Source organism: Myxine glutinosa, chromosome 9 (assembly GCF_964187855.1).
Source record: "Myxine glutinosa chromosome 9, kmMyxGlut1.1, whole genome shotgun sequence".
Taxonomy (NCBI): domain Eukaryota; kingdom Metazoa; phylum Chordata; class Myxini; order Myxiniformes; family Myxinidae; genus Myxine; species Myxine glutinosa.
The window spans coordinates 69,082,328-69,226,506 of NC_136269.1; the positions used below are offsets into that span (position 1 = coordinate 69,082,328).

Consider the following 144,179-nt stretch of genomic DNA (forward strand, 5'->3'; position numbering starts at 1 on the left):
TCCCATCCAACCTGCCCGCCTGAGCCCTCATAGTAGGGGCCTACGGCAGATAGGGGAAATATTTGGGAGAATTGTGACTTTGATGATACAAGCACGAGAGTTGGCACACAGTTAGAGTATGCCCCAAGGAAGATATTTGGCTTTCGGGCCATCGCAGATTTGTCCTGTGACAACAATGGCGGGCCATTTTTCAAAATGGCATCCATTGCTTGTTATTTTACATATATTTGGTACATTACTGTGTATAAACTGTTGTTGTGGTCATACAAGCTTGACATTTGGCACATAATTAAAGACCCCCTAACGATAGGGTTATCATATATTTTTCCTGTGACAACAATGTTTATGAAATGACCGCCATTTATATGGCATATTATACGACTACAGTATATTATGGTATTGAAGGAGCTGGGGCTCCCACGTCGATCGGAAGAATGGACGCGACAAAAAGCTGGAATTCATCCGAGTTGCTTTAATCAAACCAAACACTCAGGCACTCTGAAAAGCCCGTTTATCGGGCAGCAATATATACACAAAGAATTAAGTTAAGCACCCCCCCCGTTTTTTTACAACCTCGCACATTACAAGTTTGTTGTCGTCAAAACAGTGTAATATACCCATGATATTGCTATATTTTCTGGAGAAGTGATATTATGGTCACATAAAAACATAACAATCATGCCGTTTTCAATATTTTATTCTGAATAATTTAAGGTGAAATTTTTTGGGAATTTTAGGCATATTTTCACCTCCATTTAAGTATGGAGCTATAGGTCCATCACGGACAGTGTGGATGACGTTTATGTTTTCTAACGTACAGTCATTGTTCTGAGAAGACCTCTAGCGATCTTTGCGTCAATAACGTGTGTAGGACCCACGTGATCGGATCACTGACTCAACCCTACGTCTCATAGACCCTGTAAGCCGTCGTATGCGTTGCTGTGGCAGGTTGAACCCCCTCGAGCACGTTTGGGACATGTTGGGACGACAAATTGCGAAGATGGTCCCTCCAATAGCCAATCTGGATGAATTGGAACGTGCATTACATCGGGAATGGAACAACCTGCCACAGCAACGCATACGACGGCTTACAGGGTCTATGAGACGTAGGGTTGAGTCAGTGATCCGATCACGTGGGTCCTACACACGTTATTGACGCAAAGATCGCTAGAGGTCTTCTCAGAACAATGACTGTACGTTAGAAAACATAAACGTCATCCACACTGTCCGTGATGGACCTATAGCTCCATACTTAAATTGAGGTGAAAATATGCCTAAAATTCCCAAAAAATTTCACCTTAAATTATTCAGAATAAAATATTGAAAACGGCATGATCGTTATGTTTTTATGTGCCCATAATATCACTTCTCCAGAAAATATAGCAATATCATGGGTATATTACACTGTTTTGACGACAACAAACTTGTAATGTGCGAGGTTGTAAAAAAACGGCGGGGGTGCTTAACTTAATTCTTTGTGTATATATACATATTATCCCGGAGCGTTTGCCCAGGAAAGGCGAGAGGGGGCGTGGCCCAGCGTCCCGACCGAGGCCTGGCAAGTTGAGCGCGGGCCTGCCCGGGCGTCCTGGACGAGCCCGGCATGGTGATCGCTCCGCGTCCTTGATAGGTGCAAGGCGATTGTGAAAACCCAGCGGTAGCCGCTACACACGTCCCCCCAGAATCGACTTGCACCGGCAGGGTCAATTTGAGGGGGGTCCTGATGACCCGGCCGAAGCGACCCCTGGCGGGTCGTGGGAGGGGGTCCGGTGTGGTGGTGGGCGGTCGAGTGGGGGGCACCGTGGACGGGGGGCGGCCTCGCCGCGGCGGCAGGGCCACCCGTGGTGGGTGGTCGACGTCCACGTGCGCCGGCTTGAGGCGGTCCACCGCAATCCGGTCTGACCTGCCGCCGATGTCGATGACGAACGACTTGTCGTCCCGTCGCAGCACCCGGAAGGGCCCGTCGTACGGCGGCCGGAGTGGCCCCCGATGTGCGTCGTGACGCACAAAAACATACTCCGCTGTGCGAAGTGCTGGGGGGACGTAGGACTGGGAGTCACCGTGGTGGGATGTTGGCACGGGGGCAAACCGTCGGGCGGCCTCCTGGAGGTCCGAGCGCTGGTGAGCTGCGGACCAGGGACTGGTAGCGTCGGGCACGAATTCGCCCGGGACGCGTAGCGCCTGGCCATAGACAAGCTCGGCGGTGGATGCCTGAAGGTCCTCCTTGGGGGCCGTGCGGAGGCCCAAAAGGACCCACGGCAGCCGGTCGGCCCAACCGCCGTCTTGAAGGCCGGCCATGAGCGCGGCCTTCATGGAGCGGTGGAATCGCTCGCACAACCCGTTTGCTTGGGGGTGGTAGGCCGTAGTACGGTGGAGCTTGACCCCCAGGTTGCGGGCAACCGTGCCCCACAGCTCGGAGGTGAACTGTGGTCCGCGGTCTGACGAAATGTCCGCCGGTGCGCCGAAGCGGGCGACCCAGGTGGCGATGAAAGCCTGCGCCACGTCGGCGGTGGTGGTGGAGACGAGGGGAACGGCCTCCGGCCACCTGGTGGTCCTGTCCACCATGGTGAGCAGGTGTGTGAACCCCCGTGACGGGGGGAGGGGGCCCACCAGATCCACGTTGACGTGGTCGAAACGTCGTTCGGGCACGGTGAAAGGTGCCAGCGGGGCCTGGGTGTGTCGGTGGACCTTGGCCCATTGGCAGGCCGTGCAGGTGCTGGTCCAATCGCGGACGTCCCGATGAAGGCCGTGCCAGACGAATCGCGCCGACACCAGCTTCTGGGAAGCTTTCCGGCCCGGGTGGGAAAGGCCGTGGAGGGAGGCGAAGATGCGGCGTTGCCAGGTGACGGGCACGATGGGGCGAGGCTGGCCTTGGGAGACGTCGCAGAGCAGGACAGTGTCCGCGAAGGGGATGTCGGCCAGGCGGAGGCCTGTGTCCGCCGCCCGGAGGGCTTGCACCGTGGTGTCGGTGGTTTGGTCCGCCGCCATAAGCGCAAAGTCCACGCCCAGGTGGACCGCGTTCGCGCTGGCCCGGGAAAGACAGTCGGCCACGGCGTTGTTTTTGCCGGCGACGTGCCGGATGTCCGTGGTAAACTCCGACACGGCGGAGAGGTGGCGCTGTTGGCGGGCTGACCACGGCTCCGTGACCTTGGCCATGGCGTAAACCAACGGCTTGTGGTCGACGAACGCCGTGAAAGGTCGGCCCTCCAGGAGGTGGCGAAAATGGCGGACGGCCAGGTGTAGACCGAGGAGCTCCCGGTCAAACGTGCTGTATTTGAGCTCGTTCGGCCGGAGCTGCCGGCTGAAAAAAGCGAGTGGCTGCCAAACCCCGTTCACCCATTGCTCATGTACGGCGCCCACCGCGTAGTCGGAGGCATCCGTGGTGAGGGCGATGGGAGCGTTGAGCACCGGGTGAGCGAGCAGTGTTGCGTCGGCGAGGGCCCGCTTTGAGCTTTGGAAGGCCGCATCCATTGCTGCGGACCAGGCGATGTCGTGCTTGGCCAGCTTGCCCCGGAGGGCTTCGTAGAGGGGCCGCATGAGTTGAGCAGCGCGGGGCACGAAGCGGTGATAAAAATTCACCATTCCCAGGAATTCCTGCAGGGCCTTTATGGTGTGGGGACGCGGGAACGTGGTGATGGCCTCGACCTTGGTTGGCAGCGGCACGGCCCCGTTCTTGGTGATGTGGTGGCCCAAAAAATCAACGGCCGTCGTGCCGAAGTGGCATTTGGCCGGGTTGACGATGAGGCCGTGCTCGCTGAGGCGCCCGAACAGTGTTCGGAGGTGGAGGAGGTGCTCGGCCCGGGACGTGCTGGCGACGAGGATGTCGTCCAGGTAAACGAAAAGGAACGGCAGGTCACGCAGCACGCCGTCCATCAAGCGCTGGAACGCCTGAGCCGCGTTCTTGAGACCAAACGGCATCCGCAAGAATTCGAATAAGCCGAACGGCGTGATGACTGCCGTTTTAGGGACGTCGGCCGCCCTGACAGGTACCTGGTGATATCCCCGTATGAGATCAATTTTCGAAAAAATGACCCGTCCCGCCAGACGGGCGGAGAAGTCTTGGATATGTGGGATCGGGTACCTGTCGGGGGTGGTAGCGTCATTGAGACGGCGGTAGTCGCCACACGGGCGCCATCCACCCCCCGGCTTTGGCACGATGTGCAGTGGCGAGGCCCACGCGCTATCGGAGCGCCGCACGATGCCGAGGTGCTCCAACGCGTCGAATTCGGCCTTCGCCATGGCGAGCTTGGCTGGGTCGAGGCGGCGGGCCCTGGCGTAGACCGGCGGGCCCATGGTTGGTATGTGGTGCTCGATCCCATGCCGTACTGCGACGGCCGAAAACGTCGGCCGCGTGAGGGCCGGGAACTCCGTGAGCAGGCGAGCAAACTCGTTCGCCGCCGGGACGGCGCATGCCAGCTCGGTCGGCGCGGAGCTGCTCAATGTGCATACCAGGGAGCTGAAGGTTTCGGCGTTGATTAAACGACGCCGTTGGACGTCCACCAGCAGTCCGTGTGCGCAGAGGAAGTCGGCGCCTAGCAGAGCCATGGGCACGTTTGCGGTTACAAACGTCCAAGCAAAGCGTTGGCCGCCGAAGCAGAGGGTGACGTTGCGCGGGCCGAAGGTGCGGATGGTCGATCCGTTGGCCGCAACCAAGGAGGGGCCGCAAACCGCGGATTGCCTGTCCTGGTCAGAGGCGGGTATGACGCTCAGTTGGGCGCCGGTGTCGCACAGGAAGCGCCATCCGGACGCTTTATCCGTGATGAACAGTAAGTTGCCCGTGTGGCCGGCGCTCATGGCTGGTAATGAACGCCGGCCCAGCCGTTTCCCGGCCTGCCGAAGGTGCACGGGGGTCGGCATGTCCGGGCCTTCTGTCCGAACCTGGCATGATAGTAACACCACGCTTGGTCAGGTGGAGGCCCCGGTCGTCGTGCTGGAGGTGGCTGGCTCGGTGTAGCGGCCGCCAATTGCGTCGGCAGTTCGGTCGGCGACCGTGCCGGGTGCTCGGGCGCCATGGGTGTTGCGTCGGACGGCGGTGGGTCCCATGTCGCCGCTGCGATGCGCTGTCCTGCGGCGGAGATCTTGTCGGCTTCTCTGGCAAGGGCCCGGGGATCTGTGATCGTCGTGCTTGCCAGGGCGAGGCGTACCGGGTTAGGCAGCTGACAGAGGAACAGCTCCCGGAACAGGAATGCCGGAGAGTGCTCGCCGAGCAGTGAAAGCATGTAGTCCATTCGCTCGGAAGGGCGCGTGTCGCCGAGCTCGGGCAGGTCGAGCAGGCGCCGTGCGCGTTCCGCCGATGGGAGGGCGAAAGCGTCGAGGAGAAGCTTCTTAATCGCGCCGTATTTGTCAGCGGCTGGCGGGCTCTCGAGGAGGCTCAGGGCGCGGGCCGCGGTGGCCGAACCGAGCGCTGCTACCACATGGTGGAAGCGGGTGTCGTCGGCCGTGATGCCTCGCAGGGCGAACAGGGAATCCGCCTGTGCGAACCAAACCGCCGCGTGAGCCTCCCAGAAGGTAGGCAGTTTAAGGGCGACTGCCGTGTCCATGTCGGTAGGTCACCAATGAAGGAGCTGGGGCTCCCACGTCGATCGGAAGAATGGACGCGACAAAAAGCTGGAATTCATCCGAGTTGCTTTAATCAAACCAAACACTCAGGCACTCTGAAAAGCCCGTTTATCGGGCAGCAATATATATACATATTATCCCGGAGCGTTTGCCCAGGAAAGGCGAGAGGGGGCGTGGCCCAGCGTCCTGGCTGCGGCCTGGCAAGTTGAGGGCGAGCCTGCCCGGGCATGCCCGGGCATGCCCGGGCGTCCCGACCGAGGCCTGGCAAGTTGAGCGCGGGCCTGCCCGGGCGTCCTGGACGAGCCCGGCATGGTGATCGCTCCGCGTCCTTGATAGGTGCAAGGCGATTGTGAAAACCCAGCGGTAGCCGCTACAGTATATTAATTTGTATAAACTGTTGTTTGAATCATACAAGCATGGTATTTGGTACACATTTAAATATTCTGACTATTAGAGTCATCACAGATGTGTCCAATAAAAATGGCGCCCAATTTTTAGTGCGGCAGATAGGTGAAATATTTGGGAGAATTGTACCTTTGACGATACAAGCACGAGATTTGGCACACAGTTAGAGTACGCCCTATGGAAGATATTTGGCTTTCCAGCCATCGCAGATTTGTCCTGTGACAACAATGGCGGCCATTTTTTCAAAAAGGGACAAATCTGCGATGGCCCTATAGCCAAATATCTTTCTTCGGACATACTCTGACGGTGTGCCAAAATGCCATGCTTGTATCATCAAAGGCACAATTCCTGCACCTATCTGCCATACTGTCACTTGTGGGTGTTATAAAGATCTCCCACTTTCAGACCATGAGGCCACTGCAGGTCGGTGCATTGGAACAATCCCAAGACTTGTGGGTTTACAAAAATCCGTTGTTCATAAACATGCCAAACCAATTGGAAACGGATTTGGTGGTAGAGTGTAAATCTGCTAGATTGAACTAGGCTGACTGCAACACTGTGGTGACCATCTAGAAATGGGATGGGGTCAAGATGAGTTTGCAGGAATCTTGGGTTGTTCACTGCTTAGATTGAAATCTTACGTAAACATCGTCAGAATACAGCCCTTCACAAATCTAGGCTTTATGGGAAAGTGGCCAGACGGACGCCACTTCTGAGAAAAAGGCACATGAGAGCATACCTGGAGTTTGCAAAAAGGCACGTGAAAGACTCAGAGCATGAGGCAAAATATTCTATGGTCTGATGAGATGAAAATTGAACTCTTTGGCCTAAATGCAAAGTGCCACGTCTGGTGGAAACTGAGCACAGTTCGTCACCCATCTAACACCATCCCTACCGTGAAGCATGGTGATGGCAGCATCATGTTATGGGGATGTTTTCAGCAGCATGGACTGGGAGATTTGTAAGGATAGAGAGTGAATGGAGCCAAATACAGGCAAATCCTTGAGGAGAACCTGCTTCAGAGTGCAAAAGACCGTAGACTGTGGCGAGGATTTATGCTCCAACAGGACAATGACCTCAATAAAGCATACAGCCAAAGCAACACTGGAACGGCTTAAGAACAAGAACGTGAAAGTACTTGATGGCTCAGCCAAAGCCCAGATTTGAATCCCATTGAGAATCTGTGCAAAGACTTGCAATTGAGCAAATATGCAGGGAAAAAATTGGGAGAAACACCCCAAATCCAGATGTGTAATGGTGATACAGACATACCCAAGACTCAAAGCTGTAATCGCTGCCAAAGGCACTTCTATGAAGTATTAACTCAGGGGTTTTTATACTTATGTAAATTAGATATTTCTGTATTTCAGTTTTTATTATTTTACAAAAAGATTTCAAATAAGACACCATTTCTTCCATAAAATTGTTGAAATTTTGAAAATATTTTGGTATCCACATATGTATTTCTTTAGTTTGCAGTGCAACAAAACAAAAAAATCTGAAAAAATTACTAAATCTTAGCTTATTCCACACAGAAATCCTAAAATGGCCTGGATAGTATTATTGGCACCTTTTAGAAGTTGTTAGAAATAATTAGATTTCAAGCAGGTGATTCTCCTTTACTTTCGAATTGAACTCACCTATGGTGAGTTGCAGGTGCCTGCAATATAAAAATCACTCATTCAACCAGTTTGAATAGAGAAAAGGAGTCATTCTGCTGTTTTGTGCCAGTCTGTCCCTCAACGAGCATGGAAAAAAGAAAGAAATCCAGAGAATTGTCTGAGGAGGTCAGACACAAGATTGTAGCCAAGCATGGACAATCTTAAGGCTACAAGTCCATCTCCAGAGACGTTGATGTTCCTGTGGCCACCGTACGTAATGTTATCAGGAAGTTTAAGGCTCATGGCACTGTAGCTAACCTCCCTGTACAAGGCCACAAGAGAAAACTTGATCGAATATTGAAGCGAAGGATTGTTTGAATGGTGGAGAGCGCACCTCGATCAACTGCCAAACAGATTCAAGCTGACCTTCAGACACAAGGTACGACAGTTTCAACTTGCACCATCCATCACCACCTCAATGAAAGGGGGTTCTATGGAGGACCCCACTGCTGAGAGAGAGACATAAGAAACCCTGACTAGAGTTTTCCAAAACACACCTGAACAAGCCAAAATCCTTCTGGGAGAATGTCCTGTGGACAGATGAGACCAAATTAGAGCTTTTTGGTAATGCGCATCATCTCTATGTTTACAGAAAATAAAATGAAGCCTTCAAAGAAAATAACACCTTCCTTACAGTCAAAGACGGAGGAGGTTGAGTGATGTTTTGGGGTTGCTGTGCTACCTCTGGCACTGGGTGCCTTGAATGTGTGCATGGCATCAAGAAATCCGGAGATTACCGAGGCATTTTGGAGCGCAATGTTCAACCCATTGTCAGAAAGCTGGGTCTCCGTCGATGGTCCTGGGTCTTGCAGCAGGACAATGACCCCAAACACACTTCAAAAAGCACCCAGGAATGGTTCAAGACAAAACACTGGACTGTTCTGAAGTGGCCAGCAATGAGTCCAGATCTAAATCCCATTGAACACCTGTGGGGAGATCTGAAAACAGCAGTTGAGAGAAGGCACCCTTCAAATCTGGGAGAACTGGAGCAGTTTGCACAAGAAGAGTGGGCCAAATTGCCAGTAGAGAGGTGGAGGAAGCTCATTCATGGCTATAGGAAGCGCTTGATTGCAGTTACACTACTCACAATAAGTTAGGGATATTGTGGGAGTGAGTTTTTTTTTTTAATAGGGGCTAGGGTTAGGGTATTGAAATCAAGAATGCTGTGTTTTTTCACACTCATTAATAACCATAGAATTAGGACCAACAACTTTTTTCAACATAATTAATACACAAAATCAACCACACCGAAGAACCTGCCAATATCCCTAACTATTGTGAGTAGTGTATTTTGTCCAAAGTCTGTGCTACCAAATATTAAGTCTAGGGTGTCAATAATTTTGTCAACGCCATTTATTTTTATTTACTGACATAAAATGATATCTTGAGTTCTGAATCAAAAATAAAGGTTTTGTAATATTAACAGTGAAATAAACAATTGTGGAGACTAAATACTTTTGTGAATTTCAACTTGTTTTTAGGGAAAATTGTGAGTTATTTGAAAAAAGTGCAAAGGTGCCAATATTTTTGGCCACGACTGTGTGTACTTAGGTCGGTATAGGGCCGTGAACGTTTCCATTGCTCCGAAGCAATCCTGGGCAAATCGCCACTCCATCGCAGGGAACCTGTAATATTAACAGTGAAACAAACAGCAACTGAAACCTTTTATTTTGAGAGTTTGAGCAGCCATGGGAAGGGAACCCACACGGATGAGGGCAATGCAACGATGATTTATCGACTCGAGCACAGAGCCGCTATATCACAAAAACAAAAGTCGGTAAGCTGCATTTAAATAGGGGCTCCATCAACTTTTTGGCTTGCAGGGTAATATGGATTAGAGTTGGGAAAACCCTTTCAAGGGTAGCATTTTAGTGCCCGTCTCATGTTACACTGAAGGTATTACGAGTTCACCACAATGAGTCGACTGGCACCAGGTGTAGACCCAACACTTAATATATTCACTTCTGGTGTTAAAAGTTATCTGAGATAAATGTTATCCCCTGTTAAAAAATAAATGTTCTAGAGATTGTTGGTATAGCCATGAGACATTGGTACATTCCGCACTTTTCTCACAGTTGGGTCACCCGATGAAGATTGGGTTATTTAGAATTTAGTAAACCATCACAAGGATCGATGTTCAAAGCTGTAGCAAAAACTGACCCGAGAGTGCACCACGGCAATGATGAGCCAAATGACCTCATTTTCTTGGTTGAGGTAAGTTTCTTGTTTTTCAGCAGTACAAACACACATATACACACATAAAGAGAACTGCCTTGTAGGTAGGGGGGGGCGGTAATGGGGGGTGGCCGGAGGTGGGGGTTGTCTGTGGCACGTATTCAACATTTGGTGGAGATTGGTCAAGGGATGTGGAATTGTATAGAAATCAAAGAAAAGGCTTCACACACAGTATTGTTACGGATTCGTCACTTCCGTTGTGGTGGTTTTCATCCACTGTAAATATTTCTGATTCCATGTACTATTATTGTTTTCAAAAGGTTTATTGTTCATGAACTGTTTTCAAAAGGTAAAAAAGTTAATGTTAAAAGAAACAGGAAATCGGATCGGGAACCGGACGACGAAGAGGAAGAAGAGGGGAGAAAGAAGGCGGGGCGAGTGAGTTCGACAAGAAAGCCGAGCTGCTCCGAGTTCTGAAGCGAACATTGTCGAACTGGAGTCACTAGCAAACTTTCAGGTTTCCCGGGAAAGGGATTCCTGCGACAGAGTTGTCATCGCTGTGACCGATCAACCTGCGTGTCAGGTTTTTGGCGGTGGATTCTGAAGAGAATCATCGAAGCGCCATTATGCCACGAGACCAGGCCATCGGCCATTTTGACTAGCGCAGGACTTGCGCTTCGCTCAAGGTTTCATCTTGCTTCAAACATTTTCATCGCATTCAGACGTCCATTTGGGGTGTGTGTGTGTGACGTGGCTTTTGAGTGGAAAGTCTGCGTGTCGTCGACTGTGAGCTGTGGAACGTAGATACCCGAGGGTGTGATCTCTCAGTCGCCTGGAGGGCGCCTTTGGATTTCCCAGTCGCCTTGAGGGCGCCTTTGCCCCGCTTTGGCAGCGGGACTGTTCTTGCCATCCGAACGGGATTCTGGTCTCGATTGGACATCGTTCTGGCGATCACAACAACAACATGCATTTTAAAGGCCATTTTCCCTGCTAGAGCAGGGGTTAGCTTTGCGGTCCCCATGACAATCTTCTCCATTTTGCCCTATTTTCTGCATCTCTCCTTGTTAACCCCCTTGCCCGCATTTCTTCTTCCACCATCTTTAGCCAAGTCTTTCTCGGTCTTCCCCGTCTTCTACTTCCTTCTACATTCATTTCCATCACTCTTCTCAACCAGTCACTTTCATCCTTCCTCAACACATGACCAAACCATCTCAACCTGTTCCTCTTCACAGCATCAATCACAGGCTCTATTCCCATCATCTTTCGGAATTCATCATTTGTCTTCCTCTCTCTCAACGATACTCTGCACATCTGTCGAACCATTCGCATTTCCACCCTTTCCAACCTTCGTTGCTGCTCTACGTTCATTACCCATGTCTCGCTCCCATAAATCATAACACTTCTCACACATGCAGCATACACCTTTCCCTTCAGCTTCAACGACACTCCCCTCATCATCAGCACGCCACTCAATTCCCGAAACTTCTTCCATGCACATCTCACTCGAGCAACCGTTGCCGAGTCTGATCCACCTTCTCCATTCAGCATGTCTCCGAGGTAGCTAAATGTTTTCACACCTTCCAGCTTCACCCCGTCTCCAAGATCCAACTCAACGTTTCCTCCATCTGCAGCTCCCTCTGTGCACACCGTACATTTGAATGTAGCTGCCACACTGGTTAATGACCCTCTCAGACCACTACATTTTTGATGAACCCACTCAGCGCACATTGTACACTGAATGGAGTTCACTCCGACACCCTTCCTACACACAGCACAGGGCCACTTCCCAGTTCTTTCCACCTCACCACATGCTTTACCACTTGCCATCACCTTCGTCTTTCCGATATTCACCTTCAGACCTTTTGTCTCCATACATTCCTTCCACGTGTTCATCGTTTCCTTCAGTCCATCCATACTTTCCGCAATCAACACCAGATCATCTGCATACAACAACTCCCATGGTAAACCCTCCTTTACGTTCTGAGCCAGCACCTCCATCACAGCTACAAATAGTAGTGGACTTAGTACCGACCCCTGATGCACTCCCACCTTCACCTCAAACTCACCACTGTTCCCGTCCTTCGTTCTTACAGCTGTGCGTGCTCTTTTGTGCATTGCCATCACTACTCTGATCAACCATTCCTCCACTCCTAACTTCCTCAATGCCCATGTCAATACTTTGCGTGGAACCCGTTCTGGCGATCGCTGGAGCGAAACAACTTTGTCTTGAAGCCGGGAATAAGAGACATTGGGGATGTTCTTGTTTCACTCACTTGGAGCACAGTGAGTTATATATTACAAAACTGATGGTACCATCATAGGACATATTGATTGTACTTTTGATTACTATTATTGTTGTACTGTTATTCTTGTGTGATCTTAATACAATATTTGTTTGTGAGTAACAATTGGGGTGGCTTCTCCATTGATCTTTGACATACAGAATAACACATTTTTCTGCCGTGACTCCTCTTGGGGCTCGGATGTACACCGTGACCAGGGGGTCGGGGAGGAGCACGTAAAAGAAATTGGGGGCTCGTCCGGGATATTGGGGAACTCGTCCAAAATTGGCCCAAATTGAAATTGGGGTCCTCATCCGGGATTAAATTCCCTAATAACATCTGTCCGGGATAGAATTCCCTGACATTCCCAAATTTGGAATTTTTCGAACATTCCCAAATGTTTCAAAAAAATTGGAAATTTTTTTGTGTGAAGGTTAACAGGTGTTAACTAATAGTCACCATGGTGTTTGACACATAACAGTTTGAGGCGTCCCCTAATGAGGCACAGTTCCAAGCATTAAAAAGATCGGAACTCTTGATATTGGCCAGACATTTTAACTTGGAGGTCCGAGTTAATATGAAGAAAGCAGAGATGCAGACATTGGTGGTAGAATCTCTGGTGGGACAAGGAACATGGACAGAGGTAGCCTTGGATTGGTTACCCGATGAAAAAGAAAATGTGGAGCTCCGGAAAATGGAGATGCAACTGCAGAGCCAGGAAAGGTTAAAAGCAGAGGAAAGGAGAGCTGCAAGGGAACTCGAGGAAAGAAGAGTAGAACAGGAATGAGAAATCGAGGAAAGAAGAGTAGAACAGGAAAGAGAACGGCAGGAGAGAAGAACCGAGGAAAGGAGAGCTGAAGAAGAAAGAAGAGCAAAGGAAAGAGCAGATGAAAGGAGTTAAAGGAGTTAAAGGAACGCGACATGGAGTATAAGAAGGAAGTTAAACTCAAGGAGCTGGAATTAATGGGAGAACGGAGAGAAGTTGTATCCATGCCGGCTAGTTCGACAACTAGTCAGAACACCTGGGATGTGGGTAGGCATGTGAGGCTAGTTCCACCCTTCAATGAAAAGAAGGTAGCCAAGTTTTTTTTACACTTTGAGAAAATGGCTCAAATGCTAAAATGGCCTGTGGGGTCCTGGACTATGTTAGTGCAAAGTGTTCTGGTGGGTAAAGCTCAAGATATATCTTTGGCTTTACCGATTGACAAATGTACAGATTATGAGGAAGTGAAGAAAGCCATTCTCAAAGCCTATGAATTGGTCCCTGAAGCTTACCGGCAAAAATTCCGGAATGCCAGGAAGAGGGGGAGTGAGACCCATGTGGAGTTTGCCAGAATGAAGGAAACCATGTTTGATCGGTGGTGTGATTCTAAGGGGATTGGGAAAGACTTCAAACTGTTGCGACAATTGATCTTGGTGGAGGAATTCAAACAGTGTGTCCACGCAGACATTAACGTACATCTGGAGGAAAAGAAGGTACCAGAGTTGTATGAGGCAGCGACCGTGGCAGATGACTATGCCTTGACACACAGGATGGGATTCCACAAACCTAACTTCCCGCCTAGAGTTAACCACGGGAGTTATGGTAAATCAGGTGCGGAGAACAAATATTCATGGAGGCGGCCTAGAGATGACTATGGGGACAAATCTGATACCGCTACTTTTAGGGATCAGAAGACTACAGTTCCAAGACAGACTTATCTTCCGGGGGGCCCGAGGCAGACCACGAGTTTTTTCCCCCCCGGGCCTACTTGCGCTTTTTGCAAGAAACCTGGGCATTTGATGACCCAATGTTACGCCCTGAAAAGGAAAAATCAGGAGCGGAGTCAGACTAGTACAACTCCGAATGCATTGGCAAATGCGAGAAATCGTCCTTGGAGGACAGTGCCTTGTGAAGGTTCCCATGCCAAAGTTACGGCATCACAGAACGACCTTGTTCAAGAGGGTTACAAACCTTTTATTTCAGAGGGGTTTGTGTCACTGGATGGAGACTTGACTAAGCAGAGACCTGTTAGGGTATTGAGGGACACAGGAGCACATCAATCCTTAATGCTTGAAGGCATTTTGCCATTGTCAGAGAAGACGGCAACTGGTGTTAGTGTTCTTTTACAGGGGGTTGGTGGCTATGCTAAAGCTCCACTTCATGTCATCCATTTGAAGTCTGATTTGGTGTCAGGACCGGTCACCGTAGGTTTACAAGCCACTCTACCTGTAGAGGGAATCTCTTTTGTTATCGGGAATGATTTGGCCGGTGGTCAAGTTTCTGGTAACCCGATGTTTGTTGAAAAGCCTAGTATGGAAAATAACACTGCACAGTTAGAGCAGGAGATTCCGGGTATCTTTCCATCCAGTGCCGCAACTCGTGCTTTGGGTAGGAAGCGCTCTGAAGGGAAGAGGAAGGTACTGACGTCACGCTTTGCACAGACACTTCTTGTCAAGTACCCTGAAACTAAGTGTCAGCACACACAAGTCAGGGATGGAGGCAATGTTGGCAAGCTCTTTGTAGGTGGACTGAACTTCAACACAAGGGAAGATGTTCTGGACTCTGTCTTCGGCAAATATGGACCACTCTTGGAAGTGTTGCTGATAAAAGACAGGGAGACGCAAAAGTCGAGAGGGTTTGGCTTTGTCACGTTTGAAAACACAAAGGACGCCAAAGATGCAGAAAAGGATTTGAATGGCAAGGTTTTGGATGGTCGGACCATAACCGTAGAGAATGCAGGCCATGGGCGTCGAGGGGGCTACAGAGGAGGAAAACGTGGAGGTAGTTTCAGGGGTGGCTATGGCTCCCGGGGTAGGAGTAGTAGTGTTGGTGGCAGCCGCAGTCGAGATTACTATGGAGGCTCCCAGAGTTACGGCAGCTCCCGAAGAGATGATTATCAGGGTAGTGGCCGAGAAGGAGACCGCTATTCACGTGAATAAAGCGACAAGCGCTCCCACCGTGATTATTAGGAAAGTTAGGAAGAGTTCGAAGCACTGAATGCTGCGGAGCAGCCGAGCCAAGATTCCTACATGGATTAACCGTGAACTCCACGTTCCTAAAGGCGTCCATGTCATGAATACTTCCAGGCCTCACCACCCAACCACCATGAAACCTGGCTCTCAGCTCGGCATCCTTCAAAAAGTGCTATAGATTTGGTTTGCTTTGGATTTTTGATCACAACCCTTAACCTTCATTCAAAAAATGAGAAATAAAAACCAGAGGTTGATGAGATAGAGTTTGGCTTTGCAGGAGTTCAACTTGGAAATTGAGCATGTAACGGGCAGGGACAATGTCGTTGCTGATACTTTGTCCAGAGTGAACTAACTTTGGAAATTTCTGTAGGTTGTTTGGAAGTTTTGTTGCTTTATTTTTGGGAAATATTAATTATTGTTGCTCATGTGAATTGATGATTTGGATGTGAGTTTTACTTTTGTTTGTTAAAAGAGTTTTTGCCTGCAAAGAAAGTTTTCACTATGTTCAAACTTTATTTCTTGAGGGGGGGAAGTGTTACGGATTCGTCACTTCCGTTGTGGTGGTTTTCATCCACTGTAAATATTTCTGATTCCATGTACTATTATTGTTTTCAAAAGGTTTATTGTTCATGAACCGTTTTCAAAAGGAAGAGTTAATGTTCAAAGAAACAGGAAACCGGATCGGGAACCGGACGACGAAGAGGAAGAAGAGGGGAGAAAGAAGGCAGGGTGAGTGAGTTCGACAAGAAAGCCGAGCTGCCCCGAGTTCTGAAGCGAACGTTGTCGAACGGGAGTCACTAGCGAACTTTCGGGTTTCCCGGGAAAGGGATTCCTGCGACAGAGTTGTCATCGCTGCGACCGATCAACCTGCATGTCAGATTTTTGGCGGTGGATTCCGAAGAGAATCATCGAAGCGCCATTACGCCACGAGACTGGGCCATCGGCCATTTTGACTAGCGCAGGACTTGCGCTTCGCTCAAGGTTTCATCTCACTTCGAACATTTTCACCGCATTCAGACATCGATCTGGGGTGTGTGTGTGTGACGTGGCTTTTGAGTGGAAAGTCTGCGTGTCGTCGACTGTGAGCTGTGGAACGTCCATACCCGAGGGTGTGATCTCTCAGTCGCCTGGAGGGCGCCTTTGGATTTCCCAGTTGCCTTGAGGGTGCCTTTGCCCCGCTTTGGCAGCGGGACTGTTCTTGCCATCCGAACAGGATTCTGGTCTCTTCGACATTGATCTGACGATCGCTGGAGCGCATCCACTTTGGCTTGAAGCCGGGAAATAGAGACATTGGGAATCTTCTTCTTTCCGCTCACTTGGAGCACAGTGAGTTACATATTACGAAACTGATGGTACCATCATAGGACATATTGATTGTACTTTTGATTACTATTATTGTTGTACTGTTATTCTTGTGTGATCTTAATACAATATTTGTTTGTGAGTAACAATTGGGGTGGCTTCTCCATTGATCTTTGACATACAGAATAACACATTTTTCTGCCGTGACTCCTCTTGGGGCTCGGAGGTACACCGTGACCAGGGGGTCGGGGAGGAGCACGGAACAGTATATACAGATGGGATGTGACACTGATGACGTCATCATTTCCCTTTGCTTAGGAAATACAGTGGAGTCAATGTTAGTACTACAAAAGAAATCCCACTTTTATTTGCCCACACAATATTTCCATTTATTTCCCTTTCCACTGCAACAAATCACAAGCACGTAAACCCACTTTCCTTTTAACCACAATCATTACACTGAAAACAACCATTCATCCTCACCAATCAGATCATGGACCCTCTTTATGATGCTTATGGTTCATTTATGAACATAATCGAGGATTCACATTTGAACCTGTTATTAAATTAATGAACCACCTTTGGAGGCCATTTTCCCCCACAGAGCAGGGATTGGCCTTTTTCGGGCACCGTGGTCCCCTTTTTGAAGCAATGTTTTATGGACGGATGCTCTTCCTGCCGCCAACCCTGTTAGTCACCTCTTGCGACACACAGGGAATTACCAGTGAACTGGTACTCAATTTGCCGACCTCGGAAGGATGACAGGCTGAGTCAACCCCCCTGGTGTTCAGCGATCGACCGGGATTTGAACCCAGGATCATAGAATCCCAAGCCGGCACCCTAACCGCTAAGCCAACACCAGGCCGATATTAAATTAATGGATTGACTTTGCAACATTTTGCAATTCAAGCATGAGCTCTAATCTATAAATATGTGATGCTCGTTATAAAACTCATAATAGTTGTTTAAATGGTTATGTTAGTTGCAGGACAGTAATGTGATAGCCTAATATGCAGTTATGTTATGTAGCGCATCATATACATGGTTTAAATGAAGGATGGTAATGGTAAAAAGAGCAGAAGGAAAGGAAGGAGGTTTATGGAAAAAGGGAGGAACAAATCTTGGAATGTTGGCACATTCTTGCTGAAGAAACAGCCAAAGGCTGGCTCAAGGAGGTTAACGATTCCCGGGAGGGCGAGAGAAAGGAGGAGGGGGAGCGATATACAGTCAGAAAATAAAAAGAGAGAGTAAGGTTCCAGTCATTTTTTAAATAGTGATCTCAGGCTCATGGAAAAAGATGGACGTAAATCACTCGTAGGTCAAGGACACTGATTGCCCTGACTGGCTTCTGGGAAGGCAATGGCAAACCACCCAACATAACCCTTTCCCAGGAACTGCTTCGGCAGGACTGACTGTAGAGAACGGTACATTGATGATGATAGGAGATTTGGGCCTAGGATTTTAGATTCATGAGCTCTGTGCTCTGATGCAGAGAATGTGGAACAAATTGAAACAAAGAGTAAAAATTGATTCCTTGATGGGGGGAAAAAAACATTCCTATTCGTTTCCTTCACTGGTCCACACCCATAGAGAAACTGCCAAAGGATTAGGAATGGCTCGAGTCCGACATCCTAAGTATGGAAAAAGCAGAATCGCTATTATTACAGCATGTCGCTGCTGCATTGTGAAACGGCTCACAGGGCCATGAGGTCCAATGGGAAGCCGGCCAGCCTCGTGTCACACTGTACCTGGACATCCTGGCAGTGGGTATCGTCATGCCTCTCAGGTCTTTACCGCCTTCCCTCCAGGATACTGAAAACAGGGACATCAGTCTTCCTCGGATAGTCAAACCGTGGAAAACACGAGTTGGAATACGTGAATAATTCCTCAAGAACCTCTGGGGTTTCGTTCCAAAAGACGGTCTTGATCAAGTTGTCCCAAATCCCATGTCATGTTGAAGTCTCAAAACCTGAAATCGCTCTTGGCCTTTTCCATCGGCAATTTTGAGGGGAATTCCATTGTGATCGACTTCGCATGTGAAAAGTAAGAGGTTGGAAGTTGGAAGTGCAACTTTTGTCGACTGGAATCGTTGTGCAAATATTAATTATAAATTGTGAGATATATTTAAGGCAGGATAGCAGCTCGGGATGGTTGGGATTTTACCTACCGGTCAGTTTCTACTTAAATTCTGTTTTGATGGAAAATTTCAGCGAGAAAAAAAGAATGGATACTCAGAAGTGTGGGATGAAACAATGTCCGAGTCAAGCGTTTGTGGGAAAATAACCAAGTCATACGATCTGGTCGTTTCAGCGTGGATTTTAGGCAATTTGAAAAAGCACGTCCCCAGAAATCATATTGAGCGTTTGATGTATTTTGCTTTTTCCATGTTTTTTTTCCAAATATGTACATTCATTCTGGTGTTCTGCCCAAAGGCAGGTACGGTACTGCCAAGGCAGATTCTTGACAAGGGTTATCCTGGGTGGTTTGTCATTGCCTTCCCAGCATTGTTTGTCCGTTCTCTAGGCTGGCCTTTTAAATCCTCAGCGTCAAGCAAGGAAGCAACACGTACCATTTTAAAAGTGTTTGGTTTGACATGGCTGGGGTTCGAACCACCTATATCCCACATTCCGAGTGGACGCTCTAACCGTTAGAGAGACTGTGTATATTTACATGCATAAATGATATGGAGAAGGCGATATACAAAGGACAATAAAAACATCTTATCACATTAAAATATGCCCATGATGCATGGAGCGTGGAAGATGGTGACCTTCTTGCTCACGAGCGCACATGCCGCCACCAGGTGAACCAGAAATGCAGGATCTCTCAGATGTCGACGAGTTCATTCCTTGTGTGAACCCACAGTTGTACTTTTCCGGCATTCCTGCCCTCCCTCAGCAACTCAAGGATGATGCACGATTGCTCTTCTGTGACATCTCCAGGAACTTCTACAGAACCCAAAGTATCTGACTGGATGATGCCGTGATCCAATACCTGTCCACAACACGCACATGTTCAAGCACGTCTGAAAACAAATGTAGCAACAAAACAGACTTGAACAGGTAAAATACAAGTAACATTTTGAAAAGCCTTTACCTATGTGTGAACAAATGAGTATAACTGATGGGAGTGACAGTGGAAGAGTGTCCAATCCTCCAAACATAAACCCACTTGAGTCATCAAATTGCATCCTTAATCCAGTAGCTGCCTGAACTGTTTCGGTTGGCTTCCTTCAGGTCTGGATTGCACCGATCTGTCGGACAAGTCAAAATATCCAATTGGCCGGATAGCTCGGAGGTTTGCATATTCGCCTCTGAGCTGTTGAGCTTGGGTTCGAATCTTGACAGAGCAACAAACTGTCACCCTAATGCTATGCAGGAAGGGCAATCCACCTGTGTGTGCTGTCCATCGGATGGATGGCAAACCAAGGGAATCCCATATGCCAGCATTAGTTGATAGACGTCAAAGATCCCACGATGTTCTTCCTGAAAAGAATTTGGGTTATCGCCGGCACCCTGTACAAATTATATACTGTCGGACCCCGCTATTCGCGGTTCAGCTATTCACGGGTTTCCGTGTATTCATGGGTGATAAAATGCGACCAGTTTCTCTATTCACGGAAAAGTGTACCGCAAATTCGCAGGTTTTCTCCTATTCGCGGCCGTGTTCCGCGAAATCGCGGTTTTTCAGGGGCAATGAAACAATGCCGCGGCATACATTCGCAGTATTTTCATCAACCTTCACGGATTATCGTCGACATTCATGGAATTTGCCTCGCCATTTGCGGGATTTTCATCAATCTTCGCGGATTATCATCAACATTCTCTGGATTTGTCTCACCATTCGTGGATTTTGCCTCGCCGTTCATGGTTTGGTCTTCTTTATTTGCGGATTTTCGCAACTAAGGAACCTATCCCCCCTTTTCCATTGAAATAATGCCCCGCTATTCGTGGTTTCACTATTCGCGGATTATCGTCATTCTCTGGATTTGTCTCACCATTCGTGGATTTTGCCTCGCCGTTCATGGTTTGGTCTTCTTTATTTGTGGATTTTCGCAACTAAGGAACCTATCCCCCCTTTTCCATTGAAATAATGCCCCGCTATTTGCGGTTTCGCTAATCGTGGATTATCGTCAATATTCTCTGGATTTGTCTCACCATTCGTGGATTTTTCCTCGCCGCTTGCGGTTTGGTCCTCTCTATTCACGGGTTTTCGCAACTCAGGAACCTATCCCCCCCCTTTTTTCATTGAAACAATGCCTCACTAATCGTGGTTTCGCTATTCGCGGATTTACCAGGAATGTATCCCCCATGAATAGCAGGGTCCGAGGGTATTGGAGTGGCGACCGTCCAAGATTGGTTGAAGCACAGAAACGCTTCTCAACTCATCGTGATACACCTTGGAACTCTGTACAGATATGTGCCTCTAAATATGATTAATATTAAATATTGGCAGAGGATTTTAAGACCAGGGCCTTCTGAGTCTAATACAATAAGTGATTCAAAGGCCATAGGCGAAAAAATAATCAATTCCATTAAAGTTATTTACTGGCTTTTCACATCCACACTGTTCCGTTACACTTTTGCTTATCGTTTCTTGGGTACGAATGTATATTACATTTGGTGGAATTAATGGTGCTGCCATGATAGCCTCGAGTTACTCGCACTCACCTCTGAGCAGTCTGGCCTAGGTTCGAATTTCAGTCCAGCAAGAAACTGTTATCCCAGCTTTATCCATCAATGTGTGTGCCATCGCTCGGACGGACGTAAAATGGGCGTCCCATCTGCCGGCATTGGTTGGTGGACGTTAAAGATCCCACTGTATTCTTTGCAAAGAATAGGAGAGCTATCGCCAACTCCATGGCTAAATTACAAATTCCTGCTCTAACCTAAAGAGGACTGGACAGTCACGGCACAGTCACGCTCCTGTGAGAACTGATACTAACCCACAGCCACGTACTGCATACGAACGATGATGGAGAGTGGAAGTAACGTTTTGACTTCCATCATCATTTGAGGCCTATAACAGTATCACTGATATTGTATGGACGTTCCAATCACCAACACGACTGGTTCCCTCTTTTCCTTTCTCCGTGGTGCAATTTGATGGAAAAATAGTACATTTTGTCACATTTATTTGAAGAGTGATGGGTTCAACACTATCCTAACTGAACAGACCGTAATTAAAACTCAATTAACCAACGAACCCCTCGAAAAAGCATCACGTTAATGAATTTTAAAATTATGGTATCCAGATCCAGATCCAGATCTTCACCAAAATCGAACCAATTCGTCCTCGTCACACACCCAACCTGTCCACCAAGTTTTGTCCAAATCCGTCCACAACTTTTTGGAGATATTCTGCTGACAGACAAACAAACAGACAGAGAAGCAAACAAAGACAGACAGGGGTGAAAGCAAAACGTCCACCCACCTTTCCAAGGAACTTCAACACAGTTAAGCCCATCAAGCCTACATGCAAACAGGTTGACTGTCCTTGCTCCATCCTTTTTTAATTCTGAGTGTCAAACAAGGAAGTAGCAGGTACCATTTTAAAAGTTTTTGGTTTGAATCAGCCAGGTTTCGAACCAACAACCTCTCAAATTCAGAGTGGGCACTCCATCCATTATGCCACCGAGTTTGGAGTATTAGTCCGAGCAAGAGTATTATTCACGATAATAAGCTCCTGAGACCACTCGACTGAACATTAATGTTTTTCGACAACTTTGCCAAATGCATTCCCAACACATTTTCATGCCAGCTCTGATGGGTTCCTTTTACTGCTGGCAAACTCACAGATTACCGAGTAATGATTGGGATGATAAACATTGACATGCTGGGACGCAGTTTCAACAGGTACAAAAGTTTCAACAGGTTCCAATGGATTTTGTCTCATGTTCAAGGAATAATATTTCACAAGATGTAATGATACGGCCACGGTGATAGATGTCTCCAAAGCAGGTGAAATTTGAGTGAAAAAGCACCAAAACACATTCACATTTTCTTCATTGTTTTGACTTGTGCTTGACTATTGTTTGACGTTTTATACTTGGGCTAAGGGGGTGACAGGATGGCCTAGATGTACGCACACTCCCCTCCAAGCTGTCTAGCCTGGGTTTGATTCCCGACCCAGCTGTAAACTGTCAGTTTGGTGTTTCACAGGCAGGGTGATTCATCAATGTGTGTGTTGTCCCTCAGATGGACATCAAACTGGGCATCCCCTCTGCCAGCAGGGGTTGGTGGATGTTAAAGACCCCACGATGTCCTTTTCTTTAATTTTTTTTGTATACAGAATCGAGGCTCATGTAAGAGCAAGGTCCTTTGCAAAGAGTAGGCGAGTATCACCGGCACCATGACCACATTCCAAATTCCTGCCTTAACTAGGCGAATGTCAGGCTTGGCCAGGCCAGTTCGTGGACCAAGGTTCCCCCAGCCGACCCCACAAAGTGGGATAATAGTGGCCGTTAAAGAGCAACAACAACAAGAACAACAACAGCATGGGCTAAGGCTTGTAAGCGAGCTCACACATATCTCACACATCACTTGTAATAGAGTCTCTTGTAATGGAGTCCTATCTCTAATCTGATTGGTTGCTTGGTATAGCAATGGCTATTAAATATTTCCTCAACTTCAAGGCAATCCTTATCCTTTAGGGTTGTTTATAACAGCAGTACTTAAGGAAATCCTTAGCTAAGGAATTACAGTGTACCTTATATTAAGGAAAATCTTTCCTTAAGGTTAAGGGAGTTTTATGCAACCGGGCCATGGCTTTCAGCACCTATGAAATAAATAACCATCACAAACAATTTGGCTTTTTATTTATTTATTTGTTTATTTTTTGTGTATATAGTTGAGGCTCGAATAAGAGCGAGTGAAGGCCAAGACAGAGGGATATGGACAAACAATGGGTGTGGGGAGAGAAATGGGGGGGGCAGGGCAGGAGAGGATGCATGGGTAGACAAGACGGCCTACCTAAAAATGACCTCCGATGACGAGATCCATATTTTTTATTCATATTTAACTTAGCGCATTTCAGCGAGGAACATTATACACTGAATCTCAGCCTGTGCCAGAGCAGCTCGCTGATTCGCTCAGAGCGATCACGTGATGTTCCATCCCTCCCTCCCCGTCCCCCCCTCCTCCTCTCATCCCCCTCTCATCCACTTCCCCCCCTCCCCTCCCGTCCCCTTCCCCCCCTCCCCTCCCGTCCCCTTCCCCCCCTCCCCTCCCCTTCACCCCTCCCTCCCCTCCCGTCCCCTTCACCCCTTCCTCCCTGTCACCACCTCCCCTCCCTTCCCTTCCCCTCCCTCCCCCCTCCCCTCCCATCCCCTTCCTCCCCTCCCCTCCCGTCCCCTTCCCTCCCTCCCTCCCTCCCCCTCCCCACCCCCCCTCCCCCTTCCACCCCTCCCCCTCCCGCCCTGACCCACCCGGCAACGCCGGGTACTTCTGCTAGTATATATATATATAGATATATATACATATATGTATGTGTGTAGGAATGAGAAAGAAGGGGGATCTAAGGGACTGAAATATTCATTATGTGTGTGTACACTGTATACCACATGTCTATGACACGTAACAGTACAATTGAAGATAGAGCATGGTGTCCATTGTAAAGGTATACACGATACACTCAAAAAATAGCAAAACTTTCCCCTTCCCCACTCCCACAAGTCTTACGTAAACTAATAAAAGCTTTTATTTTTTTTATTAAAGAGAAGGATTGTTTCACTTTTTCAGTCATACCACAAGATCCTTTATCAAAACAGATCCTGGATAGGCCAGGAAGCAGGTTGGATTATGTACCTGGATTATGATGGGCTTGTTTGGCTTTTTGTGGTAAAACAGGCCCTTGGTTTCAAATTCTGGACTGCTCCCCGCAAGCACAGAAGACTTCACTTTCTGACCACCGCAAGAGATCTTTGCATAAGGACTGATGTCTGAGGGACGACAAGTGACGTGATTGTAACAATGACAGTGAGAAAACGTTTAGGGTCAGATAAATAGATGCAATGTGTGAGCAAAAAAATAGCAATTTAGACCACACCGGAGCCTGGAAGGCCGACAGCCTTTATCAAGTGGATGGAGGTAACGTATGAGGGGTAACCACACAGGCCTGTCCAGCACGTTTGATCTGGCTGGTCCTTTATTAGCTCGCTGGAGGAGACGGAAAATAAAAACGAAAGTCAAAGTGAGAGAAATAAGACAACGCTGGTAACAGCATTCATAAGACAGCTGCCATGTTGGCAAAGCTTGTTTAAACCCCAAGATTGCTCCTTTGTGGTCTCAAACAAAGCAATAATATTTTCTTGCTAGTTACACACACACATTGTTGTCGATATGGCTAGTAAAATAAAAGAATAAAATATTTATCATAGTATAGTTATTCCCATATTGTGTTTAGAGTAAGGGTGAATGTAATTAAATGTTATGGTAGATATGCGTCACTATTTGGTATCGCAAGAAAGTGAAACCCACCACAGTGGGTGTCTAAAAATGGATTACATCCTGTTTGACCTTTATTTCATGTTCTTCCATTTGTTTGGCTGTTAAATGGAAATAAAAAGGGGTTCACTAGGCCACAAGCCAGAAGTTTAGAAGGGAAGAACACGCCCCATCTAGCAGAGCCTCTGACGTCACTAGCTCAGCTGGGCCAGGGGTCAAGTGACCACACCGATCCAACCAGAGTGTGCTCCTCCTCCTCTCCCCTGTATTGAGTCAATCATCAGGCCAGATATTTGCCACCATTGCTCCTCCAACTACACACGGGTTTGAACGGAGCGAGCCCTGCTGTCCTGTCGGGGTATCCTGTCTGCAGTCGTGTGTCTGAGGCCTAAGGCATAGCTAAATAACGGCCTGTGTTCCATCGATGATCCATTCCATGGGTGGTGTATTTGATTAGGGGTTAATTATTGGGGTTATAGCTTTTATTATTGCATGCGATCGCTGTTGTAAATATGTGCTTTTCCACACCACACAAACATACCTGTTGAACTGGACTTGACCTCCACTCTTCCAGTTTGCTCACGCTGTTTCCAAATGGTGGCGCTAGGGAAATTTGCTTGAGATAGAGAACAGTGCGGTCATGAACCGCTAAGGGACCGGAGACGCGGAACTTTGTTAGCGTGGCCAGACAATAAGATATGCCCGTGTTAACCCCGGCACATCACTGACCGAGCACAGATATTCCAATTGATACGGTAACATGATGTTGGACATGATGATCCGGTCAGGTAATCTCTGCTGTCGGGGACGGATGTGGTCGCCACGAGACTCACTGAGTTCGGACCAGAGTTATCCTGACCAACCAAGGACCGTTTCAATATTTAAAATAAAAAATAAAATTGGCGTGTCTTAGACTCCTGTGAGTATCTCCTTTGTAGAAACTTTTGAATGCCCCTTTATTTTGAATTACCTTTACATGCAGCCATCACATTTTCATAGCAATCTATAGCTACCTTGAGGTTGTTGCTCATTCTTAATCTCACCACAACAAAAATGCACAACTTTTAATAGCAACAACACAAATGCCTGTGTGTGGTGATATTCTCATGTTTTCATGAACATATCTTATTGTTCACAATTGTTATTCACAATTCTGGTTGGAACAATTGTTGTGTGCACTCTCACCGGCAATGAGATTTCACGTCCGTAAAGACTCGGATAAGGAAGTCGCCTTCCAGGTTTGGTTCAAATGTTGTGGGCAGTATCACGTAGCGGCCTTTTGTCAACTCAATACGTTGGAGCACACTGCACGAGTTGGTGTATTCGGAACCGTCAACTTTATCCTGTTTGGCGTGCATCCGGTACTCTCGGTTTTGTTCCACCTAGTGTTGCATGCACAGAGATATGACATAATATAAATAGAAATAATAATAATCAATATGATGTAGGGTTACATCAATCTGCTGGCAAAGAGAGGCATGGAAAATATTTATTTGTTATATCCACGCAATAGATTTGGCTAAACGTTTGTGAGCGGTGCCTTTCTATGTAACAGTTAAAAGGCGGACCTACAGGTTGAAAGCAGGAAAATTATGGGTGAAAAGTGATCCCAGGAGAAGTTGTCAAAAATCTTATAACAATGGAAATGTACAACTTCGATATGTGTGAGATATTTATGGGAAAATGGATATATGTGGGAAAATCACATGGCCAGACCAGGAATCACACCCAGGTCCTCTGGAAAATCGTACCAGTGCTCTGCCATCTGAGCTATCTGGGTGTCCCTGACTGAGCATGCAATTTTCCCACACATATGATTGCCACTCTCTTTCCGTCAATGCTTCCGGAGCACTCGCAACCAACCATAGGAGCTCCAACGGCCTGAACATGAAAGGGTCTTCCTCTAATGGGGGGACAAATCCATGTCCTCTATTATAAACACCACTGGGGGCGTAGTGAAGCAATTAGATTAATGAACAGGATTAAATAATTAAATTGATATATGTGGGAAAATTACATGCCCAGACCATGAATCAAACATAATAATTTGTAATTTGTAATGTAATGTCATTTTCCCACATATATCAATTTAATTATTTAATCCTGTTCATTAATCTAATTATTTAATCCTGTTCATCTTAATAATCTAATAATAAATCTGAATTCAGTGTTGCATTAAAAAAATTTTTTATATGAGGCCGTCCTCGGAATCTTTTGGGTCCTCAGGGTCCTATGGCTCTTTTGGGTCCTCTGGGTATTTTGGGTCTTTTGGGTCAATTGGGTATTTTGGGTTTTCTAAGTTCTCAGGGTTTTTTGGGTCCTTGGGGTCCTCTGGTTCTTCATGGCATTGAAGGATATTCAGGGTATGTTGGGGTCTTGGTGGTCTTAGGGATCTTGAGGGGTCTTAAAGGTTCTTCAATGGTCCAATGGGTCTCAGCACAAACGAGTCGTAGGTGCCCAAGACGATTCAGAAGGATATGTCAGTTATTATGATCATTATATTATTACCAACATGTACAATAACAAAGGAGTGTTCTTTTCAAATATTGGAAAAAACTGAAGGACAATCTTGGTGAAAACCAAAAATCAGAAATATATTGGCTACAAAAATGACGACTGACATTCTCTGAAAACACAGTCGAGACTTGGAGGTCTCCACAGAAATCACCAGGAAATTGACCAAGTTGCTAGTATTACTTAGTGGAGCAATTTCTCACCCAAGGATGTAAAATGAGCAAGAAAATAATCACCAGATCTAGCAATTGTCAGTTTTTGAAATTTTGATTATCGGTCCACAATAAAGGGAATATAATGCTCTACAAACTGCAGCTCTCACATTTTTTCGTGCAAAAAGCAACAAATGTGTTCAAGGTAATTACTCATCCACCCTGATGGGCACATTTGACGTTCCCTGACTGTTTCTTGTTTCCAAACATGGAGAATACATAACACTCATGCAAAGGAAGTCATGAAGGTTGTGGAAGAGTACTTCACAAGTCGTAATTAAAGCTTCTACTCTGTACACTTAAAGGTATTGGAGTCTGGTTTTAGGAAGTGCATCGACATCAAGGAAGATTTATTGAAACCTAATATTAAACCCCATGTTCTCTCTACTCATTTTCTTGTTGAAGTTCAAAAGTTATTGCCAACATCTAAAAGTCTGCTCAACAAAAAATTTACAAATCAATTCTTAGATATATTTCGACCACATGCAACAAGCATCTCTGTGTTGGGAAAACACAACATTGCACCAGAATGAAAGACATTATGAGATTGAAAGAGGTGTCGAAGATAAATGGCTCACACTGTAAATCTCAAAACCAATTGAAAGGGTTTCTCCACCACCATGCTTCTTCTCGTGTCGTTGGTCCTTCTGCAGTAGGTTTATCATGATTGTGTCATGGTCTTTGCTCACATCAAACATAAACTGCAGAAGCAGACAAAACAAAATGACTTATTGTTTTAATACCTGCCATAAATATGTAAGACGGTATTCTTTTGAAATGTGAACCAAAAGTTGGAAAGCTGCGCACCTGGGGGTTCTGCAGATATGTGGTGCGGTTGTTGCGGCATCCCCCAGCACGGTTCTGCAAAGGATCGGCGTGTTTTTTCCACTGCCCCATGAGCATTACCTCCTCCCATGTCTTGTGGATGCTCATCAACGAGGTGTTGATAATTCGACAGATGATGGCATCTGTGAAATACTTGTGCCAGTCCTCAAAACTCATCCTGAAGAACAGCAACATGAATATAGCCCAGCCTTGGGCAACCGTTTCGGACTTTTTCAACAACAAATAACGGTTGTTGCCATTAAACGGATAAGAAATTTCACTCTTACCAAAATTCCCCATCATTCTCTATGGTCATTCCAATACGCTGCCGCTCACTATGGCCCACACGATTCCACTCCTCGGATCTTTAAAACACAAGAACAAACAGAGAAATCGTCCCAACACGAGTCGTACATTCGTTACAGCATCAACGGTTGGGAAAAGTATGTTTACTTTTGGAGCCTTTGCAACTCAACTGGGACTATCCGACTGACAGGCTGGTAGGAGAGCCGAGAGGTATGCGTCGTTGCCTCCGAGTTATCGAGCTGTCTGATCCCCTCACCCTTCCATCTCCCCTAACCCACTCATCACCCAGCCCACCCATCCTCTCCTTTTCCAGGACTCAACTACCACTTTTATGTTCTGCTAGTTTTTATCACTCAAAATAAAGTAAGACAAGTCAGGAGATGACGATGGTTCACGAGCGAGCGGTATTCAATGACAAAGGTCAAAACCGACATTGAAAATATATAAATAGGAATGTATTATCTGTTATGAGACTAGTTAGCTACACAATACCGAAAATTCGGTTCGATTCCGACAACTTTGAAAATTTGACCTTTGTGACCTTCAAAGGTCAAAGATTCTGAAATTTGTTGGGAAACTTGTATTTCATGATGTATGTGATAATATAAGATCATGTACGACATTTCACCCTATCAGGAAGCGAACAATGTAATAAAACCATCAAAAATCGACTTTTCTAAATTTCGTGACCTTGACCTCGGGGCGAAAATGAAAAATCGAGCTCCGTGGGTCCACCAAAACCCCTCGGAGAAGATGTAGCTTGAAATCGATTACCCCCAAAAAAGACATCTTTTTTGGGCGTGGCTCCGCCCACAATGGGTGCAATACGCCCACTCGAGGCAGGACACAACTAGATCATGATATCAACCTCCCACCCAAGTTTCATCAAGATCAGATTATATCATCGGGTAGTTATGCTGTGGACAGACAGACACACAGACACACACCCATGACGAATATAGTGGTCACTCTGTTTGATAACTCGTGAACAAATATATGACTAACACGAATGGTTCTATGATATTACTGCGTATGACAAATTACAGCTCACGGATTTACATTTAAGTTGACAGCCAAGCCACAGCACTGTCTGCTGTGAGGTGGATTACACCAAATCCTTCGTCAAATTTCCCTATGTGACAATCATTCCCAATGTGATGAATAGCCTGATCTGGGTGACTGTCTTTTCTGGGCTGTCTTTGAAATTCCATTTGTGGAGGTGATGTGAAGTCCTTGCATGGAGAGTACGGATCCTGTTGACGAGCGCACACCACCGTTTCCAGTAGAGGTCAAAAGCTGGAGGCTCTTCTGTCGGAACCACTAATGTACAGAACCAATAAACCAATAAAAAAAGGTGCTGTAGGATTTACTTGGAACAAAAATTTCAAAAGTTGTAAAACATTGTGTCCATTTAATAACACATATGTCTTTTATCAAGAGTTAGAGCTTAATGTAGCAGTTCCAACGGTACCATATAATTATTCTTTGACAGCAGGAATGCATTAAAATAGAGGCAGACACTGAGGGAGCACACAAAATTATATATAGTAATATATAATACAACAACAACAGTTTTTTTCACAGAGCAAAAATTTATACTGCATTCCAGTCATCAGAGCAACGGGTCTTATATATTATAATAGACATGACAGTACGATCAGTGAGATCAATAACTCCATATGATTTGTGGGTCCCACCCAATCATCCACTCACTCACTCATCACTCCAAGGCCCATTCCACTCCTTTTCTCCCCAAGGGTTCCTCATGCAAATCATGTTCAGTTTCTCAGACTTGAAGTAAGCGACAAAACCCTCGCCAAGGCGTATCCGTCGGATGTTTGTCACCGAGTACGCGTGGCCTTTGACCAAGCCCGTGTCCATACGCGCCTCCATTTCTGCCGCCGTTGTCGCCTAGATACAGAGTAATAGTCAATCAAGTCAAGAGCAAGAAGCAATGAAGGAAACGTTTAATGGGTGGAAATCAAGCACAAAATGAGTGTGACAGCACTTAGCTGTTGATTCCTTCATCACTGTGGGTACTGCTTTTATACAGTATACAAAACAGATGATTGCAAAACTTAAAACTACAGCTGTTAGAACAGGTTTAGGGGCATATCTGTTAAAAATGTGAGCAAAACATGATTGGGATATTGGTGAGGACTTAAAACACCAATCAGAGCTAAAGTCCAATGTCTTCCCAACGTGTGGCAAGTCTCGAGTCTCCAACTTGAAAGGTGGAGTATGGAACCTTCGAATATTAAAATCAACTGGATGTACGAGATAACAAAGGTAATTACTCCATGGGCAGGTATGATGGTATAGACACAGTGCATCCATCTCTGAACTGTCCAGTCTGGGTTTGATCCCTTACCCGACTGTCGGAAAACTGTCGGATTAGTGCGTTAAAGGCAGAAGGTTCAAGCATGCCGTCTCCTAGATGGGCATTAATATGGGCACTCGTCTGTTAGCAGTAGTTATGAACGAATAGGATCGCACGATATTTTTCACAAGAGTGGGCCTTTGTGCGCTGACATCCTGACCAAATATCAAATTACTACCTTCACTACGACACCATGAAAGAAAAGCAAACCACCCAGTGTATTCCCTTGTGAAGAGACTGCTTCAGTAGCATTAACGCCTTGAAAAGGGTCAAAGAACCTGCACAAGAACTAATGTTAAACCCTCACTTCATAGTACATTGATAAGCATAGTCACAGGCCGCAATCTTCCCACACCAACATTAATTAATCATACAGAACGCAACTTCCTCCCCTCATAAAATCCGTTTTGTTTTCATACATTTGTATGTTTGCATATCTAATGACACTCACATTTCTGCAAGGTAAAGGTTTCTGTTTCTTTCACTGAGCTTACCTTTTCCGAAGGTTGCTACATTGTTCAAGACGTATTTGAGATCACGACTCATACTCAAACTTTAGCACCAGAAATTGAGAAGAGGCAGATTTTGAACATTTTCCATATTTTACTTATTCTCTTTTTCATTTTATTTGGTGTGAAGTGTTGACGCTCATAGAGGAGCTATGACAAAGAATGGATCAAGATGTAACAGAACAAAAATAAGAGTGGAAGGAGAGAGAGGACACCCCAAACGCAGGGTGGAGTGATAAAATAGAGGTAGATTTGGAGAAACAAGCATTACGCCTAGGTCCCCCGTCGGTGAAGTGATGTGAGTTGACAAAGTGGAAGACGCAAGGCGGCCATCTTGGATTTTGACGTGGCGACCCAATTTTCAATAGCGTTCTCCCTTATGCGTAGATACACCCACACACCAGATTAGAAGTTAGTAGTTCGTTTATTTTTCAAGATATTTCGCTCACAAGGTTCAGACATATATATGGTGGCGGCCATGTTGGATTTCGACATGGCGACCCAATTTTCAATAGCGTTCTTCCTTATGCCTAGATACACCCACACACCAGATTATAAGTTGGTACTTCGCTTATTTTTCAAGATATTCCGCTCATAAGTTTCAGACATACATGGCGGCGGCCATCTTGGATTTTGACGTGGGTTGCACCCACACACCAAATTAGAATTCGGTCCTTCGCTTAGGCACGCACGTACGCACGCACGCATGCACGGACGGATGGACGCACGCACGGACGCACGCACGGACGGACGCACGCACGGACGGACGGACGCACACACGCACGGACGGACACACACACGGACGGAGGGGAAAACCATAGTCCCCCTTTCGCTCCGCGGTGCGACGGGGGACAATAAAGGAAGTGGGGAAGAATGAGATTGAGTCAGCTGAGGACACAGGGTGAAAATGGATATGGCCGCAAACTCTCAATCATGGAAGTGGAAGGTAAAACTGGAAACTTGCAAAGAGGTGGGCTTAGGGAGGGCTTATGGGGGTAGGAACGATCATTGTTGGGGATGGAGGATGACCTGAGATGGTGGTAAAAAGCTGTCTCGAAGCCCTAGGGAAATAATGAGATTGAAGAGACTCAGGAAGTTAGTTCCACAGCTGGGGAAAAAGAGGAACGAATGAGTGGAGGTGAGTAGTCACTCTGGATCTTTCGAGTTTCACCATAAGGGAGTTAATGGCAGACTGCGTGCACCCTGCAGAATATACTGGGGGGGATGGAGGATGGAAAGGGCGAAGGGTGCAAGACCTGAAGGAGGTGGTAGAAGACAGATACGACTGACCTGTCTGAAATGTGAAAATGATAGGCCAATAGACACAGCTTCATCGTGGGAGATTCCAATTCTTTTGAAGGCTTTGGTTTTCTGATCACCTGATCAATCACCTTGATCAGATGAGCCAATTGGAACAGAGGAAGAGCAGGAGGCATTAGCAGGAAAGTTGGCCATTACCAAGTCCAGGAGGGAAGACTTGCCTTTGGCACATATCCATGTCATAAAGTTCACACATTGATTCAGGCCCATACAGTCATAAAAGTCCTTTACTGCAGTGCCATGGCTGGTGAGAGAGGTACCAACACCCAGGCAATTGGCATGGTGACAGTTGAAATCACCACATAGGAGAAAGAGAGAGTTGGGATGGGTGGTTAAATGTTGGTCCATGTTGTCTGACATTATTAGGAGCCAAACAAAAACACAGACAACAAAACACAGATAAACAAGAGGTGGGAGCAGAGAGAAAGTCACAACCAAAGGTATTCCTGGGGTTGGAGGTGTAAGAGCTGTACCAGGACAATGAGAAATGTAGTTCTTGATGTAAAGTGCAACTCCACTGACAGAATAGGCTTGAGGCCTGTCGAACCAGAGGGGATAATAGCCAGAGAGGGGGCAGTAATGGAGTCAGGGATGTTCTGTCGGAGGAAGGATTCTGTTTAACAGATTATGCCTGGTTTATCAACATTCTCTATACTGTTCAGTTACTTTACCCCCATTTACCCGTATGGAACAGCTGAGCAAGGCTCCACGACTGTGGGCTTTCTCCATGTCAGCAAAGAGCTTTGCAGCAGCATTCTCATCCTCGGAAAATCCTCCCTCCAGCAGGTCAATGGACTGGGACACACCACCTGTGAAGTCCACCAGTGCGTCGGCCGTGTTGCCTCCATCTAGCGCGTCATAGCAACCTGCCAGCCTATGGGTGTCGGTGAGTGCGCAGGGGGAACCGTCAGTGGGAAGTAGGGAAGGATGCAATCGTGACAAGAGAAGACATTTCAGAGGAATGTTGATCAAGGATTAAAAAAATAAAACATTACACAAAAATCCTTTTGTGTTAAGTGTTAAATGCAGTATGTCATGACAATCAACACACAGTGAGTGGACTAGCACAACATGCACACCAGTCTAGGTAGGGCAGGAAGATTATGTGCTCCATGAACGTCATTAATGAGCCATGTAAATTTTTACTGAAAATGCAATTATTATGTGGAAGTTCTCCTGAGACTAACTTGAGTTCAAATGCCTTGACACAAAATTGAACCCACAACCTCCAGGATCTTTCGAGCCTGGTGTTCTCACCAATCGGCCACCACCGCATGCACCTAAACTTGATAGCATCTTGCTATAATTCACCAAATGTCCGTCTGTCCGTTCGAAGGTACCGCAAAAACGGCTCAACCGATCGCAACAATATATTGGGTGGGTATTCCTGGGACCCCTGGGAGTAAAATAGGCTATATTGTTTTTCCAATTTTTCCAATTTTTCCAATTTTCCAGTTTTTCCAAATATGATGGAATAATATTTACCGATATGAACAGTGATGTGGCTTTTATTGAAATTCTACAAATACTGTTTAGATTTTGATGACAATTATGAACCTGCCACGAATGTGGAAGTGGACAGATGATGGCAATGCGTGGGTTTGATATTATCCAAATACAACCGTCATTCAATCGTAATGTTAATTCGTTAAACGTTAATCGTGTTAATCGTTTTGTTAAAGTATCAATTGATGATTGGAATTGAGTGAATACAATTACGATTTTGAATTTGTAATTGTGTTCACCCAAACGTACGGAACTTCACGTCAGGATTTAAATATTTGTTTATGTCATGAATGTTGTTAAAAGTTTATTTTTTATATTAATATTATTTCATTTGTGATTGGAGTTATGCTGTTAGGAATGAAAAAAGAGATATTGAGTTCAAGTGAATGACGAAATGCCGTGACGGTTTCTACTTTCTAAACGTGAAATTCGCGGATCGCCATATGCAGATTCGCCATTGACTGGGTATAGAACAAACGTACCCATTTGTTTGCGAATGGGTACGTTTTTCATGGAAGTCCTTCACGAACTTGCTGTTCATGTCTGATGACTGATGTGCGACTGAAGGTGCAACAGTAATGTGGAATTTATTGGTTTCATGCTTTGGCATTCGCCGTTTCTGCATTGTCTGTTTGCTTCTGGCCTCCCACCCGTGCGTAGCATGGGTACCTCACTAGTCAACTGAATTCATAAAAGAGGATGTCTAAATATTAAGTACACAAATTATTCCCCCATTCCTTTCCACCCTTGTGTTTATCTCCCCCACTCCTACTCGTTACATTCAAAATGCCCTCCACCCTACTCCTCTTCCCTTGCCCGAAGTATTGGAACTGTGTCTCCATGATTTATTACAACACTGTCAGAGCATCCTGCATGATTATTTTTTGTATGCACAGGTTAGGAATCTCCATTTTAGGTTGGAATCTCTATTTTAAATGTGTTTTTTTAAATTTATCAAAAGAGCTTTCGTCATAGCAAGAGAAACATTTGGGATGGTCCAATGTTCAGTGATCTTGATCCATTGTTCAGTGGTGTCTCCCCAATGAAGGATTAATCACACACCCATGTCTCCTCCAGCCTTACATCACGGTTAGCACACCTTTGTCAACTAGAAGTTGATGAAACTTATCCTTTAAATATTGTTCACCAGTGTAGACCAACATTAACCTTGACAAAGCCAAGTATTCCTCTATAGTCTATATTAACGGAAGCCTCTCCTCAGTGAAAGACACAGGAAGGCCCACTTGGAGTTTGCAAAAAAGCACCTAAAGGACTCCCAGACTGTGAGAAACAAGATTCTGTGGTCTGATGAAACCAAGATTGAACTGTTTGGATTCCGTCTGGCCACTCTGCTATAAAGCCCAGATCGGTGGAGTGTTGCAGTGATGGTTGTCCTTCTGGAAGTTTCTCACATCTCCACACAGGATCTCTGGAGCTCAGCCAGTGACCATCGGGTTCTTGGTCACCTCTCTTACCAAGGCCCTTCTCCCCCGATTGCTCAGTTTGGCCGGGCAGCCAGCGCGAGGAAGAGTCCTGGTTGTTCCAAACTTCTTCCATTTAAGAATTATAGAGGCCACTGTGCTCTTGGGAACCTTCAACGCAGCAGAAATTTTTTTGTAGCCTTCCCCAGATCTGTGCCTCGACACAATCCTGCCTCTGTGCTCTGCAGGCAGTTCCTTCGACCTCATGGCTTGGTTTTTGCTCTGATATGCATTGTCAGCTGTGAGACCTTATACAGGTGTGTGCCTTTCCAAATCATGTCCAATCAATTGAATTTACCACAGGTGGACTCCAATCAAGGTGGAGAAACATCTCAAAGATGATCAAGAGAAATGGGAGGCACCTGAGCTAAATTTCAAATGTCATAGCAAAGGGTCTGAATACTTATGTCAATGTGATATTTCAGTTTTTTCTTTTTAATAAATCTGCAAAACTTTCTAAAATCCTGTTTTCTCTTTGTCATTATGGGGTATTGAATGTAGATTGATGAGGGAAAAAATGAATTTAAACGATTTCAGCATCAGGCTGCAACATAACAAAATGTGAAAAAAGTGAAGGGGTCTGAATACTTTCTGAATGGACTGTATTATGTAATTGTAAGTACTTGTAAAAGCTATTTAATATTTGAAGTTATAACCTTAACCTATGAGCAATTGACTGGTTTTCCAACTGCCCGGACCATCAGCTGAGCATCGTTTTTCATCGAGGTTTCGATCCGTTCAGCCCAGAACCTCCAAACGGCGGATCCACAACCCTGACTGCAGGTCCACATCAGTATTTCCCCACATCCCCTAACAACAACTCAACATCAATGGACCCACAAGCTCAAAATTGTGTCCAGACAGTTAGTGAACACAGCAATGCAATATCCTTATTCAAACTAATCTAATTATTACTTGTATTTAAAATATTACCACAAACTAATAACTTAAATTATTAATCACTTTATATGACAATATACGAAGTGATAAACACTTTACCTGATACATGTCCATTACATGATACATATATGACAATATAACTACAAGATATGTCCATTACACGGCACCTACATCTAACCATCGACTCAAATTGTTATTAAACTATTCAAACTATCATTTATTACCGATTTTACCATGCTGCACAGTGTATCCGAGCAACCAACAACAAATTATTTTACTGCTTATTACCCCCGCCACCGAAGGTGGATGGAGGTTATGTTTTCACCCCTGTCTGTCTGTCTGTTTGTTTGTGAACAAGATATCTCAAAAGGTTGTGGACGGATTCGGACAAAACTTGGTGGACATGTTGGGTGTGTGACAAGGAAGATTCAATTAAATTTCGGTGAAGATCTGTATCTACAACAACAACAACAACAACAACAACCAAGAACAACAACCTGTTTATCTAGATAGAATAATTTAAGTGATTCTTCACCATTGAGTGATTGGGCCAAATACTATATATATATATCAGCATGTCTCAAAAGGTTATGGAAGAGTTATGACAAAACTAGTTGTATAAATTGGTTAGATGACAAGAACATGCTGATTAGATTTTGTTTCAGGTCTGGTTTACAATGTATTTTATAAATAATATTTTTATTTAAATACCTCCATTATCTATAAATAAATATATATGTTTAACAAGTAGTATTAATTAAAGAATTAACTTAACTAAAATAATTAATTCAATGTTATTATATCAAATGCAATGCAATAGGAACTCGTTTACATGAAAACAAACCAAACTTAAACAAAGGGTGACGATAGAGTCTAAAGATTCTCACAAGACCTGATCAAACAATTAGCAAATATCCTCCATTTAACGTGACTGAAAAAAATGCCTTCTCAGCACGTTCCACAAAATCATCCTTCACTGAACAAATTCTTGCAAAATAAGACAGGTTTGCCAAACATCCTTACTTGGCATAGGCCTTCTCAAGCAGAGCTGACCAGAATTCATTCTCAGAAAGAGAGTGGCAGAAAAGAAGTTTGCCACCGCGCGAGGGCAGTCGGTCGTCGATCACCACGTCCATCCACTCTCCAAATCGCCAGAACCGAAAGTGGAAAATTCCACAATATTTTTCTTGATGTTCCGGGTCCCATTCCTGTTTTTCGTAATCTGGGATCACCTGCAATTCAAGGCAGTTTTAGTAGATGGTTTTGTTTGTTAGGTTTCCTTTACATACAATGTAGAGGAATACCTATTAAAACTGCTATAGTTTTTATTCTTCTTCTCCCTTCCCCTCCTCCCCCCCCCCAAACCTTCCCCTTCCACTCCCCCCCCCCCCCCCCACATCCCCCTATCCTTCCCCTTCCCCCTCCTCCACCCCAACCGCCCACCCGCACCCCCGTTTCCAGGTCCGAAAACTTTAAAATGTAATCAGTTGCCATGTGAAGGAGGACGGCTTCTTTACCTTCTTCCAGTGCCTCTCTTCGAGAGACAGCGAAGCGCAGGCAGCTACAAACCAGCAGTTCCCCAACGCCCCCTGCTGAAGATCCTGGGAACTAATGCCATCCACGAAGAGCCGCGGGTCATTGCACAATTCCTGTTCATCGACAAACAATCACACACAACCACCCTCGTTTTACCATGCCACAGCAACACTTCAAATAATTGTATCGGGCTTTGTAACTACAGCTGTTTGTTTTTAAGCAAACATTGTAAGCATGTACAACCGTAGACCCAAATATCACACCAGTTCACCGTTTTACTTTTTCATCAGCCTTCTTTTTGTGGGAATTTGGTCTAAATAAGTAAAATAGAAGGTGTCAAATGGAATAAATTTATAAAATTTCAACATGATTGGTCGTTCGGTTTTGGCAGCCATAAATAATTAAAATATTAAAAATAAATTTTTTTAGACATAAATAAAAAAAGGGAAATATTAAAAATATTTTATCTTGAACCACTTGATTGATCAACGTGAAACTTTAATGTAATGTAGATATCGTCAATTGGAATAAGTGTTTAAAATGCCAACATGATTAGTTGCATGGTTGGGAAGGTAGAAGTTGTTATTGTGTGAAGAAGAAGAAACTCTACATTTTATCTTCTCCAGCCATGTGACTTTTCGGTGTAGGTTTAATGGGGATGTTTTGATCATCCTGGCCAGATGGACAATGTTCTATAGATATTGTACGATCAAATGTTTAGTTAAATAATAACCAGAACGTTTAGGAGATTCGCTTGTGCCTCTGGTTCCTCGTGGCATAAGCTTGTTCACACATAGGATAAGGAAGAAAATGTTACCAAAGCCATCTGCATGGTAACGAGTAACTTTTGATTTTTTTGCCCCAAAGTTGCCCCAAAGCAACTTTAACGCCAAAACGTGACTTCCATTTCAATTACGCAAAGAAACTCACCGACCCTTAGGGAAAATGTGTGGCACTGGCTGGAAACAACTCTAGTTTAAAAAAGGGACTACCATTTGTGACGAGTTTCGCATCATGTGCAGGGAAAATACTTCTTGACCCAAATTTTGAAAGATGTGAAATTAATGTCGATTGAATTTTTTACTCCAATCATAGCATTGTGTGATGGTTGTGAGCCCCAAGAGGACAAAGCATATTCACATAGCTTAAAGCTTGTTACGCCTTAGAATTCTGTTTAGCAATTAAGATATATTTATGTGGATAGTTGAAGCCTGGTGTTGGGCTAGCGGCTAGGGTGCCAGCTTAGGATCCTAGGATCCTGGGTTCGAATCCCGGTCGATCACTGAATTAACGCCAGGGGGCTTGACTCAGCCTGTCATCCTTCCGAGGTCGGCTAATAGAGTACCAGTTCACTGGTAATTCCCTGTTTGTCGTAAAAGGCGACAAATAGGGTTGGCGGCAGGAAGGGCATCCGGCCGTAAAACATTGCTTCAAAAAGGGGACCAAAAAACAACAACAACCACGGTGCCCGAAAAAGGCCAACCCCCGCTTGCGGGGAAAAAATGGCCTCTAAAGGTGTTTTTTTTTTTTTGTTTTTTTTTATGTGGATAGTTATGCATTGTGAATGTGAGTTAGCACAAGTCCACGTTATTTTCCTCTTTAGAATCTGGACTCCAACCATTTTCCACCAACACCACACAATCTGTAAATCATTGCCTCCCAATCTTGTGGAAAATCCCACATGGCGGGCTCCCTGGATATCATTGAGGCTTTCTTTCCCAGGAAGCCATCAATCAACCATGACAGGTGAGCGACAAGTTCTCACCCCTCCCACGGGAAAAAACCCCTGCAAAGGCCCTCTCTTCATGACTCGAACTCAGTTGTTGGGCAAAGGGAAGGGACCCAGCCGATCATCACGAGGTGGGTTCTGATCACCCCAGCTAGTCCTGCACCAATAGGGAGGCTTGTGGCTTGAGGCCACGGAACACGGGGCGAATATAAATAAAGGAAGAGATGCGGGGGACACAGAGATTCGCATCCAGATCCAGACTTTAACAGACCCATCAGATTCGCTTGGATTCTACACACCTTCATTCACTTACCTGCTCGTTCCAGCCTCGCTTCAGATGTTTCTTTTTGACCATCTTTCTGACTTTCCTCTTTTTCACTCTGACATTCTTTGCCTTCCTAACTTTTTGACTCGCTCTTTAGCATTCATCATGTGGTGTGGTGTCGTCGCCGTGGTGTGATACTGACCAGGCTGACGTGGTGTGGTGCTAACCGGACCGCCGTGGCGTGGTGCTGATGGGGCCCCGCAGCCGTGATGCCCCCCCCCCCCCCCCCCACAATTTCCATGTTTTAAACGTTTCCCAGTGTGTACCCTGGATTAGAATAGGTACACCGTATCCCTGCATGTCGTAAGAGACGACTAAGAGGGTTGGCGTCAGGAAGGGCATCCGGCCATAAAAACATTGCCTCAAAAAGAGAACCATGACAATTACAACTACATATGGGCAGGGTACAGCCCGAAGTGGAGATCGGTTTCTGAGGTTTGGGACATGGAATGTAGGGACAATGACAGGGAGATCAGGAGAAGTGGTGGAAGTATTGGTCAGAAGAAGAGTGGACATATGTTGTGTGCAAGAGACGAGATGGAAGGGAAGTGGTGTGAGAATGGTGAAGGGTAGGCAGGGACAGAAATACAAGTTTGTGTGGCAAGGGTGCCTGGAGGGCGTGAATGGTGTTGGTGTCCTGTTTTCTGAGGAGTTTGTAGACAGTGTGGTGAGTGTGACTAGAGTGAGTGATAGGTTGTGGATGGTGAAAATGATGATTGGAAAGCTCTTGGTGAACGTCATCTCGGGATATGCTCCGCAGGTTGGTCAGAGCGATGAAGAGTAGGACAAGTTCTGGTGTGCGATAGAGTAGCTGATGGAAAACGTGAAAGATGAGGAGGTTGTTGAGGTAGGAGGAGATCTAAATGGGCATGTGGGAAGGAGTATGGATGGTTTTGAGGGAGTTCATGGGGGTTACGGATATGGTGTGAGAAATGGAGAAGGTGAAAGGATTTTGGAGTTTGCTGATGGAGCTGATTTGTTGATTTGTAATACTCAGTTCCAGAAAGAGGATAATAAGCTTGTTACATACACGTCAGGTGGGTCAACGACAACCGTTGACTACCTGCGAGATAGGGGGCACCTCTGGGACACAAAGGTGATCCCGGGGGAGAAGGCTGTTTCACAGCACCACTGGGTTGTCTGCGACATAAGGGTGAAAGGTGCGAGGAGAGCTCGGCGGGTGAAGTACCAACCGAGAATGAAAGTGTGGAGGTTGAAAGAGGTGACAGTAAGGGAGGCATTAAAAGAGAGGCTGAGTAGGGTCGAGGATGATGTGGTTGAGCTTGAAAGTGGTTGGATGTCAATGAAAGCTAGTCTGTTGGGAGCTGTTGGTGAGGTATGTGGATGGACAAAAGGACCACCGAGGCACTCGCAAACATGGTGGTGGGATGATGAAGTTGGAAAGAGGATTGACGAGAAGAGAAAGAAGTTCAAGGAGTGGCAGAAGGCGAAGGGTACGGGAGCAGAAACAGCAGAGCATGAAAGTTATAAGGCAGCCAAGAAGGCTGCAAAGAAAGAGGTAGCAAAGGCACAGGAGGCATGCAGGAAAATGTTCGGAGAACGCTTGGATTCGGAAGAGGGTCAGAGAGCAGTATCCAGGATTGCAAAGCAGATAGCGAAAGAGAGGTGTGAAGTGATGGGGGTGAGTTGCTTGAAGGATGAAGTGGGACAAATCGTTGTGGACCCAGATGGAATTAAAGGAAGATGGAAAAGATATATGGAAATGCTGTTGAATACAGAGAATGAATTGGATGGCAACATAGAGAGTAACCCAGTTTTAGGACCGGCAGAGAAGATAACTGAGAAGGAAGTTGAGGAAGCGATAAAAGCAATGAAGAGTAGAAAAGCAGGAGGGCCGACGGGAGTTGTGGGAGTTATGTTGAAGGCAGCAGGAAGTTGGGGTGTGAAGAGAATGACAGAGATCTGTAATCTGGCGGTGAAAGAAGGCCGCATTCCAGTGGATTGGGAACTGAGTACCCTCGTCCCTCTATACAAGGGGAAAGGTGACCCTCTAGAGTGTGGCTCGTACAGAGCGATAAAGTTATTGGAGCATGGAATGAAGGTATTGGAAAGGGTGTTGGAGAGGAGGATAAGGAACAAAGTGCAGATCGATGAAATGCAGTTTGGATTTATGCCAGGAAGAGGAACTACAGACGCGCTTTTTATTGAGAGGCAGTTGCAGGAGAAGTACATGGAGAAGAGGAAGAAGTTGTTTCTTGGGTTTGTTGATCTGGAGAAAGCATTCGATAGGGTTCACGCAAAGTATTGACATGGGCAATGAGGAAGTTAGGAGTGGAGGAATGGTTGATCAGAGTAGTGATGGCAATGTACTAAAGAGCGCGCACAGCTGTAAGGACGAAGGACGGGAACAGTGGTGAGTTTGAGGTGAAGGTGGGAGTGCATCAGGGGTCGGTACTAAGTCCACTACTATTTGAGGCTGTGATGGAGGTGCTGGCTCAGAACGTAAAGGAGGGTTTACCGTGGGAGTTGTTGTATGCAGATGATCTGGTGTTGATTGCGGAAAGTATGGATGGACTGAAGGAAAAGATGAACAAGTGGAAGGAATGTATGGAGACAAAAGGTCTGAAGGTGAATATTGGAAAGACGAAGGTGATGGCAAGTGGTAAAGCATGTGGTGAGGTGGAAAGAACTGGTAAGTGGCCCTGTTCTGTGTGCAGGAAGGGTGTCAGAGTGAACTCCATTCAATGTACAATGTGCGCTGAGTGGGTTCATCAAAAATGTAGTGGTCTGAGAGGGTCATTAACCAGTGTGGCAGCTACATTCAAATGTAAGGTGTGCACAGAGGGAGCTGCAGATGGAGGAAATGTTGAGTTGGATCTTGGAGACGGCGTGAAGCTGGAAGGTGTGAAAACATTTTGCTACCTCGGAGACATGCTGAATGGAGAAGGTGGATCAGACTCGGCAACGCTTGATCGAGTGGGATGTGCATGGAAGAAGTTTCGGGAACTGAGTGGTGTGCTGATGAGGAGGGGAGTGTCATTGAAGCTGAAGGGAAAGGTGTATGCTGCATGTGTGAGAAGTGCTATGATTTATGGGAGCGAGACATGGGTAATGAACGTAGAGCAGCAACGAAGGTTGGAAAGGGTGGAAATGCGAATGGTTCGATGGATGTGCGGAGTATCGTTGAGAGAGAGGAAGACAAATGATGAATTGCGAAAAATGATGGGAATAGAGCCTGTGATTGATGCTGTGAAGAGGAACAGGTTGAGATGGCTTGGTCATGTGTTGAGGAAGGATGAAAGTGACTTGTTGAGAAGAGTGATGGAAATGAATGTAGAAGGAAGTAGAGGACGGGGAAGACCGAGAAAGACTTGGCTAAAGATGGTGGAAGAAGAAATGCGGGCAAGGGGGTTAACAAGGAGAGATGCAGAAAATAGGGCAAGATTATTATTATTATTATTTTTTGTATACAAGATCGAGGTTCGTGAAAGAGCTAACATTAATCACACAAAAAGTCAAACCGACACACAAAACACAAAAAACAAGGGGAGCGGCAGACAAGATGGGAAGACAACAACAAGACACAACATTTGAGAGCAGGGACATCGGGAGGACTTGGGGGGAGGTGGGAGAGGTATAAAACATATGAATACTGCAAGGACTCTGGGGTGAATTACCGGGGGTAGAAAAGATCAAGGTTTTGGATGGGGGAAGATAAGAGATGGTGGTGAACAGCTGTTTTAAAGACCTGGAGGGAAGAGTGGGATTGAAGGGAGTGGGGGAGTTTGTTCCAGAGGCGGGAGAAAAGGGGAATGAAAGAGTGAAGGTGAGCAGAGAGCCTAGATTTTGGCAGTTTAACCATAAGAGGGTTGCAGGCAGATCTTGTGCGACCTGAAGGAATATTGGGGGGACAGAGCACAGAGAGAGCTGGGGGAGCAAGGCCGGAGAGGAGTCGGTAGAAGACAGAAAGACCACCAACCTGCCTGCGGTGAGTGAGTGAAAGGCCCTCGGAGTTGACTTCATCGCAGGAGATTCCAATGATTCTGAAAGCTTTGGCCTCAACAGCGTGAAGCCGAGCTAGGTGAGAGGCAGGAGCACCAGCCCAGAGGGGGGAACAGTATTCCATTGAGCTGCGGATGAAAGCCTTGTATGTGGTGAGGAGCTCAGGTGTGCCAAGGAAGGACTTTGCACGACGGAGGATGCCCAGTCGGCGACTGGCTTTGGAGGCCAGCTTGGAAATGTGGTTTTCCCAAGAAAGCTCATGGCAGATCGTGAGACCCAAAAGCTTGAGCGACAGAACTTCTTGGAGAGGATTGTTGAGAAAGTAGATGGGAGGGTTTTCCAGTCGGTCCTTTCGGAGAGACATTGTAAGAGTGTGAGATTTGTCAGGATTGAAAGACATGTTCCACTTGTTTGACCAGTCTGTGATTTTGTCCAGGTCTGCAGAGAGTGAGGAGGCTGCAGACTGCCGATCTGAGGGATGAGGAATGGAGCGGCAGATAGTGGAGTCATCAGCAAAGAGATAGAGAGGATTTTCCAGAGAGTCGGAGAGATCATTGATGAAGACAGAAATAGCACAGGGCCCAGAACACTACCTTGGGGAATTCCAGCCAGAACAGGAAGGGGAGATGAGAGAAATCCATTCAGGGCCACACGTTGCCTACGACCAGAGAGGAAGTCCGCAAGCCATGAGTGGAGATTTCCATGAATACCATAGGAGGTGAGTTTGGTGAGCAGAGCTGGGTGCCAGACTGTATCGAAGGCACGTGATATGTCAAGTGAGACAGCTCTGATTTCCTCTTTGGCATTGAGGACCTCCATCCATTGTTGAGACAGCAGAAGCAACATGTCCAGAGTAGAATGACCTGGTCTGAATCCAAATTGATGATCAGAGATCAAGCCATTGGAGAAGAGGAAGGATTTGATATCCGAAGCAATGATGGATTCCATGACTTTGCTGATAATTGGGAGCAGGCTGATTGGTCTGTAGTTGCAAGGATCTGTTTTTGCACCTTTTTTTTGTAAAGCTGTAATGTTTGCTGATTTCCAAGATGCTGGCAGATGACCTTGAGCAAAAGAGAGGGTGAAAAGAACAGAGAGAGGGTGAGATAGAGCGGAAGAGCAGGATTTTAGGACCCGTGGGCTGATGCCATCTGGTCCAGTTGTAGAATCAGAGTCGAGGTTTGATAAAAACTTCTCCACCTTGTCAGGAGAGAAGGACACAGAGTCCAGGAGCAGTTGGGTTTGACTGGGAAAGGTGGGAACAGAGAGAGATGGAGAAGATTGTCATGGGGACCGCAAGGCTATCCCCCGCTCTAGCAGGGAAAATGGCCTTAAAATGCATGTTGTTGTTAGCATTCGTCGTGGCTTTTACATAACGCATGCGAACGCCATACCAAGGCCGGCATGCCTTCAACATAACCAGGGAGAAGGTACGGGAGGTGAGTCTGAACCAAGGATCAATGGGTCGCGACAATTTCAGCTGGGTTGTGGAAGGTGCTTTTGGGGCACGTAAAACGACCAAATACTGATCTTTCTCACTTCAACCACTTCTTACCCCTCTTACCTCACTCTCTCATCACCCTGCGCTCGCGAAGCGAAAGGCAGGGTTCAGCATTCGGGTACGTACGTCCATACGTGCGTACGTACGTACATGTCTGCATTTTAAAAATTCATTTTCTCGGCAACCGTTGGCCCGATTGACATGAAATTTTCACCATAGGAGGGCCCCCTCCTGTGGAATATTTTAGTGATTATGATGACGTCACAGGTCACGTGGTATGGGCGCCAAATTGGAAAAAAACAAAAAACTTTTCACCTCTATATCTCAAAAACCACTGCACAGAAATAATTGAGACAGGTCTCATTGCAAAGAACTCTCCATGTGCAAAAACATATGTGAATGATGACGTCATAGGTCCCGCCGTTATGACGTCATAATTCGACAAGTAAAAAACGTTATCCGCTCAGGATGAAATTTCTTGAGCATCTTCTCGATATAAATTGATGCAGAAATAAAATTCTAATGACGTCATAGGTCACGTGGTTCGGACGCCATATTGTTTTGAGTGAAAAGCTTGAAAAACCACTTAAATCCAATTTTCTCCTCAACGACTGAACAGATCGAGGCCAAACTTTGCAGGCAGAATCGCATACCCATGACGAACAAAAACGTCAGCAAGCATGACGTGATGCATCACATGGTTTCGGAGTTATGACTAACAATGCTTCGTCTGATCAGTTTGAAATTTATTGAGCATGATCTATGCAACAATTATTTAGATAATATAAATTTATGAAGTCATCGCTCATGCGGTCTGGCAACCATATTGGATCAAAAAAAAAGAAACGTTCAAAAATAGAAGAGTTGGCTCGCACCAAGTTGAATGCGCAGGGTAAGTATTCTATGAATACCATCTAGTTTCTTCAGGTGTCTGGCACCTTTTGTTTAGAAGTTCCAAGTGATTGTTCTAAGGCATCTGGTGGTGGATGTATCATGGAGTGGATAATTTGGAAATGTATACATGCCTGTAGATAGTGTGAATTGCTTAAATTGCCTATCCTTGTTTACCCGCCAATTCCCCGTTTGAATTTTGAGCACCATTTATCCCACCACTTCCTGCTTGCATGTAATGAACCCATGAAAAAGATTCAGTATTGTGTCTTCACCTATCCCGCTCGGGTTTGATCTGAGAGAGCGCTTCTGGGGGCAATTACCCCAAGCTGTTAATTGATCTTTGATAGACGATAGGGTGTGGCACGTTGCATTGGTTCACTCGGCCAATTAACGTCCGTTGCATGACCACCAGCACAGTTCTCCATTTACCTCAGTCATCTTGCCAATATGGTAAAGCAACATTGGGCGCGAGGATCCGACCAAAGGCGAGTGCTGTCGACTGTGTCTGTGGTCTTTTTATAGATGTGTCAGCCTTCTAAGTTATCCAAACTGCGTCCGTAGCAATGTTACCACGTAAACTTTTTCAAAGATGATACAATTATTTGTATTACTAAGTGGTTAGGTTTGCTGTTTTAGTGCCCAGTTGGTATAAAGATGCTGTACATGAAACAACAGGATGTGAACCACACTCTTCGATGAGCTGAGACTTTGTAAACAATAAATAAAATGGAGAATAAAAATGTGAGATGCTGCAACTGATGTTTCCAACCACATATGGATATGGCCAGCTTACATATGCCCCCAGTGAAAACATTTAATCAAAACTCAGTACTTAATGGGTGAAGTGAAAATGAAGAAGAAGAAGAGCCTTAGTGGGCGTGGGTCATATTGGATGCCTATTTCGGGGCGAGCGCTCGGTCAGAGAGGGGGTCAGTATCTTGTCTGCTGAATGAGTTTTGCAGAGATGAGCGCTGGATCTTATTGGTAAGAAGTGACTGGGATTCATGACAAATGTTTAAACTGCTTCACTTTGCTTTATAATGCTTTATTAGATTTGTAGGACTGATTAAATTATTGCCTGTTGTGTAGGATGCCAAAGATCGATTTGAATAAAGCCTCGTATCTTGGAGTGAGGTCTGGAAGCTTTTTCAATACAATGGGTCTGCTAGTTGCATCATTACTGAGGTGGAGCGTTGCCAGTGATGCAGTGCCCCTATAGATATTTTGGAAATATTGGATATCGCTATACTCTCAAATCACAGCCATCTTTTATTGAGGTCATCCCACCCTAAACCCCCACCAATCCCCCAATCTGTGTGAAACATTTGTTTTTGCACTGTTATTGAAGGAGTCCGGGCTCCAGCATGATACGGACAAAAGGATGGCAAGGCACAAACTCGTCCGAGAAGATATTTATTCGTAAAACCAACTCGGGAACACTGTAACACTGAAAAGCCCGTTTATCGGGCTGCCTTATAAAGCAAAACCAAAAACCGAAACCGAAACTGAAAGCCACGCCTCTCAAGCGAGGCGTGCTTCGGTGGTCACGTGATCCACAGGTGTAGCTCATTATACCCGCACGCGCGGCACGCTTTGGCGGTCACGTGACCAGCCACTCTGGCGCCGGGGATCCCCGCCGGTGCAAGGAGATTCTGATGCCGGTCTTGCTTGGGGGACCCATGGGTCGCTACACACGCCCCCCCAGAATGGACTTGGTCCAGGGAGGTCAACCTGAGGGGGGTCCGGATGACCCGACCGAAACGACCCCTGGCCAGTCGCGGGGGGGGGGGGGGGGGTCCGGTGTGGTGGTGGGTGGTCGGACGGGGGGTGCAGGCAGGGGGGGGTCCGGTGTGGTGGCGGGTGGTCGGACGGGGGGTGCAGGACGGGGGGCGGCCGAGGGCCGGGCAAGTCCTCGGGGGAGGCTGCCGAGGTTCCTCGCGGGCCTCCCGAGGTTGCAGTTCGCGGGTGCAGTGCCGAGAAGGCTCGAGCGGTGCACGCGAAAAGCGGGTGAGCCAACCGAGGGGCTGGTCAAGGCCTCGGGGGAGGCTGCCGAGGTCCCTGGCGGGCCTCCCGAGGATGCGGGGCTGGTCAAGGCCTCGGGGGATGCAGTGGACTGGGGGCGGCCGAGGGCCGGGCAAGTCCTCGGGGGAGGCTGCCGAGGTTCCTCGCGGGCCTCCCGAGGTTGCAGTTCGCGGGTGCAGTGCCGAGAAGGCTCGAGCGGTGCACGCGAAAAGCGGGCGAGCCAACCGAGGGGCTGGTCAAGGCCTCGGGGGAGGCTGCCGAGGTTCCTCGCGGGCCTCCCGAGGATGCAGGGTCGGAGAGGTAGTTGCGGTTGTAGTTGTAGTAGTAGTTGCGCGAGGGTGACGAAGCGGCCGTGCCTTCGGAGGGTCTTGGAGTAGGCGCGCCCCTCTGGTCGTAGAGGAGGAGCCGAGCGCGGTGCGCGAACCTCATAGTCATGGCCGTCGTTGTTTCCGAAACTCCGGCATTTCGAAACCGCGTTCGAAACTGCGCCCGAAGCCGTGCGGGAGAAGCCGGCGTCACCAGCTTAGGTGGCTTCCCTGGCTAGGGCGTGCTTGCCGTGTCCGTTCGCAGCCCCCGCATCCGTGCGGGGGCAGTCGGGGTTGCGTGTTCAAATTCGGGGTCACCAGTGAAGGAGTCCGGGCTCCAGCATGATACGGACAAAAGGATGGCAAGGCACAAACTCGTCCGAGAAGATATTGTTGCGGATATGGGATTTGGCCTCCATCCATATCCGCTTGTAAATATTCCCCTATTTCCCCAATACTCCCCAACTATCCCCAATCCCCCATTCCCTAGTCCCATTGTCTGTAAACAACACTCTGTAGCCCTGACCTTCCCCTTTTTCCCCCATTAAATGTCGTGCCCAGGTCCACCGCATCTCACGTAGACAACTATAGGACATCTTGCTAGTTATTCTTAGTCTATGTCAGTTAAGGACTCGTTTCCATTAATTCTGACTCTTCGTTGCACCAGAATGTGATTGTATGGCACCATTAGTAAGTTTAGGACCTCCCAATACCTCCCCGCATCTCTTCCTCATGGAACAACAACACCAACAACAACAACAGCGGCGGCGGCGCGGCGGCGGCGCGGGGAGTGTGCGTCCTCACTCCGGCTTGGTTAGCTGCCATTGAACATGTGCTCCGACGGGGTTACCACGCAGGGGCTCACTGTCAGCTCCTCGTCAAGGGCGGAGCCCGGTAACCCCCCGCACCCAATAAGAAGCGGCGGACCGATTCCATCTGGGGCGGAGCTAACGAGCCGAGGGCGTGTCACTCCCCGCTGGGCATGCGCAGGAAGACGGAGGTGACGTCAGATGCGCCTCAGCTTGGAGAGAAAAGGACGCCACCTTCCGAGCGCGACAATACCTCCCCGCATATCTGGACCGGACCGTGTGGATTCTGCCCCTGAGCCAAGGTGCACCTTGAGCTATCGACTGCCTGCCCTTCCTTGCCATCAATCCCTGTGTGAGTCAGTCTTGTCCCGTTTGTCTGTGGTCTGTCGGGAATAAGATAAGACTGTGTCTAAGTGCCCATCTTGCTGTGCTTTACCTCTTGCCGTGTAATCTAACCGTTCTGCATAACCAATATTATATCCTCCTCCGGAGGTCTTGAGAACTGTACCCCTTGTGTCGTTGCCTTAATCCCAGCCGTTGTGTCCTTTCCTTCATTGATTTAGCGTAGCGCGATTCGGCCAACGTTCGAGTGTAATCGGGTAAACTGTGCGAACACGGCGGCCATTCCGCTCGGTCAAGCAACATCTAAGTCGTGTCCGTAACAATTGGTGTCGGGAAGTGGGATTGGACCCGAAGCGCGCTTCACGCGCTCGAAATTATTAACGGCGAAATTTGATTTTGTTTTACAAAAATAAAAACCCGAATTTTGAAAGTCGCGCTATGGCAGATCAAGACGGCTGGGTTCCGGTAGAGGAGAGTGAGGCAGGGTCGATCCAGGACCAAATTGAGGGACATGAGGAGAGCGAAGCAGTGAGGGTAGCAGGGTCGCAAAATGGCGTCGTCGCGCACGAGGTTGCGGGCGCGCAAAATGGCGCCTCGCACATAGCTACGGTGGCCGCACCCGCTGCACAAGTGGGAGGGATGGCCCAAATGCAGGCCCTCATGGAGCAATTTATGGCGCAAATGCAGGCGTCCCTCAAACTGCAGAGTGAGCAATTAGGGGTAATGGGAAACCAAATGGGGGTAATGGGGAACCGGATGGAGGCTCAGAGTGAGCAAATGGGGGTAATGAGGGACGAAGCGAGGGGTACCGGTGAGGGGTTAGACAATAATTTTAAGGGATTAGACAAGAAATTTGGGAAGTTAGACGACAAATTTGAGGGGTTAGACAACGGGATAAAAGAGGTGAAAAATGGGTTAATGGGGGTAGAAAACAGAATGGCCGCTCAAGAGAATCAAATGGAAGGGATGCAAAAGGGGTTAGAGGGGTTAGAAAACAGTATGGAAGGCAAATTGAGGGACATGAGGGACCAAGCGGAAAGGGAAGTTAAACAAATGGGGCAGCAGATAGAGGGGGTCAGAATGGGGGTAGAAACTAAACTGGATGCTCACAGGGAGGAAATGGAGCAGATGAGGGTGGCATCTGGGCAGGAGATGCAAGTGATGGGAGAAGAGATCAGAAGAGGTGTGAGTGAGGAGGTCGGAGGAGTGCGCGAGGAGGTGAGGCACTGTAAGGAGCGCATGGAGAAGGAGGTGAGGAAGGGGACTGTAAAATTGCAAGGTGGTATAGAGGAGTTGACGCTGGGAGTAGAACAACTGACAGTGGGACAAAAGGAGTTGGGGGACCAGGTAAAAAAGAACACAGCGGAAATAGAGGGTTTAAAATCGACACAGAAGGAGATGAAAAAGGACGTAGGAGTAATTAAAAAAGAGTGTCAGACGGTACATGAGGACCTGACGAGGAAAATGGACAAGGTGGTAGAGGTGATGGAGGTTAAAGAGCGGGAGGTGCGGGAGCACATAGAAAAAAATAAAGTGGAGTTAGAGGAAGAACTTAAAGGGGCGCACGAGGAGATGAAGGAGGTGAAGCAGAAATTAGAAGAAGTGGAAGAAGGGGTGAGCGAAATTAAGAAGCGACGGAGAGAGGATAAGAAAGAGATAAAGGAGGAAGTAAAAGAATTGGTCCAAAGTCTGTGTTCGGATCGTGATGATGTGCTCATTAACCGGATGAGGGATTCGCAGGTGATGGAGGAGAAGCGAAGAGAAAGAGGACCCGGTGTAAGTGGTGACTAATATGGACGTGCGTATGATGCGCCAGGTGATTTAATAAGCTTGGGGGTCGAGATAGACCCGGATGTTCGTGAGAGGCCAAGAGTGAGGTGTATGGCTGGTCCGGAGGGTATGGAACGAGAGGTGCGAGGTGTGGGTGAGCAAGGTTGTGGTGGTATGGAATGGGTAGCGGGTTGCAGAAGTGTGACCCATGCATCGACACCAACAGGGGTAGTTGTTAGAGGGACAGGGGAGGCACGAGAGCCCCTTGGGGGTAATGTACTGTGGGGGCCCGGCCGGTTCGGCCCCGCGCTGACCCCGCAAGGGGCGACGCACGGGGTCCGGCAGGCGGGCAACGACTCGCATACGAGGTGGTCCCACAAGGTCCCACTCGCGCCGTATGACGGCAAGAGTGATCTACGCGCGTACCTGGTGCAGTTTGACTGTGTGTGTAAGGGCAACGGTTGGGGTGAGGACGAAGGTGGAGTACACCTGGTGGCCGCATTGCGCGGCGCGGCGGCGGAGGTGCTGACGGCATTACCAGCGGGTGCTCTCACCCTGCCAGCCCTCCGCGACGCCCTAATTAATCGATTCGGCATTGAACAGCAGAGCGAGCTTGTTAAAGCTCAGCTCGCGCTGCGAAAACGCAAGCCCCAGGAAGCCATCGGGGAACTTGCCCACGACATTCGCCGCGCAGTGGGGATCGCACATGCTAGCATGGCAGCGGATTCCCGGGAAAGCCTGGCGCTGGACCATTTTATCCAGGCCCTCCCGGATATTGAGCTCCGGCAACAGCTCGCCATGTGGCGCCCGCAGACTCTGAGCCAGGCGGCTGACGCTGCGGCCCGTTGGGAAGCAGCGAGGCCCCTGGCCCGGGGGAGCGAGCGTCACGCAATGGCGGTCCGCCAGGTGGGACCTCCGATGGAGGGCGGACCCCTTAGGGGGCCCGCCCCCGACGTGAGTCCTGACCTGGCGGGCATGGTCCGGAGGCTGGTGGACCAGCGCCTGGCGGGACCTGGACCATGGCAGGCGGCCCCGGAGGTGGCCCGCGGTGGACCACGAGCGGGTAATCCAATTCGGACTTTCAGGGGGGGAAATTTGGAATTCCGGAGACAAGCACCTTATCAGGTGAGGTGCTATACTTGCAACCGTCTGGGTCACCTGGCGCGGCACTGTCGAGCCACGCGCCGGGATGATCCCCGGCGGTTGAGGTCCTCAACTCCGCCCAGGGGGGAGCGGGTTAGCCGACCCCAGACACCCCCCCGCCAGACCCCGGGAAACTAGAAGGTGTCGGGCACGTAGGGCGGTGTTCGGCAGAAGAGGATGGAGGAGAGCCCTCATTGACGCGACAGGTCATTTATTGTGGCCAAATTGGAACCGGTAGCCTGACAATCAGATGCAAAATTGCCGGCGTGGGGGTAGACGCCGTAGTGGACACAGGAGCTAGCGCCACGATCATCAGCCCTGTGGTCCTTGATTCGAGCGCAGGTGGCTGGGATAAGATCCAGCGCCTGCAAAATTATAGTTTGCAACTTGCTACCGGGGTAACGGCCCCGATCATAGGGCGTGGTTCTGTGACCCTCAAGTTAGGGTCGGTAAGGAGGGAGATAGATGTTTGGGTGGCGGAGGTGTGCGACCCATGTTTAATAGGGTTGGATTTGTTGACTGCCAGCGGTTGTAAAATCGACTTGTGCCGGGGGATCCTGCAGGTGGGAGTAGAAGAGCTGCCGTTAGGGGGAGTGAGCACGGCCGAGAGAGCGGAGCTGGAGGCTTCCGAGGCCGTGACCATTCCCCCAAGGGCCGAGGCGATAGTGCCGGCCCGGTGGGCAGCTCGCCCAACATGGCAGGAGTCCTGCGGCCTGGTCGAACCGGTGGCAGCGCAGTCCATACCGGGTTTAATCGTGGGCCGCACCCTTGTAAAAACGGACGGACCGGTAGTGGCCGTCCGAGTAATAAATATAAGTACAGAACCACGCACTATAGTAAGGGGCACGAGGGTAGCTGGCTGCACCCCAGTTGAGGAAGTCGCGACAGTGAGGGGCGAGAACGTCCAGCCGAGCCGGCCCCGGGGGGAGCCTTCAATAAGAAGTAGGAATTGGCCCGATCCCATTTGCGAGATGGTAAATCGTAGTAGCGTAGAGTTGGGAGGTACCCAGAGGGAGGCCTTACACAAACTGGTTGGGTCCCATTTGGACCTCTTCTCCCTGTCCACCGAGGATATTGGACGTACGGGCCTGGTGAAACATCAGATCCACACCGGTGAGGCCCGGCCTATTCGTCAGGCCGCCCGACGGCTCCCTTGGAGCAAGAGGGCGGAAGCTGACGAGCAGGTTGAAAAAATGCTCGACGCAGGCGTGATCGAGCCCTCGGGAAGTCCTTGGATGTCACCTGTTGTGCTGGTCAAAAAGAAGGATGGGACCACGCGGTTCTGCGTGGACTATCGCCAGCTAAACAACGTGACACTCAAGGACTCATATCCCCTGCCAAGGATTGATGACACCCTCGATGCCGTTGCGGGCTCAAATTGGTTCTCAACTTTGGACCTCAAGAGTGGGTATTGGCAGGTGGAGATGGATAGGGCAGGGAAGGAGAAAACGGCATTCTCCACAGGTAAGGGACTGTATCAGTTTACTGTGATGCCGTTTGGTTTGTGTAACGCCCCCGCCACCTTTGAAAGATTGATGGAACATGTACTAGGTGGCATGCCATGGCAATCATGCCTGGTGTACCTGGATGACGTCCTAGTACATGCCAAAACGTTCCCCCAGGCAGTAGCTAATTTGGACCAGGTGTTCGGGTGCCTCAGACAGGCAGGGTTGAAGCTGAACCCGAGCAAGTGCACCTTGTTTGCCAAGGAGGTGGCCTATTTAGGCCACGTCATCGGTTGCGAGGGGGTAAAAACGGACCCAGACAAAATTAAAGCGGTAGAGGAGTGGCCCGCACCACGTACCATCAAAGAGGTGCGGGGATTTTTGGGACTCTGCTCCTACTACCGGCGCTTTGTGGCGAAATTTGCGGAGTTGGCCCGTCCCCTCCACCGGCTTACGGAGAAGGGGACGCGATTTAATTGGACACGGGAGTGCCACGAGGCCTTCCAAAAATTGAAGGGGTGTCTAACATCCGCACCCCTTCTAGCGTACCCCACTAGCAACGGGGCATTTACCCTGGACACGGATGCGAGCCAGGAAGGATTGGGCGCAGTTTTGTCTCAGACACAGGAGGGCGTGGAGAGAGTGATTGGTTAATATAGTCGGGCCTTAAGTAGGCCCGAGCGAAATTATTGTGTCACTCGCAAAGAGTTATTGGCTATGCTGGCTGCCATGAACCATTTCCACCCGTACTTGTACGGGCGGAAATTTTTGGTTAGAACTGACCATTCCTCCTTGCAATGGCTCCTTCGGTTCAAGGAACCAGAGGGCCAAATTGCAAGGTGGTTGGAAAAGTTGCAGCAGTACGATTTTGATGTGGCCCATAGGGCCGGGAAGGCCCATGGTAATGCGGACGCACTCTCTCGGCGTCCTTGTCTGGGGGAAAACTGCAAATTTTGTGCGAGACACGAGGAGAGGGAACAATTGGGCGATTCGGACCCGACCCTCGTTGTCCGGGCAACCCGGGTGAGAGGGCCAATTTTGCCACTAACCGCAGATGAGGAATTCGGAACTTTGGCATGGAGCACGGCCCAGCAGGAGGATCCTGTCCTGGGGCCAGTGTTCAATTGGGTCAAATTGGGGCAAAGACCAAAGGGGGAAGAGGTCACCCCCCTCGGGGCGCAGACCAAGGCATATTGGGCTCAGTGGAAAACCCTGGAATTGAAGGATAACATCTTGTATCGCAAGTGGGTGGAGGTTCCCTCTGATAAAACTTCCTGGCTGGTGGTAGTCCCAAATAAATTTTAGACCGATATATTGCAACAGGTGCATTGTACCCGCCCCGGCGGCCATTTGGGCAGGACAAAGACGACATCGCAGGTACGCCGGAGGTTTTATTGGGTGAATATGGGGCGTGACATACAGGACTGGTGTCGGAGATGCGACGCCTGTACTGCCAAAAAGGGACCAGCACGGAGGATGAGGGCCCCCCTTCAATTACACCAGGTGGGGGCCCCCCTAGAGCGGGTGGCCATGGATATCCTAGGCCCACTACCCCGCACCCGCCTAGGTAATAAGTACATCCTCGTTGTGATGGACTACTTCACCAAGTGGCCGGAGGCCTACGCCCTCCCCAACCAAGAAGCAGGGGTGGTAGCGCAGGCCTTCGTGGAAGGATTTGTGTGCCGGCATGGGATTCCACAGGAGTTGCACACCGACCAGGGACGAAATTTTGAGAGCAAATTGCTAAAAGATGTGTGCAGTCTCCTGTCAATTCGGAAAACCAGAACAACGCCTTTAAGACCTCAATCTGACGGGATGGTGGAAAGATTCAACCGAACTTTAATCCAACAACTGGCACTGTTCACCGCCACCCGTCAGGATGACTGGGACGAACATCTCCCTTATTTGCTCATGGCCTACCGAACCAGCCAGCACGGGGCCACCGCATGCAGTCCAGCGTTGCTTATGTATGGGCGGGAGTTACGGGCTCCCGCCGACTTGCTATGCGGTCCCGTGCCAGACACAGTGGTTAACCCGCCGAGGGAGGGGTACGCACGTCACCTAGAGGAAGGCATGGAGCTAGTCCATGCCTTCGCCCGCCGCCAACTCCATCTGGCGGGGGAAAAGATGAAGCGCAGGTACGACCACCGGAGCCAGGGGAGTCAGTACACTCCGGGCATGAAGATTTGGTTCTTCAATCCCCGGAGGAGGAAGGGTAGGTGCCCGGAACTCACCTCTCCCTGGCAAGGCCCGGGGGTCGTCCTGTCGCAAGTCTGTGACGTGGTAGTAAAAATCAAAATGGGGCCACGAGCCCTCCCTCGGATCGTCCACGCCGACCGGATAAGGCCTTACACCGGCGAGCAGGCGCCCCCGTGGATTGCCTCGGCTTTAGATGCCGAGGCGGGACCCAGTACCTCTGAATAAGGGGGGCTTATTAGTGCCAGAGGACTGGGGGATTGATGAGCGATGGGCCCGGTGGGTAAGGGTGGCATCCCTGCCACCCTTCCCAGGTGGGGCAAATGCGCTATAGCTTATGGGGTGTATGGCAGTGAAAACTAGCCCGGGTGGGTTAGGTTATATTGATAGGGCCCTAGAAGATGACATTAGGTAACGTTAAGTTTAGTTAGTGACTGATACCTGTAGTGGGGACGCAGGTAGATTAGTATGGATGATAATGACGAGGGAGCGCAATAGTTTAAAGGGACGACTGGGAAGCGCAAGTTTCAGAGGGGGGTAGTTAGATGAGATGATGCTGTGTGAGAACTGGACAGGTGTGTGGAGCAGTGTGTGAGTAGTGAGTGTTGTGGATCAGCGCGAATGCGCTTGGGGAGAGAAGGGTGCAGGCGGCACCAGGTGTGAGAGCACAGGTGTGCAAGTACAGGTGTGTGGAATACATGGAGTAAGTGGTACGGAGTGGTGTGCATGGTGCGAAGGTGTGGATGGGGGAAGAGTGGACCCTTTTCACGAGTACCCGGGGAGGGTAGTTTAAAGAATAGGTAGAGGGTATAGGTAAATTGTGGTTGGATATTGGCATTTGTGGTGCGGTTGCAGAAAGGTATTGTGGATGGGTGCATTAGTGTTGTGGAAATGGCTGGGCGTGTAGCCTGTTAGTGTGTGTAGTTGGTTTGGGCACTCCACCACTGTGAGGATGTCGGCCAGGTGAGGCCGCAGGTGGGCTCTGGGAGCCGTTAGTGTCAGTGGGGGCCTGAGGATCCCGGGTGTGGATCGGGCAGCCCGTGCCAGAGAGGGCACTGAGGGGGTGAGAGTGCGAGAGGGCCTTCCCCAGTTAGTTAGGTTAGGGTGAGGAGCAGGTAAGCTCGGGTGGCAACTACAGTGGTGGAGGTGTGCAGGTGGGTAGACCTGCTGGGAGAGCTACACGTCACAGCCCAGAAATTGTGCGAAGGCACCGGGAGATGAATCGGGGGAGTGAGACCCCAAATTGAGAAGCACCACAGTTTGGTCAATGGGAATTGGTTTTTAGAACCCATAGAGTAAGTTGGCCAATGGATTGGCAGGGAAAGACCCCGGGTAATGTAAAGTTGTTAAAGTCATTTAGGAAATAGTTAGGATTGATGAACCTGTCGCACCATACGCAGCCACTTACCTGAGGTGATGATGATGACTCCACACCTGTGTTTTCTTTGTTCTGTGTGCAGGAAATAAGAATTGCTGGTTGGATTGGTGAGACGCATCACGACGTGGATGAGACATTGGGGGTGATTCCATCTCTCCCTCCTTAGGAGGGACTGATGATGAATTGGTGATGGCAAATTTTGATGTTGAGTTGGAGATGGCAAATTTTGATGAGAGTTGGAAATGGCAAATTTGATTGGTTAGGAGGGAGAGAAGACGAATTTGGTTTATGGGAGGAACGGGGAAGACAGTAGGGACGTTTGTTGATGTGTAAAGTAGATGTTTATGGGTAGTGTTGTGTTTTGTGGATACAGTAAGGGGTAAGGGAGGGGCAATGTAGGTTACCTGGTGGGGGGGGGGGGGGCGTACGGTAGGAACGTACCTGTCTCACCTGGTTCCCATGTGCCCCCAGTGTGCATCACCTTGTATTGCGTGCACTTTTGCGCCCTTACCACCTTACTCACTTGTCTTCTTCTTTTGTCTCCCACCTCCGAGGATCTGGCTTTGGGGCAGAGAGAGAGGAGAGAGAGGTGCTGGCTCTGCAGTTGTGGGCCTGTACTTTCGCTGCTTGCTGCCTGGATCGATACACCATATGGACCGCAATATTTGTGGCCGCCCACCATGGACCGCAGTTCTTTTGCGGCCAAGCACCACCCGTTGATGGACCTATGGGTCAACGTGGCACCTATGCCATACAGGTGAACCACTTTTAGTTGGCCCTCTGACGGCCACAATACAGAAATGGACGCGGTTGGCGCCTTTCTTTATTTTCTAAGGAAGCTAGAAGGCCAAGCACTTCAGGAAGGCAAGACCAGCGGCAGAACATCGGCCGGCTGCGACACCACCGGTGACGTTGAACACTTTATTGGTGCACCGGATGGTGCTGACTGTACATGATGGGGTGGTGCTTTTGGTGCTTGGATGGGGTGCTCTGCACATTATTAAAGGCCGTAAGGCCACAGGGCACTCGTGGGTTGGTGTATCGATGCTGGCATGCGTGCTCTCTCTATGCATAACATCTGCATGTGTTCCTCCAAAAACAGGTCCTGGATCGTAGTGTAAATATCAGTGTAGTCTTGTGTAAATAATGCTCCCTACCGGCTGTATGTTTAGTTTGAGGATTCTTTCCGCGATTCGGTTATCCTGTGGGTGTGTTTCTGTGAGGAGAAGGGTGCAACGTCGCAGGGGGACATATTTACTCATTTGTGAACATCTGTAAAACTGTCGCACTCAGGGTTGAGTTAATAGTAGAGGGAACTACATCTGAGTGCCACACTAACGTAGGTAAAAATTTATCGGGTCGGGACGCCCCGAGGTAGAGAAGGGTGCAATGTTGCGGATATGGGATTTGGCCTCCATCCATATCCGCTTGTAAATATTCCCCTATTTCCCCAATACTCCCCAACTATCCCCAATCCCCCATTCCCTAGTCCCATTGTCTGTAAACAACACTCTGTAGCCCTGACCTTCCCCTTTTTCCCCCATTAAATGTCGTGCCCAGGTCCACCGCATCTCACGTAGACAACTATAGGACATCTTGCTAGTTATTCTTAGTCTATGTCAGTTAAGGACTCGTTTCCATTAATTCTGACTCTTCGTTGCACCAGAATGTGATTGTATGGCACCATTAGTAAGTTTAGGACCTCCCAATACCTCCCCGCATCTCTTCCTCATGGAACAACAACACCAACAACAACAACAGCGGCGGCGGCGCGGCGGCGGCGCGGGGAGTGTGCGTCCTCACTCCGGCTTGGTTAGCTGCCATTGAACATGTGCTCCGACGGGGTTACCACGCAGGGGCTCACTGTCAGCTCCTTGTCAAGGGCGGAGCCCGGTAACCCCCCGCACCCAATAAGAAGCGGCGGACCGATTCCATCTGGGGCGGAGCTAACGAGCCGAGGGCGTGTCACTCCCCGCTGGGCATGCGCAGGAAGACGGAGGTGACGTCAGATGCGCCTCAGCTTGGAGAGAAAAGGACGCCACCTTCCGAGCGCGACAATACCTCCCCGCATATCTGGACCGGACCGTGTGGATTCTGCCCCTGAGCCAAGGTGCACCTTGAGCTATCGACTGCCTGCCCTTCCTTGCCATCAATCCCTGTGTGAGTCAGTCTTGTCCCGTTTGTCTGTGGTCTGTCGGGAATAAGATAAGACTGTGTCTAAGTGCCCATCTTGCTGTGCTTTACCTCTTGCCGTGTAATCTAACCGTTCTGCATAACCAATATTATATCCTCCTCCGGAGGTCTTGAGAACTGTACCCCTTGTGTCGTTGCCTTAATCCCAGCCGTTGTGTCCTTTCCTTCATTGATTTAGCGTAGCGCGATTCGGCCAACGTTCGAGTGTAATCGGGTAAACTGTGCGAACACGGCGGCCATTCCGCTCGGCCAAGCAACATCTAAGTCGTGTCCGTAACAATATTTATTCGTAAAACCAACTCGGGAACACTGTAACACTGAAAAGCCCGTTTATCGGGCTGCCTTATAAAGCAAAACCAAAAACCGAAACCGAAAGCCACGCCTCTCAATCGAGGCGTGCTTCGGTGGTCACGTGATCCACAGGTGTAGCGCATTATACCCGCACGCACGGCACGCTTTGGCGGTCACGTGACCAGCCACTCTGGCGCCGGGGATCCCCGCCGGTGACGTCACCGGCTGGAGCAAGGAGATTCTGATGCCGGTCTTGCTTGGGGGACCCATGGGTCGCTACATTATCAAGTTTGTAAACATAGGATTTCTGTGCCAAACCAGCATTGTGTAGTAATGAAGAATTTGAATCCAGGTCGGACAGGAGCAAAACGGGAGAGGGAACACTATAGTGAGGCTGGACTGTGCTGGTGAGACACTGGAGCCCACTGTAGCTGCGCTGATCAGGAGTAATTAACTCAATGAAACCTGTTGAACTGGGCAGGGCCCTTACAACATGGGAAGCTTGAAGAGCTGACACGTTGCAAGTGCGAGTCTAAAACACACTTACAGATTTATACACCAAATGACATATTAACTATCCTATTTGTTCTTCCGTCCTGGTGCGACTGGGATTTCCTCTCACCTGCCAAATGCGAACATTGGCAGACTGCGCTGTCCATGACCATCAGCCAAGGGCAGGCGGTCCAGCTTTTCCAAGGTTACTGGCAGATAAAACAAAAAATCAGCACAAGGTCGCTGAAACAGCCTTAAATTGTGTTTTGGCATTTAGCGCCTGGAACTTCTGCATCGAGAAAGCAAATTCAAAGCCTGTCTGTATTTTGCTCCGGGGTGTGCAAGTGGTCTAACCAGATGGGTGACATGAGCTGTTTTAATTTTTTTTAAAGTGAACATACGTTAACAGCCTTTTACATGCAAAGATGACATTATCTGGTGATTCAACAGTTGAGGCTTGTTCAACCTCTTTCGGCAAGGCATCCCAGTACAACAGGCCATAGGGTCCTGCTCAGTGGACAGCCGGCTTAAAACGTAAAATAAAGTCGAACATATCAAATTGATTCTACAATATCTAAAGAACTTCATCGAAATTCCTCTTATACTCACCAACTAAAATCCTCGGCCTAAATTTCTGCTTCGGCTGCTGAACGGCCATGAGCACAATTGACACTTTTGAAGACTTTCCATGTAATTTTGGGCATTTTTTTTTTTACTTTTGGCAAACAATACGAGGAGATGTAAACAATACAAGGCCCGTCATTACCGCACCATATCCAATATCAACTCTTTCACTGTCATGAGGCCTGGAACCATGCATGGCCACATCAGGCATTGCCACATGACCAACGGGATTTGTGCAACAGGTCATCCGGTGCGCGGCCCACAGAAGCAAAAAGGAAATTTTACCAGAGCACCGACTGAAAGTGGCCTACTCTTTTGTAACACATATAAAGCTGTTTAACATCAGCATCACGTAGATGAGACAGGTGGCTTCGATGTCCCCATCCAAAGGTTGGCAGGCCTTGAGCTGCTCACATTCACCAGACCGGCAGTTTTCCTTCAATTCCGACTCCATTCAAGGATACAACTGAGGCTACAGAGCTATCATGCGACCCAATGAATTAGATGGATAAATTAGTTAGGAGGAACAAAGTCTCCAAGGGAAAGCATAAACTTCATTACATAATTATCAATACCGTAAAACATGTTCCAGGTAACTTTTGAGAAGGGATCATCTATTTTAGTACTGAATTTTGGTGGGGGCCTTTTCCCCTCCACTGCCCTCAACCTGCACTACTCAAATGAAAGCAACCCATATAAATCCCTTAATTCATGCATACGTAATTAAAATATATAATTAAATATATGGATCCTCATCATTAAGGAAAAATAAATAACCACCTTTAGAGGCCATTTTTCCCCGCAAGCGGGGGTTGGCCTTTTTCGGGAACCGTGGTTGTTGTTGTTTTTCGGTTTCCCTTTTTGAAGCAATGTTTTACGGCCGGATGCCCTTCCTGCCGCCAACCCTTTTTGCCGCCTTTAACGACAAGCAGGGAATTACCAGTGAACTGGTACTCAATTAGCCGACCTCGGAAGGATGACAGGCTGAGTCAACCCCCCTGGCGTTAATTCAGCGATCGACCGGGATTCGAACCCAGGATCCTAGGATCCTAAGCTGACACCCTAGCCGCTAGCCCAACACCAGGGTTTGCCCAACTAGCCCAACACCAACACATTAAGGAAAAATAATAAATGAAAATCACAAACCGGTGGTCGTTTCCATTCCAGTCCAGCAGGTATTGGTTTCTGGTAGAAAACTGATTCGTTGCTTGCGGGGAAAAGGGGGTCTTCAAAAAGATGTCCATTGTGGAGACACTCGGCCTTCAATTGGGCGAAACGCTGTCCCTGGTACAACCTCAGACTAGGCATGACTCTTGCTCCTATGAAACAGGTCAAAGTGAAATAAGCTACATCCATTATATGATCGACCACTACCCAAAAGGGATGGATGCTGTACATGATGGTCACAGCTTTGCAAGAGTTTTACTTTCCACATAGTAATTCATCCTTCCTTGCACATGGCTTTTCAGCAAAACAAAATTGTGAATACAAAACACGTAAAATAAGATTTTTTTTAAATAATGAGAGATATAGAGAGATGTAGATGAGATATAGAGATGTGGATGAGATGTAGGTGAGATGTAAATGAGATCTAGAGATGTAAATGAGATATAGAGATGTGGATGAGATGTAGGTGAGATGTAAATGAGATATAGAGATGTGGATGAGATATAGAGATGTGGATGAGATGTAGGTGAGATGTAAATGAGATATAGAGATGCAGATGAGATATAGAGATGTGGATGAGATGTAGGTGAGATGTAAATGAGATATAGAGATGTGGATGAGATATAGAGATGTGGATGAGATGTAGGTGAGATGTAAATGAGATATAGAGATGTGGATGAGATATAGAGATGTGGATGAGATGTAGGTGAGATGTAAATGAGATCTAGAGATGTAGATGAGATATAGAGATGTGGATGAGATGTAGGTGAGATGTAAATGAGATCTAGAGATGTAGATGAGATATAGAGATGTAGGTGAGATGTAAATGAGATCTAGAGATGTAGATGAGATATAGAGATGTAGGTGAGATGTAAATGAGATATAGAGATGTGGATGAGATGTAGGTGAGATGTAAATGAGATATAGAGATGTGGATGAGATATAGAGATGTGGATGAGATGTAGGTGAGATGTAAATGAGATCTAGAGATGTAAATGAGATATAGAGATGTGGATGAGATGTAGGTGAGATGTAAATGAGATCTAGAGATGTAAATGAGATATAGAGATGTGGATGAGATGTAGGTGAGATGTAAATGAGATATAGAGATGTGGATGAGATATAGAGATGTGGATGAGATGTAGGTGAGATGTAAATGAGATCTAGAGATGTAAATGAGATATAGAGATGTGGATGAGATGTAGGTGAGATGTAAATGAGATATAGAGATGTGGATGAGATATAGAGATGTGGATGAGATATAGAGATGTGGATGAGATGTAGGTGAGATGTAAATGAGATATAGAGATGTGGATGAGATATAGAGATGTAGATGAGATGTGGAGAGATATATAAACATGTAGCGAGATATAAAGATATAGTGAGATATGCAGATAGACAGATAGATATAAAGAGATGTAAAGAGAGAAGATGATTAGATGGAATTTATAAGTAGAGGGCATGAGGAAATTTTGAAAAGATAAATAGACAACAGGGAGAAGGAGATAGAGTGTGAATAGTAACTGTATGAGTGTAGAAGGTAATGAGGGAATAATTAAAGTTCTGCAAGAAAATTAAAAGGTTATTTGTAACAAGTGGATAAAGGAGAAAGAAGTAAAAAAGGAGTTGACTACACCGACACAATACCACAAATAATTACTCACAGATTGGAGAAGCAGAAACTTTACTTCAAATGTATTTGCCTTCTCTCTTTGCTCACTCCGGTCTTACGCTTGGACTCTGTTCTGAGCCGCCTGCACAAAAGCAATTCCCTCTTTGCCTGTAACCCCGCCCTCTTTGCCTGTAACCCCGCCCTCTTTGCCTGTAACCCCGCCCTCTTTGCCGCCATCCCCGCCCTCTTTGCCTCCATTCCCGCCCTCTTTGCCTCCATCCCTGCCCTCTTTGCCTCCATCCCCGCCCTCTTTGCCTCCATCCCCGCCCTCTTTTCCTCCATCCCCGCCTTCTTTGCCTCCATCCTCGTCCTCCTTGCCTCCATCCCCGCCCTCTCGGTCGAGCGCACACCTCCAACAGGTTGAACAGTTTACGTTTTGTATCCCACTGATAGACCGAGTCTGGATCCGAACCTGAACCAAAATCGAATCGCTTTAGTTTTATCATAAAGTGTCCAAAACTTTGAAATATTGTGCTATATTGTTTTCGTTTTGTGCCAATCTCTCATAGTAAGGGAAACATATGAAAATCTGTTAACTAAATTGTTACCAAAAAATTTCTTCACCAATATGTTTGTAAAGGTGTGTAATAACATGTGTTAAAATGTTGAAGTTCAACTCCCGTGGGAAACCCAGAAAAAAAGCTGTTGAATTCGGGTACCGAAAAATTATTTTCGAGAATTTTTATTTTTTTTAATCGGCCCTTAAGTAACTTATGAGGGGTCAAATAAGGGTTTTTTCATGATTCTGAGTTGATTGTTAACATTTATATTTCACCACAGACACTCCTTTGTGGAAAAATAATTTCTAAATATATCTCATTTTCTACTTTGCAGGACATGGAGTCTAGCAATATGGATGAAGACGTTACTCCACCTGTGCTCAATTGCTTCATCTGTGCACGCTCGGATACACCAGCTGAAAGGCTCATACAGGCAACTCCAAAGGGATACTCAACTTTATTGAAACAAGCAGAAACTGTCGAAAATGTTACTGTTGTGGAACGTATGAAGGAGGCTCAAAAGGAAGGAAAACTGAGGTACCACCAGAAGTGTAAAAATGATCTGTACAACAACTTTGTTGCAACCACCAAGAAGTCAGCTCAAGCATCAAAGGCAGAGAAAGAGTCATCAAAGTTGAAGAGAAGACGCACTACTTGTGAGTTCAGTTCATCAACTGGCTGCAGTTCTAGAAGATCACAGTCAGTTGACCTCCTGTATAAGGATGTATGCATTCTTTGCAACCAACCAGCCCAGCTCTACAAAAATAATCCAGCACAAGGTAGAAAGAAATACAGAGTGCCAGATAATTTGACTGCAGATACACTGAAGGCAAGCTTGCTGAAGACAGCACGGAGTCGCGGGGATGACTGGGGCACTGAAGTCACTGGATGCCTGGAAGGGATCAACGACTTGGTAGCAGAAGAAACACTGTACCATTTGCGATGCAAACTTATGTTTGCGAGAGGTGACAGTTTGTCCAAGACTGATGAGGAAGGAAAAAGGAAGAGAGGACAGAGGAGTATTGATGAGGAGCGAGAGGCAGTTTTTATTGATTTCTGCGAATGGTTAGACTCAGAATTAGAGCATGGGGTAATGAACATGGACCAAGTCCATGAAAAGCTGCAGGAGTTTGATCAGTCACCAGAGAAGAGCCTTTCTTATTCAAAGCATTGGCTAAAGATAAAACTTCTAGAGAAATACGAAGACACCTTGTATTTCACAACACGGGAAAGAAGGGCAGATGTACTCTGTCTCAAAGATGGCACCGACAATATTCTGCGAGCGCATCATGCTAATCTTGACCATGGAGATGAGAAGACTCAGATCATAAAGACGGCACTCAAGTTCATATCCAATGATATTGCCTTGATTGATTTAGGTCCAAAGTCATACCCCACCACACACAGTATGACTGACATCGATAGTCAGCTGACACTTGTTCCTGCAAGCCTTCAGATGTTCCTTGACACAGAAGCCACCAAGGAAACAGTGATTCAGGCTGGTACTGCGATTTTCAAGTACATTTACCATGGACGAGATACTACATTGGGTGAAATTCGGTACAACATGTTCTCAAGGAAGGCAGCGGCAGGAGTGATCAAACCAGAGACTCTACCTCCAACAGAGGGTGCAGCTGCACAACATTCACTCCGTGCCTACCTGCAGACCCGGGACTGGATCCTTCTACAGAGCATGTCTCTGAACCCCAGTGACTATGGATGGACAATAGGTGTGCATGGGTATGAGCCAGTTCCAACACTGGACCCCACGGCTCCTGAGGAGCTATTGCAGTTCACGAGCTGTAATTGTCATGGAGATTGCAGCAACCGGCGATGCAGCTGCAAGAAGAATGGGGTCACGTGCATCTCGGCCTGTGGAGTCTGTAATGGCATTACATGCAGAAACTGCAGTCATGATGTTGTTGAGTCTGAAGAAGACATAGACAATGACTGTTGAAACTTCTGACATTGTGAATGAGAAATAACTCTTGAGTATTATATATGTATGTGAAATAAAAGCTACTTTGTGTGTAAATGTAAAAGTGAAAATATAAATGTTAACAATCAACTCAGAATCATGAAAAACCCTTATTTGACCCCTCATAAGTTACTTAAGGGCCGATTAAAAAAAAAAAAAATTCTCGAAAATAATTTTTCGGTACCCGAATTCAACAGCTTTTTTTCTGGGTTTCCCACGGGAGTTGAACTTCAACATTTTAACACATGTTATTACACACCTTCACAAACATATTGGTGAAGAAATTTTTTGGTAACAATTTAGTTAACAGATTTGTGAAATATCTCATAAAATGCCCTTACTATCAATGGTGAAGTCGAATCCCTTTAAAAAAAAATTCTCATATCCGGATCGGGATCATCACCAAAATCGAATCAATTCTTCTGTCCCACCCCAAAGTGTCCACCAAGTGTTGTCGATATCCGTCCACAACTTTTTGAGACATCGTGCTATGTATCGTGTTTGTCTGCATCATTCAATGGTGAAAAATCACTTAAAAAATTAAATAACTGTCATATCATAATCCATATTCAGATCTTCACCAAAATTTAATCAATTCTTCCTTGTCAGACACCCAACCTCTCCACCAAGTGTCGTCCAAATCCGTCCACGATTTTTAGAGATACCCTGCTTTGTATCGTTTTTGGCCCGATCTCTCAATGGTGAAGAATCACTTAAAAAATTAAATAATTGTCATATCATAATCCATATTCAGATCTTCACCAAAATTGAATCAATTCCTCCTTGTTAGACACCCAACCTCTCCACCAAGTTTCGTCCAAATCCGTCCACGATTATTTGAGATATCCTGCTTTGTATCGTTTTTGGCCCTATCTCCCAATGGTGAAGAATCACTTTAAAATTCGAGTAGCCGGATCTGGACCTTCACCAAAATCTAATCATTTCGTCCTTGTCACATACGCTACATCTCTGCCAAATTTCGTCTGAATCCGTCCACAACTTTTTGAGATATTTTGTTCACAAACAAACGGACAAATAGACAGACAGACAGGGGTGAAAACATAACCTCCATCCACCTTTGGTGGCTGAGGTAAAAATTCAGACTGATAGGCTATCAGCTAGGGGGGTCAACCGGTACCAAATTGAGGGAGTAAGGCTAATAATGATTTTTGACAAGGTTTTTACCTCTAGAATAAGAAAATATGTGATAGCAAATTCAACGATGTAGCTAAATGTGTGTTATCACCCATTTTCAAAATGGCCGCCACTTTACATACAAAATTTAACGTTGTTGTTGTTTTGTTTGCTTTTTTTTCTGTAGGAACGGTGGTCGGAGCAACGAGCAACGGAGTAGATAGAAAGTAGATGCTATACGATTAGAATAGAAATAATAGTACACACCAAGTGATGAGGTCTACTAATTTTCCAAAATGAACAGCGCCACAGAAAGCAAAGAATGCGTTATACACATGACAAGATCGGATGACGATGATCATCTGGTGAGCCCACAAAACTACACATCTTGGTTGACATTACTGGAAGCGGCTAAGGTTAGGAACCATGAACATATCATCAATATTGCCGAGGGGCTTGAGGGCAATGAAGTGCCAGAAATATTCTACCACCGAAAATGTAGGAGCCTGTTCACCATGAAACGAGATTTAAACATGCTAAAGAGGAAAGCCAATGAAGACACTGAATCTGAAGCAGGAGGTAGCAGCGCTCCCAAAAGGCCATGTAGGAGATCATCAGTAGAGAAAAGAGTGTATGATACGGAGTGCATCTTCTGTCGCAGAGACAAGTATGTGAAGGGGTCTCATACACGTGAAAAACTTTCACAAGTTGTTCAACTCAGAGCAGATGAAAGATTGAGAGAATGTGCAATAAAGAAAAATGACAAGGATATGATAGCGCTTACCAGTAGAGATATTGTGGCAGCAGAAGCGTGTTACCATTTCTCATGCTACAGGAATTACAACAGAGAATGTATACAGCCTGAGGTTGAAGGTGCAGATGGACCCGATGACACAGATGATTTTGCACAGTATCAGAGGATCGAGAAAGAAGCATATGCAAAACTTCTCACCTATATCAGAACAGACGTAATCCCAAACAAGACCATCATACCAGTCATGTCACTCACTGCTAAATTAGAAGAATACATGCTGTCTGATGGGATTGATTGTCTAACGCAGTCCACAAAGAAACATGTTCATATAACGCTTGAATATGAGCTGGGGAGTTCGGTGAAGATATTTCCAGATGACAAGGGAAAGTTGGTGATGGTACCAGACAATGTATCATTGGAAGATGCTGTCTTGCAAAATCAATGTCTGCAAAGGGAACTCAAAATATGGAAAAACAAAGTGAAAGACTCCAACAAGATCATAGATCAAACATCAGCGACAATTCGTACAAAAATCAAAGACGACATGAAACCCACACCCTGGCCATACCATCCATCAGATGCTGAGGATGTAACACCTATTCCATATGAGCTGGAGCGGTTTCTCATTGGGCATTTAATAGAAAAACATGCATTTTGGCGGCCATTTTGAAAATGAGGTGATAACACCCATTTAGCTACATGGTTGAATTTGCTATCACATATTTTCATATTCTAGGGGTAAAGACCTATCCAAAAATCAATATTAGGCTTACTCCCTCATTTTGGTACCAATGGACCCTATTTTGGGGGTCTGGCTGATGGCCTATGATCGGATGAAGCTTTGTACTTGTCGAATTATGCCGTCATAACGAAGGCGCCGATGACATCATCACTAACATATCTTATTCCCCATGGGGAGTACTTCACAATGGGCCTTGTTTCAACTTTTTTCACTGAGCGGTTTGGAAGATAGAAGTGTAACGTTTTCCCCAATATGGCGTCCGAACCACGTGACCTATGCCGTAAAAGCGTTATGAATATTATATGTGTAATTATGAATAAAAAAATTCTACAGGCGGAGGCGCTCCTATGGTAAAATTTCGTGTCAATCGGACCAACGGTTGCGGAGAAAATGAATTTTAAAAATGCAGACACGTAGGCTACGTATGTACCCAGCCGAATGCCAAACACTACTTTTTGCTTCACAAGGGCAGAGTAAATATCCAGCTCACAGACAAACGGACATAGAAGGGTGCAAACATATAACCTCCGTGCACCTTAGGTGGTGCAGGTAATAATCACGAGAAAAAGTAATAAAATGTCTCCAAGTGTTTCATTGCATTTTCATTTCGGCGTTGCGGTGAAGGAAGGAAACCTTTTTTGCCTAAAACACTCCCAGGTACTCACTGATGAACCTCTGAAAGTTTGACGAAGATCCGTTCACCCATCTCTGAGAATAATGGCAACACACAGACCAACGGCTCTCTTATATAGTAGACTAGCCGAAAGCACCCGGCGTTGCCCGGGTTCTTTTTGAATGAATTTACCACTATAATTCAGCTTTTACTCGCGGCCATAGAAGATTGACTACTATAATTCAGCTCAGCTTTTATTTGCGAAATGGGCCCGGCCCGGCCGAGGTGGGCCTCGACCGGTCTCGCCACCGAGCCTAAAACCTTCCCGGGGCCCGTCCTGACATTTTTGGTATTGCAGGTTTCCTCCTATCTTTTACCGTTCAGGAGATTAGCTTGCGCAGACAAACAAACAAAAACTTTCTTTTATATATATAGAAGAAGATAGATAATTACTATCTTCAGTATCCCCAACAGATTGCTCGAGACATTCTGGAAGCCTGATCCTGTTGAAGTTCAAACGTTGTTTGCTCATCGAATCAACCAAATCCAAATCAACAGAGGTGTGGCCCTATTGAGACCACGGATTCTAAAGGTCACGTTAAACAGAGTAAGGCTCCACCAGCTCTGAGTAATACACGCAAAAGGTAAAGAACGCTGTGCCCCTGTAAATACCTGTACTGTACCTGTACGAGTGTACGTCCCAATGGTTATGTCTAATTCTTTGAATAACTCGTTTTTAGCAGGAGGTTCAGCGATAATCCAAGTCAGTCTCTTATTTTCCAAACGTAAAATTCATAATCAGATCATAAGTTTTGAAAACTAAGATTTAGACCTTTTATTTTTTTAATCACCCCAATAAATACAATAAAGCCTCCATTATATTTGTATTGACAAAGTATAATAGATCGGGATCGAGGAATAACCAGTAAACACAGAGTGAACATTACAAATTATAAGGTTCAAAACAAGTAACAATACGCACTCTCAAGTTATTTTCATGACACACCTGTTTGTGACGACAAGCACATTTTATGCACCTGTTTGGGAGAACCTGCTGAAGCAGTTTTTCTGACCATATTTATTGACTTGAAATTTCAAAATACAATGAGCTCTTTCAGGTCTTTGATCTTATCAGAAAGGAATGCCGCTCGTTTGGAAGCATCTAGGATATATATACAGACTTGGCATTTAATATGGAATATTTTTTTTTTCTTGACTTGGGCTTACTTTCTTAACTCAGTATATCAATCTGATGAGTTTCTTTTACACTTTGGTGATTTATTTGTTAAAAGAACCATGTCACTGATTGTCTGTCGCAGCAAGAAGTCAACAACAGGATTATATCACAGGTGGCGTGGCAAAATGTACGGACAGGTGCATTTGACGATTGGCTTCACAGTCGGGTATACAAGGGTTGTTGCGTTCTGTATTAGTGGAAAACAACTGCTGCACGTCTCCAAAAGTTATTGCCGCTTCCTCTGGAGATGGTCCGTCAACTCGACAATGCTGTTTGTCATGGAGTGGTGGCTTTACGAAATTACGGCATGAAAGACCATGCTATTGCTCGGCAGTATGGCATCACTCAAGGCCAGGTGTCAAAGATCCTGAAACGAAATGCTCAGAGGGGTGTCCCTACTCCAATACTGAGGCCAGGACATCCCCGCAGAACCACAAGGAGGGATGATCGCCAGCTGCACCGTTTAGTCCGCAATGGCCGTACCAATTCAGCTAATCGGCTTCGGGATGAGTGGCAGCAACTGACAAATGTGCCTGTATCCAGAAGGCTAGTCAACCAACGACTGGTTCAAGCAGGCTATCGTGCCAGGCGTCCCCTGAGAAAGCCATGCCTGACCAGACAACACCGCCAGCGCCGATTGCAGTGGGCCAGAGAGCACCGTCAATGGCAGCCAGGACACTGGAATCACGTGATCTTCAGTGACGAGTCTAGATTTCTGGTCTATCGTCAAGATGGCCACGTCCGAGTGCGCAGACAAGTGCATGAAGCCTACAACAAAGATTGTATAGTGCCAAGAGTCCAAGCTGGAGGTGGTGGGGTGACCGTTTGGGCTGCTTTTCATGCATGGGGCAAAACTGACCTGGTTGTTCTGAATGGAAACCTGAACCAGTTCAAGTACAGGGCCATTCTGGAAGAAACATTGCTTCCATTTGCTCGTGCAGCCTTTCGAGGAAACTTTGTCTTCCAAGATGACAATGCACGGCCTCATCATGCTCGCATGATCCAACACTTTCTTGCTGACCATGGTGTAGAGCATATGGAGTGGCCTGCCATGTCCCCGGATATGAATCCGATAGAGAATTTGTGGGCAGAATTAACGCGTCAAATCGACCACTTGGACCAGCAGCCGACCTCTGTGCGTGAATTGCAGCAGGCTATTGTCACTGCATGGCAAGTAATTCCTGTCCAAACCTTGGCAAATCTCGTGAACAGCATGCCTCAACGTGTACGTGCTCTCCTGAATGCTCGTGGGGGTTACACGAAGTACTGAACTGTAATTTTACTGTCCGTAATCCCAGTCGTGATTTAACTTTTGTTTTTGTTAAAAAAAAATTTGGCACATGTGCAAAATAAAGAGATACTTCTCGAAAACGTACAGAAGTTTAACACAGTACTGTCCATGAATTGAGTTCGATATCAGTTTACATCACTTTCAAGGATCAATTTATTTGTTTCGAAATGTCAAATGTGGTTTTTGTTTCTTTTAAAGGTCACATTAACAAAATCTAGAATAATTTCAACATAATTCCAATGAACTTTTGGTTCTCAGACATCTTGAAAAGTAAGTTCACCCCCACAAAAAAAAGATTCCATATTAAATGCCAAGTCTGTATATATATATTGTTATGACTGTGGGGTAGGCAGTGATATGTAGTCAGGTAGATTCGTATCGGTAGATGCTCCAGATGTCGGGTAAGAACCATCACCATGTAATAAGCTTTGTTTAGCCGAATATCGGAATAAGGTGCATCTTCGTCCTCATTACAAGGAATGGGGAATGTTAACGAGTATATGGATTATGTTAATTCCCCTGTTCGTAAAACCTCAGTAATTTATCCTTTATCTCTTTTGGCACCGCACCATAGACACTAGTGAGGAAATGCCCATTAATTAAACAATAATAACAATAAAAACCAACCGGAACCCAGGTGACGCACTTGGGCTGACAATCCCGATTTGGCAGGCCGTGAAGACATGCCCTGAGGATCCATGATTGGCCAGGACTCGCTGATTGGCCAGGGCGGAGCAAGAAGGCACTCATCGATTGGTGAAAGAAGGGCGAGCAAGAAGCGGCGCGTGGATTGGTGGAGAGCTGGGCAGGCAGTGGTGGCCTACGGGCTGATTGGTGGAGAGGCGCTGCTGACGTCACGACCCGACGTTAAAAGAACTCAAGGGCCAACATTTTCTCCCTTGCCCTCCTCTCTTGCCCTCTGCTCCTTGTCCTCGCTCTTGCCCTCTTGCTCCCTTGTTTCGTCTCCCTCACGTGATTGTGCTTGGACCGACCGTGTTCAGAGGCGCCATCGGAGACGTGCAGAGGCTGCGGGAGGAGCCGCAGCCTGGGAACTGCGGTTCTCCGAGCAGACGACGCGTGGTTGAACGCAGCTTGTCGCTGCAGCGTGACCGAGACGCCCGGCGAGGCCTAGCAGGGCGCGAGCGAGCGGACTGAAGCCTTCTTCCCACCAAGAACACCGCAGCGTCCGGACGGCGAGTTTGGGGCCGACACTATATCTGACGAGGTTCAAGCCAATAAAAATAAGTGCACACACATAATTTATTTTATCCAGTTTATCCTCCCCATTTGTCTATGTTCTAAGTCTGGTGAGGGAGCGCTCCATTTAGGAATTTAGTTTACCGTTGCGTTTCTTGTTACCGGCATTCCGTAAAATAAACCTATTTATTTTTGTACATTTTAAATCTGGTTCGTGTGAGTTTATTTTCTGCAGGTTTGAGGACTGCAGCGGGACCACAGGTAAGCCCTTCAGCTTCCTCTTCTTCTTTCTTCCTTCCGCGCATATATAGTAAAATCCGCATTTGATCATCGCCTCCGGAGATAAAAGCTCGCTATTGGCCATTCGTGATCCCTGGTATTAACCGGAGGCTACGCACGACAACTGGTCGTCAGTAGTGGGATAGAACCCTGGAAATACAATTGGTGTCAGAGTGTGGAGAATTTGAACGCAAATTTTTTTAGTTAGAGGCGATAAATTTGCATCGGCGATCGGTGCGCGAGACTCTGACGGAGCGTCGTTAAAAGTTACATTTTATTCCTGTAAAAGACGCGTGGGGAAGCTACTCCTTCTTACGGATGGAAGAAGTAAGCAATATGGAGGAAAGGAGAATGGAAGATGCGGGAAGTCTTGGGGGCGAGTCGGAAGTAGTGGGGGTAGAGCGTAGTAGTGGTGGAACTTCCCCCGCCGTTGGGACGGGCCCGATAAACGACCAGATTTTGGAACGATTGCTTCAGGAAATGAGGGGAATGATTGGGGGATTGGAAAACAAAATGAATGTTCAGACTGAGCGCAGTGAACAAACCAGTGCAGAAATGAGGGAAATAAAGAATGAAATGAAGGACGATATGAAGGGAATGAGTGAGCGATTGGGAAATCAAATTGGGGGATTCGAAAACAAAATGGAGGCTCAGAGTGAGCGCAGTGAGCGACTAGAAAATAAAATTGATGGGTTGGATGGAAAAATGGACTCCCATAGGAATGAATTGAAGGGAGAGATGAAGGAAATGAGTGACCAAATTAATGAATTGAAAGGGGAAATGAATGCTCAGAACGAGCAATTGGAGAACAAAATTAATGCCCAAACCAACAACATAGAAGGACTAAAGGAAGAGTTGGAGGGGCAAATGGATGGATTAAAGGAGGGATTGAAAGGACAAATGGAAGGAATGGAAAGTAAAATTGATTGATTAGAGGAGAAGATAGAGGGAACAAGCGTTACGCCTAGGTCCCCCGTCGGTGAAGTGATGCGAGTTGACAAAGTGGAAGACGCAAGGCGGCCATCTTGGATTTTGACGTGGCGACCCAATTTTCAATAGCGTTCTCCCTTATGCGTAGATACACCCACACACCAGATTAGAAGTTGGTACTTCGCTTATTTTTCAAGATATTCCGTTCACAAGGTTCAGACATACATGGCGGCGGCCATCTTGGATTTGGACGTGGCGACCCAATTTTCAATAGGGTTCTTCCTTATGCCTAAGTACACCCACACACCAGATTATAAGTTGGTACTTAGCTTATTTTTCAAGATATTTCGCTCACAAGGTTCAGACACGTATATGGTGGTGGCCATCTTGGATTTTGCCATGGCGACCCAATTTTCAACAGCGTTCTTCCTTATGCCGAGATACACCCACACACCAAATTAGAAGTTGGTACTTCGCTTATTTTTCAAGATATTCATCTCACAAGGTTCAGACATACATGGCGGTGGCCATCTTGGATTTTGACGTGGCGAACCAATTTTCAATAGCGTTCTTCCTTGTACCCACACACCAGATTAGAAGTTGGTACTTCGCTTATTTTTCAAGATATTTCGCTCACAAGGTTCAGACATACATGGCATCAGACATACATGGCGGCGGCCATCTTGGATTTTGACGTGGGTTGCACCGACACACCAAATTCGAATGCGGTCCTTCGCTTACGCACGCATGCACGCCCGCACGGGCGGACGGACGGGAAAACCATAGTCCCCCTTTCGCTCCGCGGTGCGACGGGGGACAATGAATGAGCAAATGGAAGGAAAAATTGGGGAAATGGCACAGCAGCTGGGGGAACGAATTGATGGCATAGAAGGGAGAGTGCAAGACCAAATTACTGACAGACTGGGGGAATTTGAGGTTAACGTAGAAACTAAAATGGGGGAGATGGAACAATCCATGGGGGTGGAAATCGAACTCAAACGGGAAGAGTTAGTGTTGAAAATAGAAGAGGGCATGACCCAGGCTGTCTGAATGGGGGAAAAGTTGGAGGATAGGATTTGTGCCACAAATGCCCGAATTGATAAAGCAAATGGAGACCTGGAAGGCTATCGGGGCCGGGTGGATGCCAGAATGCGACAGCAGAGTGAGGAATGGGGACTGCTCAAACACCAGGGGGGCGAATTGGCCGAGGAGGTAAAAGGGTTGGAAGCCCGCATAACGGAGCAGGAGCAGGGGTTGATTGAAAAACGCCTGTGGGGGCCGCAATTGGATAATGAAAGGGTGAATGATTTGATGCAGGAGCGACTGGAGACCTGGGACAATACCATCAAGGCGGAGGTTGTTCGGGCCCAAGAAAAGAGGTGATTCGGTCTGTTAAACATCTCCAGGACCAGATTAAGGTGACCCAGGAGACCCTCACCACGAGCCACATTTGGACACCAGAGGCTCCGAAATTGAATACCCAGATGGGGGAGTGTGTTGGCTCCGGGCTAGATTCGGACAGAGAGGGATCGGGAGATAGAGCCTCTGGAAATCTGGTCCCTGTAGGGAATTTGGACCAGCTGTAGGGAGGGGCAGAACAACCTGTGGTAGAGGTTGTACCTGCAGCTGCGGTTTGGCACAGGTGATGAAAATTTTTAAAAGGAAAAATAAATTTACATTTAAATGGGAATTTGATTTGGAGCAGCCATGGGGAGAGTTGGTCCCTGGGCTGCGGGATTTGGACCAGGCGAGGTCATGGGGGATGGCCTCGGGCAAAAGTTGCCCCTTTGTACATTTGGGAATGCCAGCCAGCTGGGGGGGGGGGGGAGGGGGGGGGGTGCTGGCGAGATCTGGACGTGGGGTCCAGCCATGGGCGTCATGGTACGACCTGGGCTCCAGAGGGGGGGTCTGGTGGAGTGTGGCGTCCCTTGTCCGTCGGGGCGCAGCCCAAGCTGGTGGCTCGGCCCGGCAGGGTCACCGGACCCTGGTGGGGTTGAGACCTCCAGGGGGTCCGAGGTGGTTTCTCAAACCTGGGATGGCATTTATTGAGGACCACTAGGGGGAGATGCTGTGGGTCACGCTTTGGTGGTGGCACCGTGGACGGCCAACTTGGGCCTGATGTGGTGACCACCCGGGCATGCGGCCTGGCACCCTCTCCCTGAGACTCAGGGACAGCCGGCATGTGGTGGCCTGCCATGCCGTGCTGGTCTATGGATGCGGGTCGAACCGAATGGACAGGAATGAGACAGCCTGCCGGACAACCATTGGGGCATCTGTGGAACGTGATGGTGTGAGAGTGACCTTCCACAGATGGTCCGTTATGATTTATGGACTCTCGTTTTGGGAAGAGAGCCATGGGAGTTATTTGCCATGGGAGTTATTCAAGTTATTTTTGTATTCCCCTTTGTCCATGTTTTAAGTGTGGTGTGGAGGATCCCATAGGAATTTAGTTTTACCGTCGCCTTTTTCCTGTCACAGGTATTTATTGTAATAAATCGTTTTGTTATTGTCCCTGTACATTTTAAACCTGTTTTCCGTTTGAGTTATTTTCTTTGCAGGCTTTGGGACTGCCGGTGGGATCGACAGGCAAGACCCTTCATCCCTCCCCCTTCTCTTTCTTCCTCCCACATATTATAAAATCCACTGTTTGATCATCGCCTCGGAGTAAAGCTCGCTATTGGCGATTCGTGACTCTCCCGGTGTTAACTGAGAGCAGTCACACAATACATATATACACAAAGAATTAAGTTAAGCACCCCCCCCCGTTTTTTTACAACCTCGCACATTACAAGTTTGTTGTCGTCAAAACAGTGTAATATACCCATGCTATTGCTATATTTTCTGGAGAAGTGATATTATGGTCACATAAAAACATAACAATCATGCCGTTTTCAATATTTTATTCTGCATAATTTAAGGTGAAATTTTTTGGGAATTTTAGGCATATTTTCACCTCAATTTAAGTATGGAGCTATAGGTCCATCACGGACAGTGTGGATGACGTTTATGTTTTCTAACGTACAGTCATTGTTCTGAGAAGACCTCTAGCGATCTTTGCGTCAATAACGTCAATAACGTCAATAACGTGTAATGTCAATAACGTGTAAGTGACGTCAATAACGTCAATAACGTCAATAACTAATGTCATACCAATCATTATTTGATCTCACATACCTTAGAATATATGCCAATGTATACATATACACAAAGAATATATATTAGGGGGTGCTTACCTTAATTCGTTGTGTAGGGGTGCTTAACTTAATTCTTTGTGTATATATGCATATACAGTCACGTGAAAAAGTAAGTACACTCCATGTAAAGTTTTGACTTTTTCAACATATTTCAACATACAGCTATTTGATCTTCATTTCAACAATATTGACAGATAAAGGTGATATAATATAACAAATATCATGAAACATTTACATTTTGTAGTCCATTGTATAATTTAAATAAATATAAATGCAAATTTCGCATGTGGAAAAAGTAAGTACACCCTTGGCTCTAATAGGTGGTATTGCCCCCTTTGGCAGAAACAATCTCAAGTAGGCATTTCTTATAACTGTCTACCAGTCTCTGACATCGACTGGGAGAAATTTTTGCCCACTCCTCCATGCAGAATTCTTTCAGCTGTGCGATGTTTGAGGGGTTTCTTGCATGCACAGCTCGTTTCAAATCCCCCCACAATATCTCGATGGGATTTAGATCTGGGCTTTGACTTGGCCATTCCAGAACCCTCCATTTCTTTCTTTTCAGCCATTCCTTGGTGGATTTACTGGTATCTTTAGGGTCATTGTCATGTTGCAAGGTTGAGCTTCGGTTGAGCTTCAACTTTCCGACAGATGGCCTCACATTATCCTCAAGCACCCTCTGGTACAATGAAGAATTCATAGTGGATTCTACGATGGTGAGCTGCCCAGGCCCTGATGCAACAAAGCAGCCTCTTTCTAATGGTAGACTCATGCACTTTGACATCAACAGTGGCAAGAGCTACCTGTAGGTCCCATGATGACATTCTGGGGTTCTTAGAGACTTCTTTCAGCATATTGCGGTCTGCTCTCGGGCTGAACTTGCTGGGGCGGCCTGGCCTGAACAAGTTGGCAGTTGTTTGGAATCTTCTCCACTTGAAGATGATCTTCCGGACAGTCGAATGATTGATTTCAAATTGTTTGGAGATCTTCTTAAATCCCTTCCCAGACTCGTAGGCATCTATAACCTTCTTTCTGAAGGCCTCAGAGAGCTCTTTTGATCTAGGCATGGTGACGACGCACACTTCAACAACAAAGAGAAAACCAAACTAAATGTCTGAGGTTTAAATAAGACAGGTTCCTCCAGGATCCTCTCTAATGATGTTCTAATCATTTGCACCTGAGCTGGTGCACATGATTCTAATTTTAGGTATTTGATTTTAGGTAGTGATAAATGTAGGGGTGTACTTACTTTTTCCACATGCGAAATTTGCATTTATGTTTATTTAAATTATACAATGGACTACAAAATGTAAATGTTTCATGATATTTGTTATATTATATCACCTTCATATTTCAATATTGTTGAAATGAAGATCAAATAGCTGTATGTTGAAATATGTTGAAAAATCAAAACTTTAGATGGGGTGTACTTACTTTTTCACGTGACTGTATATATAATATATCCATCCTTGGAAGGAGTGCATTTTAGGGATAGACATGGGAATGTCACGAGACTACTTTGAAACCGGATCCTTCCACTTGAAATACATGTAATGACATCATAAATGAAGTGCGAATCAGCAGATGGAGCCACAGTGGAGGTGAGGCAGTTTAAAAGAAGAAAGCAAGGAGGCCACCGACCTGCTTTTGAGAGAGGCATCAAATCGGACAAAAGAGTAGAATTTATTACAGTCAAACAACAAGTCAATGCAAACTGCAGAAAAAGAAAGTGAAAAACTCGCACTCACCCGCTTTTTCAGATTTGGCTTATGGAGCTATTCGCAGCAGGAAGAAACTCAACCATTCCATTCTCTCTGTGTCCTCGTGGCCTTTTACTTCCTTGTCAAATCATTCACACCCCAAGATCAAATGTGCATCAAGAGAAAAAGCAATACAATTCCAACGTTTTCTTGTACTACAACTGTACTGCAATGAAGGCAAGGTTTATGATTAGCTGCAGGTCAAGCCTGGTGTTGGCTGGCTTGAGATCTTAGGGTCCTTAGTTCAAGCCGGTGTCACGCTGTTGAAACACTACCAGGTGTGTTGACTCAGCCAGTCCTCCTTCCGAGGTCAGCAAAATGAGCATCAGCTTACTGGTAATAGGGGGAACTGCATCAGAGGCAAAACCGCACTTCCAGAAAATGATGCAACCAGCAGCCACAAGCTGCATTTCAACCACCACCACCAGCTGCAGGTCGATTGTGTTTTATTTATAAATGCTCAAAAGATTCAAGCATTTGAGTACACATTTCCTTGTACATAGCTGAAGCATTTAACGGTCTGGCTTCCTGCTCTGCTTGTCTAGCTCGCTGATTGTGGTATGCAAGTACACCTACATTCCTTTGTTTCTGATTTCTTCCACTCACACAATGGAACCTTCTCAACTAGTGGAGGCTGAAGTGACTAAAGGCAATGTCTTAGTTATATAAACCCTTTCGTTTTACAGATGAGTCCACAGTAGCCCATCCCAGTGATTAGCAGACATCACTCTCTGCTGACATGAAGTTGATGAGATGATGGTTTGATGAATGGAACATGTCCTTCAAACCGAGAAAATTATCACCATAAAAGATTTGCATTTTACAAAACCAAGAGCAAAAAAAAGAAGAAGTCATTCTTGACATTATAATTTTTATTTTCCTTAAAAGAGCGAGACTCATGAAAGAGCAAGGTACAACCGACAGTGGGACAAACATCAAGTGAATGCACGAACAGGAATGAGGGGAGGAAACTGAATATTGCAAGTAAAACAGTTCAGTTAGAAAAGGTTAATGGGGGTAATAAAGACCATATTGACACGATTCATCAAAAAGAGGGATTATATACACACAAGTTAAAATAGTTTGCACATCATTACATGTATATGCTTAAACCGCCAACCGTTTTCACTTGAAAAGCAACACTGTAACAGATTAGATGGTTCATATGAACTGGACTTTATAGAGACAGACCATTTATACAGTGCTTCATGCAATATAAAGAATGTGTTAATGTCACAAAATGTCGAAGAGGATCACACATGAGCTCGGAAAAAAGAACATGACAAATTTCATGATCAAATTTTCACCAAGATTTTACGATACAAGTATTTCATGAGACTTCATTTTTATTTTTTTATTGAAATAATAAAATATTGTCGCATAAACAGTTCCCACAACAATCGCTTATCCACAACCACAATGGGTGTAGAGAGACCAAACATGCTAAGTTAGTTTGCTCGAAGATGGCCAGCTTAAGGCCAAATTTGACACCGGTGTTCTGCAATTTACTCTCGTCATCTCCCCATTCCCAATCAAATTCCCCTCCAACGATTATCAAACGTTCCAAACCGGTCTTGCATGGAAAGTAGGGAAATAAAACACCAGACAAATTGCAATCCCAGCCGAAGACTATGAATAAACTAGATGGTATTCATGGAATACTTAACCTGCGCAGTCTTGAGAACGACTTGGTGCAAGCCATCTCTTCTGTTTTTTAAGGGTTTTTTTATTATCCAAGATGGCGCCTGTACCACGTGACCAATGACGACATAATTATCATTAGAACAATTCTACAGGAGCCGCTCATATTCTGAAAATGTCATGTTCATCGGACTAACAGTGGCAGAGGAAAAAAAAATTTCATACTGATCAGACAAAGCGTTGTACTTGTCGAATTATGACGTCATAATGGAGGCACCGATGACATCATTATTAACATATCTTATTCCCCATGGGGTGTACTTGACAATGAGCCACGTTTCAATTTTTTCCCATTAAGCGGTTTAGGAGATATAGAGGTGTAACGTTTTTCCAAGATGGCGTCCGTACCACGTGACCTATGACGTCATCATTATCAGCAAAAAAATCTACAGGCAGAGGCGCTCCTACGGTAAAATTTCATGTCAATCGGACCAACGGTTGCAGAGAAAATGAATTTTTAAAATGCAGACACGGCACACGTACGCACCCGATTGCTTAACCCCGCTTTTCGCTTCGCGAGCGCAGGATAATAAAAACAACACTTAAATGCACAGCACAGGCTGCCCCAATGTCGAGTAACAGCACCGAGATGCAATAAGTGGCACTGACCCTGATCCAATTGGTGCTGTGGACATCAAGCATCATGGTCCATGTTACGCATGGCTTGTTGCCAATCAGGGGTGGCCATTTGGGAGGGCAGAGCTTCTTTCTCTTCTCCAGGGCATGGAAAGGCATGCTGCCATTTGGACTGCGAAGAGTTAGTCTCTCACCGAGCTCTTAACCAATTCAGCGCAGGAGAAGGAAGGGTAAATACACCATAACCTTTTCTAGAGATGAAAGGTCACAGCACCATGTCCCGGGGGCACACAAACAAGATTACCTATTTCTAGCCACATGTCCGAATTAATACAGGGTCGAAAAGTCCTAAAACTACACAAACACAAATAGGTGTCTATAACTTCATTCTAGTACCATACACATACATACACAGCAAAACGTTTGCATTCAACGCATCACTGTTGATCAGGTCTTGGTCATAAAAGGAATGCTCAATATCAGCCTGAGATTCTCTGCGGTAAAACTCCCAACCAACTCTACAGAACACTAGCTGTTTCCGCCGCTGCTGTTGTTGCCACTTGTGCCACTGCTGCTGCTTCCCGCTTGCCCAGCGACCACCACTACAGGCCGATCTTGTCCACCATCCACCTCACTAGGCTGACTGGATGTGGTGACAACACTCTGACTGTTTCCTGTTGTAGCAGCCTGGGTAGATGCTGGCGCTGGTGTTGCAGCCGGTGCCGGAGACGCCACATTGGGTGGCGGTGGCTTCCTCAGCATTACCATAGCCTGGCCGTCTGTACCCTCCTGCTTCACGGCAACCAGTTGTGTGATGCCTGCCTGAGAACTTGGTTTGTTATCAGTTGACGGTGGTGGCAAAACAGACACCGATATGGATGGGGATTTTGTCGTCCCGATATGCCCGGGAACAGAAGACCCTGGAGCAAGGAGCTTCACAACCGTTGGGGCGACACCACCCGGAGAGGTCATTATCGATGGCGAAGAAACATTCAGGATCTAGGGTTTGTGGGAAGTGGAACAGAAAGCAAGTGAAGTACTTGCAAGTTGTAGCTCATATTTGTCTGGCACAATTATAAATAAAGATAAATACATGTTCCCTTACAAGGAACTTCAATGTAGCAGGAGGGGATTCGGATTCACTTGCAATCAATTTATTGTTCCTTACAGCAGCAATATTGAGCTGACAGGATACTTTAGAGGTATGCGCACTTGCCTTTGAGCTGTCTAGCCTGGGTTCAAATCTCGATCCAACTATAAACTATCACCTTGGTGTTTTACATACAGGGCAAAATCAATGTGTGTGCTGTCCATTTGAAAGACGGTAAGCCGGAGGAACAATCTGCTAGTACTGCTCTTCCAGCAATGGTGAATAACTTGGTTTATTAGGCAAGTTTGTTAGGGTTATCAGTTATGTACAAAATACAAATGTACATCGATGATGACTGATCCAGTGTATGAATTGTTTTCTTACTTCAGAAACATAAACTCGTATTCATTTATGTTATTTTGAACATTTACTTTCTTGCCATCATGCAACTGCGAACAGACAGCATCAACGTATCTTTGAAGCCGGGTTTCGCCAACTGCTATTCTCTCTCTCTCCGATTGTTTCAAATCCAAAGCTCCATAATTAATGTGAATAACCTGCCTCTGCCGGCTTCTCAATCTGGTTATTCAGCATTGCTCGTAAAGCAGGTTAATCTTTATTCCTGGATTCATGGGATTTGGGAAGTCATTCATGGTCATAATTAGCCTGGAGTTGGCTTAGCGGTTAGGGTGCCGGCTTGGGATCCTAGGATCCTGGGTTCGAATGCCGGTCGATCGCTGAATTAACGCCAGGGGGGTTGACTCAGCCTGTCATCCTTCCGAGGTCGGCAAATTGAGTACCAGCTTGCTGGGATGAATGATCACGGTGTGTACCCCGGTTTAGAATAGGTGCACCGTATCCCTGCGCATCGTAAGAGCGTGACCAAGGGTTGGCGTCAGGAAGGGCATCCGGCCATAAAAACATTGCCTCAAACAGGGAACCATGATTGTCATGGGGCCCGCAAGGCTAACCCCCGCTCTAGCGGGGAAAATGGCCTTAAAACGATCATTCATTCATATATATATATATATAATTATATTAGTGAAAAGCCCGTCAAAAATGACGGGTTGGAACAGTTTATTCGACGGTGCAGCCTCGTGAGCATGCTAAAGTCTGAAGCCTCAGCCTAGTGTCAGGTGTGCTTATAACTTTTTTTTTTTTATTAGACATCCAACAGACATAAATGAACAGATGTTTTACTCTGCGCGCATTGCACATCATGTGCAGCGAATTGCACATCCCTGCACCTTGTATTTGTTATTTTAAAAAACGCTTCTGCACACCGCCCTTGAGGCAAGCTGCCATCTACAATTCCAATAGAAGAGACAAAAGTACTCTTATGGAAAATGTTTTTCGAGTTTATTTTATCCTCAAAAATAGACCGTAGTGAACACACTTTCGTACTTAAAGATTGGCTTTTAAAACCTACCCTCATGAAGGGGGACAGACACCTGAACAAACACACAAACTGACATTGTGTTTTATATGTTAGATACTTTTTTTTCCTTCCACTTATCTTTCTCTTCCAAACTCCCATGTGTATGCTTAGTTTCTCCTTGCTGTTTTCACTTTGTCACCAATTCAGAAAACTCCATTCTGCACACACCACTTGTGTCATTTGTATTCACTTATCCATCTAACTGTTCATTTATTATCATCATTATCGACTATACAAGAGAGCCATTTGTCTGTCTATCTGTATGTCGCCATCTTTCTCAGAGATAGCTGAATGGATCTTCGTCAAACTTTCAGAGTTTCATCAGTGAGTGCCTGGGAATGTTTTAGGTTAAAAAAAATAATTCGTCTTTTTGGATTTATATCTATATATATACTGTGTTCAAAAAGTATCCGACCTTTATTTTTCGTGCGTAAAAAAGAAGAAGCGAGGGAGGCGTTGATTGGTGCACGTATGTAGGCGATCCTAATGCACACGCGTGAATTTTTTCACACCTGCAGAAGCTGTCATTCGACGGCAGACCGCCGATGAGTGAGGACATGTAAGTGAGCGCCGTCGGATTTTCGTTTTTGACAAAATGACGGAAAAACTTGATCAACGCTACTGCATCAAATTTTGTGTAAAGCTTGGCGATTCCCAAGTGGAAACGATCCGCAAGATTCAACACTGTTCATTCCATTATGAAGGAGGATTTGGGCTTCAGGAGAATCTCAGCGAAGTTCGTACCAAAGCTGCTAACGATTGAGCAGAAGCAACTCCGTTTGGAGATCGCACAGGACATGCTGGAGACTGTGAACAGCGATCCCAGCTTCCTCAACACAGTGATCACTGGCGATGAGTCCTGGGTTTATAGGTACGCTGTTCACAGTCTCCAGCATGTCCTGTGCGATCTCCAAACGGAGTTGCTTCTGCTCAATCGTTAGCAGCTTTGGTACAAACTTCGCTGAGATTCTCCTGAAGCCCAAATCCTCCTTCATAATGGAATGAACGGTGTTGAATCTTGCGGATCGTTTCCACTTGGGAATCGCCAAGCTTTACACAAAATTTGATGCAGTAGCGTTGTTCAAGTTTTTCCGTCATTTTGTCAAAAACGAAAATCCGACGGCGCTCACTTACATGTCCTCACTCATCGGCGGTCTGCCGTCGAATATGACAGCTTCTGCAGGTGTGAAAAAATTCACGCGTGTGCTTTAGGATCGCCTACATACGTGCACCAATCAACGCCTCCCTAGCTTCTTCTTTTTTACGCACGAAAAATAAAGGTCGGATACTTTTTGAACACACTAAGTATATACACAACAACAACAACAGGCATTTTAAGGCCATTTTCCCTGCAAGAGTGGGGGTTAGTCTTGGGGTCCCCATGACAATGTTATCCATTTTGCCCTATTTTCTGCATCTCCCCTTGTTAACCCCCTTGCCCGCATTTCTTCTTCGACCATCTTTAGCCAAGTCTTTCTCGGTCTTCCCCGTCCTCTACTTCCTTCTACATTCATTTCCATCACTCTTCTCAAGCAGTCACTTTACTTTCATCCTTCCTCAACACATGACCAAACCATCTCAACCTGTTTCTCTTCACAGCATCCATCACAGGCTCTATTCCCATCATCTTTCGCAATTCATCATTTGTCTTCCTCTCTCTCAACGATACTCCACACATCCACCGAACCATTCGCATTTCCACCCTTTCCAGCCTTCGTTGCTGCTCAACGTTCATTACCCATGTCTCACTCCCATAAATCATAACACTTCTCACACATGCAGCATACACCTTTCCCTTCAGCTTCAACGACCCTCCCCTCCTCGTCAGCACGCCACTCAGTTCCCGAAACTTCTTCCATGCATATCTCACTCGAGCAACCGTTGCCGAGTCTGATCCACCTTCTCCATTCAGCATGTCTCCTAGGTAACAAAATGTTTTCACACCTTCCAGCTTCACGCCATCTCCAAGATCCAACTCAACATTTCCTCCATCTGCAGCTCCCTGTGCACACTTTACACTTGAATGTAGCTGCCACACTGGTTAATGACCCTCTCAAACCACTACATTTTTGATGAACCCACTCAGCGCACATTGTACATTGAATGGAATTCACTCCGACACCCTTCCTGCACACAGCACACGGCCACTTCCCAGTTCTTTCCACCTCACCACATGCTTTACCACTTGCCATCACCTTCGTTTTTCCAATATTCACCTTCAGACCTTTTGTCTCCATACATTCCTTCCACTTGTTCATCTTTTCCTTCAATCCATCCATACTTTCTGCATTCAACACCAGATCAGCTGCATACAACAACTCCCACGGTAAACCCTCCTTTACGTTCTGAGCCAGCACCTCCATCACAGCTACAAACAGTAGTGGACTTAGTACCGACCCCTGATGCACTCCCACCTTCACCTCAAACTCACCACTGTTCCCGTCCTTCGTCCCTACAGCTGTGCGCGCTCTTTTGTACATTGCCATCACTACTCTGATCAACCACTCCTCCACTCCCAACTTCCTCAATGCCCATGTCACTACTTCACGTGGAACCCTATCGAATGCTTTCTCCAGATCAACAAACCCAAGAAACAACTTCTTCCTCTTCTCCATATACTTCTCCTGCAACTGCCTCACATATATATTATATTGCTCGATAGTGCCTAAGCCTTTTTGATTAATGACAGTTATATACAAGTACACATTCACATAAATAAATACAAAACAATCACCAGACATTTGAACACAAATAATAATCAAACATTTCCAGAAGCAGTTGAAGTTGGTGGTAAGGCTTTTTCTTCTTCCTGAACGTCATCATACTTAACTCAGAAACGTAATGAACGGCACATTCACCAGCATATATTCAACGAAAAGGTAAAATGCCGATTTTACATTTGTGATGGATTCTGATTTGGATGAAATTGCTTTTCCATTATATTCGCCCTCATTTCAAATATGTCAATGTTTCTTTTTCACTTGAGCAACCCCAAAGTCTTTTTCACTCCAGCTATAAACACTTTTATACTTTACTCGGGGTACAAATACAAACACAACTTTGTCTGGGGGGTAACATAGGCTATGTCGCCACGGCCTCATGCGGGGGTATGAGGCCCGGGAGAGGGGCGTAAATTATTTATCTATATAAATGTGTACCGTGTAGCGCCACCTGGTGATGGTGGCAGAGGGTATTGTAATTTCCTTTTTTACCTGGGCAACACCGAGGTTAAAACACTCTTTGCATGGGAAAATTTATCCTCCTTCCCTTCCCCCCTCCCCCAAAACAGAGGGGCCTGTCAATGCCACCCCTTCCCCCCCCCCTCCCTCCCACCCAAAATATGTATATGTAGTATATCTTCCCCCTCCCACTCCCCCCACTCCCTTCCTCACCCCTCCCTCGGCAACGCAGGGTATTCCTGCTAGTTAGATATAATTCTTCCTTGAGACTTGCTTTTGAAAATAAAAGTCACTAAAGGCAGTTATTGAGCAGGTAAATAAATCAGCCTTTTACACTGTAGTCATCCAATTTGACTAGATTTCCTTCCCTTGACATTTATTTTCCTGACATGATATCATCATAATTCAGAAAGCAGTGGCTCTGTATTTTAATTAAATTTACAAATTTTGTACTTTGTGCTCTACGCCAGTGAAATACCCTGAGATTACCTGCTGAGTGGCTGCAGCAGCAGAGACGACGATGAACTTGGGATGTAACGAGGCGGACTCAGTGGGTGTGTTTGGTGCAGATATCAAAGATGCTCCGCCGATGGCACCAGGCAGCTTTATAATGGTCGAGGTGCGCGTGGGGTTCTGACATAGCTGTCCAGTAGCCTGTACTACTCCAAGACTTGACTTTGGCTGGGACATTAGTTAAACAGCAGAGTCAGCGTGATGGGTTAATAAAAGAAAATAACATTTTGCTAAAACATTAGGAATTACGAGTGTTGCAACCACACCTGTGTAAAGGTGAGCGTAGTACGGTTGATTTGAAGGCCCTGAGAAGCGACCTGCGAGCGTGCTTTTATGACGTGTGTACATAAAAGAGACCCAAGGTACCCATACTCAGTGCGATATGCTTCCTGGTTATCCGGTGCTGGGCGCACCTTTGCCAGCAAGGAGGCACAGTGCTTCTGTAGGACACAGTGTCGACACCATGAAATAAGTGAACAGATAATGCAAGACGAAGAATACAATAAAAAGAAAAGAGTGGGCTGGAATTACCAGCAGCAGGTTCTGGACATGTTGTGCACCAATCTTGTCAATGTTGCTGATAATTGGACCGTCAAGAACTTGGCGGATACGCTCCCCCTCTACTGCCATACGTTCCAGCACAAGAGTTTTTATTACCTGATCAGTCACGGGAGGTTTATTTCAATTTAACAAGACAAAATGAATTTGAACAACGAGCAGAACATCAAAGAATGGATCATTTTAGACAATACCTTCCAAATGAGCGTGCTACACTAAACTGGTTGCTGACAGTAATACATGCATCACAAATTATAGACGTGCAGACTTGCGATTGTGAAAAGGCAGTTTCAAATATAAATACCTCTAATATAGTTCTAACTAGAAAGAGCAATCAGATTGCAGACGTTCACCAGGACTTGTTTTGTGTGGTACGTTTTGTGTGGTATGCTTTGTGTGGTGTGTTTTGTGTGGTACGTTTTGTGTGGTACGTTTTGTGTGGTGTGTTTTGTGTGGTGTGTTTTGTGTGGTGTGTTTTGTGTGGTGTGTTTTGTGTGGTGTGTTTTGTGTGGTGTGTTTTGTGTGGTGTGTTTTGTGTGGTGTGTTTTGTGTGGTGTGTTTTGTGTTTTGTGTGGTGTGTTTTGTGTGGTGTGTTTTGTGTGGTGTGTTTTGTGTGGTGTGTTTTGTGTGGTGTGTTTTGTGTGGTGTGTTTTGTGTGGTGTGTTTTGTGGGGCGTATTTTGTGGGGCGTATTTTGTGAGGTGTTTGGGTGCTGGTGTGTTTGTGTGGTGTGTAGATGATGCACTATTGAAATATGAGTACGTATATTAATTCCGCACTATTGAAATGTGAGTATATATACAGACTTGGCATTTAATATGGAATGTTTTTTTTGTGGGGGTGAACTTACTTTTCAAGATGACTTAGAACCAAAAGTTCATTGGAATTATGTTGAAATTGTTCGAGATTTTGTTAATGTGACCTTTAAAAGAAACAAAAACTACATTTGACATTTCGAAGCAAATAAATTGATCCTTGAAAGTGATGTAAACTGATATCGAACTCAATTCATGGACAGTACTGTGTTAAACTTCTGTGCGTTTTCCAGAAGTATCTTTTTATTTTGCACAATAGCCAAATTTTTTTTTAACAAAAACAAAAGTTAAATTACGACTGGGATTACGGACAGTAAAATTACAGTTCAGTACTTCGTGTAACCCCCACGAGCATTCAGGAGAGCACGTACACGTTGAGGCATGCTGTTCACGAGATTTGCCAAGGTTTGGACAGGAATCGCTTGCCATGCAGTTACAATAGCCTGCTGCAATTCACGCACAGAGGCACGCTGCTGGTCCAAGTTGTCGATTTGATGTGTTAATTCTGCCCACAAGTTCTCTATCGGATTCATATCCGGGGACATGGCAGGCCACTCCATATGCTCTACACCACGGTCAGCAAGAAAGTGTTGGATCATGCGAGCACGATGAGGCTGTGCATTGTCATCTTGGAAGACAAAGTTTCCTCGAAAGGCTGCATGAACAAATGGAAGCAATGTTTCTTCCAGAATGGCCCTGTGCTTGAACTGGTTCAGGTTTCCATTCAGAACAACCAGGTCAGTTTTGCCCCATGCATGAAAAGCAGCCCAAACGGTCACCCCACCACCTCCAGCTTGGACTCTTGGCACTATACAATCTTCGTTGTAGGCTTCATGCACTTGTCTGCGCACTCGGACGCGGCTATCTTGATGATAGACCAGAAATCTGGACTCGTCACTGAAGATCACGTGATTCCAGTGTCCTGGCTGCCATTGACGGTGCTCTCTGGCCCACTGCAATCGGCGCTGGCGGTGTTGTCTGGTCAGACGTGGCTTTCTCAGGGGACGTCTGGCACGATAGCCTGCTTGAACCAGTCATTGGTTGACTAGCCTTCTGGATACAGGCACATTTGTCAGTTGCTGCCACTCAGCCCTAAGCCGATTAGCTGACTTGGTACGGCCATTGCGGACTAACCGGTGCAGCTGGCGATCATCCCTCCTTGTGGTTCTGCGGGGGCGTCCTGGCCTTGGTATTGGAGTAGGGACACCCCTCTGAGCATTTCGTTTCAGGATCTTTGACACCTGACCTTGAGTGATGCCATACTGCCGAGCAATAGCACGCTGTTTCATGCCGGAATTTCGTAAAGCCACCACTAAATGACAAACAGCATTGTCGAGTTGACGGACCATCTCCAGGGAAGCGGCAATAACTTTTGTAGACGTGCAGCAGTTGTTTTCCACTAATACAGAACGCAACAACCCTTATATACCCGATTGTGAGGCCAATCGTCAAATGTACCTGTCCATACATTTTGTCATGCCACCTGTGATATAATCCTGTTATTGACTTCTTGCTGGTACAGACAATCAGTGACATGGTTCTTTTAACAAAGAAATCACCGAAGCGTAAAAGAAACTCACCAGATTGATATACCGAGTTCAGAAAGTAAACCCAAGTCAAGAAAAAAAAAAATCCATATTAAATGCCAAGTCTGTATATTAATTCCGCACGATTGAAATGTGAGTACGTATATTAATTACGCACTATTGAAATGTGAGTCTATATATATATATATATATATATATATATATATATATATATATATATATATATATATATATATATATATATATATATATATATATATATATATATATATATATATATATATATATATTAATTACGCACTATTGAAATGTGAGTATATATTAATTCCGCACTATTGAAATGTGAGTATATATATAAATTACGCACTATTGAAATGTGAGTATATATTAATTCCGCACTATTGGAATGTGAGTATATATATATTAATTCCGCACGATTGAAATGCGAGTACGTATATGCACCCCCACCTTCACCTCAAACTCACCACTGTTCCCGTCCTTTGTCCTTACAGCTGTGCGCGCTCTTTTATACATTGCCATCACTACTCTGATCAACCATTCCTCCACTCCTAACTTCCTCAATGCCCATTGTTGTGAAAATCAATCAAGTCCACAACTTTGTCCCATAGGTAGGTTTAATAACAATCAGATGTCTGGCATCATCCTGTAGAATACAATCAAGCAATATATATCAGGATCGGGGCATCGTATAGGAAGGATCGATAATATTAGTCAATGCAAGCAAGCCTAGAATGTCTGCATGTACGTACCATCCGAGTCTACATGTCATAGAGTAAATGTCGCAGGAGTGGTCCGGAGTCGCTGACGTCCGAGGTCTTATAGACGCCTCTCAGTGGTTTAAGGGAGCATCACACCTGGGTTCAACTTTGATACATTTTCACTACATTCTCCCCGCCGTTAGAACTACACTGCCGCTAGGCAGGAAATAAGCATGCATCAGCCTAAATTGATTAGTGTTGGCAGTCCATGTCAGTCGGTCCATCCGTAGCGGTCAGGGCGGCGAATTGCCCCACCAGCACGGGTCCGGAAACTACCGGGTGCGACATCCCCAAGCCCGGATACCCTGCATCGGAGTAGCCGCTGGAGGCTGGTGTCGGAGGGGGCACCACAGTGCCTTCAGGCAGGGGTGTCTCTGGCGACGGGAGGGACGGCAGATGCTCCATAGGCGGAGCATCGGGAGACACCATAGACTCGTAAATCGGTTCGTCGATGTCCCCGTAAGGGTCGATGACCCCACATGGGGCGAGATGGCGTACGGAGACGGTGGACTCACGTCCATCTGCCATCATTACGCGAGCATACTCGGGATTAGCCTGGAGTACCTGCACCTTATTCACTAAGGGATCGTACTTGCTCGTGCGAACCGCACATTTGAGGTAGGCCGGCCCCGGCTCAGCGAGCCAACTAGGTAAAGATCGGATACTACCCGAGCTTCGTGGGTGGTGGAACAACCGTTCGTGAGGAGTCTGGTTGGTAGCCGTACATAGTAGAGCCCTGATCGAGTTCAGCGCCGCAGGTAGTGACCAGGCCCATTTATCTAGGCCTCGGCCGAGGGTCCTGAGGCTTAACATGACGGCCCTCCATATAATCCCATTGAAGCGTTCAACCTGCCCATTCGCCTGTGGTCTGTACGGGGTGGTATAGCTAGAAGCGACATTATTCTGGAGCAGGAATCTCCTCACTTCCTGGGACAGGAACACCGCACCCCGATCTGTATGCACGTAGGCCGGCCGTCATATCTGCGCACGTGAAAGCAAAAGGGAATCGCGAGTACTCATTAACGATAGTGAGCAGATAACGAGAGTTACTCGACACCGGCAACGGCCCTTTGAAATCCATCGCCAATCTCTCCCACGGTCTAGTAGCCCTGACCAGCGTCCCAATGGGAGGGTTGTAAAAACGCGGTTTGAGTTCCGCACATACAGCGCAGTCGTGACAGACCCGGCGGATGTCCTCAACCGAGTACGGCAGGTTACCACGACGCACGAAATGAGCGAAACGCGTCACCCAGGATGACACATAGTGTCGTGCAAAGCGTGCAGACCCTCCAAAGATATGAGACCCGCACACGTAGCCGGCCTCGATAAGGCGTCGGCGACCAGGTTATCCCTCCCCGGGGCGATATTTGATGGTGTAGCAGAAGTCGGCGAGTTCGATACGCCAGCGCGTGATTTTCTCATTCTTAATGCGTTGAGCATGTAAGGTGTCGTACATAAACGCAACGCTCTGTTGGTCCGTGATGATTTGGAAGCATCGTCCGAGCAAGTACGGATGCCAATGCCTAATCGACTCGACGATCGTGTACGCTTCCTTTTCGACAGACGAATGCCTCCGCTCGGCGGAGGTGAGAGTCTGTGAAAAGAAAGCCACAGGGCGCCCTCCCTGGGAGAGAGTCGCCGCTATCGCATGATCCGAGGCATCACTTTCCAAGACAAAAGATTTGCGCTCGTCGATCGTCGCCACAGCGGCGCCAGCGATATCGGACTTAAGGCCCCGAAAAGTAGCCATGGCGGCAGGGCTCATGGGGAATGCTTCGCAGGCCACAAGTGGGTGGAGTTTCGCAGAGAAATTTTGCACCCACTTAGAATAATGGGCGAACAGCTTCAACGAAGCTCGATCGCAGGGCGGGGCCATATCGAGCAAGGGTCGCAGACGCTCCTTATCTGGAGCAACAGAGCCATGGGTCACGGTGTACCCCAGAAGATCTATCGTGCACATGGAGTAACGACACTTAGCCTCATTCATGGTTAGGCGATACCTCTGCGCGACCTCGAGGAAGCGCTTCAGATTAGCATCATGATGCCCCTAGTCATGCCCGCAAACCGTAAGATTGTCCAGATATACAAAGACATCTGTCAAGTTCTCCTTAGCAATTAGGTCGTCCATAGCCCTCTGAAAACAGGCGACCCCGTTCGTCACCCCCAAAAGGTAGTCGGGTGAACTGGTATAACCGTTGACCTGATTCAAAGGTGGTATAGATGCGATCGGCCCCAGAGATGGGGATCTGATGATATGCACTACGCAGATCGAGAGTGCTATAGACCGAGTACTGGGCCACCTGTCGAACCAGTGCGTCCATCCCCGGTAGAGGGTAGGCATCCAGCTGTGTAAATCGATTAATCGTCTGCGAATAGTCGATTACCATGCGTTTGCGATGCGCTTCACTTCGCACCACTAAGACCTGGGCCCGCCACGGCGACCGGCTAGCTTCTATGATACCTTCCTTTAAGAGCTGGGCCATTTCCTCCGCAATGAATTGCGCGTCTGCTCGTGAGTAGCGCCGTGATTTTACCGCTACAGGTGTGCAGTCCGTGGTCATGTTGGGGAACAGCGAAAGAGGCTCAATTTCCATGCCTGCGAGTGCACACACAGTAAGCGTGTCAGTCCCACCAAATTCCATTTCCAAACGTCTATTTCGCTTAAGAAAATCATGTCCTAACAGAATATCAGCACATAAAGTAGGTAAGACCATGAGATGTACATCTGGAAATATGCGTCCCTTTATCACAAGCTTCAATCGACATTCCCCTTTTGTGCTGAGCCTAAGCCCTTGGGAGGCCATAAAGATCCGTCGTGTTGTCCCAAGGATCGGCCACCCATGTTTTCGCACCAGTCGATGATCGATATAACTATCTGTGGACCCCGTATCGATTAAAGCCCGAGCAAAAATGCCTTCGATCAAAAGTGGGATAATGGCCTGAGCAAGGCCGGGTGGACCGGCAGATATTGAGCCATCCGAGTGAGATGATCGTGCCTCACGTGTAGATCCAACGCCGGCTACAGTTCTCCGGCCGTTCGAGCAGCCTCCGGAGGGCGCTCGTGTCAAGCGCATAGTTTGCCGTGCCAAAGCAGGAGCTTGTAGTTCGTACGAGCAGCCAGCGGATGGCGCTCGTGTCACGCGAGAAGGGTCGAAGCCAACTGTAGTTTCCCGTGCCGAAGAAAGAGCTTGTAGTTTGTACGAGCAGCCTTCGGATGGCGCTCGTGTCACGCGGTGAGTCTCAAAGCCATCATGAGACGTTTGGATACCAGCCAAGGACGGTCGCTCGGCGTTCGGTCATGTTCGCGCCATTTGTTTTGGCGGCCCGATGAATCTCACAAAGGTCGAGCGCGCAGCCAGGGGCCCACGAGGAGGAGCGCCGCTCATCAAAGCCGGGTGAGGCGCCCCGCTCCGTGCTCGGCCCGTTGGCTCGGCGATAAGCCCATTCAGGGTCGCGCGAGTTTGTTTGCCCCGCGCAGCCTTTCGGCAAACTTTTGCAAAATTCCTTTTGTCGAACACAAATGACATATCGCTTCCCGAGCCGGACACGCAGACCTGGGATGTTGTCGATTTCCGCAGAAGTAACACGTAGCATTTCGTCCAGGCTTTGGTCCTGCCGCTGCGGCTGCCGCCAAGCCGGAATCCGGGTCCTCCTCGGGAGAGGCCAGGGGTTCCGGCGAGGTCGAGTCCGCTCCCGCATCCTCGGCGGTAGCTCTCTCCGGTCGAGCGTGTTGAGAAGTCCCCGCAACGACACGTGTGTGGTCATAGGCGTTAGATTGTTCCCGGGCCTCAGTGTATACGTGTGCCAGCCGTAGAGCTTCCGTGAACGTCAAGTCCGCTGTTTCCAAAAGTCTTTGTCTAATGGTTGAAGAGCTGATCCCAGAGACAAAATAATCGCGGACAAGATCATCTTGGACTTGCTCATGAGTGCGTACCTCCGGAGTATTGTCTGCAAGTAGACGTCGCAGCTCTTGGGCGAAGTGGTCCAGCGTCTCAGTGGGCTGTTGACTCCGCGTTGCGAGCAGATGCCGGGAATAGACCACACTACGCTTCTTAATGTAAATTCGTTTCAGCTCCGTCACAGCTGCATTGTACGTCGTACACTGTTCGATGCCCCTGTAGACGTTATGGTGTACTTTAGTCTGCAGCACGTCCCGTTTCGTTTCATCAATGACAACGGCGTCCTGGGCTTTGAACTGATTGTCCAGTGTCTTGAGCCAATGCGTCAGCTCCGAGCCCGAATCCGCTGCTTGTGGGTCGGCGCCGAATATCGGCACCTGGATCATCCTGTGTCCCGCCATGTTCGCCTCTTGTTCTCGAGTGGACAGCGAGATTGATTGTTATTAAGTGTTGTGAAAATCAATCAAGTCCACAACTTTGTCCCATAGGTAGGTTTAATAACAATCAGATATCTGGCATCATCCTGTAGAATACAATCAAGCAATATATATCAGGATCGGGGCATCGTATAGGAAGGATCGATAATATTAGTCAATGCAAGCAAGCCTAGAATGTCTGCATGTACGTACCATCCGAGTCTACATGTCATAGAGTAAATGTCGCAGGAGTGGTCCGGAGTCGCGGACGTCCGAGGTCTTATAGACACCTCTCAGTGGTTTAAGGGAGCATCACACCTGGGTTCAACTTTGATACATTTTCACTACACCCATATCACTACTTCACGTGGAACCCTATCGAATGCTTTCTCCAGATCAACAAACCCAAGAAACAACTTCTTCCTCTTCTCCATGTACTTCTCCTGCAACTGCCTCACAATAAAGAGCGCATCTGTCGTTCCTCTTCCTGGCATAAATCCAAACTGCATTTCGTCAATATTCACTTTCTTCCTTATCCTCCTCTCCAACACCCTTTCCAATACCTTCATTCTATGCACTATTGAAATTACATTACGTTACATTACATTACAATTACATTACATACATACATACATTACGCACTATTGAAATGTGAGTACGTATTGTTGCGGATATGGGATTTGCATCCATCCATATCCGCTTGTAAATATTCCCCTATTTCCTCAATACTTCCCAACTATCCCCAATCCCCCATTCCCTAGTCCCATTTTCTGTAAACAACACTCTGTAGACCCGACCTCCCCCTATTTCCCCCATTAAATGTCGCATCCAGGTCCACCGCATCTCACGTAGACAACTATAGGACATCTTGCTAGTTATTCTTAGTCTATGTCAGTTAAGGACTCGTTTCCATTAATTCTGACCCTTCGTTGCACCAGAATGTGATTGTATGGCACCGTTAGGAAGTTTAGGACCTCCCAATACCTCCCCGCAGCTCTTCCTCACGGTTCAGCAACAACAACAACAACAACAGCAACGGCGGCGGCGTGCACAGGGAGTGCGCGTCCTCACTCCGGCTTGGTTGGTAGGGGGTGTTGGGAGGGCATGAGGCCTTCCCAACGAGCCGCCATCGACCATGTGCTCGACGGGGTTACCAAATAGGGCTCCCTGTCAGCTCCTCGTCAAGGGCGGAGCACGGTAACCCCCGCACCCAATGGAAGCGGCGGACCGGCCCCAGGGGGGCGGAGCCAACCAGCCGAGGGCGTGTCACTCCCCGCTGAGCATGCGCAGGAAGAGGGAGGTGACGTCAGATGCGCGCTGAGCTTGGAGCAAGCAAGACGTACCCTCCGAGCGCTGTGAGGCCTCCCCGCATCTCTGGACTGGACCGTGCTTTATCCTGTCCCCGAGCCAAGGTGCACCTTGTGCTATCGACTACCTGTCCCTTCCTGCCATCAATCCCTGTGTAAGTCAGCCTTGTTCCATTTGTCTGTGGTCTGTCTGGGATAAGATAAGACTGTAATTAAGTGCCCATCTCTTCTGTGTCTTTACCTCACTACCTTGTAATCTACCCCCTTTTCTCCACCATGGTAATTATACCCTCCTCCGGAGGTCTTGAGAACTGTACCCCTGGCGTCGTTTCATCTATCCCAGTCGTTGTGTCCTTTCCATCATTGATTTAGCATAGCGCGATTTGGTCAACGTCTGGGTGGAATCGGGGTCTAGTCGGGGAATAACTGTTCGGTCGCGGTCATACCAACCGCTTGGTCAAAATAACATCTAAACCGCGTCCGTAACAGTATATTAATTCCACACTAGTGAAATGTGAGTACGTATGTCAATTACAAATGTGAGTACGTATATTAATTACACTTTCGTGAAATGCGAGTACATATATTCATTCCATACTAGTGAAATATGAGTATGTATGTTAATTACACCATAGTGAAATGTGAGTACATATATTAATTACGCATAAGTGAAATGTGAGTATATATATTAATTACACACAATTACAGCCTGAGTATGTCTGTTAATTACGTACCTTTGAATGCGAGTACATGTATTAAGAACATACTATTGAAATGTATACATGTCTAATAAATACGTACAATTAGAACTCGAGTATGTCGATTAATTATGTCTGTTATTAATCAAGTAACATACATACCAGCACACAAAACTTCCTGGTGAGGGTCTGCAATCTCCAATAGTTCTTTCTAGTTTTTAGTCCATAATTTTGAGAAGTGATGATGTTATTGGGCACAATGATGACAAATATATTTAACCATAAACCAAACTTCACAAACACTTTGCACTAATTTTGAGCTCTGACGTACGTCTTGGCCAAGTTCGGCCAGGCCAGCGATGCATCCGTAGCGAGTGGTCCAGGGTGTCTTGTCATCGTGGAGGCTCTGGGGTCGGAAGTGTTACAATGGTACGTGGGGAAATGGTGATGCAACGTGAATTTACTGGATTCTGCATTAAACATACACCGAAAGGTAATTGAGCAAACACTATCATAATAGCACAAATCAATATGAAAACAGACATACATCGTCTCTATCTGTCTCTCTCAAAACAGCTCCAACCTTTACAAATGTCTTGGTGGTCCGAGACTGGATGTTATTTGTCGTGCTGTTGAAGTTTTTGCAAATCTGAGCCATGAGGCGTGCAGCAAAGTCACGCAGCGCCCAGTGGTTATCGACGTCGGGACGAAGACATAGCTGGCGGCTCACGATGCAAGTCAGCACTGCAGGAACAAGCTCATGCAGCTGGGAAGGGGTAGAGAAAGGGAGGGAAAGATAAACAGGAGGAACACAGACATGGAAGAAAATCCACTGAGCCAGTCTTGGAAGTGCAAAAAAGGCTACGAGTGCACAGACCTCAGATTGAAGTCCAAATTTTGTGAGCAAGTACAGCTAGAATGGACCATGCTCACATATTTCTCCAGGTAGAGGGTTTGGTTGTCCAGCAGAGCCTTAGCCATACGCATTAGGTAGATCAGCAGGGCCAAGTTGTTCTGTGCCACATTCACTCGCACCTACCATACATCGTCATAGAAAGAAATCACATTGAATGAAGGTGAACAAGGCAAGATGGTGTCAGTAAATTAACCCTAAGATACCCACTTGAGAGACGTACCCCCTCAGAAATAAAGGTGCTAAAACGGGGAAGCATCTGGTACAGGCCTGGATCAGTGGCGATGCTCTGTAGAGCTTCCTGCAAGGACAAAAGTGGCATATTTATGAGGTCCACAAAAGTGGCACAAGGGTACTATGATTTATTGGTCTTTAGGATACAGAAACAGCAAAAGAGTGCAGAAAGTGCAAACAACAATCCTTGGCTGGAAATGTCGCCTTTCCTCTCTTAAAGAAATATAGTCATGTGACAGTTATTTGACAGCACGGGGCCATAATAATTTATATTGCCGGGATACTGAATAAACAGTCCTTCCTTGGCACACCTGAGCTCCTCACCACATACAAGGCTTTCATCCGCAGCTCATTGGAATACTGCTCTCCCCTCTGGGCTGGTGCTCCTGCCTCACACCTAGCTCGTCTTCACGCTGTTGAAACCAAAGCGTTCAGAATCATTGGAATCTCCCGCGATGACGCTATCTCCGAGGGCCTTTCACTTACTCACCGCAGGCAGGTTGGTGGTCTTTCCGTCTTCTACCGACTCCTCTCCGGCCTTGCTCCCCCAGCTCTCTCTGGGCTCTGTCCCCCAAATATTCCTGCAGGTCGCACAATATCTGCCTGCAACCCTCTTATGGTTAAACTGCCAAAATCAAGACTCTCTGCTCACCTTCACTCCTTCATTCCTCTTTTCTCCCGCCTGTGGAACAAACTCCCTCACTCTCTTCAATCCCACTCCTCCCTCCAGGTCTTTAAAACTGCTGTTCACCACCAGCCTCGTCCTGGAGGCGGGGTTGCTATCTTTATCAAAAACTCTCTTCCTCACTCGCCCTGCACTGCACTCTCTCCACCTCACCCCCAGGAATACCTCTGGCTACGGCTTCCCCTTCGCTCCCACCTCTTGTTCATATGTGTGTTGTACCGTCCACCAAACAGTGATGACTCCATCTACATCTCGCTGTCTGATGATATGGACCAACTTCTATCTACTCATCCCAACTCTCTCTTCCTCATATGTGGTGATTTCAACTGTCATCATGCCAGTTGGCTGGGTGTGGGTACCTCTCTCACCAGCCATGGCTCCTCAGCAAAGGACTTCTGCGACTCACTGGGACTGACACAATCTGTCAATTTCCCGACCCGGATCTCAGTCAACGGAACATCTTCTCTTCTGGACTTGGTTATGACTAACTTCCCTGAAAATGTCTGCTGCTCTTCTTCTGCTCCGATCGGAACATCTGATCATGTCCTTGTTAAAGTGGACATCTCTCTGACCATCCTCAGGGAGCCTGCTCAGCGTCGACGAGTCTGGCATTTCACTCAGGCCAACTGGCACGGTCTTCAAGCAGCCATCAATCATCTGGACTGGTCTCCCATCTCTACCACCTCTGACATCAACTCATCCTGGGAATTCTTCCAAAGTAAATTGCTCTCTCTCATGCACAGATTTATCCCATCTCGTCTTCAGTTGTCATACCCTTCCTCCCGTCCATGGTACACGGAATCTTGTGGTGAGGCTGTTGCCCAGAAACAACTTGCCTTCGTCTCCTGGAAAGCAAACCCAACGGAAGGAAATCTCATTTCCTTTCACAAAGCCCGAAACAAGTGTGTGTCCACCCTCAGGAGAGCCAGGAAACAATATCTCTCCGTTCTCAAGACCGAACTCTCTTATCTGTCTCCCTCTTCCAAATCCTGGTGGCGTCTGGTCAAATCCGTTTCTGGTGTTTGTTCCCCCTCCATCCCCTCCCTTACCTCAAACGGCTACACAGCTGACTCCGCACGTGAAAAAGCTGAATGCCTCAACTCTGTGTTTGCCTCTAAATCTTGTGTCCCAAACCCATCCCTCTCTGTACCCACCATACCCAGTCGTACCCTGCTGCTCCTGGACTCCGTGTCCTTTCCTCCTGACAAGGTGGAAAAGTTTCTGTCAACCCTCGACTCTGATTCTGCAACTGGACCCGACGGCATCAGCCCACGGGTCCTAAAATCCTGCTCTGCTGCTCTATCTCACCCTCTCTCTGTTCTCTTCACCCTCTCTTTTGCTCAAGGTCAACTGCCATCTGCTTGGAAATCAGCCAACATCACCGCTTTGCACAAAAAAGGTGCAAAAACAGATCCTAGCAACTACAGACCAATCAGCCTTCTCCCAATTATCAGCAAAGTCATGGAATCCATCATTGCTTCTGATATGAAATCTTTCCTCTTCTCCAATGGCTTGATCTCTGATCATCAATTTGGTTTCAGACCAGGTCACTCTACTCTGGACATGCTGCTTCTGCTGTCTCAACAATGGATGGAGGTCCTCAATGCCAAACAGGAAATTAGAGCTGTCTCCCTCGACATATCACGTGCCTTCGACACGGTCTGGCACCCCGCTCTGCTCACCAAACTCTCCTCCTTTGGTATCCATGGAAATCTCCACGCATGGCTGGCGGACTTCCTCTCTAGTCGTCGTCAACGTGTGGCCCTGAATGGGTTTCTCTCATCTCCTCTTCCTGTTCAGGCTGGAGTTCCCCAAGGCAGTGTTCTGGGCCCCGTGCTTTTTCTGGTCTTCATCAATGATCTCTCTGACTCTCTCGAAAATCCTCTCTATCTCTTTGCTGATGACTCCACTCTCTGCCGCTCCATTCCTCTTCCCTCAGATCGGCAGTCTGCTGCCTCCTCACTCTCTGAAGACCTGGACAAAATCACAGACTGGTCAAACAAGTGGAACATGTCTTTCAATCCTGACAAATCTCACACTCTTACTATGTCTCTCCGAAAAGATCGACTGGACAACCCTCCCATCTACTTTCTCAACAATCCTCTCCAAGAAGTTCTGTCGCTCAAGATTTTGGGTCTCACTATCTGCCATGATCTTTCTTGGGAAAACCACATTTCCAAGCTGGCCTCCAAAGCCAGTCGCCGACTGGGCATCCTCCGTCGTGCGAAGTCCTTCCTCGGCACACCTGAGCTCCTCACCACATACAAGGCTTTCATCCGCAGCTCAATGGAATACTGTTCTCCCCTATGGGCCGGTGCTCCTGCCTCACACCTAGCTCGGCTTCACGCTGTTGAAACCAAAGCTTTCAGAATTATTGGAATCTCCCGCGATGAAGCTATCTCTGAGGGCCTTTCACTCACTCACCGCAGGCAGGTAGGTGGTCTTTCTGTCTTCTACCGACTCCTCTCCGGCCTTGCACCCCCAGCTCTCTCTGTGCTCTGTCCCCCAAATATTCCTACAGGTCGCACAAGATCTGCCAGCAACCCTCTGATGGTTAAACTGCCGAAATCTCGGCTCTCCGCTCACCTTCACTCTTTCATTCCTCTTTTCTCCCGCCTCTGGAACAAACTCCCTCACTCCCTTCAATCCCACTCCTCCCTCCAGGTCTTTAAAACAGCTGTTCACCACCATCTCTTATCTTCCCCCATCCAAAACCTTGATCTTTTCTACCCCCGCTAATTCACCCCAGATCCACCTTGTTTGAAATTCCAACTTCTTTCCTGGAAGTCCTGGCAGTGTCCATATGTTTTATACCTCTCCCACTGCCCCCTTCCCACGCCCCCCCCCCCCAAAGCCCTCGCCCTCTCTCAGATCTCTCGATGTCTCCATGTCTCTCGGTCCCTGCTCTCAAATGTTGTGTTTGTGTCCTTCCCCCTCTCTCCCCATCTTGTCTACCGCTCCCTATGTTATATGTTTTATGTGTCGGTTTGTCTTTCTGTGTGATTAATGTTCGCTCTTTCACGAGCCTCGATATTGTATACAAAAAAAAAAAAAAAAAAAAAAAAAAAAAAAATCTCTTATCTTCCCCAATCCAAAACCTTGATCTTTTCTACCCCCGCTAATTTCACCCCAAATCCACTTTTTTGAGGTGACTTTTGTCTTCTTTCCTGGAAGTCCTTGGTGTCCTTGCGTTTTATACCTATCCTGCCTCCCCCCAGGCTAACCCCCGCTCTAGCAGGGAAAATGGCCTTTTAAAATGCATGTTGTGTTGTTGTTGCCTCCCCCCAGGCCCTCTCCCTCCCACACATCTCCCGATGTCCCTGCTCTCAAATGTTGTGTTTGTGTGCTTCCTCTCCTTCTCTCCCCATCTTGTCGACCGCTCCCCTTTTTATATACTTTGTGTGCTTGTTTGTTTGATTTGTCTGTTTGATAAATGTTAGCTCTTTCATGAGCCTCGACTCTGTATACAAAAAAAAAAAACAAAAAAAAAAAAACAGGAGCTCGCCGGAGAAACCTCTTGATTAAACAGACCAATTGTCTTATTCTCTTATTGTCGAGCTTTAATTACACAATTAATTATTGCGTTCATTTTTTATTTATACTCAGACCCAAGGGTGAGTACCAATTCACTGGTAATTCCCTGCGTGTCGCAAGAGGCGACTAACAGGGTTGGCGGCAGGAAGGGCATCCGGCCATAAAACATTGCTTCAAAAAGGGGACCACGGTGCCCAAAAAAGGCCAACACTCGTTCTGCGGGGAAAAAGGGCCTCTAAAGGCGGTTCTACTCAGACCCTAGGGAATTTGGTGTGATTAGGGGCCATTCAAAAATTACGCAACGCATGGGGGTGTATGTTTAATCATTACGGAGTGCTACAGGGGGATGGGTGCTTCCAGTATCGTATGTAATGCTAAATGAATCAATGGCAACTTTTGTTCCAGGCACCCTTTACTAAAGATGCAAGTATTCAATGATACATGTATTCAATACATTAATGATAAAACAAATCGCTTTGTCTAAACGTCATCTTCCCATGGTAGTCATCGAGTTTGAAGATGGCATGGGTACACCCATTAGTAATAGTGGTGTACCCATGCCAACAGATAAACGAGGTTGATTTTTCTCCGACACGGCAGCTCAGATGCCATGGGGTTGCTTTTTCATTTCAACCCATGTTTTCACAACTATGAGCTGAACGTCCATTTTGGATGTTTCTGGGTGAGCTTTCCCGTAAGCTTGAATGAGATTCCAGTACAGCCTTTCTCTTTCAGCAAACCATTTGACCTTAGAATCGAGAGAGTTTCAATGGAACTGTTCATTGAAGAAAAAGCGACGTCACTTCCCTGAGAAGATGTATGTTATGTTGTATGTTCATTATCCTTTTAATTGGCGATTTTATTAAAACGTGTTTATATTTCGCTAGGATCTGTGCAATATAAAATGTTATGAAATAATAATGAAGGTGAATTGTAAAAGTACAAAATTAATATTAGATTAATGAACAAGATTAAATCATTAAAGTGATTTATGTGGGAAAATTACACGCCCAGACCAGGAATCGAACCCAGGTCCTCTGGAAAACCGTACCAGTGCTCTGCCATCTGAGATATCTGGGCGACCCTGACTGAGCGTGCAACAATTTTGACCGAACAATTATATATATATATATATATATATATATATATATATATATATATATATATATATATATATATATATATATATATATATATATGTATATCTGAGGCTAGATTGGCTCGTACCAAGCGATAAAGTTATTGGAGCATGGAATGAAGGTATTGGAAAGGAGGATAAGGAAGAAGGTGAAGATCGGCGAAATGCAGTTTGGATTTATGCCAGGAAGAGGAATGACAGACGTGCTCTTTATTGTGAGGCAGTTGCAGGAGAAGAACATGGAGAAGAGGAGGAAGTTGTTTCTTGGGTTTGTTGATCTGGAGAAAGCATTCGATGGGGTTCCATGTGAAATCTTGACATGGGCATTGAGGAAGTTAGGAGTGGAGGAATGGTTGATCAGAGTAGTGATGGCAATGTACAAAAGAGCGCGCACAGCTGTAAGGACGAAGGACGGGAACAGTGGTGAGTTTGAGGTGAAGGTGGGAGTGCATCAGGGGTCGGTAATAAGTCCACTACTATTTGTAGCTGTGATGGAGGTGCTGGCTCAGAACGTAAAGGAGGGTTTACCATGGGAGTTGTTGTATGCAGATGATCTGGTGTTGATTGCGGAAAGTATGGATGGACTGAAGGAAAAGATGAACAAGTGGAAGGAATGTATGGAGACAAAAGGTCTGAAGGTGAATATCGGAAAGACGAAGGTGATGGCAAGTGGTAAAGCATGTGGTGAGGTGGAAAGAACTGGGAAGTGGCCGTGTGCTGTGTGCAGGAAGGGTGTCGGAGTGAACTCCATTCAATGTACAATGTGCGCTGAGTGGGTTCATCAAAAATGTAGTGGTCTGAGAGGGTCATTAACCAGTGTGGCAGCTACATTCAAATGTAAGGTGTGCACAGAGGGAGCTGCAGATGGAGGAAATGTTGAGTTGGATCTTGGAGACGGCGTGAAGCTGGAAGGTGTGAAAACATTTTGCTTCCTCTGAGACATGCTGAATGGAGAAGGTGGATCAGACTCGGCAACGGTTGCTCGAGTGAGATATGCATGGAAGAAGTTTCGGGAACTGAGTGGCGTGCTGATGAGGGGAGTGTCGTTGAAGCTGAAGGGAAAGGTGTATGCTGCATGTGTGAGAAGTGTTATGATTTATGGGAGCGAGACATGGGAAATGAAAGTAGAGCAGCAACGTAGGCTGGAAAGGGTGGAAATGCGAATGGTTCGGTGGATGTGCGGAGTATCGTTGAGAGAGAGGAAGACAAATGATGAATTGCGAAAGATGATGGGAATAGAGCCTGTGATTGATGCTGTGAAGAGGAACAGGTTGAGATGGTTTGGTCATGTGTTGAGGAAGGATGAAAGTGACTGGTTGAGAAGAGTGATGGAAATGAATGTAGAAGGAAGTAGAGGACGGGGAAGACCGAGAAAGACTTGGCTAAAGATGGTGGAAGAAGAAATGCGGGCAAGGGGGTTAACAAGGAGAGATGCAGAAAATAGGGCAAAATGGAGAAGATTGTCATGGGGACCGCAAGGCTAATCCCCGCTCTAGCAGGGTAAATGGCCTTAAAATGCATGTTGTTGTTGTTGTATCTGAGGGTGTGGATATTTCTTGGATATAATATAGTGATCGTGTGTGCATAATAAATAGAGAGGCAGGAGTTTACCCCACCGATTGGCTCCACGATTATCCAAACACACTCATGGGCATTGGATTTGTTTCATTCACCATGCAAGCTCTGAGGGAGCGGGCATCTTCCAAGTAATATGTGCTATACCAAATGGGCATGTGACGCAGTAAAGTTTACAGTTCCTCCGTTGAACGGTTTTCGACATACAATCAATATGTGTGTTACGTGCTCCTCCCCAAACCCCGGCCACGGTGTACCTCCGAGCCCTGAAAGGAGTCACGGCAGAAAGATGTGCTATTAGGTGTGCCAATGACCAATGATGAAACCACACCAATCAATTGTTACCAAAACCAAGTATTGTATTAAAACCACACAATAATAACAAGTAACGCACGTACAAGAAAGCCTCACTTGCACAGCAAACACCATATAATTTCTATGATGGTACCACCAATTTCCTGAATCAATAACTCACGGTATTCCCACGTGAGCAATGGGTAACACCCCCCAAGGCCAAAGTCACTGTGTCACGATACCAGGCCAAAGTCGATCCCCTTGGCTCTCGCGATCACAAGAAAAGGTCGTACTGAGACCTGAACCCAGAACGGCTAACAGTCGACGCTGCAGACGAGCCGGTTGGTGAGGTGTCGGGCCGACGTCGGTCCGGTAAAAGTTCACCCAAAAGGCGACTGGGAATTCACACCTTCGGTTCACCAGACAATGATGCTGACATGAACGATCAGCGGCTCCCAAGCGGAGAATAGCGAAGAACCGCGAGTTCCAAAGCGAAATCCATGACACACACGAGAACCAGGCGAAGGGCTGGTGCGAGGTGAAATGGCTGGTGCGAGGTGAAATGGCGGACGGGCCGGTAATGGAGGCGTACTTGCTCTCCAGCGATGATTCACTTTCGGAACCAAAAGCAAAACCCGTCACGCAGGTTTATCTGCCACAACAATAACGACACCGTCACAGGAATCCCTTTCCCGGGGAAACCAATATTCGCTCGTGACCAATGTCCACCAGCGTCCGCTCGACACCTCGAAGCAGATAGGCCTTCCTTTCCCGATCTCACTCGATCCGCTCGCCCGCCGCTTCTTCTTCTTCTGTTTTCCCTCACCCATCTCGTTTTCCTTCTGAGACTATTTTTACCTTCAAAGACAGTTATCTCCATTTCACACTCAAACTGTAACAATAATAGTACATGAAACTAAAAATGCTTCAAGTGGATGACAACCACAAAGACGGAAGTGACGAATCCGTAACATGTGCCATATCAAATGGTCATGTAACTTGTGGTAGAGCTTCAATTTCCTCCATTGAACGGTTTTGGATGTACGCTCTTAGTAAAATGCGGGCACAGGGTATTTAAGGGTCTTCGGGTGAGTTTAAGGGTGTTCGGGCTATTTAAGGGCTTCGTTCTTAAGGGTCTTCAGGGTCTTTGAGGTCCTCTGGGTCTATGGGGTCTTATGAGGTCCACCCTTATGAGTGGAGGGCTTGTCTTTCCCTCCCCAACGCATAAAGACATACTAACCCAAAATAATGAGATGGGGCTTGAAATAAGGGATAATGTTCTGCTTTGAAATAACTATTCTAAGGGACCTGTATGGTGGTTGCCATTACTTATTCGAGGTTTCCCAAAACTGCAACAATATATTTCACTTGAGTAAGTGAAAGAAAAAATAAAGCAATAACCACGTTTACTCACTGCACGCTTGGCTTCGCAAGAGCCAACACAAGCCTCGGTGATTTCCTTGTAATATAGCTGCTGCTCCACGGAGAGCTCATGAGAACACCGAGTCTTGATCCGTAACATGCCGCCTTCCAGTACACCAGATTTATGCTTCTCCTTGTTGGGCGCTGCTTCAAAATAAGTTGACATAAATTTGCCCAATTATTAACCGAATGCTTCACAGAGCAAAATAAAAGTGAACAGAAATGAAATATTTTCAGTGAAGATTTTTAAAAACTGCAATGTTTGTGGCTGGAACGTTGTTGGAAAAGCACAAAGAGATCTGTAGGGATCTTTAAAGAAACAATGCCGAGCAAATCAGTTGAGAAATTTGGAATCATCGTTACATTTCAGCTCAGAAGAACAAGTTGAAACAAATACCCTCAAGAGGTAAAGATCGAAGAAGATAATTGAAAAGGCCAAATTCTTCCACTTCAAATACACACGGCTTATTAAATTTAAATAACATCCTCATGTTCCATTAGTACTCTTTAATCGAGCCATCACAATGGTCTCATTTGTGTGCATGAACATCACCCTCATTCCTCTGAAGACCAATGCCAGGAACTGACCCTTTCCATCTGCAGGAGTTGCCTCCTGTCCCTTTAAGCCGAATTTGCTGCCACCATCCAGCTGCCCAGGTTTCATGATGCGTAACGGCTCTGTCGACTCCTTCTTTTGCTGTTCTTTGGGGACTGCACAGCACAAACAAACACCATGATTTACCTTAAACACTGCATACTTTTGTTTCCATGCATGAATTAGATCATAATACAAATTTAAAAAGAAACTTGATATCAACCTGACCAAAAGTTGCACAAAACCACCATCACAACAGCATTCCATAAGGACAACAAAATGATGGCATTGGAGGAAGTACTTTTGACAGATTGGAATTGCTCATGCCTTTGGGTGAGGATTTGAACCACAGATCATGATGATGCAAATACAAAAGTCAATCACGATTGGTGGGATTTGTGTAGATGTTGACCCCTCACATCCAAGCCAGAATTAAAGTGTCAGCCTTGTCACCAAAGTGTCAAGGAATACTGATGCCTTATCCTTTTCCATTGCTAATTATCAGACCCCATTCCCCATTCTCAGACCCCATGCTCAGACACTTGCTCGAACATAAATCCATTCAGCAGTGCTTCAATCGAACATGACACCACTTTAGCGCAGCAAATGCAGGCATGGCTGGGCATTCACATGAATGTCAGACGCATTGTACGACCCTTTATGCTTGCCCTGTCCTCCCCACTGTCTCCGAGACATCAGAAGCCAGCCCCGGCATTCCTGCAGCCAATCACAATAGCCGGATCACAGTGCGCCAGCCAATAGCCGTGGAATGCGACAGGAGCTAGGGCGATAAAGTGCCTGGCAGAGTTCCGAGTGTCAGTTCGGAAATTCTCCGGGGGAGTTGAATTCCAAGGGTCAGCTTGAAGTTCAGCAACAGTAGTCCTCAGATTTTGGAGTTGGTTGGTCAATTGAACAAAGGTGGTGATTGAGTGAAGGGGTCGAGAGTCCGAGGTGGGCCACGCCAAGTGCCGGTGTCCGAGGAACGCAACAGAACGAGTGCTGAGAACGCAGCAGAGCAGGTGCTGAGAGCGTCAAGCGGATTGGGTGTGGAGATGCAGACTTCCATGCGTGGTTTACCACCTCCTCGCTGACAGAACCTCCCTTACTGACTTTGTTAAAACCAACCACAAACTCTCGAGCATCAAGATAATCAACAGAGATTCTCCTCAGAGCAGACTTCCATCCCTATACATCTTAAACACGCATCTTACATCCTTGCACCTTCCATCGCACACACCTTATTGAATCCATATGGTTTTGCGGAGTGTCAACAGAGTTCACAACAGTCCTTTTCAGGACTCGCACTACATGAAACCGCACACCTCACTCATCCGCACCACACATCCTGTTAGTTACCATGTGAGCTGCCCAGCTTCATACTTTGCTACTCGTAGGAGCTAAACTTCACTCCTCTATCTATCAATCTTTCTTATCCCCTTCTCCCGGGATGCTTGAGGTGCCTGTGTGTGTAAAAGTTGTGATAAGATTTTTTAATTTTTTTTTGTATACTGAATCGAGGCTCGTGAAAGAGCTAACATTTATTTCACAAACAAACAAACAAAACAAACCAGACAAACAAAATATACAAAAAGAGGGAGTGGAAGACAGAAGGGTAAGCACACAACCACAACATTTGAGAGCAGGGAGAAGTGTGGGAGGGAGAGGGCTTGGGGGCAGGAGGCGTGGGAGGGGCTATTGTGCTTAGGGGTAAGATATTTTTTATTTTGTAACACTACCTGATTTTATATACGTGCCTTTGCTAAATCCTCATAAACTGCTTTCCAAACTGCCCAGTCATCTCTTTCCATTGGTTAGGCTAGACCATAGTGTGTAATAGTGACAGGGAGTTCTACCCCGCCATTTTGTTATGGTTAGACAATAGCAAGTGTTCCACTAATGGTATTGCTTGGCCATTCTGATTGACAGCAGTGGAGCGCTGGGAACCACAGTCCTTATCTGGGGTGATTCATTTGCTGGGAAGGTAAAGTGGGGATTGGAACACTACCTAAATTAAGCATCTCAGACTGCGTCTGTGGTTGCTTAGCAACCCATCATTCCACAAAGTTATCTGCGGCTCATCGGCTGGGAAGTGGGTCCGAGCACTCCCCTCACGACCCTTGAACCCACAACAGTACATATGAATGAAGGAGTGAAAGGAGAGAGAAAGAAGATTAACGACAGGAGTAAATTTATAAATCAGCATGATAGAGAGGAAAGATTAAGGTGAACGATGAAGAAAATAAAAAAGAATGCTAGTGAGGTGGCCAATAGGCTCAGAATAGGGATCTGATCTGAAGTGCAGTGTATGAGGGCAAAAGGGATTTTTTTTTAATTGTAAAAAGTGTTGGAAATAATTAATTTGGGGGGAGGAGATGGGGATTGAGATGAGAGAGAGACAGAGACAGAGAGAGACAGGTAGAGACAGAGAGAGAGACAGGTAGAGACAGAGAGAGAGACAGGTAGAGACAGAGAGAGAGACAGGTAGAGACAGAGAGAGAGACAGGTAGAGACAGAGAGAGAGATAGGTAGAGACAGAGAGAGAGACAGGTAGAGACAGAGAGAGACAGGTAGAGACAGAGAGAGACAGGTAGAGACAGAGAGAGAGACAGGTAGAGACAGAGAGAGAGACAGGTAGAGACAGAGAGAGAGACAGGTAGAGACAGAGAGAGAGACAGGTAGAGACAGAGAGAGAGACAGGTAGAGACGGAGAGAGAGACAGGTAGAGACGGAGAGAGAGACAGGTAGAGACGGAGAGAGAGACAGGTAGAGACGGAGAGAGAGACAGGTAGAGACGGAGAGAGAGACAGGTAGAGACGGAGAGAGAGACAGGTAGAGACGGAGAGAGAGAGACAGGTAGAGACGGAGAGAGAGACAGGTAGAGACGGAGAGAGAGACAGGTAGAGACAGAGACAGAGACAGAGACAGAGACAGAGAGAGAGGAAAAGAAAGTGGAAGGACATTATAGGCAAACAAGTGGGATCTACTTACTGTATTGCCTGAACAAGACACACAAAAGCAAAAGAGACATATGGGTTTTACAGGTAGAGTAATGGACAAATGCTTTACAACAATTCAACAAACAGGAACACAACTCATCTCATCAGCACAACTTAGCTTATAGAGGAGCAAAGCAAGCACTATCTTCATGCTACAAAGAAGAAATCAGAACAGACCCAGAAAGAGTTGAAGACTGGTATCAAATTGGACTAATCACCTGGTCATGAATCCATCACTTGTGGCATCCTTTCAGCACCATGGCCTCAGATAACCATGGAAAATCGTGCAATAACCTCATAAAACGAGGCAATTTGTCCATGTGATTCCAAGGCAATTAACCTCAATAGGACTTTAAGCAAAAATCGCCTTTGGGTTCGCCTCAAAATAAAGTGTATGTTGCACGAGCCTTGACCATGACCCAGCTTCTTTAACCTTCTGAGAATCACTCTAATTAAGTGCTGAGTTTGACCTGTTCCACTCAATGAGTGAATCACTAGTGATTTACCAAATGTCACATTTGTGTTTCTCATGATAACTTATGTGGGATATCTGAATATTCGATGCCTTCGTCAAGTCAGTCAGTACCGGGTGAGACTGATGGTTTACTATCTAGACACTTTCAACCAATCAAAATCAAAAGTAAGAGCAAGAATCGCCCTCTCCACCCCCCCCCCCCCCCCCCCCGACAACACCACCCACAAAATCATGAACTATAACCCAGAAGAAAAATCCCTTACTGGGCGGTGGGTTCTCAGGTACTGAAGGTTGAACTCCCTCAATGCTCAGCCAATGAGCTGTGGGGAGGAAGGTGAGGAAAGGTAAAATTAAATATAAAGCAAGCAGAGGAGCTAAGTTCTCCATTGACTTACACCAAGAAATGATGATAATGCTGCACCTGCCAAATGACCAGATGCTGATGGTAAATCAGGGGGAGATAAGAATTATAACCAAAACTTGAATAAGCAGCGTCTTTCCCCCTACCCACGAGTCATTAAACATCGCATCAACACAACTACATACCTTACTCACCTCAAACTTCATCAAATAGGTGGAAAACTACCATTTTGTACAGCTAAAATCAAATGTACAGCTAAAATCAAATATTTTGCAGTGACCAGTTAAAATGTCAACTTTATTTGACATGGCATCTAAAATGTATAACATCTCCTTTAAAAAACAAAAAACAACAACACTAGAGAGTTCATACAACACGAGTGTTTAAGTTGTAACCGGCGCAGTGTTTAAATATACACAGGATGGTCTTACCGTTTACGGAGGGAAGGGGGCGGGGGGGGGGGGGGGGGTTTCGTTCTTGAAAATCCCCGTGAACCGCAAATGTAGGGGGTAATGTGGAAAATAGGGTGAAAGACTTAAACTATCAAATTTGCCCAAAGTGCAACTTTAATTAACGTGTCTATTCGTTTTGTGCTATATATTTTCATGAATAAAAGAGTTAAGAACATAAAATAAATTATGATTTTCCTGTATTAAAGACATAAAATAAAGTTGATTTTCTTGAGTTATTATTATTATTATTTTGCATGCGGCTTGTGACTGCTGGTTGCATCATTTTCTTGGTGGCACGTATGTGCCTATACTGACCGAGATGTCCTATACTGACCGAGTCTCACATACTGCAGGAAATGCTAATTATCCAAATGAGTTACGCATCGGAGTGCAAACTTAGAGAGCTTTCATTTGACAAACTAACTGCTCTGCTTCGAATGAAGAAATAAATCACATTTTACATGTTGCATCAAAATAATTCACAATTGAAAACGTCGTTCACTTGAGAGGTAGAATGTTGTGCCAAATTGTTATTTTCCATTGAATATTCCGCAAAGTTGTATCGTTAATAAAAAAGATTAAATTTTGCTTCCATGTTGTGTGTATTAGAAATCAAGTCACTGAATGAATGAATGAATGATCGTTTTAAGGCCATTTTTCCCCGCTGGAGCGGGGGGTAGCCTTGCGGGCCCCATGACAATCATGGTTCCCTGTTTGAGGCAATGTTTTTATGGCCGGATGCCCTTCCTGACGCCAATTAGAAATTAAGTCACTAATCAAGAATAATCTGAATACACAACAGAATGAAATAGCTTATCCATCTCAAAACGCATGCCCAGCCCAGCAGACCCCTGACCTTTGAGAGAGACATCAAGGGGTGCTCGAGGAAGTGGAGTGTTGATGACGTCACTTAATGTCACTTCCTGCTCATCATAGAAGAACAGTTCACGTCCACCACCACTTGCAAAGCGGAACGGGATGGACTCCTTCGGGTAGAAGCCGTAAAGTGGCTGCACAAGGACAGAAAATGTGAAAAGCAGGCATCACTTGCAAACTTTCACTAATAAAAACACAAATTAATGCACTCCACACATTGAAGTAGTAGGGCTATTGTTTTTTTAAATCTCTTCCAACTGGGTTTCGGGTTACAATTTACCATTGGTGTATTTGGTGGAAAGTTCAGGGGAAAGAAAGTTATTCCTTTATTGTTCGCTCTTCTCTTTCATCCCCCCCATCCATGCCAAGTACATCCAGGTCATATGTGATTTTCTAGCAACCCCATCCTTGTGAAACTCCATAAATTCAAACGTGATGATTACTTCCACTCCTTTCTTACTCTCTTCTCCCACTTGTGAAACTTACTCTTTTCGTCTGTTTAATCCTTGTCCCCCAAGGTTTTAAGTTAGCAGTGCTCAACCATCTCAGGTCATCCACCACTATTCCCCATGATGTTTTATATCCTTCCTAACATCTCCCAATCAACTTTCTATGTTTCCTTCCCTCTCCTCTCCTCTCCGATTCACCTGCTTATATTAGTCCCCTACCGGTTTCCCGAAGGGGACTACAGACTTGTTCTCCGCCCACCCCACCTGTGGTTTTTCAGACTTTTTCCCCATACCCTTTAACATAAACAACTGAAACTTGGCACGTGGCTTTATTATAATAAGTTACACAACAAGTTTGAGTTTCAGGGCGTTTTGTCAATTTATCACAGTTATGCCCTTTTTGGACTTTGAAATTATCACATATATAGGGCACATGTATTGCAAAGCAATTTTTATTCATCCCTGTGTTGCCCACTGTCAGTGCATTACCTTTTATCCTGTTTCCTCGCTCTTCCATGAGCCTAGGCTTTGTATTCAGAAAAACGTGAATAGAAAAGTAAGAAAGGAGTAACAGCACATCACCCAAAGCAAGACAAATTCCAACGATTTCAGGCTCTCATTTTCTCACCTCAACATTCTTCAGTTTGAGAGCATGATCAAAATCTATCATTGAAACTTTGCACCGCTTCCCATGCCTCATGAACTTTGCAGCCTCCTAAAGTGTGAGGAAGGTGCGAAAGGCATGTTAACACGTTTAACATGCCCACAAAATACCGTGTACACATGAAAAATATCCATTTAGCGGATTTTACTCTGAAACGTGTTTGGAATTCAAATATTTGCCCATAAAAGCCATTTGGTCACAGGTTAGAATTCCTCTATGCTGAGGTCATGCCACAACGCCATGGCATTAAACAAACAATCATCACATTGTATGTTCAGTCATCATGTTATTTCATTAACACGAGGCATGCCTACCTGTCGCTTCACTGATGGGTTTAATCAAAAGACAGAATGTTGTACTTCATAAACTTATTGCATGTCTATCTGTAAATATCAATGAGGATGTAAAATGAAGTAAAGTCCACCAAACAAGGATATTTTATCACACGTGGTTGTTGCTGTCTTGGTGGCTGTGGATGTTATTGTTTGTGCGCTGCTTCCGTCTACTTTTCTATAAATAGTTTTCTATTGCTTCGGGAAGTTATACTATATATGTAGTATACAAAGGCATAGTGATTTGGGCCGGGGGGGGGGGGGGGGAGGGGGGGAGGTTCGTTCTTCAACATGTGTCAAGTTAGTTCTTTAACAATTTCTTGTCCCTCTCTTTTCCTCTCGACATTTGGATTGGAATCCACTGATCTCTATACTAACTGAATAGGGTGCCGAACGTTTATTTGTTAAACTAGAACGTCACTCAGCAGAGAGCATACCTCTGCCTGGTTGACCATATCACTCAATGGTGAAGAATCATTCATAAAAATTAAATAATTCTCATATCCGAATCCATATTCAGATCTTCGCCAAAGTCGAACCGAATCGTCCTTGTCAGACACATAACCGGTCCACCAAGTTTCGTCCAAATCCGTCCACAACTTTATGAGATATCCTGCTATGTATCGTTTTGGCCCCATCTACCAATGGTGAAGAATCACTTTAAAAACATTAATAATTCTCATATCCGAATCAATAATCAGATTTTCACTAAAATGTAATCTATTTGTCCTTGTCAGACACAACCGGTCCACCAAGTTTCGTCCACATCCGTCCACAACTTTTTGAGATATCCTGCTATGTATCGTTTTTGGCCCTATCTCCCAATGGTGAAGAATCACTTTAAAAATTAAATAATACTCATATCCGAATCCATATTCAGATCTTCGCCAAAATCGAATCGAATCGTCCTTGTCAGACACACAACCGGTCCACCAAGGGTCGTCCACATCCGTCCACAACTTTTTGAGATATTCTACTATGTGTCGTTTTGGGCCCTATCCACCAATGGTGAAGAATCACTTAAAATTTACTAGTAGCCAAATCCGAATCCGGATCTTCACCAAAATCTAATAATTTTGTCCTTGTCACATACACGACCTCTCGGCCAAATTTCGTTCGAATCCGTCCACAACTTTTTGAGATAATTTGTTCACAGACAAACAGACAAGGGTGAAAACAACCTCCATCCACCTTTGGTGGCGGAGGTAATCACTAACTTGACACGTGATCCTGGCCGTCGCTAATTGGGCTCTCAAAGCCGGCGAAGCCGGTGTTGTGAATGAACACGTACGTATTATGTTGAAAAGCCAGATTTTGCTGGATCCTTTGAGAATTTCGAAGCTTTGACGCACCAAATCGCTCCATGGAGGCGGCCATCTTGCGGATGTGGAAGTATGCATAAATAATTGCGAAAAAGTTCAATAGGAGTTTGTTTCACCCGTCTTTGTTTGATTCACCATCTTATGCACCTCTAATTTGTAATTAAAATACTTTAAGACCAACCTCGTTCCCCGGGCCAACACGGGCCCTGGTTATCTTCAACGAAAATCGTCACCAAACACCGGAACCAATGAGATTCCAGCATTTGAAAAAATATTTCAAAAACCAAATCGCTCCATGGAGGCCGCCATCTTGTAGATGCGGAAGTATGCATAAAAAATTGCAAAAAAGTTCAACAGGAGTTTGTTTCACCCGTCTTTGTTTGATTCACAATCTCATGCACCTCTAATTTGTAATTAAAATACTTGAAGACCAACCTCGTTCCCTGGGCCGCACCGGCCCTGGTTATCTTCAACGAAAATCGTCACCAAACACCGGAACCAATGAGATTCGAGCATTTGAAAAAATATTTCAAAAAAGCTTTTTACCACATTTCGGACGCTGAAAACGGCGTCAAATATTCTAAAATTGACGAAGAATTATTTTTTAGAAATCTCGGGGATAGTTTTTCACGGCCGGAAATATCCGAAGTTGAGACGGAATTCACCGAATTAATCAAGAAGTAAATTTTATAAATTTTCATCTCATCCAGAATGCAAATGGTGTCATTTGGAACTAGGTACGGTACCTACTACACCTACCTACGACCAACTACCTAACCTACTGATGCCATAGTGATGGGTAAAATAGTGGCAAGAGGCTTTGGCTTCGCCGGCTCATTGCGGCTTTGCAGTGGGGTACGAGTGGACGTCTGATCGACACGTCATTACGTCATTACGTCATTACGCAATATCTGTCCAACAATAATAATTGTAACCCACCGTCACTTCGGCCAATGGACGATCTCCGTATGACAGAATGCACATCAAATGGTCAGGTGGAGTGGTGGACTCACTCCTATGGAGGAGGGGTCCAATTGTATGACCATGCATTGTGGCCCTTCGGGGTCAGGATGCATGTTTTGAATGACCATGTGCTTCAGCCTTTGGGTTGAGGTGCATGTGTATGCTAATGCAATGGCACAGCCTTGATACTGATAGATGGTGTGCCTTGGCCGTGGGGTCAAGGTGCACGTCCAAGGCTGTTTAAATGTTTGATTTTTTACCTTTTTATTATAAAAAAGCAGGCCTTAATGCTGGCCTTAAAAGCAATCAACTCGTCTGTTCGAAGATTCACAAGACAATTACGATTAATCAGGTATAAATGGGAACACACCGACACTGGAAGTGGGAGCGCGCGTTGCGTGACCGCGGAGTACACGTACCTGAGTGAGCTCATTGAGGCGGTAACTCACATCTTCGCTCAGCATCTGACAGGCCTCCTCTGGCAGCTGCGACACCCCCATTGACTCGGCAATGAGCCGTACGGACTCCACGGGAAGCAACGGCGTACTGACACGAACCTTGCGTTCCTCCTCGGCCATTGCCTGTCCGGACTCCGGGCCTCCGGCACAAATTCTCAACACCGGAAGCGAAAAGAGCAACAGAAGCAAAGGTTAAAAAAAAAAATTAATAATAATAATAATAATAATAATAATTAGAAACCCGATAACAGTGGAGCACAAAACCACAAAAGACTCGAAACCGTTTCACATGTAACAGTCATTAGTTTACGGTGCAAACTTCCTGCTCTTTGCGATTACAGAATCACTTCCGGGTACATTATTTTACAAACTTACGTTTGCATGAACCGATGTGTAAACGGACGATCAAAATCTCTCAGCTTTCATCCAGACGACAAATATATATATATATAAACGTAATTTCCTAATATCTTGAGGTGATGTATTTTATAAGTCGATGACGTCACGAGGTTGCACCACAAATCACTGATCTCTGTTATGGCTGAATGGAGTGAATGCGGAGGGTCAAGGCGCCGCCATCTTAAGACCCCCAAAAAAGCGACCGTACACATCGTTGGTGCCGAGCATCACGTGAATATGACGTTTAAAACAAAAGACGAAGTTTAAATAAGACCAGTTCTCTTTGTTAATCCAGTTGGCGGTTTATTGCAACTTCAACAATGAACACGGTCTGAAAGACAAAAGAACGAACATAATGATCAGTAATGATTAAGAATCCTCTAAAGTTTGATCTCTAAGGAAGGATGCAGATTTGACTTGGTTCTCGAAGTACTGCACCTGATCAACATTGCCAGTTGGAGAGGATCTGAGGTCCATCTGTGCTGGATTCCCGCTCATGTGGGCTTTGGGGGAAATGAGGCCTACGATCTTGCAGCCAGGTGTGCACTCACATCCAGATGCGTCACCCAAAATCCCTATGGGACCGTCTGAAATTGTGAATGTGACCAGGCACGAGATTGTTTTTAAAATGGTAATTCTCGGGGTCTGACATCCGGGAACTTTGTCGCCCCCATAATGCAATGTCCGCTTCGCAACGAACTCGAAGGGGAAAACAAAGGGTCATTATTGGACCAAAAACGCTCACCAAATCCACCCATAACTTTGCCCTCAACATCGACGGTTTCCCAGTATCCACCTCCCCTTACATCTGGAATCTTGGCGTCATCTTTGACCAAACCCTCTCCTTCGACAAACACACTAAACAGATCACAAAGACAGCCTTCTTTCACCTGAAAAACATCGCCCGTCTCCGTCCATCCCTCTCCTCCACGGCTGCAGAAACCCTCATCCACGCCTTCATCACCTCCCGTCTGGACTACTGCAACAGCCTCCTCTATGGTTCACCCTCAAATATCATCAATAAACTCCAACACATTCAGAACTCCGCTGCCCGTCTACTCACCCATTCCCGGACCCGTGACCACATCACCCCCGTCCTTTACAAGCTTCACTGGCTCCCCAACCCCCAGAGAATCCAGTACAAAATCCGCCTCTTGACCTACAAAGCCCTCCATAACCTGGCCCCATCCTACCTGGCTGACCTCCTCTCCAGACACACTCCCACCCGCAACCTCCGCTCTGCTGGCGCCAACCTCCTGTCCCCCAAACCCCCCCCCCCATCAAGACCAAATTCAGATCCTGGGGGGGGGGGGGGGGGCAGGGCCTTCTCCATCGCTGCTCCCACCCTCTGGAACTCACTACCTCACACCATCAGAGACTCCTCCTCACTCACCACATTCAAAACATCACTCAAGACCCACCTGTTCAACACTGCATTCAACATTTAACGCACAGCATTTAACCCCTGACTATCTCCTCTCCTTCTCCCTCCTTTTGCTTTGATTATTTATCTATTGATTTTTGTCTTTTTGCACTTGTTTTTTGTACTCTGTCAAAGCGTCTTTGGGCTTCTTGAAAAGCGCTATATAAAATAAATGTGTTATTATTATTATTAAAGACGCGTCTTGCGTGCACGTGCTGTATACAAAGAGTTACACCTGTTACGTTCGCAGGTTACATGTATATTTTCTTCTTTCGATACTTCTGTAATTGCAGCCTTGGTCAAAAGTTTATGTATCTTCAATTACTCGAACAATAAAGCAAAACAGTCAGGCTTTCGTTTTATTTGATACCAAGTCAAAACTACTGAGCCAGAGAGAAGAATTCTATGGCTAAAAGTAAAACATGTAAATCGCAACAGGAAAGATACTGGAGGAAACCTGTGGGAGCCCTGCCCAGGTCCGATTGTGCCTACGTTTGTTCAGCATATTTCACATCGGGTTTGTGATGTCATAGTTTACTTTAGTTTACGGTAATCATGTAAACCAGAAGCGAAAGTAAATCTAAAAAATTGAACTTTCAATATTTCCATTCATTTCAAGATTGGAATTGTAATGTTGTGATTGTTCCACCAACATTACTAGACTTTTGACATGTGAGCTGGGCTTATGGCTGCATTTAACATGTGATATGGCCTTATGGTTACATTTAACATGTGATATGGGCTTATGGCTACATTGAATATATCATATGGACTTATAGCTACATTTAACATGTGATATGGGCTTATGGCTACATTTAACATGTGATATGTGCTTATGGATAAATTTAACATGTGATATGGCCTTATGGCTACATTTAACATGTGGTATGGGCTTATGGCTAAATTGAACATGTGGTATGGGCTTATGGCTAAATTGAACATGTGGTATGGGCTGATGGCTAAATTTAACATGTGATATGGGCTTATGGCTACATTTAACATGTGATATGGGCTTATGGCTACATTTAGCATGTGATATGGCCTTATGGTTACATTTAACATGTGATATGGACTTATGGCTACATTTAACATGTGATATGGGCTTATGGATACATTTAACATGTGATATGGCCTTATGGCTACATTTAACATGTGATATGGGCTTATGGCTACATTTAATATGTCATATGGACTTATAGCTACATTTAACATGTGATATGGGCTTATGGCTACATTTAACATGTGATATGTGCTTATGGATAAATTTAACATGTGACATGGCCTTATGGCTACATTTAGCATGTGATATGGGCTTATGGCTACATTTAATATGTGATATGGCCTTATGGTTACATTTAACATGTGATATGGACTTATGGCTACATTTAACATGTGATATGGGCTTATGGCTGCATTTAACATGTGATATGGGCTTATGGCTACATTTAATATGTCATATGGACTTATAGCTACATTTAACATGTGATATGGGCTTATGGCTACATTTAACATGTGATATGTGCTTATGGATAAATTTAACATGTGATATGTGCTTATGGATAAATTTAACGTGATATGGCCTTATGGCTACATTTAGCATGTGATATGGGCTTATGGCTACATTTAACATGTGATATGGCCTTATGGTTACATTTAACATGTGATATGGACTTATGGCTACATTTAACATGTGATATGGGCTTATGGCTACATTTAACATGTGATATGGGCTTATGGCTACATTTAACATGTGATATGGCCTTATGGCTACATTTAACATGTGATATGGGCTTACGGCTACATTTAACATGTGGTATGGCCTTATGGTTACATTTAACATGTGATATGGACTTATGGCTACATTTAACATGTGATATGGGTTTATGGCTACATTTAACATGTGATATGGGCTTATGGCTACATTTAACATGTGATATGGGCTTATGACTACATTTAACATGTGATATGGGCTTATGGCTGCATTTAACATGTGGTATGGGCTTATGGCTAAATTGAACATGTGGTATGGGCTGATGGCTAAATCTAACATGTGATATGGGCTTATGGCTAAATTTAACATGTGATATGGGCTTATGGCTACATTTAACATGTGATATGGGCTTATGGCTACATTTAGCATGTGATATGGCCTTATGGTTACATTTAACATGTGATATGGGCTTATGGCTACATTTAACATGTGATATGGGTTTATGGCTACATTTAACATGTGATATGGGCTTACGGCTACATTTAACATGTGATATGGACTTATGGCTACATTTAACATGTGATATGGGCTTATGGATACATTTAACATGTGATATGGGCTTATGGCTACATTTAACATGTGATATGGGCTTATGGCTACATTTAACATGTGATATGGCCTTATGGTTACATTTAACATGTGATATGGACTTATGGCTACATTTAACATGTGATATGGGCTTATGGCTACATTTAACATGTGATATGGGTTTATGGCTACATTTAACATGTGATATGGGCTTACGGCTACATTTAACATGTGGTATGGCCTTATGGTTACATTTAACATGTGATATGGACTTATGGCTACATTTAACATGTGATATGGGTTTATGGCTACATTTAACATGTGATATGGGCTTATGGCTAAATTTAACATGTGATATGGGCTTATGACTACATTTAACATGTGATATGGGCTTATGGCTACATTTAACATGTGGTATGGGCTTATGGCTAAAGTTAACATGTGGTATGGGCTTATGGCTAAATTTAACATGTGATATTGGCTTATGGCTAAATTTAACATGTGATATGGGCTTATGGCTACATTTAACATGTGATATGGGCTTATGGCTACATTTAGCATGTGACATGGCCTTATGGTTACATTTAACATGTGATATGGACTTATGGCTACATTTAACATGTGATATGGGCTTATGGATACATTTAACATGTGATATGGGCTTATGGCTACATTTAACATGTGATATGGGCTTATGGCTACATTTAACATGTGATATGGGCTTATGGCTACATTTAACATGTGATATGGGCTTATGGCTACATTTAACATGTGATATGGGCTTATGTCTACATTTAACATGTGATATGGGCTTATGGCTACATTTAACATGTGATATGGCCTTATGGCTACATTTAACATGTGATATGTGCTTATGGATAAATTTAACATGTGATATGGCCTTATGGCTACATTTAGCATGTGATATGGCCTTATGGCTACATTTAACATGTGATTTGGGCTTATGGCTACATTTAACATGTGATATGGCCTTATGGCTACATTTCACATGTGATATGGTCTTATGGCTACATTTAACATGTGATATGGCCTTATGGCTACATTTAACATGTGATATGGACTTCTGGCTACATTTAACATGTGATATGGACTTCTGGCTGCATTTAACATGTGATATGGACTTCTGGCTACATTTAACATGTGATATGGACTTCTGGCTACATTTAACATGTGATATGGGCTTATGGCTACATTTAACATGTGTTCTGGGATTATGGCTAAATTTAACAGAAGCCTTGCCAAGACAAGGCCAAACCTAACTTTTTTTTAGTCCGATAAATCTGACGGACTTTGGGGAGTCGATTTCTCATCTGACATTTGTTACTTTCCCTACCATCACTTAGATGTAAATTTACTTGTAAATTTATTTCGCCTAACTTGAGTAACAAGACCCTTTTTACACAAATCAGCCGAATGCTGGTCGGGACAAGAATCAAGCCCAATTAATTGCATTTCACTCAATATCTGCCCAATGCCTCACCTGGCAAATGTTCTGTTTACAGAGGACATTGCAAACAGTTGGCTGAACTAAATGTATCAATGATTCAACTAAAATAAAGCGACAGATGAGCAAGTATGTTTCCGAAAGCGAGAGTCGTTTTCACAAGGGAACGACGATAATACGTGTGATCATGCGTGAAATGGCTTTTTTCCCCCTTTGCCAATATGGCGGTCGCGTATCCAAGTAAAATCACGTGGCTGTGACGTCACGCCGACCCCTCGAATCCCAGTGGGACACCACCATGAAGGGTCGGTTCTGTTGCAGGGTGAATCCAGAGGTGACCCCGACGACCCCCGATTGTTATTAACTATTATGCTCCCACGGTTGTCCCGCAGAGACCAGGTGGCTCTCTCCAGGCTAAGACTTGGGCACTGTCACCTTAATTCATATCTTCACGTAATAGTGTGTTGTGGCGGACACGGAAGCTCACTGGCGTGGTGACATCATTCCGCGCACCAAGTGGGCAGCGGCCACGCCGAGGGGTAGGCATGGCCTCAGGTTATACACCGGGCGCGCAGCCGCCAGTGCTACAGTGACCTCTTTTAATTAAGAACATTAAACGTACCGCGTTGTCCGCTTCCTCCTTGATAGCAAGTCGCGCGCGTAGCACCGCGCACTTCATTGGTGACCTCCGACATTCGAGTCAGCCGTCGCTGACCACCCGAAACCGCCGCAACAATGGCAACCAACGTGGTCTCCATCAAGCTCCCCGAATTCTGGGAGTCACAAGCCGAAGTTTGGTTCCTGCAGGCAGAAGCCCAGTTCCGACTTCGAGGCATCACGGTGGACGAGACCATGTACTGCCACGTGGTCGCCGCCCTCGGGCCCGGCACGGCCACCCGCGTCGTATCGGTCCTAAGGGATCCACCTGCCGACGGCAAGTACGAGGCAGTCAAGCGTATCCTCCTCGCCACGTTTGGCCTTATGGTGGACGCATGGGCCAATCACCTCTTGGACCTCCCCGAGATCAGGGACACGCGACCGTCAGTCCGTATGGATCATATGCTGGTGCTCATGGGCGACGAAACCCCGAACGCTCTATTCCGGGCGTTATTTCGACGCCAGCTGCCAGCACGAGTCCGCCTCGCTTTGGCCGGTTCCGCGTTAACAGAACCCCGTGCGCTCGCTGCCGAGGCCGACAAATACTATGCGGCTTTGGACACGCAGGCGAGTCTTGGCGCGGTCGCCGCTCCCGAGGCTCCCGAGGCTTTCGCTGATGCACCGAACCTCGTGTCCACCGCCACGCCCTGCCCACCACCACCGCCGCCGCCGAGAAGAAAACCGCGGCCTCCGACGCCGCAGCTGCCCACCTGGTGTTTCTTCCACGCCAAGTTCGGCCACGAGGCTCGGCAGTGTCGCCCGCCGTGCTCATTCGGCAGGTCGGGAAACGGGCAAGCCGGCGCTCGGTGGCAACGGTGAGCGTCGGCAATTCCAACAGCCTTCTGTACATAACGGACACCTTGTCCGGGCGCCGTTACCTGTGCGATACGGGAGCGCAGGTGAGTGTCATTCCTGCCGGTACGTCCGACAAGCACACCGCGGGCCGAGGTCCCGCGCTGCTTGCGGCCAATGGTACGTCTATACGCACGTATGGAAAACGCTGTCTCTCCCTGCGGTTCGGAGGGCAGGTTTTCCGTTGGTCGTTCGTTACGGCCGACGTGCCCATGGCACTGCTCGGCGCAGACTTCTTATGTGCTAATGGATTACTGGTCGATGTAAAGCGCAGAAGGCTTGTCCAGGCTGAGACGTTCAGCTCGCTCGCGTGCGCACTGCCCGGCTCGTTGAGTAGCTCACAGAGCGGCTTGCTGAGCGGTTCCATTCCGGCCAGGTTCATCTGTACGCTTCCGGCAACGGACGAATTCGCCCGCCTCCTCGCGGGTTTCCCGGCCCTCACGAGGCCCACCTTCTCGGCGGGGACCATCAAGCACGGGGTGGAACACCACATCCCCACCGCCGGGCCACCGGTCTACGCCCGGGCATGCCGCCTCGAGCCGACAAAGCTCGCGGTAGCGAAAGCGGAATTCGCCATGCTGGAGCGGCTCGGCATCGTGCGGCGCTCTGAGAGCGCGTGGGCGTGCCCGTTCCACATCATACCCAAGCCCGGCAGGGGATGGCGACCGTGCGGGGACTACCGGCACCTCAACGACGCCACCACCCCCGACCGCTACCCCATCCCCCACATACAGGACTTCTCCGCCCGGTTGGCAGGGATGTCCTTCTTTTCAAAGGTGGACCTCGTGCGCGGCTACCATCAGGTTCCTGTCAGGCCGGAGGACATCCCGAAGACGGCTGCCTTTGGAGGCCAGCTTGGAAATGTGGTTTTCCCAGGAAAGACCATGGCAGATAGTGAGACCCAAAAGCTTGAGTGGCAGAACTTCTTGGAGAGGATTATTGAGAAAATAGATGGGAGGGTTGTCCAGTCGGTCTTTTCGGAGAGACACAGTAAGAGTGTGAGATTTGTCAGATTTGAAAGACATGTACCACTTGTTTGACCAGTCTGTGATTTTGTCCAGGTCTGCAGAGAGTGAGGAGGCTGCAGATTGCCGATCTGAGGGATGAGGAATGGAGCAGCAGAGAGTGGTGTTACGTGCTCCTCCCCAAACCCCTGGTCACGGTGTACCTCCGAGTCCCGAGAGGAGTCACGGCAGAAAGATGTGTTATTCTGTATGTCAAAGATCAATGGTGAAATCACACCAATTGTTACCAACAAACAAGTATTGTATTAAGATCACACAAGAATAACAGTACAACAACAATAGTAATCAATTGTACCACCAATATATATTTCCTATGATGGTACCATCAGGTTCATACAATATAACTCACTGTGCTCCAAGTGAGCGAAAAGAAGAACATTCCCAATGTCTCTTTCCCGGCTTCAAGCCAAAGTTGATTCCGGCTTCAAGCCAAAGTCGATCCACTCCAGCGATCGTCCGTACGATGTCGTATCGAGACCAGAATCCCGTTGGGTTGGCAGTTACACTGCCAAAGATGGGCCAAGGTGTCCTCAAGAAGCAACGGGGAAATCACACCTTCAGGTATGGATGTTTGATGGCTCTCAATCGGCGAACCACAGATTTCCCACTCAAAAGCCACGTTACACACACACACCAAATTAACATCTGGATGCGGTGAGAATGGTTGAAGCGAAGGGAAAAACCTTGAGCGATGCGAAATCAGGCGCGAGGTACAATGGCCGACGGCCCGTTCTCGTGGCGTAACGGCACTCTGATGATTCTCTCTGGAATCAACCGCAAACCCTGTCACGCAGGTTTATCTGTCACAGTGATGACAACTCTGTCGCAGGAATCTCTTTCCCGAGAAACCCAAAGTTCACTCGTGACTCTCGTTTGCCAATCGTTCGCTCCAGACCTCGAAGCAGCTTGGCTTCTTGTCCGACTCACTCGCTCCGCCTTCTCTTCCTCCTCTTCCTCTTCGTCGTCGTCTGGTTCCGGTTTCATTTAAAACATTAACTTTTTTACCTTTTGAAAATAGTAATCTCTATTTCCCTCAAACGACAACAATAAAATAGTACATGGAATCAAAAATGTTTACAGTCGATGAAAACCACAACAACGGAAGAGACGAATCCGTAACAGTGGAGTCATCAGCAAAGACATAGAGAGGATTTTCCAGAGAGTCGGAGAGATCATTGATGAAGACCAGAAAAAGCACAGGGCCCAGAACACTACCTTGGGGAACTCCAGCTTGAACAGGAATGGGAGATGAGAGAAAGGGAAGAATAAGACCTCGAGGGAAGAATAAGATTGAAGAGGATGTAGAAGTTGGTCGAAAGGTGGGGAAAAAAGAGGAACAAATGAATGGAGGTGAGCAGCACTTGAACTTGGATTTAGGTAGTTTCAGCAGAAGGAGGTTGATGGTAGACCGTGTGAGCCCTGCAGAGACCTGGGGAGGTGAGGGGGGGTGGGTGTCTGAGGTAGGGCAAAGCAAGGAAGAGCATAGAATGCAAGATCAGAAAGGAGGTGGTAGAAGACAGAGAGACCACCGACCTGTCTGCAATGGCAAAGTGACAGGCCCATAAACTCAACTTCATCGCAGGAGATAACAATAATCTTCAAGGCCATAGTTTCCACAGCATCAAGATGAGAAAGCTGTTCCCTGAGGGGAGAGCAGTACTCCATCAAGCGGCGGATGAAGGCCTTGTATGTGGATAGAAGTCTAGGAGTGCCTAGGACGAAGGATTTTGTATGACGGAGGATGCTCGGATGGCAGCTGGCTTTGGACGCCAATGTTGAAATGTGGTTTGCCCAAGAAAGTTCAAGGCTGATGGTGAGTGTGACCCAGGAATTTGAATGACTGAACTTCCTGAAGAGGATTGTTGAGGAGGTAGAGAGGAGGGTTTGCCAAACACTCCTTTCGGAGAGAGATAGTGAGAGTGTGGAATTTGTCAGGATTGAAAGACATATTCCAAGTGTTTCACCAGCTTGTGATTTTTTTTCAAGGTCTGAAGAGAGGGAAGAGGCCGCAGCCTGCCAGTCTGAAAGACGAGGGATTTCACAGCAGAGGGTGGCGTCATCAGCAAATAGATAAAGAGGACTTTCCAGAAAGTAAAGAGGATTGTTCATAAATAACCTACAAATCTCCTAAATACTCGGTAGTAATTGTTGAAAGCGGAAGTTAGTGTGGCCTTCAAAATCGTGTTCGAGTTGTTCATTGGAGGTTGCCAGGAAAATATCACTCACCTCTGTCGCATACACTGGTGACAAGGAACAACAATGTATTTGAACTGCGTCAACTCGGTAATCATGTTTCTGGTGTTGAATTGGGCTTCGACTTGCGTAAAGCACAGCTGTGGGTCAATGGACCAGTAAGGCAACAACTTATAAAAACCATTGCCACTAATGGAGCTGGTTGAGCGTATGGGAAGGGCACGACTGGCTGTTCATGCCTGGCGACTGGTTGTGCGTTTACAACTCCTTGTCCATCCATTTGGATCACGGCCGAGCCACCAATTTAGCGTGAAAGAAAATACTTCCGGGATGTTCGGGGGTAAAAGCTCTCAAAACCGCTTCCGGGAAGCCCCGTTAAACCAAAGTTAAAGCTAATTCACATATTACGAAACCAAATGCAAAATCGTCCTTAAAAACCTCCGCCTGGTTGGCCATATCACTCAATGGTGAAGAATCACTTTAAAAAAATTATATTAGCTAGATCCGGATCCTCACCAAAATTGAATTGATTCGTCTTCGTCACACACACAACCTATCCACAAGTTTCGTCCAAATCCATCCCTAACTTTTTGAGATATCCTGTTATGTGTCGTTTTTGGCCCTATTTTCCCAATGGTGAAGAATCACTTTTTTTTTCTTTTTTTTTTGTATACTGAATCGAGGCTCGAGAAAGAGCTGACATTTACTTCACAAACAAATCATCCAGACAAACAAAATATATAAAAAGAGCTAGCGGAAGACAAGAGAAGGGGAAGCACACAAACACTTGAGAGCACACTGTAGCGGTTACCGCTGGATGCACACAATCGCCTTGCACCGGCCAGAACACGGCCAGACGCGCCTCTCCCGGGCATGCCCGGACTCACTGTTCCCGGGCACGCCCGAACCTCCCGGGCACGCCCGGTCTCGTCTTTCCCGGGCATGCCCGCTATCGCCTTTCCAGGGCTTGCCCAGAGCGTCCGGGCATGCCCGCTATCGCCTTTCCAGGGCTCGCCCAGAGCGTCCGGGCATGCCCGCTATCGCCTTTCCAGGGCTCGCCCAGAGCGTCCGGGCATGCCCGCTATCGCCTTTCCAGGGCTCGTCCAGAGCGTCCGGGCATGCCCGCTATCGCCTTTCCAGGGCTCGCCCAGAGCGTCCGGGCATGCCCGCTATCGCCTTTCCAGGGCTCGTCCAGAGCGTCCGGGCATGCCCGCTATCGCCTTTCCAGGGCTCGCCCAGAGCGTCCGGGCATGCCCGCTATCGCCTTTCCAGGGCTCGCCCAGAGCGTCCGGGCATGCCCGCTATCGCCTTTCCAGGGCTCGCCCAGAGCGTCCGGGCATGCCCGCTATCGCCTTTCCAGGGCTCGCCCAGAGCGTCCGGGCATGCCCGCTATCGCCTTTCCAGGGCTCGTCCAGAGCGCCCGGGCACGCCCAGCCTCGACTTGCCAGGCCGCAGCCAAACACGCCCGGGCAGGTCCAGACTCGCCTTTCCAAGGCTCGCCCTTGACACCCGGGCATGCCCGGTATAGCTTTTGCCGGGCAAACTTCCCGACATAAATGTGTATATATATTGCTGCCCGATAAACGGGCTTTTGTCAGAATACCTGAGCTGTTTTGTTTCAATAAAGCAACTCGGACGAATTCCGTCTTTGGTCGCGTCAATTCTTTTGACTCGCGTTGGAGCGCAGCTCCCTCAACACAACATTTACATTTAAGAGCAGGGAGATGTGTGGGAGGGAGAGGGCTTGGGGGGAAGGAAAGAAGTTGATATTTTTAAAAAGTCGAATTGGGGTGAAATTAGCGGGGATAGAAAAGATCAAGGTTTTGTATGGGGGAAGATAAGAGATGGTGGTGAACAGCCGTTTTAAAGACCTTGAGGGATGAGTGGGATTGAAGAGAGTGAGGGAGTTTGTTCCAGAGGTGGGAGAAAAGAGGAATGAAGGAGTGAAGGTGAGCAGAGAGTCTTGATTTTGGCAGTTTAACCATAAGAGGGTTGCAGGCAGATCTTGTGCGACCTGTAGGAATATTTGCGGGACAGAGCCTAGAGAGAGCTGGGGGGGCAAGGCCAGAGAGGAGTCGGTAGAAGACGGAAAGACCACCAACCTGCCTGCGGTGAGTGAGTGAGAGGCCCTTGGAGTTAGCTTCATCGCGGGAGATTCCAATGATTCTGAATGCTTTGGTTTCAACAGCGTGAAGACAAGCTAGGTGTGAGGCAGGAGCACCAGCCCAGAGGGGAGAGCAGTATTCCATTGAGCTGCGGATGAAAGCCTTGTATGTGGTGAGGAGCTCAGGTGTGCCAAGGAAGGACTTCGCACGACGGAGGATGCCCAGTCGGCGACTGGCTTTGGAGGCCAGATTTGAAATGTGGTTTTCCCAGGAAAGATCATGGCAGATGCTACAGACCCAAAGTTGATGCTACAGACCCTACAGATGATGGAGCTGGTGGCATGGATGGTGGATGGCAGATGCTACAGACCCTATAGACCCACAAGCTACAGACCCAAAAACTTAAAACATTAAATAATTCTCATATCCGAATCCATATTCAGATCTTTACCAAAATCTAATCGAAACGTCCTTGTCACATACGCTACATCTCTGCCAAATTTCGTCCGAATCCGTGCACAACTTTTTTGAGATATTTTGTTTACAAACAGACAGACAGGGGTGAAAACATAACCTCCATCCACCTTTGGTGGCAGAGGTAATGAGTCCTTTAATATGTCTTTCAGCACATCAGTCAAATGATTGGAGGCTCGCATTGCTATATTATGCTCAGACAAAAATCCAGCAAGCTACAGCTCTGCCATTTTATTGACAAGTTTCCAAGTTCACTCTTGCAGTATTGACTTGCATAAACTGTGATTGCCTTCTGAGTTAGAGCCAAACAATTTGACCTTTCTTGGTGTTTCTTCGATTTAGCATGTTTTTTTTTTTTAGAACAGTACCTTCTAATTTGCACCTCACAAGTTACAAGGTGAGTGAGGTTGTGTAAGGTGCAACTAGTGTAAGTGACAACAACTAAGTGTAAGGTGCAACTCACCTTACAACGTGAGTTGCACCTTACAAGAATGGCACCTTTCTCGTGTTGTGTTACCAACTAGAGAGTTCATGGAACATGATACCCTGCGCAGTGTTAATGTTTATACAGGAGGGCCTTGCCATTTGCGGGGGCAACATTCCTTAAATCCCGTGAACTGCAAATCCACAAACTTGTGTTACATATCTATGTGAATTAATATTCAGATCTTTGCTTATCCGTGTGTAGTATATTAAGGGTTGTTGTGATTGGAGGGTCAGGAGCCCTTCTGAACCAGTGGCCGGAAACGGAAGTGACCGGAAACGGAAGAGGAAACGACACGAGGAAAAAAGGACGAGTATTCTTCTTGTTCTTCCTCGCCCCGCTCGGACGAAAGGTGGCCTCGACCTTGCGCTGCGTGACAAAGCGGCGTTCCGAAGCCCGTCTGGCGAGAGGAGTGCGGGGCCTGGTACGATACCGACCCGGTGGAGACGTCAAGTTGACGTGGGGCCGTGCATCGACCCCGCGTCTGGTACCGTTCGCGGCCCCGTCTAAAAAGACGCGTACGAGTCGCAGGTTGGGGCCTAGCACGCCTGGCAAGTGGCGTGGGGCTTTTGGCTTGCTTTACCGCACCCGCTTCGCGTAGCCACGAGAGGCTGCAGCCGCGGGGCCTGGTACGATACCTGCCCGGTGGAGACGTCCACCCGGAGTTCGTTCAACCGCCCGAGTGCGGCGACGCCGAATATCATCTTGGTCAGGAGGGGCCCAGAGACATTGTGCGGGACCGAGACCATAAGGGTGTCGTGAGTACTCACCGGGACACACGTATATAAGATGGCCATCTTATTCATAGGGAATTGATTGTCATTGAAATATTGTTGATGGTGGTGTATTGTTGATTGCTCGGGGAAAATCTCCGTGGTTGTGTCATTGGAAATTGTATGGTATCAGTACCATTGGGAAATATATTCTTGAACATCAGTGTCTCGTGGGTGGAATTCATAGGGATTGCGTTGCGAAAGCGCATCTATATAATACTACTTTCTGGCGAAGGTCCTCTCACGGTCCGGGGGTCACCGAGACCAGGTAGTCACCGAGGGGACCACGTAACAGAATTGGGGGCTCGTCCAAATTACGATTCGCAATTGGGTCTACGTCCGGGATTTACAATTGTATAAAATAATAAAATAAGAATTTTTTATTAATTAAAATTTATTAATTAAGTATTAATTGGAAAAATCTTTGAGAAATTGGGGTAAAGTCTTGGGTGAAGGTTAACAGGTGTTAACGATAGGCACCATGGCGTTTGTGGCACAGAACTTTGGGGTAACCCCGAGTGAGGCACAGTTCCGAGCGTTGCTAAAGTCGGACATCTTGAAATTGGCCAAACATTTTAACTTGGAGGTCCGAACTAATTTGAGGAAGGCAGAGTTGCAGGCCACGGTGATACAATCTATGGTGGGATTAGGAACATGGGACGAGTTAGCCTGGGAGTGGCTACCCGAAGAACCAGAAGACGTGGAGCTCCGGAAACTGGAGTTGCAGTTACGGAGCCAGGAACGGATCAAAGAAGAAGAAAGGAAAGCAGAAGAGAGGAGGGAAGAGAAACAAGCAGAAGAAAGGAGAGTGGAACGAGAACTCCAGGAAAGGTTAAAAGAAGAAGAAAGGAAAGCAGAAAAGGAAAGAGCAGAAGAAGAAAGGAAAGCAGAAGAGAGGAGAGAAGAGAAACAAGCAGAGGAAAGGAGAGTGGAACGAGAACTCCAGGAAAGGTTAGCAGAAGAAGAAAGGAAAGCAGAAGAGAGGAGAGAAGAGAAACAAGCAGAGGAAAGGAGAGTGGAACGAGAACTCCAGGAAAGGTTAGAAGGGAGAAAAGCAGAGGAGAGAAAAGCGGAAAGGGAATTAAAGGAACGTGACATGGAGCTTCAGCAAGAAATCAAATTCAAGGAGCTGGAGTTAATGAGAGAACGGGGAGAGGCACCACCCTTGCTGACGGGGTCGACACCTAACCAGAGAACCTGGGATGTGGGCAGACATGTGAGGCTGGTTCCACCGTTCAGTGAAAAGGAAGTCGCGAAATTTTTTCCACACTTTGAGAAAGTGGCTCGACAATTAAATTGGCCGGAGGAGGCCTGGACCATACTCGTGCAAAGTGTGCTGGTGGGGAAAGCTCAGGAAATTTATTCGGCGCTACCAATGGACCAATGTGCAGATTATGAGGTACTGAAGAAGCACATCCTCAAGGCCTACGAGTTGGTTCCGGAAGCTTACAGGCAAAAATTCAGGAATGCCAGGAAGAGGGAGAGTGAGACCCATGTGGAGTTTGCCAGAGTGAAAGAAAACATGTTTGATCGGTGGTGTGAGTCAAAAGGAGTCGGGAAAGACTTCGAGACATTGCGGGACTTGATCCTGGTGGAGGAATTCCAGCAGTGTGTCCATGAGGACATCAAAGTGTACCTGCAGGAAAAGAAGGTACCAAAGTTGTGGGACGCAGCCACCATGGCAGATGATTATGCCTTAACCCACCGAATAGGGGTCCACGAACCTAACTCCTCGCCTAGATCTCCGCAGGGGAGGTGGGGAACAGCAGGTGCGGAGAACGACCATACATGGCGGCGGCCTCGAGATGATTATGGGGACAACTATGATACCCCACCGGTTCGAAATCAGAGGGATGCGGGCCCAAGACAAACTTATAGTTCGGGGGGCCCGAGGCAGACCCCGAGTTTTTCCTCCGGGCCTACTTGCGCATTTTGCAAGAAACCTGGACACTTGATGTCCAGTTGTTACCTCATGAAAAGGGACAACCCAGAGCGGAGTCCGACTATTACCACTCCGAATGCGATGGCTAGCGTAAGAAATCGCCATCAAAAGGGTTACCAACCATTTATTTCAGAGGGGTTTGTGTCACGGGATGGAGCCTCGACTAACCGGAAACCGGTTAGGATATTGAGGGACACAGGGGCACATCAATCTTTAATGCTTGAAGGCATTTTGCCATGGTCCGAGGAGACGGCAACGGGGGATAGTGTTCGTTTACAGGGGATTGGGGGCGGTGTTAGTGCTCCCCTTCATGTCATCCATTTGGAGTCCGATTTGGTGTCAGGACCGGTCACCGTCGGTTTACAAGCCACGCTTCCTGTAGAGGGTGTATCTGTGGTTATCGGGAATGATTTGGCCGGGGGTCAAGTCTATGGTAACCTGAGGGTTGGTCAAGAGCCCAGCAGGGAAAATAACACCACACCAGCTCGGGATGGCGACAAAAGTGCCAAGTTATTTGTAGGGGGACTGAACTTCAAAACAGAGGAAGAAGTTCTGACCTCTGTCTTCAACAGATATGGGCCGCTGGTGGACGTGCGGTTGGTAAGAGACTGGGAAACGCAACAGTCCAGAGGGTTCGGCTTTGTCACGTTTGCCAGCACCAAAGACGCCAGAGAGGCAGAGAAGAATTGGAATGGCAAGGATTTGGAGGGTCGGACCATAACAGTAGGGAAGGCATTTCGTAGGCGTCGAGAGGTCTACAGGAGAGGACAACTGGGCGGTAGTTTTGGTGGTGGCCGCAATCAATATTATTATGGAGGCTCCCTGAGTTACGGCAGCTCCCGAAGGAAGGATTGGCAAAGTAGTGGCCGAGAAGGAGACCGCTATTCGTGGGACTACAGGGACAAGGGGTCCCACCATAATTATTAGGGAAGTTCTGAGAAGTTGAAGCACTGAATGCGGCGGAGCCGCTGAGCCAAGATTCCTACACGGATTAACCGTGAACGCCGTTCCTAAAGGCGTCCATATAGGGAACTTTCATGCACGGACTAACCGTGAACTCCACATTCCTCAAGGCGCCCATGTAGAGAACTTTCCTGCACGGACTAACCGTGAACTTCACGTTCCTAAAGGCATCCATGTAGTGAATACTCGGCTTGGCCTCCCGGAAAAAGTGCTATCGAGTTGCGTAACTTTGGATCTTTGATCAACCCCTTAACCTTCATTCACAAGAAGCTGACGGTCAAAGTCAGAGGGTCATGAGAGGGAGTTTGATTTGGCAGGGACAATGTCGTTGCTGATGTTTAGTCCAGAGGGAGTAATCTGGGGGTTTTGGGAGAGTTTGTTGCTTTATTTTTGAGTTGGGATAATTGTTGCCCAGGGGAACTGAGGATTTGGGGGTTGAGTTATCTGGTTTATTTATCCAAGTTGGCCGGCAACGAAAGTTTTCGCTGGGGTCAAACTTTCTTTCTTGAAGGGGGGGAGTGTTACATATCTATGTGAATTAATATTCAGATCTTTGCTTATCCGTGTGTAGTATATTAAGGGTTGTTGTGATTGGAGGGTCAGGAGCCCTTCTGAACCAGTGGCCGGAAACGGAAGTGACCGGAAACGGAAGAGGAAACGACACGAGGAAAAAAGGACGAGTATTCTTCTTGTTCTTCCTCGCCCCGCTCGGACGAAAGGTGGCCTCGACCTTGCGCTGCGTGACAAAGCGGCGTTCCGAAGCCCGTCTGGCGAGAGGAGTGCGGGGCCTGGTACGATACCGACCCGGTGGAGACGTCAAGTTGACGTGGGGCCATGCATCGACCCCGCGTCTGGTACCGTTCGCGGCCCCGTCTAAAAAGACGCGTACGAGTCGCAGGTTGGGGCCTAGCACGCCTGGCAAGTGGCGTGGGGCTTTTGGCTTGCTTTACCGCACCCGCTTCGCGTAGCCACGAGAGGCTGCAGCCGCGGGGCCTGGTACGATACCTGCCCGGTGGAGACGTCCACCCGGAGTTCGTTCAACCGCCCGAGTGCGGCGACGCCGAATATCATCTTGGTCAGGAGGGGCCCAGAGACATTGTGCGGGACCGAGACCATAAGGGTGTCGTGAGTACTCACCGGGACACACGTATATAAGATGGCCATCTTATTCATAGGGAATTGATTGTCATTGAAATATTGTTGATGGTGGTGTATTGTTGATTGCTCGGGGAAAATCTCCGTGGTTGTGTCATTGGAAATTGTATGGTATCAGTACCATTGGGAAATATATTCTTGAACATCAGTGTCTCGTGGGTGGAATTCATAGGGATTGCGTTGCGAAAGCGCATCTATATAATACTACTTTCTGGCGAAGGTCCTCTCACGGTCCGGGGGTCACCGAGACCAGGTAGTCACCGAGGGGACCACGTAACACTTGGGAGTAATGGGGAAAATGGGGTTAGGGACGTCAACTTAAACATTTGTCCAAACTGTACTTTTAATGAACGTGTTTGTATATTATTTTTGTGCTGTTTATTTTCATGAATATAATACAGTAGCTATTAAGAACAGAAATACATTTTCTTTTCTTGAATTGTTATGATATTATTTTGTATGCAGCCTGTGGATGCTGGTTGCATCATTGCTGGGAGTGCGACTCTGCCTCTGATGCAGTGCCCGCTGTTTCCAGTAAGCTGGTACTCATTTTGCTGATCTCAGAAGGATGACAGGTTGAGTCAACCCACCTGGTGTTTAGTTATGTAACGGCTCAACAGGTGCTCAAGAAACCTGAGATTTTAATGCAACCATCTTAACTGTTAAGCCAATACACACCAAGCTCATTTTCCTGGATGAAGAATATAAAATAAGGTTTGTTTTATTGAGTTTTTAAGATCATGAAACTTACCTTTAATATAATAGATAATAAACTTGATCCAACAAAGCGATCGCAATGTTGATGATGACTTCAATTAAGACGAGTTGATGGAGATGATCGGTACATACCGATAAGGACCAATTCCTCTTCACTTCAAAAAACATGCCATACCCTCCAATACCATATATACAGTACATATTGTTACGGTCCGCGGATTAGATGTTACTTTTACCGAGCGGAGGTAACCGCGGCCGAACAGTTTTTTTTCCCGACTCACCCGATTCACCCAGACGTTGGCCGTATCGCGCCACAGCTACTCAATGTGGGAAAACTCTAAAGCGACCGAATGCAAAGAGGAAGAAGAAGACGTACAGAAGAGTAACGGGGTTTATTGTTTACACGCACATAAGCAAAAAGAGCAGTCACGATTATTTACAGGGGACATGAGACGCAGGTGACACAGTGCAAATGACTAGCTTACCTAACAGGCTTAATTAATACCCAGGACAGAACAAACGAAGACACAGACTCACGCGGGGAATTGCAGAGTGGATTGGCTGGAAGGGGGAATGTTCAGCTCGGACCACAAGCTGGAAGGCTTGGCAGGGCGCACAGCAAGCCGGGCCTCGTCAGGCTGGGAGCGAGCAGGGCGACGGCGGCACGCGTATCTCGCTGCACGCGGCCGGGGCTGGTTGTCGCTCCACGTCTCGGGCTCTTTTGGGTCCTCCCCTTCTTTCTCCCAAATCGTCTGACGCGTCTTTCTCTCCTTGCGCACTTGTCTCTCTGAAGGTCGTCTCTTTTCAGACTCAGAACTCATCTGCTTGGGGAACATCCCGCAGCGGGTTATATATGCCCCGCCCCTCAACCGTTGCGAACCTCCTTGAACTTTCTTGCCACACCCTCTCGAAGTCCAACCCCTTGTTTGTGGTTGGTTGAGTGGGGCTTACTCACTCCTCCCCTCTCTGACGAGGTGGGGACCCGCCTTTCTTCCCCAACCCTGCCTCGTGGCCAATGGCGGCTTTGGAGGGGATGTAATTGCCAATCGAGGATTGGCAATGACGAAAGGGGGAAATGGAGGTTTTTGGGGATGGGAATGAAGGGAATCTATCTCTTTCACTTGGTGCAATGGAGTGTCATTCTAATGGAAGACAAGGCCTTACTCTAAAACACATAATAAGATATAAGCTACTGAACAAGGGTTTTATCGTGTCCTGCAATGTGGTGTTTATGGAATAAACTACCGAGACGCCCTTTTTATCTTTACACAACTCTGGAGGCAGGAGGGGCCATATCCATACAATGTTCATCACCATTTCCAATACAATACAACACAATCAAAAAAATGCCATCCTCATATCCGCAACACTATACAGACTTGGCATTTAATATGGAATATTTTTTTTGTGGGGGTGCACTTACTTTTAAAGATGTCTTAGAACCAAAAGTTCATTGGAATTATGTTGAAATTATTCTAGATTTTGTTAATGTGACCTTTAAAAGAAACAAAAACCACATTTGACATTTCGAAACAAATAAATTGATCCTTGAAAGTAATGTAAACTGATATCGAACTCAATTCATGGACAGTACTGTGTTAAACTTGGCTGGCGGAGTTCCTCTCTGGTCGTAGTCAACGTGTGGCCCTGAATGGGTTTCTCTCATCTCCTCTTCCTGTTCAGGCTGGAGTTCCCCAAGGTAGTGTTCTGGGCCCTGTGCTTTTTCTGATCTTCATCAATGATCTCTCTGACTCTCTTGAAAATCCTCTCTATCTCTTTGCTGACGACTCTACTCTCTATCGCTCCATTCCTCATCCCTCAGATCGGCAGTCTGCAGCCTCCTCACTCTCTGCAGACCTGGACAAAATCACAGACTGGTCAAACAAGTGGAACATGTCTTTCAATCCTGACAAATCTCACACTCTTACAATGTCTCTCTGAAAGGACCGACTGGACAACCCTCCCATCTACTTTCTCAACAATCCTCTCCAAGAAGTTCTGTCGCTCAAGCTTTTGGGTCTCACTATCTGCCATGATCTTTCTTGGGAAAACCACATTTCCAAGCTGGCCTCCAAAGCCAGTCGCCGACTGGGCATCCTCCGTCGTGCGAAGTCCTTCCTTGGCACACCTGAGCTCCTCACCACATACAAGGCTTTCATCCACAGCTCAATGGAATACTGTTCCCCCCTCTGGGCTGGTGCTCCTGCCTCACACCTTGCTCGGCTTCACGCTGTTGAGGCCAAAGCTTTCAGAATCATTGGAATCTCCTGCGATGTAGTCAACTCCGAGGGCCTTTCACTCACTCACCGCAGGCAGGTTAGTGGTCTTTCTGTCTTCTACCGACTCCTCTCCGGCCTTGCTCCCCCAGCTCTCTCTGTGCTCTGTCCCCCCAATATTCCTTCAGGTCGCACAAGATCTGCCTGCAACCCTCTTATGGTTAAACTGCCAAAGTCTAGGCTCTCTGCTCACCTTCACTCTTTCATTCCCCTTTTCTCCCGCCTCTGGAACAAACTCCCCCACTCCCTTCAATCCCACTCCTCCCTCCAGGTCTTTAAAACAGCTGTTCACCACCATCTCTTATCTTCCCCCATCGAAAACCTTGATCTTTTCTACCCCCGGTAATTCACCCCAGAGTCCTTGCAGTGTTCATATGTTTTATTCCTCTCCCACCTCCCCCCAAGTCCTCCCGATGTCCCTGCTCTCAAATGTTGTGTTTGTGTCCTTCCCCCTCTTCCCCCTCTCTTTTGTGTCCTTCCCCCTCTCTCCCCATCTTGTCTGCCACTCCCCTTGTTTTTTGTGTTTTGTGTGTCGTTTGTCTTTTTGTGTGATTAATGTTAGCTCTTTCACGAGCCTCGATCTTGTATACAAAAAAAAAAAAAAAAAAAAAAAAAACTTCTGTACGTTTTCCAGAAGTATCTCTTTATTTTGCACATTAGCCAAATTTTTTTTTAACAAAAACAAAAGTTAAATTACGACTGGGATTACGGACAGTAAAATTACAGTTCAGTACTTCGTGTAACCCCCACGAGCATTCAGGAGAGCACGTACACGTTGAGGCATGCTGTTCACAAGATTTGCCAAGGTTTGGACAGGAATCGCTTGCCATGCAGTGACAATAGCCTGCTGCAATTCACGCACAGAGGTCGGCTGCTGGTCCAAGTGGTCGATTTGACGCGTTAATTCTGCCCACAAGTTCTCTATTGGATTCATATCCGGGGACATGGCAGGCCACTCCATATGCTCTACACCACGGTCAGCAAGAAAGTGTTGGATCATGCGAGCACGATGAGGCCGTGCATTGTCATCTTGGAAGACAAAGTTTCCTCCAAAGGCTGAACGAGCAAATGGAAGCAATGTTTCTCCCAGAATGGCCCTGTACTTGAACTGGTTCAGGTTTCCATTCAGAACCAGGTCAGTTTTGCCCCCTGCATGAAAAGCAGCCCAAACGGTCACCCCACCACCTCCAGCTTGGACTCTTGGCACTATACAATCTTTGTTGTAGGCTTCATGCACTTGTCTGCGCACTCGGATGCGGCCATCTTGACGATAGACCAGAAATCTAGACTCGTCATTGAGGATCACGTGATTCCAGTGTCCTGGCTGCCATTGACGGTGCTCTGTGGCCCACTGCAATCGGCGCTGGCGGTGTTGTCTGGTCAGGCGTGGCTTTCTCAGGGGATGCCTGGCACGATAGCCTACTTGAACCAGTCGTTGGTTGACTAGCATTCTGGATACAGGCACATTTGTCAGTTGCTGCCACTCAGCCCTAAGCCGATTAGCTGACTTGGTACAGCCATTGCGGACTAACCGGTGCAGCTGGCGATCATTCCTCCTTGTGGTTCTGCGGGGACGTCCTGGCCTCGGTATTGGAGTAGGGACACCCCTCTGAGCATTTCGTTTCAGGATCTTTGACACCTGACCTTGAGTGATGCCATACTGCCGAGCAATAGCACGCTGTTTCATGCCGTAATTTCGTAAAGCCACCACTCCATGACAAACAGCATTGTCGAGTTGACGGACCATCTCCAGAGGAAGCGGCAATAACTTTTGGAGACTTGCAGCAGTTGTTTTCCACTAATACAGAACGCAACAACCCTTGTATACCCGACTGTGGAGCCAATCATCAAATGCACCTGTCCGTACATTTTGCCACGCCACCTGTGATATAATCCTGTTGTTGACTTCTTGGTGCGACAGACAATCAGTGACATGGTTCTTTAAACAAATAAATCACCAAAGTGTAAAAGAAACTCACCAGATTGATATACTGAGTTAAGAAAGTAAACCCAAGTCAAGGAAAAAAAAAAATTCCATATTAAATGCCAAGTCTGTATATTCTTAGCCTCGCCAGAGGAGAGGGTATTGCATTCGAATCGTTTGTTTGTTTGTTTGTCCGCACAGAATAAATGATTTTCTCCGCAACCATTGGTCCGATTGACAGGAAATTTTCACCATAGGCGCAACTGCATCTGTAGAATTTTAAAATGATAATTATGACGTCATACGTCACTTGGTATGGCCGCCATCTTGGAAAAACCGAAAAACTTTGCACCTCTGTATCTCTGAAAGCGCTGCATAGAAAAAATTGAAACATGGCTCATTGTAAAGAACTCTCCATGGGGAATAAAATATGTTAATGATGATGTCATAGGTGCCTCCATTATGACGTCATTATTCGACAAGTACAAAACGTCATCCGATCAAGATGAAATTTCTTGACCATCCTCTAAGGACAAATTGGTGGAGAGAAAAAATAACGATGATGTCATTGGTCACGTGGTTCGGACGCCATATTTGTTTTAACACAAAAGCCTTAAAAACCACTGCTAAAAACGTCCTGGCAAGGGTCTGCAATCTCTGAATGCTCTTTCTTGTTATGTTTTGTCAGAGGTAGGCAATGATGACCTTAGTCCAGGTAGAATTGCATCGGTAGTGTGCTCTGACTGTCGTGAAGAAGAATGTCGTGAAGAAGAAGAAACCCCATATAATAAGTAGGAAATTTGTGTAGACCGTATGTCGCGAAAGAGTGTATCTTCGTCCCCATGAGAGGGGTGGGGTTTGTTAATTAGCTAGGTATTATGGGTAAATTAATCCCCTGTATGTAATGGTCTCTGTTACTATTCCTCTGTTCCTTAAGACACACGCAGCACACACACCTAGCCAATAAATTGCCCATTAACCACACTAAATAAAAACCAACCGGAAGCAGGACATTGAGCACTGCCGTGGTTACATCGACCTAGTGAGCACACAGGCACAAAGGTCTGTGAGGCCACGCCCCAAAGAGCAGTGATTGGTCCAGGATTTGATTGGGGCAAGGACTGGTAAGATGGGACTCGCTGATAGGAGTGGACATGGACACGTTGTGGGATGACGTCAGAGCCTCTAGTACAAAACGATTAGAACGGCGGACATTTTCCCTCTCGGGTTCTGGATCTGGTGGTGAACGGTCGTGTCCCGACATCGCTCTTCTTCTTTCATTCTCGAGTCCTGGCTTTTGACAATGAACGTTCAAGGCTCTGGACTTCCTCACATTGCCTGTCTGTGGTTTTGATGTTGGTGAACAATATCGTGAGGATAAGCACCGCTGGAAGAGCAAGCTGCGCGCCAAGGCCTACTGCACGCCAACGAGCGCGTTTTCACGCGCAAGGACATAGAGGCCTCAGATGATCTTTGAAGATTCCTGACGGGGTTCAAGAGCAACTCAAAACTAAGTCCCACAATAAATAGCACACCTTTATTTTCGTTCTTTTATATTTCCCTTTGTCTGTATGGGGACCTTCTGTTTAGGAATTATAGTTTTTATTTGGTCGTGTTTTATTTTGTTACCGGCATTTTCTTTAATAAAGCCGGTATTTTTGTACAGTTTAATTCCATGTCGTTTGAGTTAATTTATCCAGGTGCGAAGACGTCGGGTGGACCCGTGCAGGTAAGCATTCACGGCTTCTCCTCCACTTGCTCCCCGCACGTATAACGAAGGTCCACCATCAAATTGAACGCCTTGGAGTTAAAGCTCGTTTGGTCATCTGTGTCGCCCTGCGGTGCTCACCAGAGGACAGGCACACGACAATATATATATATATATATATATATATATATATATATATATATATATATATATATATATATATATATATATATATATATATATATATACATACATATATATATATATATATAAATATATAAATATATATAAATATATATAAATATATATATATGTATATATATATATATATATTAGGGTGGTCCTCAAATGTAAACATTAACTTTTCTAAAGTGCTTTTCCATTTTTTTATTACACCTGTAGAGAGAACAAATTGGGTAAAATTTCATTTCATTTTGAAAACTTTTACCACTGTCACATGGCCCCTGCTAATCTGCTAATCAGCACTATACAGAAATTATTTCGGTTTGTTTCAGTTATGATGGCGAGTGCAAGTACTTCAAGAAGAGCAACCAGAAAAAAGAACCATGTGTGGCTGATAGGCTGCCATATTGAAAAACTACCAGAAACTCGGCTCCCATCTTGGCAAGAGATTCTGCAGCGATACTTTAAGCTACATCATGCTGAGAAATTGGATATAAGCAGTGCCGCAACAACTGTTGTTCGTGAGACATTATGCATCTGGGAGAAAGCACGGATCCCCACTGCAGATGAGCGGAATATCATTGCAAAACTAGAGAGAAAAGTAGAACAATACAGATCCATCCTGAAAGGAAAGAGCCGGCGATCTGTCCCTCAGATAAAGAAAGAAGGGCAGTTTCAAACCGGTCTACGTGACTTATTTGACATTGCTCATGTTGATGTCCTTGATCTGATCAAAATACCAGATGACCGTGAATTCCTTAAGGCAC

The 144,179-nt window shown here is 46.6% G+C and overlaps 2 protein-coding genes across 4 annotated transcripts; both read right to left on the bottom strand.

The window, feature by feature from the left end:
- Window positions 1–16,677: 16,677 nt before the first annotated feature.
- LOC137435333 (calpain-5) lies at window positions 16,678–64,645 on the bottom strand. Of its 2 annotated transcripts, XM_068129026.2 has the most exons (13): window positions 64,526–64,645; window positions 62,841–63,013; window positions 38,254–38,385; window positions 37,760–37,968; window positions 33,531–33,723; window positions 30,358–30,551; window positions 28,622–28,699; window positions 28,317–28,512; window positions 28,088–28,210; window positions 25,969–26,165; window positions 24,386–24,495; window positions 24,145–24,278; window positions 16,678–19,333 (listed from the first exon to the last, which is right to left on the bottom strand). In XM_068129026.2, exons 2-13 carry the CDS (start codon window positions 63,000–63,002, stop codon window positions 19,166–19,168), a joined length of 1,896 nt encoding a protein of 631 aa, XP_067985127.2. In that variant the 5' UTR covers window positions 63,003–63,013; window positions 64,526–64,645; the 3' UTR covers window positions 16,678–19,165. The 2 variants fall into 2 exon arrangements, 1 of the variants encoding a protein (XP_067985127.2); XR_010986040.2 differs by lacking the exon at window positions 24,386–24,495.
- A 16,348-nt stretch (window positions 64,646–80,993) lies between these two features.
- On the bottom strand, window positions 80,994–118,732 carry TAF6 (TATA-box binding protein associated factor 6). 2 transcript variants are annotated; one of them, XM_068129024.2, is made up of 14 exons: window positions 118,357–118,732; window positions 115,285–115,371; window positions 114,188–114,341; window positions 112,782–112,838; window positions 109,041–109,163; window positions 108,445–108,596; window positions 99,794–99,871; window positions 99,591–99,692; window positions 99,241–99,423; window positions 98,989–99,063; window positions 89,171–89,296; window positions 88,906–89,079; window positions 88,616–88,807; window positions 80,994–83,418 (listed from the first exon to the last, which is right to left on the bottom strand). In XM_068129024.2, exons 1-14 carry the CDS (start codon window positions 118,513–118,515, stop codon window positions 82,948–82,950), a joined length of 2,133 nt encoding a protein of 710 aa, XP_067985125.2. In that variant the 5' UTR covers window positions 118,516–118,732; the 3' UTR covers window positions 80,994–82,947. The 2 variants fall into 2 exon arrangements, with proteins under 2 accessions (XP_067985125.2, XP_067985124.2); XM_068129023.2 differs by having other exon boundaries at window positions 108,445–108,599; window positions 118,357–118,571.
- Between the last annotated feature and the right edge of the window lie 25,447 nt (window positions 118,733–144,179).

Bases quoted from the DNA above. Each gene is read 5' to 3' on its own strand.
- TAF6 (XM_068129023.2), bottom strand. From the start codon at position 118,515: ATGGCCGAGGAGGAACGCAAGGTTCGTGTCAGTACGCCGTTGCTTCCC. The intron at 89,297-98,988 runs GTACGTCAGAGC...GTGACTGATCAG, and splicing joins TGGCCGAACTTGGCCAAGAC to GTAATAAAAACTCTTGTGCT. The intron at 89,080-89,170 runs GTAATTCCAGCC...TGTGTCCTACAG, and splicing joins ATGTCCAGAACCTGCTGCTG to AAGCACTGTGCCTCCTTGCT.
- LOC137435333 (XM_068129026.2), bottom strand. From the start codon at position 63,002: ATGCCTAGTCTGAGGTTGTACCAGGGACAGCGTTTCGCCCAATTGAAG. The intron at 24,496-25,968 runs GTGAGAGTGCAC...CGTCTCCTCCAG, and splicing joins GACGTGAAATCTCATTGCCG to CGAGCTAATAAAGGACCAGC. The intron at 24,279-24,385 runs GTGTGGTCTAAA...GTCGTCCCTCAG, and splicing joins TGTCGGCCTTCCAGGCTCCG to ACATCAGTCCTTATGCAAAG.